This window comes from Ahaetulla prasina, chromosome 4 (genome assembly GCF_028640845.1).
Source record: "Ahaetulla prasina isolate Xishuangbanna chromosome 4, ASM2864084v1, whole genome shotgun sequence".
In the NCBI taxonomy this organism is placed as follows: Eukaryota; Metazoa; Chordata; class Lepidosauria; order Squamata; family Colubridae; genus Ahaetulla; species Ahaetulla prasina.
In genome coordinates this window covers 13648325-13792503 of record NC_080542.1, presented here as the reverse complement: position 1 = coordinate 13792503, position 144179 = coordinate 13648325, and the positions used below count along the sequence as shown (strand labels likewise).

At 38.6% G+C, this 144179-nt stretch overlaps 6 protein-coding genes across 6 annotated transcripts in view; 4 read left to right on the top strand and 2 right to left on the bottom strand.

The window, feature by feature from the left end:
* LOC131196768 (vomeronasal type-2 receptor 26-like) overlaps window positions 1-738 on the top strand; it is a 9038-nt gene extending 8300 nt beyond the window's left edge. Inside the window, exon 4 of the mRNA XM_058180022.1 lies at window positions 1-738. This exon is cut by the window's left edge and continues 158 nt beyond it. Within this exon, the coding sequence (XP_058036005.1) occupies window positions 1-738 (738 nt within the window).
* Window positions 739-17974: 17236 nt separating this feature from the next.
* Window positions 17975-37064, top strand: LOC131198737 (vomeronasal type-2 receptor 26-like). The gene is made up of 4 exons (XM_058183708.1): window positions 17975-18775; window positions 23895-24122; window positions 34934-35060; window positions 36169-37064. Exons 1-4 carry the CDS (start codon window positions 17975-17977, stop codon window positions 37062-37064), a joined length of 2052 nt encoding a protein of 683 aa, XP_058039691.1.
* An 18183-nt stretch (window positions 37065-55247) lies between these two features.
* Window positions 55248-70238, top strand: LOC131198734 (vomeronasal type-2 receptor 26-like). Its single transcript, XM_058183706.1, has 4 exons — window positions 55248-56048; window positions 57116-57343; window positions 58226-58352; window positions 69343-70238. Exons 1-4 carry the CDS (start codon window positions 55248-55250, stop codon window positions 70236-70238), a joined length of 2052 nt encoding a protein of 683 aa, XP_058039689.1.
* An 8535-nt stretch (window positions 70239-78773) lies between these two features.
* On the top strand, window positions 78774-94738 carry LOC131197944 (vomeronasal type-2 receptor 26-like). The gene is made up of 6 exons (XM_058182450.1): window positions 78774-78973; window positions 81498-81675; window positions 88052-88912; window positions 89678-89905; window positions 92981-93107; window positions 93843-94738. Exons 1-6 carry the CDS (start codon window positions 78774-78776, stop codon window positions 94736-94738), a joined length of 2490 nt encoding a protein of 829 aa, XP_058038433.1.
* A 6492-nt stretch (window positions 94739-101230) lies between these two features.
* On the bottom strand, window positions 101231-120155 carry LOC131198733 (vomeronasal type-2 receptor 26-like). Its single transcript, XM_058183705.1, has 4 exons — window positions 119985-120155; window positions 109133-109993; window positions 102817-102943; window positions 101231-102126 (listed from the first exon to the last, which is right to left on the bottom strand). Exons 1-4 carry the CDS (start codon window positions 120153-120155, stop codon window positions 101231-101233), a joined length of 2055 nt encoding a protein of 684 aa, XP_058039688.1.
* An 8157-nt stretch (window positions 120156-128312) lies between these two features.
* Window positions 128313-135332, bottom strand: LOC131198736 (vomeronasal type-2 receptor 26-like). Its single transcript, XM_058183707.1, has 4 exons — window positions 134532-135332; window positions 133758-133985; window positions 131113-131239; window positions 128313-129208 (listed from the first exon to the last, which is right to left on the bottom strand). Exons 1-4 carry the CDS (start codon window positions 135330-135332, stop codon window positions 128313-128315), a joined length of 2052 nt encoding a protein of 683 aa, XP_058039690.1.
* Window positions 135333-144179: the final 8847 nt, after the last annotated feature.

Here is a 144179-nt window from a genome sequence, read left to right as displayed (position 1 = left end):
CTGTGGATCTTCATCAAACATCAGGATACCCCTATCGTTAAAGCCAATAACAGGAACCTCACCTATAGCCTTCTCACTGCTCTCCTCCTCTCTTTCCTTTGCACTTTGCTCTTCATTGGGCAACCTGACCAAGTGAAATGTCTTTTGCGACAAACTGCTTTTGGAGTCATCTTCTCTGTAGCTCTTTCTTGTGTACTGGGAAAAACAATCATAGTGGTCCTTGCTTTCATGGCCACTAAGCCCAGCTCCAAAATGAGGAAATGGGTGGGGAAAAGGCTGGCCACCAATATTGTCCTATCTTGCTTCCTGACTCAATTCATCATTTGTATATTGTGGCTAGCAATTTCTCCCCCCTTCCCAGATTCTGATATGCATTCCATGGCTGAAGAAATTGTTCTGCAATGTAATGAAGGTTCAACAGCAATGTTTTATACAGTCCTTGGCTTTTTGGGGTTCTTGACTGCTGTCAGTTTCACTGTGGCCTTCCTAGCTAGAAATTTACCTGACAGCTTTAACGAAGCCAAATATATCACCTTCAGCATGTTGGTCTTTTGTAGTGTCTGGGTATCATTTGTTCCCACCTATTTGAGTACCAAAGGAAAATACATGGTGGCTGTGGAGATCTTCTCCATTTTGGCTTCAGCAGCTGGATTACTGGGCTGTATCTTTTCTCCCAAATGCTATATCATTATTTTGAGACCTGATCTAAACAAGAAAAAGCAGTTAATGAAGAAATAAAAATAATTTCAGCATCAAACCCTTTGTATAAAGCTGAATTGGTTACTTTTAGCACAGTTTCCTCCCTCCCTGTTTTTGTGATTCTGAGTTCTTCCCTCCATCATCATATCAATATGATATTGCACTAAAACATTCATTTCATAACTTAGACAACATCCCTTCATCTGTCAATGACTATTTCAGTTTCTACCACAACAATACACTAGCACACAATTGATTCAAACTTAAAGTGAACCGCTCCAATCTCGATTGCAGAAAATATGACTTCAGTAACAGAGTTGTTAATGCCTGAAATGCACTACCAGACTCCATGGTCTCATCACCAAATCCCCAAAACTTTAACCTAAGACTTTCTACTGTTGACCCCACCCCATTCCTAAGAGGTCTGTAAGGGGTGTGCATAAGAGCACCAGCATATCTACCATCCCTGTCCTAATGTTCCCTTTAGTTGTATTCATTTTAAGTATTAAATTCATGCTTATACTTATATATATTATTTAATATGTACTTGACAAAATAAATAAATAAATATTTCCTTTGAAATGTTTGATAATTATTCTGATCCCTAATCAGAATAGTAAGGGATAGCTGATTTACTGGTTGGCATTGCAGCTGTACAGATATGGGATAGTGATGCTCTGTGGGGCACCACAAAACCCAGCCAATACCTGCTTACCAGGAGATCCTATGGAGTCAAAGCCACCATGGAGGGGAAGTGAAGAAAGGAGGGATGCTTTGTAGATCATGAGGACACAGTAATTTCCTTGTCTGACCCAAAGAAACCCTCTTGATCAGCAGCAGCAGCAACGGCCATTTTGACAAGACCAAAGCTGTGACAACCAGGACAAGAAGATTATGAGCTGGAGCAGAGTATGGACAGAGGATTGAAACTGGGTGAGATGACTTTTGGAAAATCAATTTTTGCTTATTAAAGAAAAAAAAAATTCTTCAGGAGCTTAATATGTTAAGAAATAAAATGATAGAAGAAGATACAGAGTTAGTAAAAAGAAATTTGAGATTTTTAAATAGGAATTTTTTTGAATTTAGTAATAGAAATTCTAAATTATTGGCAAAGATGGCGAAAGATAAAAGAGAGAAGAGAGAAATTGGAGTTTTGATAGATGATAGAGGTATAAGATGTTATAAAAAATTAGAGAAATGTGAAGTGGTTAGAAATTTTTTTCAGAATCTATATTCAAAGAAATCAATTAATCGGGGAAAATTGCAAAGCTATTTAGAAAAGTATGTAGTGAAAATTGATCAAACATATAAGGAATTGATGGAAGAAGATATAACACAAGATGAGATTAATGGAATAATACAAAAATTAAAATTAGGGAAAGCTCCAGGTGAGGATGGATTACCTGTTGAGTTTTATAAAGAATTTAAAGAATTAATAATACCAAGATTGCAAAAATTATTCAATGGAATATTACATGGTGGGGAAGTACCTTCGTCATGGAATAGAACGGTGATATCCCTAATTCCTAAACCAGATAAAGATTTAGAAAGGATTGAGTCCTATCGGCCCATTTCTTTAATTAATCAGGATGCAAAGATATTTACTGCTATTATAAGTAATAGATTAAATAGATTTATAGATAGATATATAAGTTATAATCAAGTAGGTTTTGTGAAGGGTAGATACATGAGTGATATTGTTAGAAGAGTATTAAATATTATAGATGTAGCTGAATATAATGGTGATAAAATTGGTATAGTATCATTGGATATTTTTAAAGCTTTTGATTCTGTACAATGGGAAACAATTAAAGTAATTGTGGAGGCTTTAGGCTTTGGTAATAAGTTTATACATGTTATTTCAAAATTGTACCAAAAGAGCAGTGCAAGAGTGAAGGTGAATGGAATATTAACTGAAGAGATAAAATTAGAAGCTGGTACGAGACAAGGATGTCCCTGTCCCCAACATTATTTTTATTGGCTATGGAAATATTGACAAAATGATAGAAAAGATGAAGAATTAGAAGGATATAAGGGTATAAGATAAATTTGTATGGATGATACTTTAATTATTTTGAAAATGTAGAAAGATCTGAAAAGATATATAAGCATTTGATAGAATTTGAGGAAATGACAGGATTGAAAGTAAATTGGTCAAAGTCAGAATTATTGATGGATAGTAATGGTAATGAGTCTGAGAATATGCAAGAGCAATTTGGGATAAGGATTAAAACACATTGAAATATTTGGGTATAGTGCTTTCACTTAAGGTTAAAGAATTGAAAAAACTTAATTATGATGTGGTGATTAACGAAATTGAGAAGAAGATAGATAAATATAAAATTTTAAAGTTGTCTTGGTTTGGTAGAATTGCAATGTGTAAGATGATGTTGCTGCCCAAGTTCAACTTTTTATTCGAGATGCTACCACTAAATTTGACAGAGAAAGATATTGAAGGATATCAGAAAAAACTGGATAAATTTTGCAATGGTGGCAAAAGACCTAGATTAGTGAAGAAAATGTGGTATCAAAATCAAAAGGAAGGTGGATTAGGAATCCCCAAATTATTTAATTATTACTGTGCGTATGGTATCCGGATAGTGGTAAAAATACTTAAAGGTGAAGATAACTATTGGAGAGACTTAGAGTTAAGGGATATAGAGAAATTTGGATCAAGGTGGTTTTTAGATAAAGCAAATTTAAAATGTGTAAGTAGAAGTTATTGGTTAAAGGGATTAAGTAAAATGTGGAACAAATTTGTTAAAATTTTAATTCCGGATATAATCTTTTTGGGGGAGACAACTGAAATTGGCGTTTAAAAATAATATAAAACGTAATGAAGTGATTAAAGAGGAAAATATAGAAATTATTAGAGATTGGATAAAAGTTATGGGAAATGAAAGGAGGAATAAAGAAATTATTGAAAAATTAGGGTTAAGTTGGTTTGAAAAAATACAGATAGAAAAATGGACAAAAAAACTAAAGGAAAATTATTCGATAAATAGATGTGAAACTGAATTTGAATATTTAGTATCTCGGATTATGAAAGATGAAATTGGGCTAAAGGGACTCGTTAGTAGGGTTTATAAGATTATAAATTCTGATGAAAAATTACAAAGAGTGATGAGGACAAATTGGGAAAAAGATCTTAATATTGAAATACCAGAGTCAGATTGGAATGTGAATTGGAAGAGTAGAATTATGAGAACTTTATCTATAAGGATTAAAGAGCACAATTATAAAGTTGTTTGGAAATGGTATTTGACTCCAGTAAGATTGTCACAAATGGATAAAAAATTAGTAAAAATGTTGGAGATGTGAGATGGAATTGGGGACTTATGAACATATGTGGTATAATTGTGATAAGGTTAAAAGTTTTGGCAACAATTGAGAAATGATATTTGAAATGATGGGGAAAGTAATAACATTGAGAGTGGAAACTATATTATTGTTGGTAATTAAGGAAATAGAATTAACAAAATATGAAAAAGAATTGATTAGAATTATGATTATAATAGGTAGAATTATAATAGCTAGATATTGGAAACTAGATGTGATTTTTAGAATAGAAGAGTGGAATTCTGAAATGTGGAAATTAGCTTTAAATGATAAAATGACATGTGATATTAAAATTAGAAGTGGTGTGTATAAAGAAGATATTTTCTGGAAGACTTGGAAACCATTTGTGGACTTTGCACTTGGAACATTGGACGCTTCAGTACCTGTACCTCGAGAACGTGGATTTTGGCAATCATGAGGATATATCCGAAGACCCAAATCTTCCTTTTATGTATAGCACAAGGGTGTAATAATGTATTTTTTTTTTGTTTGTTTGTTGTAAAAAAAGTATTAAAAAAAAAAAAAGAGATCTAAACCCAAATAATATATATATTTTTTTTTAAAAAAAGAAGACTATCCAAAATGCTAATTAATCGGTGAATTAACACACAGAGAAAGATTATAGACCCAAAAGTGAAACAAACTTTGAAGACTATGAACTTTTAAAATATAGAAAATGCAGACTGAAACTTGTAGTAGTGTGAAAACTGTCTTTATTTATGGATAACATTGTTTGATTATTGGAAGAAATCATATAAAGAAAAAGGAATCTTGTTTGTTTTATTTTTTCCCTTTATTTTTTTTTTGACAGTCAGCTGTTCTAACTTTGTTTTGTTTAATGCTGGAACTTTGAGCTGGGGTGCCATCTACTGGTAACAGAAGATATTGTACATGGTGGGAAAGACCTTGGCAAATGAGGATTAATGGATTAATTGATAACACAAGAAAAACAAAAATAAAGAGGAGAACAAAGGAAATAATGAAGGTAAAGAACACCTGGAAGGCCTTTCTCTTTTGGTTCCTTATCTACTGATTATTTGGCAGATTGGAAGTATTGAATGAGCCTTTTGACGATTTTTAAGGCAAGGTTGTTTATAATTCAAGGAACATCCTTGAATTTGAACATTTGATTCCGTGGATTAAAGACATTTGGGGAAATTTGGTGGGCCAATCTGGATTATTAAGACTATTTGTTAGAACACTCTATAAGGCAAAAAGGAAAGAAGACAAAAGAAAAATTAAACAAGACTAGTATAAAGTTAGGGAATTTTGAGAAACAGTTCCGTGTAAATTTTATTAATATTGGTGTTTTTGGGCAACAGAGATTCTTGGTGGAATCTTGAGTAACTATTAGTGGATCTTCGTGGAATCTTGAGCAACCTTAAATTATTACAAAATGTTTCAACAGGGGAAAACAAATATGGTTTATAAAGAAATATTATTGATGTCTCAACCTATTCAGGAAGATATAACGAGGAATCATAGAAAAACCCCAGCAAACTATAATAAAAGGTGAACAAAAAAATCAGATAATAGAGGAGAAACCAGAGGAGATAAATCCAAAAATGATACAAATGGATAAAGATATGGAAGAGATAGTAATAATTTTTAAAATGGAACAGACTGATCATCCTCTAAGAGTTCAAAACATAGAAGAGAATAAAGAGAAGGTTCTCTTTAAAATGATGAAAGAACTACAGATGGGTACCTTAGAGATCCAACCACAAGAGATAGGTGTTGTGGTAGATGAAATACTTAGATTAAATAAATGTGATGTAAGGAGTTACAAGATACCAAGAGAGAAGCATGAAAGGTTTACCAAAAAGCCAATAAGACTTAAAATTCTAAAAAGGGCAAGAAATGATGGATAGATATATGTAGAATACTTCTTAATAGGGTGGCTATCTTATTAAGAGCTAGAAAAAAGAGGCAGAAAGTAGAAACTGGGAAAATATTCAGACCTATCTAGTGGTGATAAAAGCGGTGAAACATAGCTATTTCTCCGGTCTTATTACATCGGCAGATAACCGCCCAGCCACCCTGTTTAGGGTGTCCCGCTCCCTGCTTTCACAGGAGGCTCTGGAGGACCCCTTGCAGGGGCGTGCTGAGGATTTTGTATAGTATCTGTCCGATAAAATCGCTCGGATCCGGGCTGGGCTGGACACTGAATGGATAGATCCGGGTGAGGGGACAGGGACGAGTCTTATGGATATTATTTGGGCTGAGTTTGATCCTGTGAGTCCCGATGACATGGACAGGTTGTGGGCTAGGCTGAATCCCATTACATGTTTATTGGACCCATGTCCCTCCTGGTTGGTACTGGCCACATGGGAGGTGACACGAGGCTGGCTCCTGGGAATTACTAATGCTTCCTTGTTGGAGGGCATCTTCCCCACCGCCTTGAAAGAGGCGGTGGTGAGGCCCCTCCTCAAGAAGCCTTCCCTGGACCCAGCTGTATTGGCGAACTATCGTCCAGTCTCCAACCTTCGCTTTTTGGTGAAGGTTGTTGAGAGTGTGGTGGCATATCAGCTTCCCCAATACCTGGAAGAAATTGTCTATCTGGACCCGTTCTAGTCCAGTTTCAGACCTGGTTACAGCACTGAGACGGCTTTGGTCGCGTTGGTGAATGACCTCTGGAGGGCTCGGGACAGGCGATGTTCCTCTGTCCTGGTCCTGTTAGATCTCTCAGTGGCTTTTGATACCATCGACCATGGTATCCTGCTGCGGCGGTTGGAGGGATTGGGAGTGGGAGGCACTGTTTATCAGTGGTTCTTGTCCTATCTCTCTGACCATTCACAGATAGTGTTGGCAGGGGGACAGAGATCGACCTCTAGGTCCCTCACTTGTGGGGTGCCTCAGGGGTCGGTTCTTTTGCCTCTCCTGTTCAACATCTATATGAAGCTGCTGGGTGAGGTTATCCACGGTTTTGGGGTGGATTATCATCTGTACGCTGATGATACTCAGCTGTACATTTCCACCCCGAACCACCCCAACGAAGCTGTCGAGGTGATGGATCAGTGTCTTGAGGCCGTGTGGGTCTGGATGGGGAAGAACAGGCTCCAACTCAACCCCACCAAGACAGAGTGGCGTTGGGTTCCGGCGTCCCAGTACAGTCAGCTTACGCCTTTGCTGACTGTGGGGGGTGAAGTTCTGACCCCAGGGGAAGGGTACGCAATTTGGGCGTTCTCCTGGACGATTGGCTGTCTTTAGAAGAACATTTGACAGCTGTCGCCAGGGGAGCATTTTATCAGGTTCGCCTGATGCGCCAGTTGTGCCCCTTTCTTGACCGGGACTCCTTACGCACGGTCACTCACACCCTCGTTACCTCTCGCCTAGACTATTGCAATGCTCTCTACATGGGGCTCCCCTTGAAGAGCACCGGGAGGCTCCAGCTAGTCCAGAACGTGGCTGCGCAGGTAATCGTGGGAGCATCACGTTGCTCCCATATAACACCTATCCTATGCGGCCTGCACTGGCTGCCGGTAGCCTTCCAGGTGCAATTCAAGGTGCTAGTGCTCACCTTTAAAGTGCTCCATGGCTTAGGACTGGGCTATTTACGAGACTGCCTTCTGCCACCGATAGCCTCCCAATGACCTGTGTGCTCCCACAGAGTGGGCCTGCTCCGGGTGCCATCAGCCAAACAGTGTCGGCTGGTGGCCCCCAGGGGGAGAGCCTTCTCTGTGGCAGCAGCACCGACCCTATGGAATGAGTTACCTCCAGGGCAACTTCCCGACCTCCATACCTTCAAGCGGGAACTGAAGACTCTACTATTCAATCGGGCGGGACTAGCCTAAATATTTATTTTAATTTAATATTTAGTTTAATTGAATTTTAATTGAATTTTAATTTTACTAATCTATTTATAATTTTTATATTCTAAGGGTTTTATATTGGTCTTTGACCGTTTTAGTTTAAATTGGCCTGTTAAATATTTCATTTTAAATGTATCTTAAATTTGTGATTTGTATTGTGTATCTATGTGTTTTAAATAAGGCTGTACACCGCCCTGAGTCCTTTGGGAGAAGGGCGGTCTAGAAATCTAATAAATAAATAAATAAATAAATAAATAAATAAATAAATAAATAAATAAATAAATAAATAAATAAATAAATAAATAAAAATAGTATTACTTATACTGATATATAATAGAACACATAATAATTACCATGTATACATAAATGTTAGAAGTTGAAATATAATGATTATATATATCAAAATAATATTATTATTAGTAGTACTGTGTTTAAAATATATTGACCCAGACAATGCACTGTTCACCAAGCATTTGTGGATGTTAAGGAAAAAAACTATAAACAAAACTATCTTTAAAAAGAATAATAAGTTATAGCTAATCAAGAAGAAGATATTAAAAATATTTAAGTGCAATAATGTAAAAATGAATGGATTTAAATCCTACATCTTATGAGCTTCAAAGCATCCCTGTCAAAAGGAAAGAAATTTTATATCACTAAGAACACTAAAAGCATTCCTGGTACATGTGAACCCAAAAGTTTATCATCTTTGTGGGTGTGTTGAGATGCTGTTAATAATAATAATTAAAAACAACAACAACAACTAAGGGATAACCCTTTTTCGTCAGTTCAAGGTCTCCCAGTATTCTCCCTAATCATACAGGAAAAGCCAAATTAGCATCCCTTTCCACAATTCTGAAAGTTTGAGAGCCACTTTGGTGCAGCAGGTAAGTGTTAGGCCAAAAACAATGGGCCCAACTGTTTTTTTCCCTCTTTTAGTCATGAAAGCCTGAAAGATATGTTGTTTTGGAAACTGGGGAGACATGTTTGAAGTTGATGATGTTGGAGATCTTCTCAGCTTCCCTGAGAATGTAGTCTTATTCACGATGACTACTGTCTCACCATTGGTGGCTTTTTTAGACATCCCATTCATGGTTCCATTCACCTGGATGTAACCATGCATTGTTGTTGTCATAATCAGCCATTCAGTCATGTCTGACCCTCGGCTACTCTATGGATCAGAACTGTTCAATAAATAAATGAACAAGAATAAAGTTTCCGACTCATTTGTTCAACTCGGTTCTCTTTATCTTTAATTAAGATAAATTAGTATAAATAAATTTACACTTTAATCATTGATTTAGGCAGATGAGTGAGAAAAAGCTAGGGAATACACATGGCCTCATCAGTCTACCACTGGAATGGTCATAGCTGGTGTGCCATGTAGGATACCATAAATGATCTGCTGATTGCTGCAGGATCTTGAGATCCAGAGAGAGCAGAAGGAACATTCTGAAAATGTCCACCTGTTAGTTGGGGAAGTATAACTCCACCATAACAGGGTCAACTCATATTCCAAAGCTCCATTTCCAATTGGATCTATCATCTACATTCCAGGATGTCCTTCTATGGATTAAATAAATATTACAGTATTCAAGGGAGATTTTGCATCTGTCTGTCTATCTTCTACATTCTGACATACGACTGAGTGCCCAAAGCGCACATGCAGATGAATGGATACCGCACGCACAAACCTTAAAAAGCAATGCGTGTGAGGGTGTGGCCAGCATCATGGTAGTATGGCATGGATTCTGGGGCTCTGAGAAAATGTGGATATTCCAGCTGAATAGGTGATTCCTAATGGATCATAGCTGTCCCATAGAGACAGTGAAGAAGGGAGGCACAGACTGGTGTGAACGGGGAAGTTGCAAGCATTAGCCTCCAACCCAGCAGCGTGGGAAGACAGCCATTAGGAGATGTCAAAAGCTGGGGCAGCCACACAAAAGTCTTGAGCAGGAGTGGTGATTGAATGAAGTATTGTTACCGGGTGAGTGATTGGCCAACTCACAGGTAAGAAGGAAACATTTTAAAGATTAAAAGAAGTCCCAACTCGAAATTAGTAGCTAATTGGCATGCAGGAATTTAAAGTGAAGGAAAACAAAAAATAAAGAGGAACTTTAAGATCAAAGCCCTAAAAGGAAAACTTTCCATCTGGATTTAAAATTGGACTTGGAAGAAGTTAAAAATAATAAAAAGAAAAGAAAATTGAGGAAAAGCATTTTTACTAACAAAAGGACTTAATTGAGGAAGAGGAAGTAATTATCTTTGTGGATTAACAACTGACATTTTGTTGCTGGGGGATTTGTGAATTGGAGAGAGACATCTGCTGGTGGAAAGAAAGCATCACATTACATAAACTACCATGGGAAACGACTGGCTGGAGCATGATTTCAAAAAGGAATGAAAGAACAAAGATTCAAATTGAAATGGCTTAAATGAACATTTGAACCAGGCATTATTTGGAAAGAAAAAAGAAAAAAAGACATTATATGGACTTGAATTCAAACTATATATAAGCTAAAATAATAAATTTAAAAATCCTTTCTCTTTAAAGTGATAACATGGAGAGTTGGGAGCATGAGTATGAGGAATTTTCATATCAAATGATCTAAGTGCCAAAGTCCACTGCAATTACATAGCAAAAAAGACTCTAAGAGTTGTAAACCTAATTTTGCGTAGCTTCTTTTCCAAAAACTCTACACTACTAACCAGAGCATACAAAAAATTTGCTAGACCTATTCTTGAATACAGCTTGCCTGTCTGGAACCCTCACCACATCTCTGACATTAATACAATTGAACGTGTCCAGAAATATTTTACATGAAGAGTTCTCTGTTCCTCTGAAAACAACAAGATACCTTATACCACCAGACTTGAAATATTGGGATTAGAAAATATAGAACTCCGCCGACACCAACAAGACCTGTGTTTAACACACAGAATCATCTATTGCAATGTCCTTCCTGTCAGCTTCAATCTCAATAATACAAGAGCAAACAGTAGATTCAAACTAAATGTCAACTGCTTCAATCTTGATTGCAGAAAATATGACTTTTGTAACAGAGTTGTTCATGCTTGGAACACACTACCTGACTCTGTGGTCTCTTCTCAAACTCCCAAAAGCTTTAATCAAAAACTGTCTACCATTGACCTCACCCCATTCCTAAAAGGACTATAAGAGGCGTGCATAAGAGCACAAAAGTGCCTACCATTCCTGTCCTATTGTTTCCTTTCTTTATATATACAGGGAGGGGAAACAAGAATAGGAGAGAAAGTTTTAGATAGGGAGGAAGAAAGGAGGAGGGGGAGAAAGGAAGGGGAAGGAGAGAAGGAGTAGGAGAGGAGGGAAGAAAGTAGGAAGGATAAAAGAAGGGAGGGAGAGGAATGAGAAAGAGAAAAAAGATTGCTGTAAAATGAAAAAGATGAAATGGAAGAAAGGCAACCCCAAACATGTTTGAATATATCAGGATAAAAATTAAATTATTTAAAAAATAATAAAAGAGAATATATATTAGTAAAAATGAAGAAAGTAGAACCTGAGGGCGAAAGAAGATGTGGCTCACATAAATAAGCATAGAAATATCAAGATATGATTAAAAATATGGAAAAAGAACATTTTGGCAGAAATTGTAACTAAGTAAAATGTATTTGGCTATATTAAGTTGTATAAGATATGATACGGCCAATACTCTCTTCATAAAATAAGTGTGTGTGTGTGAGGGGGGAAAAAAGCAATAAAAATTGATTAAAAAAAATTCACTGCACGTGTGGCCCGTACATGTGTCCCATCCCTGTGTATATGCAAAGTGCACATGCAGACGATTGCATGCCTGCACGCACAAAACCTAAAATGCAATTCATGTGTGGCCCATACATGTGCCCCACCCCTGCGCATGTGCACACGCCCACCCGCATGCACATGCAGCACCCCCCACATGGCCCCACCCTACATGCATGCACGGCGGAGACCCAAAAATCAGCTTGCCAGCAGGAGGCACACACACATGTATGGCAGAAAGCGAGCACTGTGGCCCACTTTTGGCCCGTGTGCCATAGGTTCACCATCACGGGTCTAGGGTATAAAATGAAGGTAGGTTCCTTCCCTTAGAAAATGCAGATAAGATAAGATAAGATATTTCCAAAAACACCACACTACTAACCAGAGCATATAAAACATTTGCTAGACCAATTCTAGAATACAGCTCGCCAGTTTGGAACCCTCACCACATCTCTGACATCAATACAATTGAACGTGTCCAGAAATATTTTACAAGAAGAGTTCTCCATTCCTCTGAAAACAGTAAAATACCTAATCTCACCAGACTTGAAATCCTAGGCTTAGAAAACTTGGAACTCTGTCGCCTTCGACAAGACCTAAGTTTAACTCACAGAATCATCTATTGTAATGTCCTTCCTGTCAAAGACTACTTCAGCTTTAATTGCAATAATACTAGAGCAACCAATAGATTTAAACTTAAAGTCAACCGCTTTAATCTAGATTGCAGAAAATATGACTTCTGTAACAGAATCATCAGTGCTTGGAATACTTTACCTGACTCTTTGGTCTCTTCCCATAATCCTAAAAGTTTTATCCAAAAACTTTCTACTATTGACCTCACCCCATTCCTAAGGGGACCATAAGGGGTGTGCATAAGCGCACAAACGTGCCTACCGTTCCTGTCCTATTGTTTTTCTTTTCTTCTTTTTTTCTTCTTTTCTTCTTCCTATATATCTTCCTCCTTATATTTACCCATATATGTGTTTATTTACTATATAATCTTTTTGTATGATACCTACATATATTGCTGTGACAAAATAAAATAAATAAAATAAAATAAATAAAATAAATAAAAATAAATAAAATAAGATATAGATAATACTGTATGAATTTCTTTGTCCTCAAGAATCTTCCTTCCTTCAACAAAGTCCTCTTTTGAAGGCACTAAATTTGACTAATCTAAATACTGCAGATATCCCCTGGTTAATCTTGTCTTTCATTTCACCCATATATAAAACAGGAAACCCTCTAGTACATATTTTAGGCTATTATACTTTGAGGGTGCGAAAAGGAAAGGCTTCATTTCTTCAGGAAATACTGAAATCGGATAGAAGCATAGAAAACTGAGGGAAGAATATTTTTGTCTGATGATGGACATGTGTTTTTCACCAGCATGTTTAAATTTAATTAAATTTAGTGGATGATTGATCTTCTACCTGCTCTGAAAGTTGGTTCTAAGGTTCCACTACTCTTTCTGTGAAATTTGAACTTGCCTCCTGTCTATTAGAAATTATATGCCCCGATGTTTCTGAGTTTTATTTAATATAGAAAATACTGCCTTCTAGAACCTTACTTACATTCTTATTATAATTAAAGGTTTCAGTCATAATCCTAATTCTAACCCTCATTTCCTTTGGTCCTTTAGGCTGAAGATATTTTTATTTATTTATTTATTTGTTGAGTATCTGTAAGATAATATATAGATAAGTATAAGCATGAATTGAATACATAAAATTTATTTATTTATTTATTTATTTATTAAATTTGTATACCGCCCTTCTCCCGAAGGACTCAGGGTGGTTCACAGCCAATAAAACCACAATACATGTAATACAAATTAAAAAACAATATAAAAAACTAATTCAATATACGGCCTAAAATTTTAAATACAATTGAAAAACCCATTTAAAAGCCCCAATTTAAAACCCCAATTTAAAACTACATTTAAGCTAGTCCTGCATGTCGAAACAACAATGTCTTCAGCTCTCTGCGGAAGGTCCGGAGGCTGGGGAGTTGATGGAGCCCCGGAGGCAGCTCATTCCAGAGGGCAGGATGAATACAAAATGAATACAATTAAAGGAAACATTAGGACAGGGATAGTAGGCATGTTGGTGCTCTTATGCATGTCCCTTACAGACCTCTTGGGAATGGGGTGAAGTCAACAGTAGGCAGTCTAAGGTTAACATTTTGGGGTTTTGGGGATGAAACCACTTAGTCAGGTAGTGAATTCCAGGCATTGACCACTATGTTGCTGAAGTCATATTTTCTGCAATCGAATTTGGTGCGGTTTATCTTAAGTTTGTATCTATTGTGTGCTCGTGTATTGTTGTGGTTGAAGCTGAAGTAATCACTGAGAGGTAGGACATTGTAGCGGATGATTTTATGAGCTACGCTTAGGTCATACTGAAGGTGGCGTAGTTCTAAATTTTCTAAGCCCAAAAATTTCAAGTCTGGTGGCATAAGGTATTTTGTTGCGATCGGAGGAGTAGAGGACTCTTCTTGTGAAATATTTCTGGACATGTTCAATTGTGTTAATGTCCAAGATCCAGACAGACGAGCTGTATTCAAGAATTGGTCTAGCAAATGTTTTGTATGCTCTGGTTAGTAATGTAATCTTACTGGAGAAGAAGCTACGCAAGTTTAGGTTTACAACCCTTAATGCCTTTTTGGCGATGTTGTTACAGTGGACTTTGGTACTTATATCATTGGATCAGTTCCTCCAACCTTTCCTGATAAGTTTTGTCTCTCAAACCTTGCACCATTTTTGTTGCCCATCTCTGGATCTGCTCAATATCATTAATAACTTTTTATAAAGTGAGATCTTCAGAACTGGACACATTATTCCAAAGGGGGTGTGGCTCTGTGGTGGATTTCAATTTTTTTACTACCAGTTCTGTGGGTGTGGCTTGGTGGGCATGGCAGGGGAAGGATACTGCAAAATCCCCATTTCCTCCCCATCAGCTGGGACTTGGAAGGCAAAGAATAGATGGGGGCGGGGCCAGTCAGAAATTTTACTACCGGTTCTCCAAACTATTCAAAATTTCTGCTACCGGTTCTCCAGAATTGTTCAGAACCTGCTGAAACCCACCTTTGGTGTTGCTAGTGGCCAAATTCCAGATGTCCAGAACAAAATAATGAGCACTAATTAAGATCTTTACACAAAATGCAGAATAACAGAGTTGGGAATCCAACTCCTGCTCAGGCAGGAAATCTTATACCATTTCAGACAAATTGTTGTCCAATCTATTCTTTAAAAGTTCAGTTGTTGGCACATTTACATCTTCTGGAGGCAAGTTGTTCCACTGATTAATTGTTCTAATTGTAAGGAAATTTTTCCTTAGTTCTAGGTAGCTTCTCTGATTGATTAGTTTCCATCCATTATGAATGCATATATTCCAATTAAAACAAATGTCTAATTTAAAATAGAAATATATTGACACAGTTTACAACTCTGTGCACATGAACTCTCAGTCCCCCATTTTTGTTTCACTTCTTCGAAAGTTTCATAGCAGTGCAGCAGTGTCTACTGAGATATGATAAACATGTTTCTTTCTGATATTTCTCAAAGCACCATTGGAAAGAATGGTACTGATTAGTAATTAAGGATAGTTATTGTCCCTTCCTCTCCAAATCTTAAGGGAACTCCAGCAAACACGATAAAAATGATGACCTTGGATTAAGACGTTGCATTCTATTAATATTTGCTTAGAAATCAGACATGCATGTAGGGAGAAAAGAGATTTGTGTTCATCTGTGATATTTCATTAGAAGACCTCCAAAGTTCCTTCCAGGTCTGTTATTCTGTTAACTTAAGATAGAGTTTATTCTCTTAAATTTAGATACAGTTAATGAGTGGTCCTCAGTTGAATGGTAACATAGGAGCTACTGCTTTATATCTACAATGACTACACATTACAATGAATTGGTTATATTCAGTACATTAGTTTTACTTTTTTTCCCAACTATGATGAGCATTTCTCCTCCCTGCACCTGCAAACTCAGTAGTCCTCTTCCAATTGTTCATAAATATTATCAGTCTGGAGATTTAATCGTTGCTGCTATTATTTATCAGGTTATACTTGTTAAAAATGAGATCACTTTTCAAAGCCTTCCTTCTTCTGACAGCCTTGATCAGTACCTGTAAGTATCCTACTACTACTACTACAATTCATAATGCATCTCCTCTTCCCCCATATTGCCATCTATAAGCTGTATTTTCTTTTACTTTTATGCTTAAAGATATTGGTTGTTAGTCAGTTGTTATGAGCAGTTCCAGTGACCATATTTAGTCTTTTTTTATTTTATATTTTTTATTATTATTTACATTTATATCCCGCCCTTCTCCAAAGACTCAGGGCGGCAATAGTCTTCATCCATTTGTATATTATATACAAAGTCAACTTATTGCCCCCAACAATCTGGGTCCTCATTTACCCATCCTTATAAAGGATGGAAGGCTGAGTCAACCTTGGGCCTGGTGGGACTTGAACCTGCAGCTGTGTTAATAACAGACTGTCTTAGCAGTCTGAGCCACCAGAGGTCCAACTTTTAGACCTGTCTTAGTACTGATACTGAAATTGAGATGAATATTATTAGTTTTAACCATTAAATATATGAGTTTCATTCTCCTCAATAAATGTTCTTCTTTTAACAAAGTCCCTTATTGAAAATAAAAACGTTTGCCTAATCTAAGTATTGCAGAAGCTCTCTTGTTAATCTTGAGCTTTTTTGCCTTTCATTTCATTCAGATATAAAATAGAAGTCCTCTAGTTCATATTTTAGACATCTAGGGTATGAAAAGAGAACTGGCTTCCTTCTCTCAGAAAATATGGATAAGATAGAGATAATATTGAAATCAGATAGAGACATAGAAAACTGATGGCAAAAATGATTTGTCTGATGATGGACATGTATTTATTCCCAGCAAGTTTAAACTCAGTTACTGATGACTGATCCACTACCTCCTCTGGAAGTTGGTTATAGTTCCACTACTCTTTCTGTGAAATAATAAAATTAGTTTTGAACTTCCCTGGTGTCACTGTGAGATTATGCCCCCATGTTTTTATGTTTTAATTAATATTGAGAATACTGCCTTCTAGAAACATATTTATACTCTTAAACATATTTAAAGGTTTCAGTCATGTACCCCTTTCCTTCTACCCTCTAGGCTGAATATATTCACTTCCTCTAATATTTCCTGATATATTTTGTCTCTCAGCTCTTGCTTCATTTTTGTTGCCCATCTTTGGACTCTCTCAATCTTATGAATACATTTTTTTAAAGTGAGGTTTCCAGATGTGAACAGAGTATTTCAAATGGAGTCTGACTAAAAGCTACCTTAGCTCAATGTTAAGTAGCCATAATTAGGTCAGAGTTTCCTAGTTGATACAATCTAGGGTTATTTGTTAGCGACAGGTGTCCAGAACAAACAATAAGCCCTAATTTATATCTTTATGCACATATAATTTATATGTATACATTAAAACAGCTATCCAATTCTGAAACAGAAATATATTGACAGTTTCTACCTCTCACTGAAGGTTCCTCACTCATAATTACCAGCACACTTTGGCTCTGGCATTTGCTGTAAAGGAGATCAATGAAGATTCTGGGATTTTACCCAATGTTAGCCTTGGTTTCCATATCGCTACTCACTATCCTGTGGAAAGTACAACTTATCATTTAGCAATGGAATTTCTATCTACAAAGGATAAATTTATACCCAACTACAAATGCAATGACCAGACCAAAACAGTAGCTGTCATTGGAGGACCCCGTATTAACACCTGTCTCAGCATGGCAATCACTCTATACATCTACAAATTTCCCCAGGTGAGACAAAAAATGGATCAATATGAGAGGTTCACCAGCTATTTATTCTATTCAAAAGGAAGGTCACTGAAATGAAAATTTGAGCAAAAGAAGAAGATGAAGAAGAAGATCTTGAAAGGACTGTCCCTTTTTGCTTGATGAGCAACATTGCATATATCATGTATAACTAATTTTTAAGTACCTTATTTTTGCGTCCCAGTCAAACCCAGAGACTAGGAAATAAATGCACATGCATTGGAGGATGATGATGATGAATAATCTGTATTCATTAAACATGAAACTCAGAACTGAACATTGAAAAAGGCATCACAAATACCATAGACTGGTGCTGATGGTTGAAACGTGATGTATCGGTGGATTATGCGAGCAGATCCCATTATTACTAATATTGTTATTGTTATTATTAATTTTGAAAGAGATCCTTCATTCCTATGTTCTTCTGACTTTCTCCTTTTAGCTCTCATATGGAGCCATTCCATTGGTAAATACTGAAACAGCAATGTTTGTCAAATGGATGTTCCCAGAGGAAACCCATCAATTTAAAGCAATACTTCACTTATTGTTGCATTTTGCATGGACCTGGGTTGGGTTAGTTTCTCTGTTTGAGGAAGAAAGAGACAGATTCGTTCAAAAGAGGCTTTCCATGTTTTCAGAGAGAGGAATCTGCTTTGACTTTATAGAATGTTTTCCCCAGATGATGTATGGTAATGCAGCTGCTGAAATGATGGAAAACGCAGAAAAAATATACAAAGTGATTATGGAGAGTACGGTCACTGCAGTCATTTTAAGTGCTGAAATTACAGGCATGGTTGTTTTGAGACTAATAATCAATTTTTTCAATTATGATAATATTCCAAAAGAGAGAACATCCAAAGTTTGGATCATGACAGCCCAGATGGAATTCACATCCATTCCGATGCAAAGACACTTCCACATTGATTTTCTTCATGGTGCTCTTTCCTTTGCAATTCACTCAAAGGAGCTGACCGGATTCCAGGTATATATGAAGAAGAGAAACCCAAACTTAGAAAAAGACAATGGGTTTATAAGGGATTTCTGGAAAGATGCGTTTGAATGCTCATTCTCCAGTGATATTACCGATGAGAATGATGAAAGGATCTGCACTGGAGAAGAGAAGCTGGAGACTCTTCCTAATTCTGTCTTTGACACCACCATGAATGGACATAGTTACAGTGTCTATAATGCAGTCTTTGCTGTGGCACATGCTCTGAAGGCCATACACGCTTCCAAACTCAAAGGAGGTCGAGAAATGGATGAGAGGAGATGGAAGTTTTTCCTACAATCACCCTGGCAAGTAATGTTGGCTAATACAAAATTTGGGGAAATCATCAAGTACTAGAATAGGAGATAGGTTTTACGTTTTGTTTTATTTTGTTGTTTTGTTGTTAGGACACTTTACAGATAGTTTGAAAACTATATAGAAGTATTTGATATTTTCATATGAAAGAAAATATAAATATAATGCTTACATGTAGAGACAGTAAGAAATATGTAATATTTCAACTATGTCTAGACTGGTATGTGCAGGATCTCATTCAATCCATTATATTTGACAATTTTAAATGTTGCTGCTTGAAAATTGCTTTGCTTCTGTGTTACATTATTCTTCATTGGCTTAATTTTGGAGTTACTAAGATTATTTTTTTTGAATCAATTTTTATTGATTTTTTTTTCTTCACACCTACACCCACATATTTTATGAACAGAGTATTGGCCATATCATATCTTATACAACTTAACATATCCAAATACATTTTTACTTAGTTACAATTTCTGCCAGAATGTTCTTTTTCCATATTTTTAATCATATCTTAATATTTCTACGCTTGTTTATATAAACCACATCTTCTTTCGCCCTCAGCTTCTAATTTTTCCATTTTTACTGATATATATTCTCTTTTATTATTTTTTAGATAATTCAGTTTTTATCCTGATATGTTCAAATATGTTCGAGGTTGCTTTTATGTTTCATCTTTTTTGTTTTACAGCAATCTTTCTTCTCTTTCTCTTTCCTCTCCCTCCCTTCTTTTATCCTTCCTACTTTCTTCCCTCCTCTCCTACTCCTTCTCTACTTCCCCTTCCTTTCTCCCCCTCCTCCTTTCTTCCTCCCTATCTAAAACCTTCTCTCCTACTCTTATTTCCCCTCCCTTTCTTCCTCCCCTCTTCCCTTTTTTCTCTTTCTTTCTCTCCTTCTCCCTTTCTTCCATCTCTTTCCTCCTTCTTATCTCTCTCTATTGCTGTATTCATTTTCAATTCAATATTTTTCACTATGGTGTCCAGACAACCCCGGTTTTTCCTCCATTTATTGAGTATATTTCTCAGAATTCCCCTCATATATTTTTTTTAATTTATTAACAATGTATTTCAACTTATTCCATTTTGTCCTTACAACCTTTTAGTTAGTTCAACCTTCCACCTCTTATTTTCTTTAAATTATTATTCCCAGTTCAATAATTATTTTTCTCTTTCATTAACATACATCTTTTGCTAACATTTCAGGTTTGTTCAATTTTATATCTCACTTTCAATTATTTTCATCTATAAACCATTCTATCTTTCACATTTCATCTGCTGGTTTATTTTTCTTAAACAGTATACTTCTTTTTTTTTACCTCTTGCATATATTTCATTTCATCCTTACTTATACCATTTGCTAACTTTTCAGTTTTATATCTTAATTTCAATTAATTTCTTTGTTCTTTTCAATATTTAAAACATATTTCTTTACCATCCACTATTGTTCTCTCCAGCTGTTTAAACAAATACTTCTCCAGTAGTTTCCAATGGTGGTCTGAGTAATGCAATGCTTTTTTCCACCAGCAGATGTCTCTCTTCAATTCACAAATTCCCCCAGCAACAAAATGTCAATTGTTAATCCACAAAGATAATTACTTCCTATTCTTCAGTTAAATCCTTTTGTTGTTAAAGAATGCTTTTCCTCATTTTTCTTTTTCTTTTCTTTTGTTATTTTACTTTCTTCCAAGTCCAATTTTAAATCCAGGTGGAAAGTTTTCCTTTTAGGGCTTTAATCTTAATTTCCTCTTTACTTTCTGTTTTCCTTCCCTTTCTCCTTTTTCTCTCTTTCCTTCTCCCTTTCTTCCGTCTCTCTACTCCTTCTTATCTCGCTCTATTGCTGTGTTCATTTTCAATTCAATATTTTTCACTATGGTGTCCAGAAAACCCCGGTTTTTCCTTCATTTAGTAAGTGTATTTCTCAGAATTCCCCTCATATATTTTTTAAATTATTAACAATGTATTTCAACTTATTCCATTTTTACCTTACAACTTTTTAGTTAGTTCAACCTTCCACCTCTTATTTTCTTTAAATTCTTATTCCCAGTTCAATAATTATTTTTCTCTTTCATTAGCATACATTACTTGCTAACATTTCAATTTTGTTCAATTTTATATCTCACTTTCAATTATGTTCACCTATAAACCATTCTATCTTTCATATTTCATCTGCTGGTCTATTTTTCTTAAACAGTATACTTTTTTTTTACTTCTTGCATATATTTCATTTCATCCTTACTTATATCATTTGCTAACTTTTCAGTTTTATATCTTAATTTCTATTAATTTCTTCGTTCTTTTCAATATTTAAAACATATTTCTTTACCATCCACTATTGTTCTCTCCAGCTGTTTAAACAAATACTTCTCCAGTAGTTTCCAATGGTGGTCTGAGTAATGCAATGCTTTTTTCCACCAGCAGATGTCTCTCTTCAATTCACAAATTCCCCCAGCAACAAAATGTCAATTGTTAATCCACAAAGATAATTACTTCCTATTCTTCAGTTAAATCCTTTTGTTGTTAAAGAATGCTTTTCCTCATTTTTCTTTTTCTTTTTGTTATTTTTACTTTCTTCCAAGTCCAATTTTAAATCCAGGTGGAAAGTTTTCCTTTTAGGGCTTTAATCTTAAATTTCCTCTTTACTTTCTGTTTTCCTTCCCTTTGAATTCCTGCATGCCAATTAGCCACTAATTTAGGGTTGGGACTTCTTTCAAGCTTTAAAAATGTTTCCTTCTTACCTATGAGTTGGCCAATCACTCACCCGGTAACAATACTTCATTCAATCACCGCTCCTGCTCAAATCTTAGCCCAGTTGCCCCAGCTTGTAGCGGCCATTTCAGTGGCCGCTGCCCCCACCACAGAGTCAAAGAGCTGCCTCCAACCTATCGAGGAACTTGCCTGTTCCACTTGGTCTTCTGAGGCACCTCTCTTTCTCCACCCATCCCTTCAAGATGGTTCCAGTCCAAAGACCCCCCAACAGAGGTTTGTCTGGTTGGGTTTTCGCAAAGCTCATCGGAGCGTCATTATTTCCCAACCAGTATCGCTGCAACCGCTTCTGGTTTCTCCTGGAGTTACTAAGATTTGAAAGTCCCAAAGGTACTTTTTTTTTCTTGAAGGCATTTCACTTCAGTTCAGAACTGAATAAGATTCATGGATGAGTAATGAAATGTCTTCAAGGAAAAACAAAGGAAGTCCAGTTGTCTTTTGGAAAAGGATTTTTGGGACAACCATACCATGGATGATGATAACCTCTATAGACAGGAAATATTAAGGAGGAGGAGGAGGAGGAGGAGGAGGAGGAGGAGGAGGAGGAGGAACTTGGTTGATACCTAGGACCCTGGCAGTAACCCGTATCAATGATTATGTGAACCAAAGTACAGAAAAATTGCTACAGGCTGTAAAAACAGAGAACATTATAAAAACAACAGAGACAAAGGCAGAATATAAGGGAAAACAGCTGAATAACAGATTAAACAGATGGAAAACCAAAGCTTTGCATGGACAGCACTTGAAAAACATTGAAGGAAAATGTGATGACAACCTGACATGGGCATTGCTTAAGATGGGAATCATCAAGAAAGAAATGTAAGGTTTAATACTCGCTGCTCAAGAATAAGCACTACAAACTAATGCCATGAAAGCAAAGATACAAAAATCCACCGACAATCCAAACTGCCGACTTTGCAACAACAAAGTCAAAACTGTTTCACATTTAATATGTGAATGCAACAAAATCGCACACACTGATTAACAAAGCTAGACACGACCAAGTTGCTAAATTAATCCACTGATCATTATGTAAAAAATATGACTTGCTTGTCTCCAAAACGTCATGGGAACAAAAAGTGGAAAAAGTTATAGAAAACGAGAAGGTGAAGATCTTGTGGGACTTTTGAATACAGACGGATCGTCACTTGGAACACAACACACCAGATATCACAGTTGTCGAAAACCGAAACGTACAATTTATTGACATCACGGTACCAGGAGATGCCAGAATCAAAGAAAAAGAACTGGAAAAGAACTAGAAAAAAACCATGAAATATTGCGACCTGGCCATCGAAATTACACGGCTATGGATGAAACGTTTAACAGTGATACCCATTGTCATCGGAGCACTTGGTACCATGTACAAGAATTTTATAAAATACATCAACAAATTGCAGCTTCCTGCAATAACACCAGAAGAACTGCAAAAAACTATGCTACTTGGAACATAGTACATCTTAAGAAGGTTCTTGGTTGATACCTAGAATGCTGGCAGCAATCCATATCAACTATTAGTACCAGTCAATGTTATTTGTAATGCCTTTTTGAATGTTCAGTTGACTGAGTTTCATGTTTAATGAATAAAGCTGATAATAGTAATAGTAATAATGATGAAATGTGAAAATATGAACAGTGTTACTTCAAGTGAGTAGCAAATTTGTCAATAAATCGCATGAAGGAAATTTCAAGTTAAATTTGTTTTTGTGTTTTCAAAAAAATAACACGTGGAATTACCCCGGATGGAAAGCCCTCTTGTCGTAAAATTGTCTACCTTAGAGAATTCTGCCATTTTGTGGCAGAAAGCCGAATTCACAGATTCTGAAATGGTTAATCAAAGCAAATTGATCTCTCAGATCTCTCCCTTTCTGGATTTTGTGTTGGAATTCCCATCTGTTTTTCAGCTGAGAGTAGAAAATGCATTTGATAAACATATATTTCTTTTTCAGCTTAAAAGAGTATAGACCAAGGCAAAATTGAACAGCTTATGTTTTATTACGTCTAGCCCAAATATAAAGAAATAAATTGAAATATACCCATTTAAGAGCCTCGGTGGTGCAGTGGTTAGAGTGAAGTACTGCAGGTTACTTCTGCTGACTGCCAGTTTCCTTCAATTTGGCAGTTCAAATCTCACCAGGCTCAAGGTTGACTCAGCCTTCCATCCTTCCGAGATGGGTAAAATAAGAAACTAAATTATTGGGGGCAAGAGGCTGACTCTGTAAACGCTTTGAGAGGGCTGTAAAAGCAATGTGAAGCAGTATATAAGTCTAAGTGCTATTGCTATTCTCTTCAAAGATTCCCATTTCTTCTTCTTCTTCTTCTTCTTCTTCTTTTTGCTTTTTCTTCTTCTTTAGCTTCACTATTTTTTGCAACAAGTCTCCTTTAACAACAGTGCTGGAGAACAGGTTTCTTTTGGCCCCAATGGGGAATTAGAAACTGGATTTGACATTTTCAATTGGGTCACGTTTCCAAACAAGTCCTTTCTGAAAGTCCAAATTGGAAAGATTGACCCCATGGCTCCCTCAGAAAAGCTCCTCACCATTTCTGCCAAGGAAGCCATTTGGCCTCTCATGTTTAACCAGGTATGCCTCATTTTTTCCCTTTTCCTGAAATTATTAACCATGAATTGATGGAATAAATGATTAAACAATCACAATCACAATCACAGCATCCCTTGGACTAAACAAGCATGTAGCAGTCCATATTGTTAAGTTCGGGCAATGAGGAGGCAGGAGACAGTCATTGGTGACAACAGCTCTTAAGTTTATTGTGAGAACCCAACAACGAAATAGTAGAACAGTCCTCTTTATATAGTATTTGGGCTGAGGCACCAGCCAATCAGAAACGTGCTTTTTCCCCGCCCAAAATTTCCTCCGAAATTTCAAATACATAACACTCCTCCTCTCCCATAACACACTTAGTTCAGTATTTATATATTATTTACAAACGTGATCACGCAGGTAGCCGGGGCGTTTCCTGAGCCTGGCTAACCTGCGCAATTCATTCCCTGGTGGGGAGTCGAACTGGTCAGAGGGACTCTCTGTTCCTCCCAGCTCCTCCAATTGGCCCTCCGGGCCTGGATTAGGGGCAGATTCTTCCCTGCTGACTTCTGGTTGGACTGTGGGGAGTCGCTGGACTTCGCAACTCCCAGATAAGTCCTCCAGCCACTTCAGGCTTGAGTCAGCTGTTGGTGTAAACAATGGGCAGTCAGGGCCTGGTTGTTGTGTTTCTATTTTGACTTCTAGCCATTTTCATAGTTGGTCGATGTGCCTTTTTCAGACCCTCCCATCGCCCATATCAACCAAATAGGATTTGGGGCCAGTCACCTCTAAGATTGTTCCTGCCGACCAAAAGGGACCTTCACTGTAATTCCTGGTGAAGACAGGATCCCCTATTGTAAAAACCCTTGTTTTATCTCTTAGTGTCAGATACCCATCAGGGAAATAATTTGGATTTAATCTGTCTAATGGGCATCGAAGTCTCCTTCCCATTAACAACTCAGCTGGGCTGCGGCCGTTGGCCATGCAAGGTGTCCCATGCTGAACGGCCAAGAACGTGTCAATCTTGGCTTGCCAGTCCCCCCGGCTAATCCTGGACAGTGCCTCCTTGGCACTTCTTACAAAACGTTCTGCAAAGCCATTACTAGCTGGATGGAATGTCGCTGAGAGGGCATGTCGGATGCCCATTTCTGCCAAGTACCCTTCAAATTGAGTGGCAGTGAACTGAGGACCATTATCTGAGACTAATGTGTCCGGCAGACCATGTGTTACAAATAGTCACCACAATACCCTTATGACTGCTTTGGCAGTTGTGGTTTTCATCAATATTATTTCCAACCACTTGGAATATGCATCTACTATTATTAACAACGTTTGCCCATGGAAAGGGCCAGTGAAGTCTATGTGAATCCTAGACCATGGTCCCTGGGGTTTCTCCCTGGGGCCATTGGAGGTACTGGTCTAGAATTCTGGCAAGATTGGCATCTGCCTACCCGGTCACTAATGTCTTTGTCCATCTGGAGCCACCACACATAACTCCGTGCTAAACTTTTCATACGCTCAATGCCCGGATGTCCCACATGCAATAAATCCAATACATTTTCCCTCAAATGCAATGGGATAACAACTCTATCCCCCCATAACAAACATCCCCCTTGCACAGACAATTCAGAATGTTTGGTAGCAAACTGTTTAAAATCCTCGCCCGTTGCAATGGACCACCTCCTCTGTACCCAGCTGATTACAGTGCGAATAATAATGTCTTTAGTCAATGCCCTAGCCACTTCGGAGGAAGTGACTGGGCCAGTGTCCAAAGAGTTAATCAGCAGTATTGGGGTTCCCAGAGTCGGGTCTTGAATCGTGTCTGGCAAGGGACACCTGCTTAAAGCATCCGCGTGTCCCAATTCCTTGCACGGTTGGTAGGTCAGACGGTATGAATATGCTGCTAGAAATATGGTCCAGCGAGTCAATCTGGGAGACAGGGCAATCGGTGTAGAGCGGTCTCCCGCCAACAAACCCAACAATGGCCGATGGTCAGTAACAATGTCAAAATGCCTCCCAAACAAATATTCGTGAAATTTTTTAACACCCGAAACTATGGCCAGAGCTTCTCGGTCTAATTGACTATAATTTCTCTCAGCTCCCGATAAAGTGCGGAGAAATAGGCAATGGGGGCTTCTGTCCCATTAGGCAATTTGTGACTGAGAACAGTTCCCACACCATAGGGTGATGCATCACATACCAGAACAAGAGGCAAAGACCCATTATATTGAATTAATAGACTGTCATTAGACAGTAGCCTTTTTATAGATTCAAAAGCTGCGAATTCAGTCTTACCCCAAGTCCATGGGGTATTTTTAGCAGGCAGTCTGTGCAGTGGTTCAGCCACAATTGCCTTGTCTTTTAAAAAGACCACATAAAAGTTCAAAAGCCCTAGAAAGGCTTGTAACTCCACTTTGTTTTTTGGTGGGGGAGCCTTCCAAATTGCCTGTACTTGCTCTCTGTTGGATGGATACCAGCCTTATCTATCCGATATCCCAAAAATTCGACTGAGGGCACTCCAATTTGACATTTGTTGAGCTTGACTTTAAGTCTAGCAGCTCTGAAAATGGTCAGCACCCTTCGCAGTTTTTCTCGTAGTTCTTCCATGTTACTAGCTGACATCAAAACGTCATTAAAATAGGGTACTACACCAGTAGACCCTGCAATAAATGTTCCATGAGGTTATCAAACAGGCCGGGGGCAACGCTGACTCCAAACTGGAGTCTGGTACACTTAAACTATGTGTTACTATTGTCTGGGCCTCAGCTGTTGCATTATCAACAGGCAACCGCTGATATGCCTGAGCCAAATCAAGCTTGGCAAAGATTTGCCCTGGTCCCAGTGAATACAGCAAATGTTGGACTATGGGGACAGGGTGTGCACTTTTCTGCAATGCCTTATTTGGCATTGCCTTGTAATCGGCACAAATACGGACAGATCCGTCTGGTTTAACTGGTGTTACTATCGGTGTCTCCCAGTTGGCGTGGTCGACCAGAATTAAGATGCCCTGTTTCACTAGCTTATCCAGTTCTTTATCAATTTTGGGTTTCAGGGCAAAAGGAACCCCCTCCTGGCCTTGAGCCGAATTGGAGCTACTTTTGGGTCCAAATTAAATGAAATGGGGGTCCCTACATACTTGTCCAGGCTGTCCTGGAATACGTCTTCAAATTCCTGGAGCAGCTCCTCTCTCAGGTCGCCTCCAACACTGTAGACTCCGGTGATGTCCATCCCAAGGGCCCGGAACCAATCGAGATCTAGCAAACTAGGCAAATGTCCATCTATGATGGTGACTGGTAGCGATTTCTTATATTGTCCATATTTTACTCGAGCTGCGGTGATGCCTTGGACAGGGATCTGGTTTCCTTGATAATCCTGGATTCTTAGTCTCTGAGGTTGCAATTGGCGTTTTGCAATGCTTTGAAGGTCTTTGGTGATCGTATCCCAGGACATGATAGTGATCAAAGATCCGGTATCGACTTCCATTTTACACGGCACCCCTTCTATGCAGACTCTTGTAAAAATCTTTTTTGTGGTTTTGTGGCTTGGCCAACTTGTACTGTTGTGTGGTTGGACATCGTGCCCTTTTTGTTTGAGCCAATAGGTGGCTGTTTCGCGGAGCTTGGATTCTGTTGATACGTTGGTTTAAATTCGGCTCTGGACTTTTGGCGGCATGGCTGGAGAGCTCAACACACCCATGCTAGGTGCCCCTTTCTGTCACATCTACGGCAGATGGCTTCTTTAAACCGACAATTTGCCTCTGGTGATGGCCTCCGCAACTCGTGCACTCATCATTGTCACTTCTTTCCGATTTCCCTGTTTGGAGAACCTCTTCCTCACTCTTGCCATCACACTCATACTGGATTTCCTCACTGTGGACTAGTGTCGCTTTAGCGGATGAACTCAACGATGTTGGTTTTTGTAATGTTTCAGCAGCTTTAGTGGAAAGTTCATGTGCTCTAGCTTCATCTAGGGCAATATTGAGTCAGGTTATTTTTGGCGAGGAGTCGCCTCTGCAAACAAATGTCCCGTACTCTAAGTCCCTATATTCACAGTGGGTCACGGCTTTTCTCAATGCAGCCATATAAACACTGATCGATTCGCCCTTGCATTGGACTCTCTGTCGGAGTTCATATCTCTGCACGAACTTCGATGGTACCGGGGCATAGTGCGCTATGAGTTTCATCTGTAACACTGGCCAGGGCACTAACTGGATAGGCGTTGGCTCCGATAACGATTTGACGGTGTCAAATACTTCTGGCCCGCAATGGCTTAAGAAGTATGTGCGCTTCCGATTGTCCGATACCCCTTGCAACTCGTTAGCCTCAAGGAAGCATTCAAAACGAGCCATGTATGATCCCCACTTCTCTTTGGCTGGGTTAAATGGCACTGGCAGAGTGTAGTTAGTCATTTTGATTTGTTCTATGTGACCACCCTATAACTGGCTGGGTTCTAAGCTGATTTCCAAATCAGCTCTTTTTCCTGGTCTCACTGCCAACCTCATCCCACCTTCGTCGCCAATGTTAAGTTTGGGCAATGAGGAGGCAGGAGACAGTCACTGGTGACAACAGCTCTTAAGTTCATTGTGAGAACCCAGCAACGAAATAGCAGAACAGTCCTCCTTATATAGTATTTGGGCTGAGGCAAACCAACAGAAGAATAAGTGCACGCATTGAAGAACACAAGAACTCAGTCAAAAAAGAGGAACCAACTTCTTCCCTGGTCCAACACCTTAAAGCCACTGGACATGATATTGACTTTAAAAAGACCAGAAGTATTGCCAGAACTGAACACTTTAACAACAGAATAATCATAGAAGCCATCGAGATAGAAAAACGCCCACAAGCATAAACAAACGAGATAATACCTCCCGCCTACCAGCCATTTGGAAACCCGCCCTTATTGACAAATGAGTCCCTAACACGAGGAATGACACCAGACCCACACTCACGAGGTCCACAGGATGTCACCACCACATCCACCCAGAAAGCAGACCCAAACCCACACTGATCAGGAAGCATGACCAAGAACCAGAAGCCAGACCGCAGCTGTAACATTAGCCATTTCAAACCCCTCCAATCCATACATGCAGCAGACTGACACCCACTATGAACATGTAACACGACCACAAACACGAAGCCAAACAGCAGCAGTGCAGCTCACCAGCTCAAATCCCCCTGCAACTCAGACTAATTTGAGCACAACCAAGCCCCCACTCAAACAGGACATACCCCCAGCCAATCAGAGCACAGCCAAGCTCCCACCCAATCAGTTCAAACCCCACTAAAACCCAAGACAGAGAACAAGAAAACGGCACAGCCCTCCTCCCATATATAAAAGGCACCACAGACAAAATCAGCAAGATCCTCCACAAAAATAACATCAAGACAGCATTCTGCACAAACCAAAAATATCCACCATCCTAAGAAACCCCACAGACAAAATTGAGTTAGAAAATCAAGGAGTATATGAAATCCCATGCACCGCCTGCCCCACCACATACATCGGACAAACCAACAGAAGAATAAGTGCACGCATTGAAGAACACAAGAACTCAGACAAAAAAGAGGAACCAACTTCTTCCTGGTCCAACACTTTAAAGTCAATATCATGTCCTGTGTTGGTGGGGCAGGCGGTGCATGGGATTTCATATACTCCTTGATTTTCTAACTCAATTTTGTCTTTGGGGTTTCTTAGGATGGTGGATGCTGTTTGTGCTCAGTTTGTCTGTGTTGGTGGGGCAGGCGGTGCATGGGATTTCATATACTCCTTGATTTTCTAACTCAATTTTGTCTTTGGGGTTTCTTAGGATGGTGGATACTTTTCTGTTTGTGCAGAATGCTGTCTTGATGTTGTGTTTGTGGAGGATCTTGCTGATTCTGTCTGTGGTGCCTTTTATATATGGGAGGAGGGCTGTGCCGTTTTCTTGTTCTCTGTCTTGGATTTTAGTGGGGGGTTCTTTTTGGATTAGTTTGGTAATCTTATTTCTCTGGAATCGCACTCTCACACCACCACCCAGCACAGATCAACTCCGTAGCCAAGACACTCATCTCTAGAACAAAACGCTTAGCTGACGAACAACACCTAAAAACCGAACTACACACTCTCACAAACGTACTAACATCCAATGGATTCCAGAGAAATAAGATTACCAAACTAATCCAAAAAGAACCCCCCACTAAAACCCAAGACAGAGAACAAGAAAACGGCACAGCCCTCCTCCCATATATAAAAGGCACCACAGACAAAATCAGCAAGATCCTCCACAAACATAACATCAAGACAGCATTCTGCACAAACCAAAAAATATCCACCATCCTAAGAAACCCCAAAGACAAAATTGAGTTAGAAAATCAAGGAGTATATGAAATCCCATGCACCGCCTGCCCCACCACATACATTGGACAAACCAACAGAAGAATAAGTGCACGCATTGAAGAACACAAGAACTCAGTCAAAAAAGAGGAACCAACTTCTTCCCTGGTCCAACACCTTAAAGCCACAGGACACGATATTGACTTTAAAGTGTTGGACCAGGGAAGTTAGTTCCTCTTTGAATGAGTTCTTGTGTTCTTCAGTGCCTCAGTTTCTCCAATGTGGGGCAGGCGGTGCATGGGATTTCATATACTCCTTGATTTTCTAACTCAATTTTGTCTTTGGGGTTTCTTAGGATGGTGGATACTTTTCTGTTTGTGCAGAATGCTGTCTTGATGTTGTGTTTGTGGAGGATCTTGCTGATTCTGTCTGTGGTGCCTTTTATATATGGGAGGAGGGCTGTGCCGTTTTCTTGTTCTCTGTCTTGGATTTTAGTGGGGGGTTCTTTTTGGATTAGTTTGGTAATCTTATTTCTCTGGAATCGCACTCTCACACCACCACCCAGCACAGATCAACTCCGTAGCCAAGACACTCATCTCTAGAACAAAACGCTTAGCTGACGAACAACACCTAAAAACCGAACTACACACTCTCACAAACGTACTAACATCCAATGGATTCCAGAGAAATAAGATTACCAAACTAATCCAAAAAGAACCCCCCACTAAAACCCAAGACAGAGAACAAGAAAACGGCACAGCCCTCCTCCCATATATAAAAGGCACCACAGACAAAATCAGCAAGATCCTCCACAAAAATAACATCAAGACAGCATTCTGCACAAACCAAAAAATATCCACCATCCTAAGAAACCCCAAAGACAAAATTGAGTTAGAAAATCAAGGAGTATGTGAAATCCATGCACCGCCTTCCCCACCACATACATCGGACAAACCAACAGAAGAATAAGTGCACGCATTGAAGAACACAAGAACTCAGTCAAAAAAGAGGAACCAACTTCTTCCCTGGTCCAACACCTTAAAGCCACAGGACACGATATTGACTTTAAAAAGACCAGAACTATCGCCAAAACCGAACACTTTAACAACAGAATAATCAGAGAAGCCATTGAGATAGAAAAACGCCCACACAGCATGAACAAACGAGATGATACCTCCCGCCTACCAGCCATTTGGAAACCCGCCCTTATTGACAAACGAGTCCCTAACACAAGGAATGACACCAGACCCACACTCACGAGGTCCACACAGGATGTCACCACCACACATCCACCCAGAAAGCAGACCCAAACCCACACTGATCAGGAAGCACGACCAAAGACCAGAAGCCAGACCGCAGCTGCAACATTAGCCATTTCAAACCCCTCCAATCCATACATACAGCAGAAAGACACCCACTATGAAGATGTAGCACGACCACGACCACGAAGCCAAACAACAGCAGTGCAGCTCACCAGCTCAAATCCCCCTGCAAATCAGACTAATCTGAGCACAACCAAGCCCCCACCAACACAGGACACACCCCCAGCCAATCAGAGCACAAAAACCCCATCCAATCAGAGCACAATAGCTCCCACCCAATCAGTTCAAACCCCACTAGCAGTTAAAGGAAGAAACAGCTGCAATCCACATTGCTCCCAGAAGCACGAAGCTGAAGCCTGAAGATGACGAATGAGACTTAAACGCCGCCAAGACACTTCCAATTTACGCGGGAGAAAACCCGAATAACCAAAGACCTACATACAAACACCCGCGAAAACCTCAGAAAACAAATATATATATATATATATATATATATATATATATATATATATATATATATATATATCTTTATATATATAAAGACCTATATATATAGGTCCTTGGTTGTTCGGGTTTTCTCCCGTGTAAAATTGGAAGTGTCTTGGCGACGTTTCGACGAAGTCTCATTCGTCATCTTCAGGCTTCAGCTTCGTGCTTCTGGGAGCAATGTGTGATCGCAGCTGTTTCTTCCTTTTAACTGCTAGTGGGGGTTTGAACTGATTGGGTGGGAGCTTGGCTGTGCTCTGATTGGATGGGGGTCTTAGTCTACAAGAAACCCAATGGCTCCCTAGGACACACCATCTACCAGAAGAAAACACACACAAACCGCTATCTGCATGCACTCTCACACCACCACCCAGCACAGATCAACTCCGTAGCCAAGACACTTATCTCTAGAACAAAATGCTTAGCTGACGAACAACACCTAAAAACCGAACTACACACTCTCACAAACGTACTAACATCCAATGGATTCCAGAGAAATAAGATTACCAAACTAATCCAAAAAGAACCCCCCACTAAAACCCAAGACAGAGAGCAAGAAAATGGCACAGCCCTCCTCCCATATATAAAAGGCACCACAGACAGAATCAGCAAGATCCTCCACAAACATAACATCAAGACAGCATTCTGCACAAACCAAAAATATCCACCATCCTAAGAAACCCCAAAGACAAAATTGAGTTAGAAAATCAAGGAGTATATGAAATCCCATGCACCGCCTGCCCCACCACATACATTGGACAAACCAACAGAAGAATAAGTGCACGATTGAAGAACACAAGAACTCATTCAAAAAGAGGAACCAACTTCTTCCTGGTCCAACACTTTAAAGTCACAGGACACGATATTGACTTTAAAAAGACCAGAACTATCGCCAAAACTGAACACTTTAACAACAGAATAATCAGAGAAGCCATCGAGATAGAAAAACGCCCACACAGCATGAACAAACGAGATGATACCTCCCGCCTACCAGCCATTTGGAAACCTGCCCTTATTGACAAACGTGTCCCTAACACGAGGAATGACACCAGACCCACACTCACGAGGTCCACACAGGATGTCACCACCACACATCCACCCAGAAAGCACACCCAAACCCACACTGATCAGGAAGCACGACCAAGGACCAGAAGCCAGACCGCAGCTGCAACATTAGCCACTTCAAACCCCTCCAATCCATACATGCAGCAGACTGACACCCACTACGAAGATGTATATATATATATATATATATATATTTCTGAGGTTTTCGTGGGTGTTTGACCCATATATATATATACACATATACATACACACACACACACACACACACACACACACACACACACACTCACACACACAAACACAAACACACACACATACATACATACATACATACACACATTCGTAGGTTTTCACGGGTATAAGTATGTAGGTCTTGGCATTTTCGGGTCTTTTCCCATGTAAGGTTGAGAGTATCTTAGCGACGTTTCTACAAAGTCTCACTCATCATCTTCAGGCTGGTGTTTCAGCTCCATGCTTGTGTGAGCACGATGCCGAAAGCACCAGCCTGAAGATGATGATGATGATGGTGATGATGATGATGATGATGATGATGATAATATCAGAGTTGGAAGGGACCTTGGAGGTCTTCTAGTCCAACCCCCTGCCCAGGCAGGAAACCCTAAACCATTTCAGACAAATGGCTATCCAACATTTTCTTAAAAATTTCCAGTGTTGGAGCATTTACAACTTCTGCAGGCAATTTGTTCCACTTATTGATTGTTCTAACTGTCAGGAAATTTCTCCTTAGTTATGATGAGTGAGACCTCATCGAAACGTCGCCAAGATACTCTCAATCTTATATGGGAAAAGACCCCAAAATGCCAAGACCTACACACACACACACACACACACACACACACACACACACACACACACACACACATATATATTCAAAAATATATGATTCAAAAGCAAAGAATTTCTGCTGAGGATTCTGTCTCTATCTCTCAATATCTAATCTAATCTAATCTATCTTTTATTTAATTATGTAATCATAATGCCACAGCATTCTAATAAAATACAAAATTCATTAAAGAAGAGGATGCATATAATTTTTGTTCTAAAAATAAATTAAAAGCTAATCAGTAAGGCAAGGAATATAGATATTTGATTTGATTTGACACGAATCAAAAATGGGGCCTCAAGGAGAGCAAATAATTCCCTCAACATTGTCAAACTATTTACTAAGTCTGCACTACTATTAATCTTCTCATCATTCCCACCACCCATCTCCTTCCACTTATAACTGTACGACTGTAAATTTGTTGCTTACGATTTATACTGATATTGTTTCCTGATTGCTTGAGTATATGGACCAAGACAAATTCCTTGGTCATACTTGGCCAATAAAAAATTCTATTCTATTCTATTCTATTCTATTCTGTTCTGTTCTGTTCTGTTCTGTTCTGTTCTGTTCTGTTCTATGAGGGATCCAGAGTTAAAGATTTTTCCACATTGCTTCCAACTGATCTTTAGAATATAATTATTGGGAATGATCAATCAATTAATGTCATATTCAGTAGTGAATTTAGACCAGGAAGAAAACTGGAAATTACAACACCAATATTTGGATTATATATGAAGAGTTTGCATATCTGTAAGTGATGAAAAGAATAATTCACCAAAAATACATTCTTTCTTTGGAATTCTGATTTTATTTATGAACAGGCATTACCTCTTTCCATCTGTAACAAGGAATGTTCTCTTGGCCATAGCAAGATAAAAGTGGAAGGGAAATTATCTTGCTGCTATGACTGTAAAATATGTCCAGAAGGGAAGATTGCTGATCAATTGGGTAAGCAAAGGATTATATTAAATGTACCAATAATGTAATAAATCTAAAGGGTTTATTTTTAATAAATATTATGGTGATTGAAAATATTAAGTTTTGCAACATATTTAATTTTTTTTTTCATACTTCAGTGAGCTATTTGATGATAAAACCAATTAATGGTAGTTCATTCTAACTTGGAGTAACCGTAGACTTCTCAGATTTGAATTATTACTTCTTATGTTTCCTTGACAAATTATAAACAGTTTTTTCCAGAATGCTTTGAATAGAATAGAATAGAATAGAATAGAATAGAATAGAATAGAATAGAATAGAATAGAATAGAATAGTCATTACTTTCTGGAAGTAAAGGTAATTTTACAGTGGTCATTTTTTCATAGTTTTTACTTTTTTTACTTCCTACTCTACCCAAATGATTGATCGATTGGTTGGTTGGTTGGTTGGTTAATTGATTGATTGATTCAGTCTGGAATGTATATGGGTTGCCAATCTCATATAATAAACCTCAGTGGCTTACCAAAACCTTTAGAAAAACAAACAATAATTTAAAAAATCATCCATGCCACTAGGTACCAGACACATCAGGCTTCTGAACCAATCCCCATTCTAGCCTAACACTTTAGGTGAACAACACGGTCTTCCCAGCCTGCTACAAGGATAAGAGGGCAGGGAAGCTAAATAATTCAAATGGAAAAGTATTGGAAAAGGTTGGACACTATAGACCAGATAAAACTCCCAACTCCCTGGTGACAACATTTAATACAAAAGATCTGGAGCGTGCCTACCTGTCAGACTTATTGAGTAAGACAGGTACCATTGAAGAAAGGGGGTCTCACCTATAATTTGGCCTAATGACATTCAGGGATTTAATGGTGATAACCAGAAAATTGAATTGCATAGAGTAATCAACTTGGAACCATGTCCATTAAGTGCATGTCCACTGCAATGCAAACCAGTTATGCTTTTGAAATGGTCTTCAAGGGCAGCACCATATAAAGGTCATTCCAGTAATGAAACTGGGATCTCATTAAGTCTACAGAATTCGGTAAAATTGGAACATACTGAAAATGAAATGATGAGATAATGTTTCTATGAATGGTTTCTTTTTCAGACTTGGATGACTGTTTCCCTTGTCCACAGGATCAATATCCAAACAAGGATAAGGATAGTTGCCTTCCAAAACGTATAATTTATTTAACTTATCAAGAACCTTTGGGGATGTCTTTGGAAGTGATTGGAGTCTCCTTTTCTGTCATCTCAGCTGTGGTGCTCAGGATATTCATTCAACATCGGGACACACCTATTGTGAAAGCCAATAATAGAAATCTCACTTATAGCCTTCTTGCGGCTCTCCTGCTCTCTTTCCTTTGTACTTTGCTCTTCATTGGGCAACCTGACCAAATGAAATGTCTCTTGCGACAAACTGCTTTTGGAGTCATCTTCTCTGTAGTTCTTTCTTGTATATTGGGGAAAACAATCATAGTGGTCCTTGCTTTCATGGCCACCAAGCCCGGATCCAAAATGCGAAAATGGGTGGGGAATAAGCTGGCTTTTTCTATTGTCCTATCTTGCTCCCTGACACAATTCTGCATTTGTGTGGTGTGGATCACAATTTCTCCTCCCTTCCCAGATTCTGACATGCACTCCATGGCTGAAGAAATTGTTCTGCAATGTAATGAAGGTTCAACCACTATGTTTTATACAGTTCTTGGCTTTCTGGGTTTCTTGACTGCTGTCAGTTTCACTGTGGCCTTCCTAGCTAGGAATTTGCCTGACAGCTTTAATGAAGCCAAATTTATTACCTTCAGCATGTTGGTCTTTTGCAGTGTCTGGGTGTCGTTTGTTCCCACCTATTTGAGTACCAAGGGAAAATATATGGTAGCTGTGGAGATTTTCTCCATTTTGGCTTCAGCAGCTGGATTACTGCTCTGCATATTTTCCCCCAAATGCTATATCATTGTTCTGAGACCTAATCTGAATAAGAAGGAGCAACTAATGAAAAAATGAAACTGATTTTAACACCATATCCCTTGAATGAAACCTAATTGGTTGGTTTTAGCATATAGAGATTTTTTTCTTGCCCAATTTGAAGTTCAGCCTTTTTCTGTCCATCACCACATCAATAGGACATACAAATCAAGTATGGACATTGGACTTAAGTTCACTTCAGAACCTAGAATATTCCCTTAATCTTTTTTGTAATGTTAGATAATGAGTCTGAGCCCTGATCAAAATAGATATAAGAAGATATAATGTGGATGAATGTAAAAAAAAATTGATTTAAATCCTGCAGCCCATGAACTTCACTGTTAAAATAAGATATTCCTCTGTAAAAGAAAGTCAGGGCATAAGAAAGAGATTCAGAATATTTTTTCCTCAATTTTGCTAAGAATAAGCTGATCTTCAGAATACTTTTGAGAGATTTTCAAGGTTTTTTCACATTTACTTCACTAAAAATAAAGGTCATTCCACAAATGCAAGGGATTCCTATTTTTCACCCTCCAACATTTGAAAGCGTGACGGAAAGCAATAATATGACTGTCTATTTCATCATTTTTTCTGCTTCTCTAGAGAAACAGAAGAACTTATGTGAACATAATGTCAGACTCCATCTCTTATCAGCCAGACAAGGTACAAGAGAAGTCAGCCAATCAAGGTCTTGAACATATACAGCCCCCAGCCTCAGGACGTTTTGTGAAATTTGTAGAGCCAAGCTGACACATGATACTCTCTCCTGAAAATGAATGGTTTCAACATTTTAAATGAGCCCCACCCCCTTGATGCCAGTAGCTTCATCTTGTCAGAAAATTTGCACCAACCACAGATTCATTCTCTAGTGTGGGCAATCTATGTGCTTCTGAAACATCAGTTTTTTAAACTCGATCCTTGGCCTATTCTAGTGTGCAGTGAATCAGTTTTTGACTAATCTCTATCCTGGAAGATCTTTCTAACCCATACCTGGTCCATAGTTACCATATTCTGTGCCCTGCTTAGCTTGAAGGGTGACATCCAGCAACTTAAATTGCAACTAGTGGAATTAGACATAATCCATGTAGCTCCTGAAGTAGTTTTATTATATAAATTAAAAACATGAGATTGTTTAGCAATTCTGTATTTGTGTATCCTTATTTCTTCTCTTTCTATCCCTAATCCTATATGGATAATGACATCTTTTTAAAGACATGCAATTTTTCATATAGTTTTTAACTTGAAAGTTGATGTATGAATAGTATGCGTACCTCACATCTTTCACTCTCTGTCTCTCTCCTAGACACACACATTTTATTTTACTTTATTTTATTTATTTATTTATTTATTTATTTATTTGTCAATCACATATAAGACAACAGGTAAAAGTATAAATATAATTTGGATACGTGAAAGAGTAAGTAAAAAAAAAGGAATGTTAGGACAGGGACGGTAGGCATGCGGGTGCACTTGTGCACACCGCTTACAGACCTCTTAGGAATTGGGTGAGGTCAACAATAGACAGTTTAAGCTTAAACTTTTGGGGGTTTGGGGAAGAAACTACGGAGTAAGGTAGTGCATTCCAGGCATTGACCACTCTATGTCTGAAGTCATATTTTCTGCAATCAAGTTTGAAGCAGTTTGCCTTGAGTTTGTATCTATTATTGCTTGTGTATTGTTGTGTTGAAGCTGAAGTTGTAATTCGCAGGTAAGACATTGTGGTAGATAATTTTATGTACTATGCTTAGGTCAGATTGAATTCTGCATAGTTCTAAGTTGTCTAAACCCAGCATTTGGAGTCTGGTGGCATAAGGTATTTTATTGCAAGCAGAGGAGTGGAGGAATCTTCTTGTGAAATATCTCTGGATTCTCTCGATTCCAAAGTCTGGGTCCGATATGCAGTGCGGGTTCCAGACAGATGAGCTGTATTCAAGGATTGGTCTAGCAAATGTTTTGTATGCTCTAGTTAGTAGTACAATATTACCAGAGAAGAAGCTACACAAGATTAGGTTAACAACTCTTAGTGCCTTTTTGGCAATGTTTTTGCAGTGGGCTCTGGCAATTAGAGCTTTAGAAATGAGTACTCCAAGGTCCTTGACAGAATAAGGGTCATCTATAAGGTCATGTCCATCTAATTTTTATTTTATGTTTTGATTTTTTTTTTTGCCAATGTGCAAGACAGAGCATTTGTTTGTTGAGATTTGAAGTTGCCACTTGTTAGACCAATCTGACACATAGTCAAGGTCTTTTTGAAGGATAGTTCAATTGTCTGTGGTGTTGAATAGTTTAACATCATCAGCGAAAAGAACACAGTTGCTTTTAATATGATCGCAAAGGTCATTTATGTAAAGTATGAAGAGCGTTGGACCTAAAACACTGCCTTGGGGAACGCCGTTATTGACAGGAACAGGATTTGATAGAGCGCTTCCTATTTTGACCACTTGTTGCCTGTTTGACAGGAAGGCAGCTATCCATTTATGTAGGAGTCCAGAAATGCCATAGGATTTTAGTTTTAGAAGTAATTTCTCGTGTACCACTGAATCAAAAGCTTTACAGAAATCTATGTAAACTGCGTCTATTGCTTTGCCCTGATCGAGATGTGTAGTCCATATGTTTTTGCAATGTAGTAGTTGTAAATTACAGGATAATTTTTTTCTGAAACCAAATTGTTTTATAGAAAGTAGGTTGTTTGTCTCTAGGTGGAAGGTAATAGATTGGTTAATCATTGATTCCATGCTTTGCAGGTGATGCAACATAAAGAGATTGGTCTGTAATTTTCAACTAGGCTAGGGTCTCCCTTTTTGAAGATAGGTATGACCTTGGCTTTTGACCATTGGTAGGGTAAGGTGCTGGTACTGAAAGATTTTTCAAAAATTATGCTTAGAGGTTCTGCAATTGCAGTGGAAAGCTTTTTTAAGAAGTATGCACATAGTCCATCAGGTCCAATAGATAGAGATGGTTTTAGATTGCGTAGTGCCTTTCCAACATTGTCTTCTATAAAATCAATATGTACAAGATCACCGTAATCATCGTGATTGTTTGTATTGTGGCTGGGAAATATTGAGTGTGTGTTGTTGCTGTTTACAAAGACTGAGCCAAAGAATATGTTTAAAGAGATTGCCTTTAACGGTTTGGTCAATACAGTCTTCATTGTTTGGTTCTTTTAGGGGTGGGATGGATGTCGAGTCTTTAAGTTTGTTGTTTACAAAATTATAAAAGGCACAGGTGGATTCTGTGCGTAGGTTTTCTTTTTGCTTGATATGATAATTGTTACGTTCAGTCTTTATTTGTTGGCATAGGTTTTTGTAGCGGTTTTTGAAGTTAGCTACATAGTTAGTTTTGTTTTTTCGTCAAAGAGATTTTTTTTCTGGATTGTAATTTCCTTACTGATATTGGTAGTTTATTTTTTCTGGTTCTGTGGGATAATACAGGTACATAAAGTTTAATGATTCTTTTGATTTCACAAAAGAAAATGTTGCAATGGTCATCAGCAGTATTACAGTCAGAGAATAGAATTTGCCAATCAAGATATGAGAGTTCATTGTCTATGAGATCATAGTTGGCTTTTTTAAAGTTATAACAGGGAAGCCCATCATTATGATTTTTTTTTGGGGGGGGGGTAAGTTGAGACAAGTCAATCATGCTATGGTTGCTGTTGGATAATGGTTCTTTTATTTGTAGTCCATAAATTAAAGGTAAACTGTTGCAGAAGATGAGATAAAGGCAGTTTTATATACATACACACACACACACACACACACACACACCTTTATTTCAAAGAAGACACAACAATCCTTCAGTCCTATGCAAATAGGTACTTGGAGGGAAGGGACAGTCCCTATGATATCATATTGCCATTGGGTATATCATAACATCATTCTGCAAATACTGCGAACTTTGGTCAGCGATATCACCATTGTCTGGGAGACACTCAGTTGGAGGCTCCTTTAATGTTCTCAGTGGGTTTTTGGGGTTTTTTTGCATTTATATCCCACCCTTCTCCGAAGACTCAGGGCGGCTTACACTATGTTAAGCAGTAGTCTTCATCCATTTGTATATTATATACAAAGTCAACTTATTGCCCCAACAATCTGGGTCCTCATTTTACCTACCTTATAAAGGATGGAAGGCTGAGTCAACCTCAGCCTTCAGTAGGTAAGTTGCCTACTGAAATGATACTCATCTATCTATTCACGGTCACCTGCTTTCAAACTATTGTGTCAGCAAGGAGCTAGAGTGAGTGATGAGAGCTCCTGTGAACAAATGGTAGCAACCTGATCTTGAATGTGATCCAGCTGATAATCAAATTAGTACCTTAACAATGTGAGCCACCATGTTCCATGTAGCTACTTGAAACATAGAGAGTTAGCTAAATGGTGAGAGAAGATTTAGATTAGATTAGATTAGATTAGATTCTTGCTCTTTTTGGAAAACCTAAATGTATCTTAACTCATTGACTAATACCATCACTTCAGCTTTTCTTCCCTCTTTTAAATGAGTACTCAGCAAACATACTTTAATTTCTTTATGACAAATGTAAGAGCTTCAAGTACTTGGGAAGTATTATCTTGAGCTATGAATTTTGGATAAAAAAATTGACTCCAGGATCAGGAAGACAAACTAAGCTCTGGGGCAACTGTGTGCTATAGTGATACAATGTCATATTTTACAAAATTTAAAAAGACTTGTGGTTATCCCTTCGCTCTTGTAATGATGTGAGTCCCAGGCTCTATACTGTAAACCAACCAAACAATTAGAAAGAAAAATGAAGAGAAAAGAGAAGAGAAGAGAAAAGAAAAAGAAAACTCCCAAAATTTATTTTGATATTTGGATGTTTCCCAAAATGGTCCTGATTCCTGCAGGATCTTGAGAAAAAGAGATAGCAGAAGGACCACACAGAAAATGCTCATCTGCTCTTTGAGGAATTGTAAGTCCACCATAAGAAGCTCAACTCACATCCCAGAGCCTCATTTCTGATGGACTACATCTTCTACATTCCAAGATAATGTCTTTCTAATCTAGAGCTTGAATAATTGTTATAGTACTCCTTTTCAAGGTGGATCCTTTCTTTCTTTCTTTCTTTCTTTCTTTCTTTCTTTCTTTCTTTCTTTCTTTCTTTAATACTTCTGTACTTTCCATTTCCTTCAAAGGGCACTGCTCAGTGGTGTACAATATTATCAGTAAAATTAAGCTTTAAAGCCAGAACAATTTAAGATTGTCTTTTAACAACCAAAGTACTGCATTTAGGAAAGGGTTAAGTATTAAATAAAATTATTGAGAAAAATGACCCCAACAGAACTATTTCTTTTCTTTTCTTTTCTATAGTTGTGTGTTGTTTTCTTCTGTGCACATGAATTCTCATTCCCCCATTTTTATTTCATGTCTTCAAAGGTTCATAGCAGTGCAGCAGGTTCTATTGAGATACGATACGTATTTTTCTTTCTGATAAATCTCAAAGCACCATTGCAAAGAATGATACTGATTAGTAATTGAGGATAGTTATTGACGCTTCTTCCCCAAATCTTAAGGGAATTCCAGCAAACACTGTAAAAATGATGATCTTGGATTAAGACATTGAATCCTATTAATATCTGCTTAGAAATATAGACAAGTATGTAGGGAGAAAAAGGATTTGTGTTTCATCTGTGATATTTCATGAGAAGATCTGCAAAGTCCCTTCCAACTCTGTTATTCTGTTCACTTTAGATAAAGTTCATTATCTTAACTTTAGATACAGTTAATGAGTTAGTTGAATGGTAACATAGGAGTTACTCTTTCATGTCTACAATGACTACATATTACAATGAATTGGTTATATTCAGAACATTAGTTTTATTTTTTTCCCCAACTATGATGAGCATTTCTCCTCCCTATACCTGCAAACTTAGTAGTCCTCTTCCAATTGTTCATAAATATTATCAGTCTGGAGATTTAATCATTGCTGCAACTATTTTTCAGATTTTCTTTCTTTCAAATGAGATCACTTTTGAAAGCCTTCCTTCTTCTGAAGTCCTTGATCAGTACCTGTAAGTATCCGACTACTTCTCCTTCTCCTCATACCACAACCTCCTCTTCCCCCACATTGCCACCTAAAAGCTGTATTTTCTTTTACTTTTATGCTTAAAAGTATTGGTTGCTAGTCAGTTGTTATGACTTGTTTCAGTGTTTCTATTTAGTCCTTTTTTTATTCTAGACCTATCCTAATACTGATGTTGAAATTGAGATGAATAGTATTAGGTTTAATCATAAAGTATATGAATTTCATTCCCTTCAGGAAACTTCCTTCATTCAACAAAGTCCCTTGTTGAAAGTAAAAAGTTTGACTAATCTAAATATGCAGTGCAAAGAAATAGAAGAAAACAATAGAATAGGGACAGAGATCTCTTCAAGAAAATTGGAGATATGAAGGGAACGTTTGATGCAAAGATGGGAATGATAAAGGACCAAAATGGCAGGTACCTAACAGAGGCAGAAGAGATTAAGAGGTGGCAAAATAACATAGAAGAACTATACAAGAATGATCTTAACATCCCTGAAAACCACCATGGGGTGGTCACTAACCTTGAGCCAGACATCCTAGAATGTGAAATCAAATGGGCCTTAGGAAATCTGAGCAACAGAAAGATTGTGGAGGAGACAGTACTCCAGCTGAGCTATTCAAAATCTTAAAAGACGATGCAGGAAAAGTGCTATACTCAGTTTGTCAGCAAATTTGGAAAACTCAACTGTGGCCACAGGACTGGAAAAGGTCAATTTACATTTCCATTCCAAAGAAAAGCAATAACAAAGAATGTTCAAACTATCATACCATTGCGCTCATTTCACATGTTAGTAAAGTTGTGCTCAAAATCCTACAAGCTAGGCTCCAGCAGTATGTGGATCGAGAACTACTAGAAGTAAAGGCAGGGTTTCGAAGAGGCAGAGGAACTAGAGATCAAATTGCCAACATACGCTGGATCATAGAGAAAGCTAGGGAGTTCCAGAAAAATATCTACTTCTGCTTCATTGACTATGCTAAAGCCTTTGATTGTGTGGATCACAACAAATTGTGGCAAGTTCTTAAAAGATGGGAGTACCAGACCATCTTATCTGTCTCTTGAGAAACCTGTATGCAGGTCAAGAAGCAACACTGAGAACTGAACACAAAACCACTAATTGGTTCAAAATTGGGAAAGGGGTCTGGCAAGGCTGTATACTATTGCCCTGCCTATTTAACTTATATGCAGAGCATATCGTGAGAAAGGCAGGGCTAGATGAATCAAAAATTGGAATTAAGATTGCCGGGAGAAATATCAACAACCTCAGATATGCAGATGATACCACTCTAATGGCAGAAGTTGAAGAGGAACTAAAGAGCCTTTTGATGGGGGTGAAGGAGGAGAGTGCAAAAGTTGGCTTGAAATGCAACATTAAGAAAACTAAGATCATGGCATCTGGCCCTCTCAATTCCTGGCAAATAGATAGGGATGAAATGGAGGTAGTGACAGATTTTATTTTCTTGGGCTCCAAGATCACAGCAGATGGGGACTGCAGCCAAGAAATTAAAAGACACTTGGTCCTGGGGAGGAAAGCTATGGCAAATCTAGACAGCGTACTAAAAAGCAAACAATACCCTAAAAAAGTGTGTATAGTCAAGGCCATGGTTTTCCCAGTTGCAATGTATGGCAGTGAAAGTTAGACCATAAGAAAGTCTGAGCACCAAAGAGTTGAGACCTTTGAACTATGTTGCAGGAGAATACTCCAGCAAGTCACTTGCACTGCAAGCCAATCAAACTGGTTAGTCATTTACACTGCTCTTTAGAAGGCCACATCCTGATGAAACTCAAATACTTTGGCCACCTAAGGAGAAGGAAGGACTCACTGGACAATAGACTAATGCTGGGAAAGATTGAGGACAAAAGAAGAATGGGATAACAGAGAATGAGGTGGCTAGCTGGAGTCACCAAAGCAGTAGATGTGAGCTTAAATGGACTCCGGAAGATGGTAGAAGACAGGAAGGCCTGGAGGAACGTTGCCCATGGGTTTGCGATGGGTCAGACATGACTTTGCAATTAACAACAACAACAAATCTAAATATTACAGAAGCTCTCTGGTTAATCTTCAGCTTTTTTGCCTTTCATTTTATCCAGATATAAAATAGAAACCGTCTAGGGCATATTTTATTTATTTATTTTTTATTTATTTATTTGTCAAACACAACAATATATATAAGTATAAGCATGAGAAATAACCATATGAATTGGATACAACCAAAGGGAACATTAGGACAGGAATGGTAGACACACTGGTGCTCTTATGCACGCCCCTTACAGACCTCTTAGGAATGGGGTAAGGTCAATAGTAGACAGTTTTTGGTTGAAGCTTTGGGGATTTTGGAAAAGACCACAGAGTCAGGTAGTTTATTCCAAGCATTAACAACTCTGTTACTGAAGTCATATTTTCTGCAATCAAGATTGGAGAGGTTAACATTAAGCTTAAATCTATTGTGCGCTCGTGTATTGTTGCAATTAAAGCTGAAGTAGTCTCCGACAGGAAGGACATTGTTCGACAGGAAGGACATTTTAGTTTTAGAAGAAGTTTGTCATGTACCACTGAGGCAAAAGCTTTACAGAAGTCTATGTAAATTGCATCTATTGCTTTGCCCTGATCAAGATTTGTAGTCCATATGTTTTTGCAGTGTAGAAGTTGTAGATTACAAGATAATTTTTTCTGAAACCAAATTGTTTATTAGAGAGTAGGTTGTTTGTTTCTAGGTGGAGGGTGATGGATTGGTTGATGATTGATTCCATTACTTTGCAGGTGATGCAGCGTAAAGAAATTGGTCTGTAATTTTCAATTAGGCTGGGGTCTCCTTTTTTGAAGACAGGGATGACTGTGGCTAGTGACCATAGTTTGGGAAGGGAGCTGATCCTGAAAGATTTTTTAAAGATTATGCTTAGGGGTTTTGCTATAACAGTGGAAAGCTTTTTTAAGAAGTATGCACATAGACCATCAGGTCCAATAGATAGAGATGGTTTCAGTCTGCGAAGGGCCTTTTCAACATTATCTTCTGTGAAATCTATTTGTGTTAGATCGTTGTAATCATTGTTGGTACAAACTGGGGAATGTTGGGTATGAGCCATTACTGTTAATATTTTAGGCTATTATAAATCTAGGGTGTGAAAAGCAATCTGGTTTAATTCTCTCAGAAAATATGGATAAGATATAGATAATATTGAAATCAGATAGAGCCGATGTCAGAAATCTGTTGCCTGATGTCATGTTTATTTTATTTATTTATTTATTTATTATTTAAATTTGTATACCGCCCTTCTCCCGAAGGACTCAGGGCGGTTCACAGCCAAGTAAAAAATACACAATACATTATAAATACAATTAAAATACTAGTAAAAAACTTATTTAAATTGGCCACACTTAAAATTTGGAGATAAAACCCATTAAAAACCCCTAACTTAAAAAAAAAACTAACCCAGTCCAGCGCAGATAAATAAGTAAGTTTTGAGCTCGCGGCGAAAGGTTCGGAGGTCCGGAAGTTGACGAAGTCCTGGGGGGAGTTCGTTCCAGAGGGCGGGAGCCCCCACAGAGAAGGCCCTTCCCCTGGGTGTCGCCAGACGACACTGTCGCGCCGACGGCACCCTGAGGAGTCCCTCTCTGTGAGAGCGCACGGGTCGGTGAGAGGTATTCGGTAGCAGCAGGCGGTCCCGTAAGTAACCCGGCCCTATGCCATGGAGCGCTTTAAAGACGTTCACCAACACCTTGAAGCGCACCCGGAAGGCCACAGGTAGCCAGTGCAGCCTGCGCAGGATAGGTGTCACTCGGGAGCCACGAGGGGCTCCCTCTATCACCCGCGCAGCTGCATTCTGGACCAACTGCAGCCTCCGGATGCCCTTCAAGGGGAGCCCCATGTAGAGAGCATTGCAGTAGTCCAGACGAGACATCACAAGGGTGTGAGTGACTGTGCACAAGGCATCCCGGTCTAGAAAGGGGCGCAACTGGTGCACCAGGCGAACCTGGTGGAAAGCTCTCCTGGAGACGGCCGTCAAATGATCTTCAAAAGACAGCCGTGCATCCAGGAGAACGCCCAAATTGCGCACCCTCTCCATCAGGGCCAATGACTCGCTCCCGACAGTCACCGCGGACTCAGCTGACTGTACCGGGATGCCGGCATCCACAGCCACTCCGTCTTGGAGGGATTGAGCTTGAGCCTGTTTCTCCCCATCCAGACCCATACGGCTTCCAAACACCGGGACAGCACTTCGATAGCTTCATTGGGGTGGCCCGGTGTGGAAAAGTACAGCTGGGTGTCATCAGCGTACAGCTGGTACCTCACACCGAAGCCACTGATGATCTCACTCAGCGGCTTCATATAGATGTTGAACAGAAGATTTATCCCCAATGAATTTGATGAATTTATCCCCAATGAGTTTAAATTCAGTTACTTATGACTGATTTACTTACCTCCTCTGGAAGTTAGTTATGGTTCTACTACCCTTTCTGTGAAATAATAATATTAGTCTTGGACTTCCCTCCTGTCATGGTGAGATTATGTCCCCATGTTCTTATGTTTTAATTAATATTGATGATACTGCCTTCTAGAACCTTATTCACACTCTTTAATATATTTAAGTCATCCTTTCCTTCTGCCTTCTCAGCTGAATATGTTCACTTCCTCTAATATTTCCTGATACATTTTGTCTCTTAGCTCTTGCCCCATTTTTATTGCCCATCTCTGGACTTTCTCAATCTTATCAATCCATTTTCATAAGTGAGGTCTCCAGAAGTGAACAAAGTATTTCAAATAGGGTCTGACTAAATGCTACCTTAGCTCAATGTTAATTAGCAATAGAAATAACACTTAGACTTATTCACTGCTTTACAGTGCTTTACAGCCCACTCTGAATGGTTTACAGAGTGAGCAGATTGCCCCCAAATATCTAGGTCCTCATTTTACCCACCTCGGAAGGACGGAAGGCTGAGTCAACCTTGAGCCTGGTGAGATTTGAACTGCCAAATTTCAGGGAGCCGGCAGTCAGCAGAAGTAGCCTGCAGTACTACACTCTAACCACTACACCACCATGTAGCCACAATTAGGTCAGTGTTTCCTAGTTGATACAATCTAGGGCTATTTGTTAGAGACCAAATTGCAGGTATCCAGAACAAATAATAAGCACTAATTTGTATCTTTATGTACGTATAGTTTATAAGTATAAATTAAACATATGTATAAATTAACACACCTGTCCAATTCTGAAACAGAAGTATATTGTCAGTATCTAACTCTCACTGAAGGTTCGTCACTCATAATTACCAGCACACTTTGGCTCTGGCATTTGCTGTAAAGGAGATCAATGAACATTCTGGGATTTTACCCTACGTTACCCTTGGTTTCCATATTGCTACTGACTATACTCTGGAAAGTACAACTTATCAGTTAGCAATGGAATTTCTATCTACAAAGGATAAATTTATACCCAACTACAATAGAATAGAATAGAATAGAATTTTTTATTGGCCAAGTGTGATTGGACACACAAGGAATTTGTCTTGGTGCATATGCTCTCAGTGTACATAAAAGAAAAGATACGTTCAAGGTACAACATTTACAACACAAATGATGGTCAATATATCAATATAAATCATAAGGATTGCCAGCAACAAAGTTACAGTCATACAGTCAAAAGTGGAAAGAGATTGGTGATGGGAACGATGAGAAGATTAATAGTAGTGCAGATTCAATAAATAGTTTGACAGTGTTGAGGGAATTATTTGTTTAGCAGAGTGATGGCCTTCGGGAAAAAACTGTTCTTGTGTCTAGTTGTTCTGGTGTGCAGTGTTCTATAGCGTCGTTTTGAGGGTAGGAGTTGAAACAGTTTATGTCCAGGATGCGAGGGGTCTGTAAATATTTTCACGGCCCTCTTCTTGATTCGTGCAGTATACAGGTCCTCAATGGAAGGCAGGTTGGTAGCAATTATTTTTTTCTGCAGTTCTAATTATCCTCTGAAGTCTGTGTTTTTCTTGTTGGATTGCAGAACTGAACCAGACAGTTATAGAGGTACAAATGACAGACTCAAAAATTCCTCTGTAGAACTGAATCAGAGCTCCTTGGGCAGTTTGAGCTTACCGAGTTGGCGCAGAAAGAACATTCTCTCACAATACTAGACAACACAGTATCAACAGTAGAAAGCTTTAAATTTCTAGGTTCTATCATATCGCAAGATCTAAAATGGACAGCCAACATCAAAAACATCATTAAAAAAGGACAACAAAGAATGTTCTGGAATCTGCTTTGACTTTATAGAATGTCTTCCCCAGATTACTCAAAAATTAAAAACAGTTTTTTCCGGAAACCTTTGTTCCTTATTTTTGGAAGTAGGTGTAATTTTGCATTGGTAGTTTTTCCCCCCAATGTTTTCTATTTGTTTTTACCTCCAGTTCTACCCAGATTAGTTTTCACATTTTCTGCTCTAAACAGATTATTCATTAATTGATTTATTGACTTCTGGAATATATATACTTACCTATCTCGTATAATAAACTATGTGGTTCACCACAATATTTAGAAACACAATAATTTAAAAAAATACTCTTGCCATCAAGTACCAGACAAATGAGACTCCTGAGTCAACCCCCATTCTAGTTTAACATTTTAGGGGGTACAATAAGGATTTCTAAACCTGCTATGATGATAAAAGAGTAGAGATAATTCTGATGGAATAGCATTGGAAAAGTCTGGATACTACAGACCAGATATAACTCTGAACTTTCAGATGATAACATTTAACACAAAAGATCTAGTGTATGCCCAACTATCAGACTTTTTGAGAAAGGCAGATACCATTGAAAAAAGATGATTTGGTCCAGTGACATCCAGGGATTTAATGCTGATAATCAGAAAATTGAATTGAATAGAATAAGCAACTAGGAGCAAATATAGCTCATGCAGAATAATAGAACTAGGTGTGTAAACTGCATGTCCACTGCATTGGACTGCACTGCAAACCACTTACACTTTTGAAATGGTCTTCAAGGGCAGCACCATATAAAGGTCATTCCAGTAATCAATTGGGATCTCTACAGAATTCTGTAAAACTGGAGCATATTGAAAATGGAATGATGACATAATGTTTCTATGAATGGTTTCTTTTTCAGACTTGGATGATTGTTTCCCTTGTCCAGAGGATCAATATTCAAATAAGGATAAGGATAGTTGCTTTCCAAAAAGTATAATTTATTTAACTTATCAAGAATCTTTGGGGATTTCTTTGGTAGTGATTGCAGTCTCCTTTTCTGTCATCTCAATTGTGGTTCTCGGGATATTCATTCAACATCAGGACACACCTATTCATTCAACATCAGGACACACCTATGTGTCCTTTCACACCTTAGTGAAAGCCAGTAATAGGAACCTCACTTACAGCCTCCTTCTTGCTCTCCTGCTCTCTTTCCTTTGCACTTTGCTCTTCATTGGGCAACCTGACCAAGTGAAATGTATCTTGAGACAAACTACTTTTGGAGTCATCTTCTCTGTAGCTCTTTCTTGTATATTGGGGAAAACAATCATAGTGGTCCTCGCTTTCATGGCCACCAAGCCCGGATCCAAAATGAGGAAATGGGTGGGGATAAGGCTGGCTCTCTCTATTGTCCTATCTTGCTCCCTGATACAATTCTGCATTTGTGTGGTGTGGATCACAATTTCTCCTCCCTTCCCAGATTCTGACATGCACTCCATGACTGAAGAAATTGTACTGCAATGTAACGAAGGTTCATCCACTATACAGTGCTTGGTTTTCTGGAGTTCTTGACTGCTGTCAGTTTCACTGTGGCCTTCCTAGCAAGGAATTTGCCTGACACCTTTAATGAAGCTAAATTTATCACCTTTAGCATGTTGGTCTTTTGCAGTGTCTGGGTGTCGTTTGTTCCCACCTATTTGAGTACCAAGGGAAAATACATGGTGGCTGTGGAGATCTTCTCCATTTTGGCATCTGCAGCTGGATTACTGGTCTGCATATTTTCCCCCAAATGCTATATCATTGTTCTGAGACCAAATCTGAATAAGAAGGAGCAACTAATAAAAAAATGAAACTAATTTTAACATCATATCTTTTGAATGAATCCTAATTGGTTGTTTTTAGTGTATAAGGATATTTTTTTTTGCCCAATTTGAGGTTTAGCCTTTTTCTGTCCATCACCACATCAATTGAACATACAAAGCAATAATTCTGAGAAGTTCACTTCAGAACCTAGAATGTTCCCTTAATCTTTTTTAATTTTAGATAATGAGTCTGAGCCCTAATCAAAATAGTAGGCAATAGCTAATCAAGAACAAGATAAAATAAAATATGCATGAATACAAAATGAATTGATTTAAATCATGCATCCTATGAGCTTCACTGTCAAAACAAAATATTTCTCAGTAAAAGAAAGGCAGGGGGTAAGAAAGATTCAGAATATCTTTTCCTCAATTTTGCTACGAATAAGTTGATCTTTAGAATAGTTTTGAGAGATTTTTCAAGGTTTTTTCACAGGAGTTGGATGATGAGAGCCCATGTGAACTAGCAGCATCTTGAATGCTGATCATCAAATTAGTACCTTAACCATATGAGCCACCATGCTCCATGTAATTAGTTGAGGCATAGAAAGTTAGCTAAATGGTGATAGAAGATTTAGATTAGATTAGATTGGATTGGATTGGATTGGATTGGATTGGATTGGATTGGATTGGATTGGATTGGATTAGATTAGATTAGATTCTTTTTGGAAAGCCTAAATACATCTTAACTCATTGAATAATACCATTGCTTCAGCTTTACTTCCCTCTTTCAAATGAGTACTCAGCAAACATACTTTAGTTTCTTTATAATGTAAAATGTAAAAGCATCAACTATTTGGGAAGTATTATCTTGAATGATGAATTTTGGGATAAAGAAATTGAGACCAGGATTAGCAAGACTAGCTAAACTCCGGGGCGGCTGTGTACCAAAGTGATACAATATCCATATTTTCACAAAACTGAAAAAGACTTGTGTTTATCCCTTCTTTTTTGTACTGATGTGAGTCCCAGGCTCTATACTGAAAATCAATCAAACAATTAGAAAGAAAAGAAGAAAAAAGAGGAGAGGAGAGGAGAGGAGAGGAGAGAAGAGAAAAGAGGAGAAGAAAAAAGAAAAGAAAACTTCCAAAAGTTATGTTGGTATTTGGATGTTCTCAAAAATGCTCCTGATTGCTACAGGATCTTGAGAAAAAGAGATAGCAGAAGGAGCACACAGAAAATGCTCATCTGCTCTTTGAGGAATTGTAAGCCCACCAAAAGAGGCTCAACTCCCATCCCAGAGCCTCATTTCTGATGGACTAAATCTTTCACATTCCAAGATGATGCCTTTCTAGACCCTGAATAATTGTTATAGTACTCCTTTTCAAGGTAGATCTATATTTATTTATTTATTTATTGTTTATTCATTCATTCATTTGTTCATTCATTCATTCATTCATTTATTCATTTATTTATTTCACAGTTCTTTACTTCCCATCTCCTTCAGAGTGTCCCTTCATCAATAAAACGAAGCTTTAAAACCAGAACAATTTAAGTCTGATTTTTAAAAACCAAAGTGTTACATTCAGCAAAGTACTAATAACAAAATTATTGGGAGAAATGACCCCAACAGAACTATTTCCATTCTTTTCTTTTCTATAGTTCTATTTTGTTTTCTTCTGTGCACGTGAACTCTCATTCCCCCATTTTTACTTCACATCTTCAAAGGTTCAAGGCAGTGCAGCAATGTCTATTGAGATATGATGAGTTAGTTGAATGGTAACATAGGAGTTACTGTTTGATGTCTACAATGACTACATATTACAATGAACTGGTTATATATTTAGAACATTAATTTTACTTTTCCCCCCAACTATGATGAGCATTTCTCCTCCCTACACCTGCAAACTTAGTAGTCCTCTTCCAATTGTTCATAAATATTACCAGTCTGGAGATTTAATCATTGCTGCTATTATTTATCAGGTTTTCTTTTTCGCAAATGAGATCACTTTTCAAAGCCTTCCTTCTTCCAAAGTTCTTGATCAGTACCTGTAAGTATCCAACTACTTCTCTTCCTCCTCATACAACAATACTTCTTCCCACACATTGCCACCTAAAAGCTGTATTTTCTTTCACTTTTATACTTAAAGTTATTAATTGCTAGTCAGTTGTTATTACTTCTTCCAGTGACCATATTTAGTCTTTTTATTCTAGACCTATCCTAATACTGATGTTGAAATTGAGATGAATATTATTAGTTTTAATCATAAAGTATATGCATTTCATTCTCTTCAAGTCCCTTGTTGAAAGTAAAAAGTTTGACTAATCTATATATTGCAGAAGTTCTCTGGTTAATCGTGAGCTTTTTTGCCTTTCATTTCATCCAGATATAAGTTAGAAACCCTCTAGGGCATATTTTAGGCTATTATGCATATAGGGTATGAAAAACAAACTGGCTTAATTCTCTCAGAAAATACGACTAAGATATAGATAATATTGAAATCAGATAGAGACATAAGAAAATGATGGCATAATTTTTTTGTCTGGTGTCATACGTTTATCCCCAGCGAGTTTTAATTCAGTTACTGATGACTGATCCACTAGTTCCTCTGGAAGTTGATTTCATTACTGTTTCTGTGAAATAATAAAATTAGTTTTGAACTTCCCTCTTGTCACTGTGAGATTTTACTGCCATGTTCTTATATTGTCATTAATATTGAGAATACTGCCTTCTAGAACCTTATTCAAATTCTTAATTCATTTTAAGGTTTCAGTCATATATCCCCGTTCCTTCTACCCTCTAGGCTGAATATATTCATTTCCTCTAGTATCTCCTGATATGTTGTCTCTCTTCTCTTGTATCATTTTTACTGCCCATCTCTGGATTCGCTAAATCTTATCGATAAATTTTTTAAAAAACTGAGGTCTCCAGAACTGAACAGAGTATTTCAAATGTGGTCTGACTAAATGCTATCTTAGTTCAACGTTAAGTAGCCACAACTAGGTCAGTGTTTCCTATCTGATACAAACTAGGTCTATTTGTTATTGACCAAATTGCAGGTGTCCAGAAGAAAAAAATAAGCACTAATTTATATTATATACCGTATATACTCGAATATAAGCCGATCCGAGTATAAGCCGAGGTCCCCAATTTTACCCCAAAAAACTGGGGTAAACTGGGGACTCGAGTATAAGCCGAGGGAGGGAAATGAGGCAGCTACCGGTCAGGGAAACCCTCCCTCCCTCAGCCGAGAAGGCTGGCGGCTCCCCCGCCCCGCCCTCTCACTGCACCGGCAGGGCTTCCCCGCGCTAATGCAAAAGCCCGCCAAGTTTGCACCATCCGGTATAATGTGAAAAAAAGAAGAAAAAAAAAAAACTCGAGTATAAGCCGTATATACTCGAGTATAAGCCGAGGGGATGTTTTTCAGCACAAAAAACGTGCTGAAAAACTCGGCTTATACTCGAGTATATACGGTACATTAAAACAGCTATCCAATTCTGAAACAGAAATATATTGACAGTTTCTATCTCTCGCTGAAGGTTCGTCACTCATAATTACCAGCACACTTTGGCTCTGGCATTTGCTGTAAAGGAGATCAATGAACATTCCGGAATTTTACCCAATGTTAGCCTTGGATTCCATATCGCTACTCACTATTCTGTGGGAATTACAATTTATCAGTTAGCAATGGAATTTCTATCTACAAAGGATAAATTTATACCCAACTACAAATGCAATGACCAGACCAACACAGTAGCTGTCATTGGAGGACCCCAGATTAACACCTGTCTCCACATGGCAATCACTCTATGCACCTACAAATTTCCCCAGGTGAGACAAAAAATTGATCAATATGAGAGGTTCACCAGCTATTTATTCTATTCAAAAGGTGGGTCAATGAAAGGAAAATTTTAGCAAAACCATGAATAAGAATATCTTGAAAAGACCGTCCCTTTTTGCTTGATGAGCAATGTTGCAGATGTCATGTGAAACTAATTTTTAAGCTCCCTATTTTTGTATTCCACTTAAACCCAGAGATTGGATTAAATAAACACACATGCATTGGTTTTTATTATTATTTTTTATTTCGGAAGAAATCCTTCATTTCTATGTTCTTCTGACTTTCTCCCTTTAGATCTCATATGGATCAGTTCCATTGGTAAATATTGAAACAGCAACGTTTGTCAAATGGATGTTCCCAGAGGAAACCCATCAATTTAAAGGAATACTTCACTTACTGTTACATTTTGGATGGACCTGGGTTGGGTTAGTTTCTCTGTTTGAGGAAGAAAGAGACAGGTTCATTAAAAAGAGGCTTTCCATGTTTTCAGAGAGAGGAATCTGCTTTGATTTTATAGAATGTCTTCCCCCGATGACATATGGTAATGCAGCTGCTGAGTGGATAGAAAATGCAGGTAAAATATTCAAAGTAATCATGGAAAGTACAGTCATTGCAGTTATCTTAAGTGCTGAAATTGCAGGCTTGGTACCTTTGAGACTAATGATCTATTTTTTCAATTATGATAATATTCCAAAGGAGAGAAGGTCCAAAATTTGGATCATGACAGCCCAAATGGAATTCTCATCCATTCTAATGCAGAGACCATTGCCCATTGATTTTCTCCATGGTGCACTTTCTTTTGCAATTCACTCAAAGCAACTGACCGGATTCCAACAATTTATGCAGAAGAGAAACCCAAATTTAGAAAAAGACGATGGGTTTATAAGGGATTTCTGGAAAGATGTATTTGAATGCTCATTCTCCAGTGATATTACGGATGAGAATGCTGAAATGATCTGCACTGGAGAAGAGAAGCTGGAGACTCTTCCTAATTCTGTCTTTGAGACCACCATGAATGCACATAGCTACAGTGTCTCCAATGCAGTCTATGCTGTGGCACATGCTCTGAAGGCCATGCGCTCTTCCAAACTCAAAGGGGGTCGGAAAATGGACGAGAGGAGATGGAAGCTCTTCCTCCGATCACCTTGGCAAGTAATGTTGTGTAATGAAAATTTTCGGGAAAATTAAGAATAAGAATGTTTTGGTTTTTTTGTTTTGCTTTGTTTTAACTATTATAATGCTTTACAGATAGTTTTGAAAGCTATATGGAAGTACTTGGTACTTTCATATGAAAGAAGATAAAAAATAAATATTAATCTAATGCTTAAATGTAGAGAAAGTTAGAAATATGTAACATACCAACTTTATTTCATATCTAAAATAATATGTGCAGGATCTTATTCAATCCATTATTTTGACAATTTTTAATGTAGGAACCTGAAAACTACTTTGCTACTGAATAGCATTCCTCACCAGCTGAATTTTGAGTTACTATGATTCGAAGGTCCCAAAGGTGCTTTTCCAAAAGGCAACTTTTGGAACTTTCTTTGTTTTCCGTGAAAGTGTTTTGCTTCAATTCAGAACTGAAGAAGCTTCCAGGATGAGAAGCAAAACATCTTCAAGGTAAAAAAAAAGAAAGTCCTGTTGCCTTTTGAAAAAAATATCTTAGGGACAACCAATGTTTGGATGACCAAGAATCTCCTTAGACACTAAGATTTGAAGTGGGCCGGATAGCTCACACTGGTAAAAGCCTGTTATTAAGAACACAAAGCCTGCAATTACTGCAGGTTCAAGCCCGGCCCAAGGTTGACTCAGCCTTCCATCCTTTATAAGGTAGGTAAAATGAGTACCCAGATTGTTGGGGGGGCAATAAGTTGACTTTGTAAAAATATACAAATAGAATGAGACTATTGCCTTATACACTGTAAGCCGCCCTGAGTCTTCGGAGAAGGGCGGGGTATAAATGTAAACAAAAACAAAAAAAGGGAATTATAATAATAAAATAATAATAAGAAATCTCATCTGACAATTTTTCATCTGAAAATAGAAACTGCATTTGATAAAAATTATATTTTTCTCCCCAGGGTGAAATTGTGTGGAGTGATGCAAAATCCAACAGCTTACTTTTCATTAAGCCTAGGCCAAATTGAAAGAAACAAATTGAAATTTTATTGTGATAACTTTCCTGTTTCTTTCCTGTTTTTTTCTCCTTCTGTTAGCTCCACCGTTTTTTGCAACAAGTCTCCTTTAACAACAGCGCTGGAGAACAGGTTTCATTTGGCCCCAATGGGGAATTAGAAACTGGATTTGATATTTTCAATTGGGCCACATTTCCAAACAAGTCCTTTCTGAAAGTTCAAATTGGAAAGATTGACCCCATGGCTCCCCCAGACAAGCTACTCACCATTTCTGCCAAGGAAGCTTTTTGGCCTCTCTTGTTTAACCAGGTAGGCCTTATTTTTCCCTTTTCATGGCCTAATAATTTTCCTACGTTAAACTATCCATTTTACAGCACTCCCCTTTCTTAATCAAGCCTGTTTAAGGACCATAATATAGATATTTGATTTGATTTGACATCACAACAAAGAAGGACCTCAAGGAGGGCATACTGACTTTAAGCCAGAAAACTTTCTGTTGGTAATTATACCGGAGATATATACTAGAGATATAAAATATTTGATTGTGAATATTATTACAGCAGCTAGGATTGTATTTGCAAAAAATTGGAAAAATGAAAAGTTACCTTTGCGAGATGAAATAATTAGAAAAATGTTGGAATGTGCAGAGATGAGTAAATTAACATTTGAAATTATAATAATATTATAAAATATGGGATTTATTCTATAATTGGTTAAATGGAAAGATATGTTAGGAAAAATGAGTATAAGATATACGTATGGAAGAGATGATTATTTTGTGAATGCACAGGAAGATATGCTAACACTCTTACAGCACATTGTAATGGAATTGATTTGATGAGGTTTTTTTATTTTATGTTTAAAAATAAATAAAGTTTTTTTTATTAAAAAAAACTCCTCCCGCCACCCCCCAAAAAAGGTGGGCATACTCAGAGGGATCCAGATTTTTCCATATCAGCTTCTGGTACATTGCCCCAAACTGATCTTTAGAATACAATTATTGGGAATGATTCATGTAATAGGTATGAAATAAGCAGTTAAAGATACAGTAGGGAGTTTAAATCAGGGAGAAAACTGCTAATTGCAACATGGATGTTTGGATTAAATAGGAAGAGTGTGTGTGTACAGTTGGTGAAAAGAACAATCACAAAAAATAAATTCTGTGTAAATTCTGGTTTTATTTATGAGCAGGCATTACCTCTTTCCATCTGTAACAAGGAATGTCCTCTTGGCCATAGCAAGATAAAAGTGGAAGGAAAATTATCTTGCTGCTATGACTGTAAAGTATGTCCAGAAGGGAAGATAGCTGACCAATTGGGTAAGCAAAGAAGTCCTAGAGTTATAACTAGAATTGATCTCAAAACATCTGTTCCTAAATGAAATGTTTGTTAAGTGAGTTTTGCCCTATTTTAAAACACTTCTTCCTATAGCTGTTAAGTAAATCACTGACTATAGTTGTTAAGGTAGTAACCACTTTTTAAGTGAATCTAGATTGATTTGTTTGTCAGGAGGCCTCACAAGGTGATCACCTGACCCCAGGACTCTGCAAATATAAAAAACAAGTTAGTTCCCACGTTTCTGATTTTTTACACGTGACTAAGGGGATGTTGCAATGGTCATAAGTGTGAAAAACAGTCATAAGTCACTTTTTTCAGAGCCATTGTAATGTCCAGCACTTACTAAATAAACTGCTGTAAGTCATATATTAAATGTATCAATGATACAATAAATATTAATGGGGTCTAAGCTTTACAACATATTTTTTTTTTATTGAAAGAGTTTTAAAAAACAAAAACATTTTTCCCCCTTTTTCCCCCCTCCCACACAAAAAACCCCCTCCCCTCCCCTCCCGGCTTCCCGGGTCAATCACAAGGTATTGTTATACATAAACCAAACATAGAATAAAATTTTCCCTTCCAATCCAAATAACCACATCCAAAGCTTTTCATCTCCCAACCCCCTCCCCATTACATAAAATAACTTTCTAATTATTCATCATTTCAAAAAAGGATTTTGGTAGTTTTGCATGTATAGGTATCTTCTTGGAGGAGGTTCTCTTATCCCTTCTTGTATCAACTACTCCATTCCAGTCTCCTAATAAAATAAACGAACTATAATCCCAGAGGGTCAACCTCTCGTGTAACATTTTGTAAAACTTTTCTTGTTGCTGATTAGGTGCATAAATACCTATCAGCAAAGTCTTTTTTGCATCTATCACCAGTTCAATAGCAATAAATCTTCCTTGAATATCTGCCTCAATTAACTTAACTGGTATATCCTTCCTGATATATACAACAATTCCATGCTTCTTTTCCAAAGCTGATGCAACAAAATGTTTACCCAATTTTGAGTTAATTAAATATTTTTGGTCTGATAATTTTATATGTGTCTCTTGCAAACAAATCACATCATTTTTAAATTGTTCCAAGTAGTGAAATATTTTCCTTCTTTTCTGAGCTGAATTCAAGCCATTGACATTCCATGACAAAATTCTATTTGCCATTACTGGCCTCCTGAAGCTTTGAAGCAGACAACGGAAGCTCCTCCTCCGGTATCTTCCGTCTAGCTCCTCCCACAGCTTCCATAATGGGATCCTGACTTTTACTTTGAGACTGTTGCTCTTCTTTACGCTTAAGAGCTCCTCTTGTCACCCTTTGCTCTTGTGGTTCCTCTGATACTGGCAGCAATAAAGGCTCTTGGATCACCACGCCTTCTTGAATCTCTTGAAGTTTTTCTATCACTTCTATTTCGACTTTCAAAACTGTAGAAAGAAAATCCTTTGCCTTTAAAACAGTGTCAATTCTATATCTCCTTCCTTGATAGAATACTGTCAGTCCAACTGGCACCTCCCATCTGAATTGAATCTGATGTTTTTTAAGTTCTTGTGTAAAAAAAACAAATTCCTTCCTATCTCTTAACATCTTTGAAGGAATCTCTTTCAGCACCTTCAGCTCCTGTTCTCCAATTTTTAAAGTTGTCTGATATGAAACTTGCAGAATCTGATTTCTCATAGTCCTTTTCACAAAATAAACCACAATGTCCCGAGGAAGCTTTCTCTGTCTTGCAATCCAGAAGTTAACTCTATATATTTTATCAATTTGGTAAGCTACCTCTTGGGGTTCCACTTCAATAAATTCAGCCAATGCTTCTGATATAATTTTTCTTAAGTCTTCTCCTCGCTCTTCTTGAATACCACGGATTCTAAGAGCTCCTTCCATAAGTTTATACTGTAATATCACAACCTGATCTTCATTTTGATCCACTTTTTTCTGAACACCTTTCATTTTGTCTTCTAAATGCTTATTTGACTGAGAGATCTGTTGCATTTCCACTTCCAATCCCTCAATTTTTTTACTCAGTCCTTGAACTGCCATGAGAATATCTTCTCTTATTTTTGCATTAAAATTCTCCATCATCTCTTTTTGCCTATCTTCAGAAAGTTTTAATTGTACTTTCAATATATCCTCAAGACTTGCTTCAGATCCCCTTCTTCCAGAAGGCTTTAAAGGTTTAGCTGCCATTCTGTCTTCAAAAGAATCAGGAATTTAAACTTAACAACTTTCCTTCCCTCCTTTCAGTATAAAAAAAACTCCGTTTGTAACAATCCACAAATAACGCTACTTTATCGTACTAAAAAATTTTACTTTCACTTTCAGACGCCATTTTAAAAGTCAATTAATCAAAGACAAAGAAAGGTTTCAGGTTTCAAAAAGGGAGTCGGTACTTGCCGTGCTGATTCTACATCAAAGATTGAACGCTTGTGAAATTCCCGTCTGCTTAGAAAATCAATCAATTTAATAAGTCCTTTTGAGCAGAAATGACCCCCCTACTCCTTTTTCCTGAAAAAAACCACAGGAGCGTGTTTTTTTGTTTTTTTTTTATAAAAAAGTTTTATTTTTACAATCTTATCAAATAATTCATCCAATGTACAGTTATATACAATTAGTCGGGCCTGCCCAGTCACCACCCCCCTTTTTAACCTTCTTCCCTCTTCTACCTTCTTTTACTTTCCAAACCTTCCTCTCCTTCTCTTATCTACCTCCTCTCCTCCCTCCACCCTACACTCTTCTCCCTCTTCTACCCCTCTTCCTTCCTCTTCTCCTCTTTCCTACCTCCTACTCTCTCTTTTTTCCCTCCCCACCGTTCTAAAATGGCAACTGGTCAGACCCGACCCTACATTAATTATATTTATACATCTTCAATAATCCCTGTACATTAACCATCACTCCATCACTAACCTCAACCCCCAATTCCTTCCCTTTACCCCCACCCCCACCCCGACTTCCCAGAACAAAATGCAGGGTATCAAAACTAACAATCATAATCTAAAATAATTCCTAAATTATAATCTCTAGTCTCTCCACGCTTATTCACACTCTCAATTCCCCTCTCCTTCAAAAATATATCTAATACAAATTATTTCCTAAATTTACTCATATGCTATTTGATATTTTTTTATCTGATACTTATTTTGAATATAATCAATCCACATTTTCCATTCTAAAATATATTTTTCTTGTGTATAGTCTTTCAAGTAAGCAGAAATTTTTGCCATTTCTGCCAGATTTGATACTTTAAGAGTTCATTCTTCAATTGTAGGTAATTCTTCTTTCTTCCAATATTGAGCAATCAAAAGTCTTGCGGCTGTTATTAAGTTCAGAATCAATTTAGTCTCTATAGCTGTACAATCCATAATTATTCCTAGTAAAAAGAACTGCGGGGTAAACTTAATCTTCTTTTTCAAAATATTCTGCATGATCCACCATACTTTAATCCAAAATGCTTTAACTTTTTTGCAAGTCCACCATATATGATAATAAGTAGCATCTTCACAATCACATCTCCAGCATTTAGCCTGTACATTAGGATACATACATGACAATTTTTGGGGGTCTAAATGCCATCTATAAAACATCTTATAAAAATTTTCACTCATATTTTGCGCTTGTGTAAATTTAACATTCCTCACCCAAATTCTTTCCCAAGTTTCCAACATTATTGGTTGCTGAAAATTTTGTGCCCACTTAATCATACAATCCTTAACCAAATCAGTCTCTGAATCTATTTCTACTAATACATTATACAACCTCTTAATATGCTGTTGACCTTGATCTCTCATTTGTTTTAACAAATTATCCTCAATTTGCTTAACACCTATTTTTTGATCTAATTTCCATCTAGCTTGTAATTGTCCATATTGGAACCATGTATAATTTTTCCTTCTTCCCCATCTTTTCTCTAGATTTTAATTGTAACTCCCCTTTTCCATACAAAGAAGTTCTTTATAAGTAACTACCTCCATCTTTTGATATATATTTATATTTTCTATCATGTGTCTCGGTTTGCCCATATTGGAATCTTTCCATCTTATTTGTATTGATATTTCCTCCAAACCCTCAATAATGCATTTCTAATTATATTATTTTTAAATATTTTATCAACTTTCTTATCATATAATAAATAGGCATGCCACCCATATAACAAACCATAACCTTCTATATTCAGAACTCTTTCCTCAGTTAAATTAATCCAATCAGTAATTAATGATAAAACAACTGCTTCATAATACAATTTTAAATTAGGCATTTTAAGACCCCCTTTCCCTTATATCCTGCATTACTTTTAATTTTATTCTTGGTTTTTGCCCATCCATACAAATTTACTAATCCTTTTGCCATTCCTGTAATTTAATATCATTCTTAAACACCGTATCATTTGAAACAAAACAAAACCTGGGCAAAACATTCATTTTATAGCCGCTATTCTTCCCAGCAAAGATAGTTGTAACTTCTTCCAACTCTCCATTTCTTTCCATACCTTCTGCCACAATATCTCATAATTATTTTTGTATAATTTAACATTTGAAGCTGTAATATATATTCCTAACTATTTAACCTTTTAACGATTTCAAAACCTGAAGTTCTTTCTAACTCTTCTTTTGTTGTATATTCATATTTTTAGTTATCATCTTTGTCTTTTGCTGATTCACCTTAAATCCAGATACTTTACCATACTGACCAATTATATCTTTTAAACCAGTTACTGAGTATATTGGTTGAGATACAGTAACAACCAGGTCATCTGCAAAAGCTCTTAATCTATAATCTTGATGTTTAACTCTAATTCCCTTTATTCGATCGGAACCACGTATGTTATTCAGGAGAATTTCTAAAGTTAAAATAAAAGTAATGGGGACAAGGGACATCCCTGTCTCGTCCTTTCTCAATTTTAAAAGTTTCTGTTAACCCACCATTTACTATTATTTGTGCTGTTTGCTTCTGATATATTGCTTTAATTGCACGAATAAAATAATCCCCAAATTGCATTTTTCTATTACTTTAAACAAAACTGCCAATCCAATCTATCAAAAGCTTTTCAGCATCTAAAAAGGAATGCCGCTGATACTTGGTTGTTTCGTTCCAAATATTCAAGTAAATTTACGATTTGCCTCATTATATCTCATCTGCCTACCCTTAATAAATCCTGACTGATCATTATGAATTATTTGATTCATCACTGGCATTAATCTATTAGCCAATATCTTGGTAAATATCTTGTAATCAGTATTTAAAAGTGATATAGGCCTATAATTCTCTGCTTTAATACCATCTCGATCTTCCTTCGGTATTAACGAAATAAAGGCTGTCCTCCATGAAGGGGGAACATCTCCTCCCATTTGAATTTTATTAAATAACTCTTTAAGTGGTTCAACCATCTCATTTTGTAAATTTTTATAATAAACAGCTGTTAAACCATCTGTTCCTGGTGCTTTACCGATTTTAAGTTGTTTGATTGCTAAGAAAATTTCCTCTGAAGTAATTAATTGATTCAATTCTTCTCTTTGATTTTCTGTAAGCTCACAAATATTTTGTTGTTGTAAATATCTTTCTATCTCTGTATCATCAACCATATCCCTAGAATATAACTTACTATAATACTCTAAAAATGCTTTTTTAATCAAGTTCTTTTGATAAACTTCCTTACCCCTATATTCTATTTTATCAATCGTTCGTGATTTCTGTTTTTTCCTTATTAAATAGGCAAGCCATCTTCCTGGCTTATTGGCATTATTAAACGTATTATGTTTTACATATTGTAAATTAATTGCTACTTGATCTGCCATCAACATATTAAACTGACCTCTCAATATATTTATTGATTCTTTTATTTTACTATTTCCTGGGCTATTTTATCAATAATTGTTCTTTCTTTTAATTTCCTCTTCCAGTTCCTTTTCTTTTCTGCAATTTATTTTTGTATTTAATATTCATTTGTATAAGATTTCCTCTCATATAAGCCTTACTGGAGTCCCAAATCATCTCTATAGATGTCTCTTTTTTCATATTCATAATAAAAAATTCTTTCATTTGTTTTTTACATTCATTTACATTTTGTTCATATTTAAACAAATTCTCATTCAACCTCCATGATCTCCTAGCCTCCTTTTCCCGATCAAATTCAATCCAAACTGGACTATGATCAGATAAAGTTCTTGAACAAATCTTCGTCTTCTTCACTCTAGAATACAAGTCATTAGTAATCAAAATAAAATCAATCCTCGAAAATGATTGGTGCCTATCAGAAAAGAAGGTAAAATCCCTCTCTTCTGTATTATGTTCTCTCCAAATATCAAAACAGGAGCGTGTTTGAAGTTGGAGGCAGTGGAATTCGGTGGGACCATAAATCCAGGAAAATTCGCTCTTAAGAGCAAACCCCCTGTCAGGTCTGCCACTTTTCCACAACTCTGCATAACCCCCTTTTTCCCAGAGGGTCTGCTAAGCTCAGTGAACAGTGATTTTTTCTGTTTCACTGACTTTTACAATCTTCTAACACGGAGTGCTCTGTTAGAGCACCCAGCAGGAGCGGTGATGTCACTGGAGCCTCTAAGCTTTGCAACATATTGTTATTGAGACCAAAGAAACATTTGAAATTCTTTTCATACTTCAGTGAGCTCGTTAATGATAAAACCAATCACTTCCTTCTAACTTGGAATATTAGTAGATATCTCAGATTTGAATTATCCCTTGTGTCAAGTTTAATTTTAACACAAGTTAAAATAGGGAAGAAAATGGTAAGTGAACACCTGTCTACCCTAGACGAGTTCAAATCACCAGGACCAGATGGATTACACCCCAAGGTTCTGAAGGAACTGGCAGACGTGATCTCAGAACCACTGAACTATATCTTTCAAAGATCCTGGAGCACAGGGGAGCTGCCAGAGGACTGGAAAAGAGCTGATGTAGTTCCCATCTTCAAAAAAGGAAAAAAAACAGATCCAGGAAACTACAGACCTATCAGTCTGACCTCAATACCGGGGAAGATTCTGGAAAAGATAATCAAGCAACGAATCACCGAACACCTAGAAGCAAACAAAGTAATAACCAAAAGCCAACATGGGTTTGTCAAAAACAGATCATGCCAGACTAATCTTATCGCATTCTTTGACAAAATGACAAAATTAGTAGACCAGAGGAATGCTGTTGATATAATTTACTTGGACTTCAGTAAAGCATTTGATAAAGTAGACCATAACCTACTACTAGATAAAGTAGAAAAATGTGGGTTAGACAGCACCACCACCAGATGGATTCGTAACTGGCTGAACAATCGCGCACTCAACATGTAGTCCCCCAATGGAACTACATCCACATGGAAGGAAGTATGCAGTGGAGTACCCCAAGGCTCTGTTTTAGGCCCAGTACTCTTCAACATCTTCATCAATGACTTGGACGAGGGGATAGATGGGGAACTCATCAAATTTGCAGATGACACCAAGCTGGCAGGAATAGCCAACACTCCAGAAGATAGGCTCAAGTTACAGAAAGATCTTGACAGACTTGAACATTGGGCGCTATCTAACAAAATGAAATTCAACAGTGAATAAAGTAAGGTTCTACATTTAGGCCAAAAAACAAAATGCACCAGTACCGTATATGTGGTACCTTGCTCAATAGTAGTACCTGTGAGAGGGATCTTGGAGTCCTAGTGGATAACCATCTAGATATGAGCCAGCAGTGTGCAGCAGCTGTTAAAAAAGCCAACACAGTTCTGGGCTGCATAAACAGAGGGATAGAATCAAGATCACGTGAAGTGCTAATACCACTTTATAATGCCTTGGTAAGGCCACACTTGGAATATTGCATCCAGTTTTGGTCGCCACGATGTAAAAAAGATGTTGAGACTCTAGAAAGAGTGCAGAGAAGAGCAACAAAGATGATTAGGGGACTGGAGGATAAAACATATGAAGAACGGTTGCAGGAACTGGGTATGTCTAGTTTAACAAAAAGAAGGACCAGGGGAGACATGATAGCAGTGTTCCAATATCTCAGGGGCTGCCACAGAGAAGTGGGAGTTGGGCTGTTCTCCAGAGCACCTGAGGGTAGAACAAGAAGCAATGGGTGGAAACTGATCAAGGAAAGAAGCAACTTAGAACTAACCTACTACTAGAACTAAGGAGAAATTTCCTGACAGTTAGAACAATTAATAAGTGGAACGACTTGCCTTCAGAAGTTGTGAATGCTCCAACACTGGAAATTTTTAAGAAAATGTTGGATAACCATCTGACTGAGATGGTGTAGGGTTTCCTGCCTGGGCAGGGGGTTGGACTAGAAGGCCTCCAAGGTCCCTTCCAACTCTGATGTTATGTTATGTTATGTTAAGGTTCCAGAAATACCTCTTCTGCGTAAAAGAAACTCGGAGGCATTTCTTTTCCAGAGTTCTTTATTAGCATGAGGAGACTGGCACATGATGAGTGCAATTCCAAAACTGAAGTTCCGGATTCTTTTCCCAGTTATACAAACCCCAAGAGTCCCACCCCCCTGACCCCTTTGATGGTCACATGGTCCCACGTTCTTCCAGTTCATTCGAATATCTTCTTGCCACTCTTCCTGCAGATGTGAACATCATCCGACCTTGACCCTTTGAAGAATGTTACCATACCCGTCAGCCCCCCTTCTTCCCCTCAGGGGAAAAATGTGGCAGCGTCTGGAAACCTAAAGTCTAATATGGTTCCCAGGCCTGACAGGCGTCCCCCCTTGGAAAAGAAGCTACATCCTAGGAAAGAAAACAAAGAGTCGATAAAGAAGAGTGTCAGTGGTCCACAATTCCCTTCTACCCCCCCTCCCCTCTCCAAGAGGTTTCTTAGGTTTGTCAGGGAAAGTGTCGTGAAATTGTTTAATTAAATTGTCCGCATTTACTTTCCAACTTTTGACTCAAGTAGATTCCGATAATGGGTATCCCTTCCAGTGGACTAAGTATTGTAATTGACCTCTGTAGAGTCTAGAGTCAAGAATCTTCTTGATTTCATAGTGGGTTTCCCCTTGGATTATCAAGGGGGGTGGGGGAGCGGTAGGGTGAGGTCTCAGATCAGAATGTTTAGCAGGTTTTAATAAGCTGGTATGGAATACCGGGTGTATTTTCCCCAACATGCGAGGGAGTTTGAGTTGGACGGTAACGGGATTAATAATTTTTACAATGGGGAAAGGACCCAAAAATTTTGGACCGAATTTTCTGCTGGGTATTCTTAATCTTAGATACTTAGTAGACAAAAAGACGTTATCTCCAATGCGGAAGGGGGTTGAAGGGAACGGTGTTTCTGCGTCCATCGAAATGGCTTCGAGCTTCAGTAATTTCTCTCTCTCTGGTGGGAGGGCAGGTGAATTTAGGCTGAGCTAAAGGCTCTCGAGGTGGGTGGGCTGAGCTTATGCAGGGCCTCACTTCCAGACGCTCAAAAGTTTCAGGGAGGTCTAATAGAGACTGGGATTTCAGGGGATTTCTCAGGTCCCAATCCAGTGACTCTCCCGATTCTCCAGGTTTTACTGTCCTCCAGTGAGGTTGAGAAGAGGGAGGGGGCTCTCCATTCCGCCCCGGGGAAATGTTTTCTCCCGACTGGCAGCTTACCCATGAATCAGAGTCCTTGGGCCGTGCTCCAAGCTGACAAGCAGGCTCTACCACTTCGGGGCTTCGAGTCCTCTCTTCCGATGGGAAATAGGTGACTTCAACTAAATCATCAGATTTATGTTCCGGTGCTCCTTCTACGCTTTCAACTTGCTGCTCTTCCATCTTCACTGGGTCTTTGCACCGCTGTGGAGGTTGCGGAGACTGGGGCCCAGCACCCCTCTAACGGGCCCCCTCTGAGAGGAGGAGAGGGTACCGTTAGCAAAAAAAAGTTATGAGTTTTGGAATAATGTCAAGGTTCCAGAAATACCTCTTCTGCGTAAAAGAAACTCGGAGGCATTTCTTTTCCAGAGTTCTTTATTAGCATGAGGAGACTGGCACATGATGAGTGCAATTCCAAAACTGAAGTTCCGGATTCTTTTCCCAGTTATACAAACCCCAAGAGTCCCACCCCCCTGACCCCTTTGATGGTCACATGGTCCCACATTCTTCCAGTTCATTCGAATATCTTCTTGCCACTCTTCCTGCAGATGTGAACACCATCTGACCTTGACCCTTTGAAGAATGTTACCATACCCGTCAGCCCCCCTTCTTCCCCTCAGGGGAAAAATGTGGCAGCGTCTGGAAACCTAAAGTCTAATATGGTTCCCAGGCCTGACACCTTGTTATGTTTTACTCAAAAATTAAAAACAGTATTTTCCAGAAACCTTTGCCCCTTATTTTTGGAAGTAGAGGTAATTTTGATTGATTGAATTCTGGAATGTATATGGACTATCTCATATAATCAACCTATGTGGCTTACCACAATATTTAGAAACATAATAATTTAAAAAACTACTCTTGCCAGCAAGTACCAGATAAATCAGACACCTGAGTCAACCCCCATTCTAGCCTAATACTTTAGGGGTACAATAAGGTTTTCCAAACCTGCTATGAAGTTAAAAGGGTAGGGATAATTCCGATGGAAAAATATTGGAAAAGGCTGGATACTACAGACCAGATACAACTCTGAACTCTCAGATGACCACATTTAACACAAAAGATCTGGTGTATGCAACCTATCAGACTTTTTGAGAAAGACAGATACCATTGAAGAAAGTTGATCTCACCTATAATTTGGCCCAGTGACATCCAGGGATTTAATGCTGATAATCAGAAAATTGAATTGCATAGAGTAAGCAATTAGGACCCAGTATAGCTCATGCAGAGTAATAGAACTAGGTGAGTAAAGTGCATGTCCACTACAATGCAAACCACTTATGCTTTTGAAATGGTCTTCAAGGGCAGCACCATATAAAGGACATTCTAGTAATCAAATTGGAATCCCGTTAAGTCTACAGAATTATTGAAAATTGGAGCATATTGAAAATGGAATGATGAGATAATGTTTCTATGAATGGTTTCTTTTTCAGACTTGGATGACTGTTTCCCTTGTCCAGAGGATCAATATCCAAACAGGGATAAGGATAGTTGCCTTCCAAAAAGTATAATTTATTTAACTTATCAAGAACCTTTGGGGATTTCTTTGGCGGTGATTGCAGTCTCCTTTTCTGTCATCTCAGCTGTGGTGCTCAGGATATTCATGAAATATCAGGACACACCTATTGTGAAAGCCAATAATAGAAATCTCACTTATAGCCTTCTTGCTGCTCTCCTGCTCTCTTTCCTTTGTACTTTGCTCTTCATTGGGCAACCTGACCAAGTGAAATGTATCTTGAGACAAACTGCTTTTGGAGTCATTTTCTCTGTAGCTCTTTCTTGTATATTGGGGAAAACAATCATAGTAGTCCTTGCTTTCATGGCCACCAAGCCCGGATCCAAAATGCGAAAATGGGTGGGGAATAAGCTGGCTTTTTCTATTGTCCTATCTTGCTCCCTGATACAATTCTGCATTTGTGTGGTGTGGATCACAATTTCTCCTCCCTTCCCAGATTCTGACATGCACTCCATGGCTGAAGAAATTGTTCTGCAATGTAATGAAGGTTCAACCACTATGTTTTATACAGTGCTTGGTTTTCTGGGGTTCTTGACTGCTTTCAGTTTCACTGTGGCCTTCCTAGCTAGGAATTTGCCTGACACCTTTAATGAAGCCAAATTTATCACCTTCAGCATGTTGGTCTTTTGCAGTGTCTGGGTGTCGTTTGTTCCCACCTATTTGAGTACCAAGGGTAAATACATGGTGGCTGTGGAGATCTTCTCCATTTTGGCATCTGCAGTTGGATTACTGGTCTGCATATTTTCCCCCAAATGCTATATCATTGTTCTGAGACCTAATCTGAATAAGAAGGAGCAACTAATGAAAAAATGAAACTGATTTTAACACCATATCCCTTGAATGAATCCTAATTGGTTGCTTTTAGCGTATAAGGATATTTTTTTTGCCGAAATTGAGTTTTTGCCTTTTTCTGTCCATCATCACATCAATAGGACATACAAAGCAATAATTCTGAGAAGTTCACTTCAGAACCTAGAATGTTCCCTTAATCTTTTTTTAATGTTATATAATGATTCTGAGCCCTAATTAGAATAGTAGGCAATAGCTAATCAAGAACAAGATAAAATATGCATGAATACAAAAATGAATTGATTTAAATCCTGCAGCCCATGGGCTTCAAAACATCCCTTTCAAAATAAGATATTCCTAAGTAAAAGAAAGGCAGGACATAAGAAAGAGATTCAGGATATCTTTTCCTCAATTTTGCTAGGAATAAGTTTATCTTTAGAATAGTTTTATGAGATTTTCAAGGTTTTTTCACATTTACTTCACTAAAACTAAAAGTCATTCCAAAAATGTGAGGGATTTCTATTTTTCACCCTGCCAACTTTGAAAGCGTGACAGAAAGCAATAATATGGCTGCCTATTGATGCCAGTAGCTGCACCTTGTCAGAAAATTTGCACCAACTTCAGATTCATTCTTTAGTGTGGGTGATCTATGTGCTTCTGGAACTTCAGTTTTTTAAACTCAGTCCTTGGCCTATTCCAGTGTGCACTGAGTCAGATTTTGACTAATGTCTCTCCTGGAAGACCTTTCTAAACTACACTGATGTATTGTTACCATATTTTGTGTCCTGCTTAGCTTGAATGGTGACATCCAGCAACTTGAATTGCTACTAATGTAATTAGACATAATCAGGGGTGAAATTCAGCAGGTTCTGACAGGTTCTGGAGTACCGGTAGTGGAAATATTGAGCAGTTTGGACAACCAGTAGCAGAAATTTTGAATAGTTTGGAGAACCAGCAAATACCACCTCTGGCTGGTCCCAGAGTGGGATGGGAATGGGGATTTTGCAATATCCTTCCCCCTGGAGTGGGGAGAGAATGAAGATTTTGAAAATATCCTTCCCTTGCCATGTCCACCAAGCCATGCTCACCAAGTGACACCACGCCCACCAAGCCACGCACACATAACCGGTAGTAAAAAAAATTCTGATTTCACCACTGGACATAATGCATGTAGCTCCTGAAGTAGTTTTATTATGTAAATTAAAAACATGAGATTGTTTAGCAATTCTGTATTTTTGTATCCTTATTTCTTCTCATCTTTCTATCCCTAATCTTATATGGATAATGACATCTTTTTAAGGACATGCAATTATTGATAAAGGTTTTAACTCAATAGATGTATGACTAGTATGTCTACCCCACATCGTTCTCTCTCTGTCTCTCTCCTAGACACACACACACACACACACACACACACACACACACACACACACATCTTTATTACAAAGAAGACACAACAATCCTTTACTCCTGTGCAAATAGGTACTTGGAGGGAAGGGACAGTCCCTATGATATCACATTGCCATTGGGTATATGATGACATCATTCTGCAAATACTGCAAACTTTGGTCAGTGATATCACCATTGTCTGGGAGACACTCAGTTAGAGGCTCCTTTAATGTCCTCAATAAGTTGCTCAATGAAATGGTACTCATCTATCTATTCACGGTCACTTGCTTTCAAACTGTTGTGTCAGGAGGAGTTGGAGCGAATGATGAAAGCCTATGTGAACCAACAGCAGCAACCTGATCTTGAATGCTGATCGTCAAACTAGTACCTTAACCATATGTGCCACCATGCTCCATGTAGCTAGTTGAGGCATAGTTAGCTAAATGTTGATAGAAGATTTAGATTGGATTGGATTGGATTGGATTGGATTGGATTGGATTGGATTGGATTAGATTAGATTAGATTAGATTAGATTAGATTAGATTAGATTAGATTAGATTAGATTAGATTAGATTAAATTAGATTCTTGCTCTTTTTGGAAAGCCTGAATACATCTTAACTCATTGACTAATACAATCACTGCAGCTTTACTTCCCTCTTTCAAATGAGTACTCAGCAAACATACTTTAGCTTTTTTATGACAAATGTAAGAGCTTCAAGTACTTGGGAAGTATTATCTTATTTATTTATTTTATTTGTCAATAAATACAAGAAAACAAGTAACAGAGTAGACACAGACATGGACACATGAAAATTTTTTGGTACAAAAATAAAGGACGTAAATAGGCAAAACATAGCCATAAACACATAGAATTTATTTATTTATTTATTTATTCATATTTTTATACCGCCCTATCTCCCTAGGGACTCAGGGCAGTTCACAACCAAATAAAAACATACATATAAATACAATTAAAACATCCATTAAAAAACTTATTATAACTGGCCGAATAATTAAAATAGTAATAAAAAGAATAAAATCCCCATTAAAACCAATTTGAATTTAAAATCTAGTCCAGTCCTGCGCAAATAAATAGATGTGTCTTAAGCTCGCGGCGAAAGGTTCGGAGGTCGGGAAGTTGATGAAGTCCTGGGGGAAGTTCGTTCCAAAGGGTGGGGGCCCCCACAGAGAAGGCCCTTCCCCTGGGTGTCGCCAGCCGGCACTGTCTGGCCGACGGCACCCTGAGGAGTCCCTCTCTGTGAGAGCGCACGGGTCGGTGGGAGGTATTCGGTAGCAGCAGACAGTCCCGTAAGTATGAGTAAGTAAGTAAGAATGATTACATATAACTGGGAACGCTAGGACAGGGACTGTAGGCACGCTGGTGCGTTTATGCATGACATCTTAGGGACCTCTTAAGTAACATGAAAGGTCCACGGTAGACGGTAAAAGATATGGGGATTAGAGAGACTAACAACAGGATCAGGTAGATTGTTCCAGACATTTAGTACTTTATTGCAAAAGTGATATTTCCTACAATTAAGATTACAGCAAATTACATTGAGTTTAAATCTATTAATGGCCCTTGAAATTAAAGTATTCATTTACAGGTAGAACATTTTGGTAAATAATCTTATGAACTAAGCATAGGTTGAAATGTAAATGACATAGTTCAAGGCTTTCTAGACCTAAGATTTCAAGCCTGGTGGTTTAGGGAATTTTATTTTGAGCAGAAGATTGGAGAACTCTTCTAGTAAAATATCTCTGGACCCTCTCTAATGTAATGATATTCGAAATACAGTGAGAGTTCCAGGCAGGTGAACAGTAATCAAATATAGGTCTGGCAAAGGTTTTATATGCCCTAGTTTGGAGTATAGTGTTACCAGAGAGAAAAATTCGTAAAATAAGATTTACAAAACTTAAAGCCTTTTTGCAATGATGTTACAGTGAGATCTGAGACTTAGATCTTTAGAAATGAGTACTCCTAAGTCCTTGACAGAGTGTGGGTCAACTTTTAGATCATTAACAGCCAGCAAATATTTGAAGTTTTTATTTCTACTGCCAATGTGCAGGACTGAACATCTGTTAGCAGAGATTTGGAGTTGCCAATTGTTAGACCATTGAGATACATAGTCAAGGTCATTTTGAAGGGTAGCAAAGTTGTCTGTGGTATTGAATAGTTTAACATCATCTTGAGCTATGTATTTTTGGATAAAGAAATTGAGTCCAGGATTAGCAAAAATAGCTAAGCTCTGGGACAGCTGTGAACCATAGTGATACTTTTTATTATTATTTTGTCACAACATTATATACAAGCACATACAATGAAAGGAAACAATAGGACAGGAACAGTAGGCACTTTTGTGTACTTACACACACCCCTTATAGTCCTCTTAGGAATGGGGTGAGGTCAATGGTAGACAGTTTTTGGTTAAAGCTTTTGGGAGCTTGAGAAGAGACCACAGAGTCAGGTAGTGTGTTCCAAGCATTAACAACTCTGTTACAAAAGTCATATTTTCTGCAATCAAGATTGAAGTGGTTAACATTAAATTTGAATCTATTGTTTGCTCTTGTATTATTGCGATTGAAGCTGAAGTAGTCTTTAACAGGAAGGATATTGCAATAGATGATTCTGTGTGTTAAACACAGATCTTGTTGGAGTTGGCAGAGTTCTAAGTTTTCTAATCCCAGGATTTCAAGTCTGGTGGTATAAGATATTTTGTTGTTTACAGAGGAGCGGAGAACTCTTCTTGTAAAATATTTTTGGACTCATTCAATTTTTATTAATGTCAGAGATGTGGTATGGGTTCCAGACAGGTGAGCTGTATTCAAGAATAGGTCTAGCAAATGTTTTGTATGCTCTGGTTAGTAGTGTAGAGTTTTTGAAAAAGAAGCTACGCAAAATTAGGTTTACAACTCTTAGAGCCTTTTTTGCTATGTAGTTGCAGTGGGTTTGGCACTTAGATCATTTGATATGAAAACTCTAAGGTCTTTTATAAGGTGGGCATCATCTGTAAGGTAATGTACATCAAGCTTGTACTTATTGTTAGGGTTCTTTTTTCCAATATGTAAGACTGAGCATTTGTTGGTTGAGAGACCAATCGGATACAAAGTCAAGGTCTTTTTAGCAGTATTGTTAGTGGTGGGTAGTAGTATTGTTGTGGGTAGTAGTATTGTTGGTGGTGTTAAATAGTTTGACATCATCAGCAAAGAGAACACAATAACTTGAGATATGGTCACAGAGATCATTTATGTATAGTATGAAGAGCGTTGGTCCAAGAACGCTGCCTTGAGGAATGCCACTTTTGACAGGAACAGAATTTGATAGAGCATTGCCAATTTTGACCACTTGTTGTCTGTTTGATAGGAAAGCAGTTATCCAATTGTGAAGAGATCCTGAAATGCCGTAGGATTTTAGTTTTAGGAGAAGTTTATCGTGCACTACTGAGTCAAAAGCTTGCAGAAGTCTATGTAGATTGCATCTATTGCTTTGCCTTGATCAAGATTAGTAGTCCATATGTTTTTGCAGTGGAAAAGTTGTAAGTTACATGATAATTTTTTTCTGAAACCAAATTGTTTATTAGAGAGTAGGTTGTTTGTTTCTAGGTGGAGGGTAATGGATTGGTTGATGATAGATTCCATTACTTTGTCCATATTACTTTGTCCATATTTTCACAAAACTGAAAAAGACTTGTCCTTATCCCTTCTTTCTTGTAATGATATAATACTGAAAACCAATCAAACAATTAGAATGAATAATGAAGAAGAGAAAAGAGGAGAGGAGAGGAGAGGAGAGGAGAGGAGAGGAGAGGAGAGGAGAGAAGAGAAGAGAAGAGAAGAGAAGAGAAGAGAAGAGAAGAGAAGAGAAGAGAAGAGTACTCCCAAAAGAGAAGAGAAAAGAGGAGAAGAAAAAAGAAAAGAAAACTTCCAAAAGTTATTTTGGTATTTGGATGTTCTCAAAAATGCTCCTGATTGCTACAGGATCTTGAGAAAAAGAGATAGCAGAAGAAGCACTCAGAAAATGCTCATCTGTTCTTTCAGGAATTGTAAACCCACCATAACAGGCTCAACTCTCATCCCAGAGCCTCATTTCTGATGGACTAAATCTTTCACATTTCAAGAAAATTTCTTTCTAGAGCCTGAAGAATTGTTAGAATACTCCTTTTCAAGGTACATCCTTTGTTGGTTTGTTTGTTTGTTGTTTGCTTTTTTGTTTGTTTGTTTATTTATTTATTGCTTCTTTACTTCCCATCTCCTCCAGAGAGGCACTTCTGGGTAGTAGTAGTAGTAGTAGTAGTAGTAGTAGTAGTAGTAGTAGTAGTAATAACAACAACAACAACAACAACAACAGAGTTGGAAGGGACTTTGGAGGTCACCTAGTCCAACCCCCTGTCCAGACAGGAAACCCTACACCATTTCAGACAAATGGCTATCCAACATTTTCTTAAAAATTTCCAGTGTTGGAGCATTTACAACATCTGCAAGCAAGTTGTTCCACTGAATAATTGTTCTAACTGTCAGGAAATTTCTCCTTAGTTCTAAGTTGCTTCTCTCCTTGATTAGTTTCCACCCATTGCTTCTTGTTCTACCCTCAGGTGCTTTGGAGAATAGTTTGACTCCCTTTTCTTTGGGGCAACCCCTGAGATATTGGAACACTGCTATCATGTCTCTCCTAGTTCTTCTTTTCATTAAACTAGGCATACCGAGTTCCTGCAACCATTCTTCATATGTTTTAGCCTCCAGTCCCCTAATCATCTCTGTTGCTCATCTCTGCACTCTTTCTAGAGTCTCAGCATCTTTTTTACATCGTGGGGACCAAAACTGAATGCAGTATTCCATGTGTGGCCTTACCAAGGCATTATAAAGTGGCACTAACACTTCACGTGATCTTGTTTCTATCCCTCTGTTTATGCAGCCCAGAACTGTGTTGGCTTTTTTTGGCAGCTGCTGCACACTGCTGGCTCATATCTAAATGGTTGTCCACTAGGACTCCAAGATCCTTCTCACAGGTACTACTATTGAGCAAGACACCACATATCCGGTACCTGTGCATTTTGTTTTTTTGGCCTAAATGTAGAACCTTACTTTTTTCACTGTTGAATTTCATTTTGTTAGATAGCGCCCAATGTTCTAGTCTGTCAAGATCTTTCTGTATCTTGAGCCTATCTTCTGGAGTGTTGGCTATTCCTGCCAGCTTGGTGTTGTCTGCAAATTTGATTAGTTCCCCATCTATCCCCTCGTCCAAGTCATTGATGAAGATGTTGAAGGGTACTGGGCCTAAAACAGATCCTTGGGGTACGCCACTGAATACTTCCCTCCATGTGGATGTAGTTCCGTTGAGGACTACACGTTGAGTGCAGTTGGTCAGCCAGTTACAAATCCATCTGGTGATGGTGCTGTCTAACCCACATTTTTCTACTTTATCTAGTAGTAGGTTATGGTCTACTTTATCAAATGCTTTACTGAAGTCCAAATAAATTATATCGACAGCATTCCTCTGGTCCACTAATTTTGTCACTTTGTCAAAGAATGCAAATAGATTAGTCTGGCATAATCTGTTTTTGACAAACCCATGTTGGCTTTTGGTTATTACTTTGTTTGTTTCTAGGTGTTCGGTGAATCTTCCCTGGTATTGAGGTTAGGCTGATAGGTCTATAGTTTCCTGGATCTGTTTTTTTTTTCCCCTTTTTTGAAGATGGGAACTACATCAGCTCTTTTCCAGTCCTCTGGCAGTTCCCCTGTGCTCCAGGATCTTTGAAAGGTATAGTTCAGTGGTTCTGAGATTTCATCTGCCAGTTCCTTCAGATCCTTGTGGTGTAATCCATCCAGTCCTGGTGATTTAATCTCGTCTAGTACAGTAGTACTAGTACTCGTAGACAGATGTTCACTTACCATTTTCTTCCCTATTTTAACTTGTGTTCCTAATCTGTTTTTTGTGGTGCTGTTTTTGATAGGTTGGATTGTTTTTTCCATTTGTGTAAAGACAGATGCAAAAAATGAGTTAAGTAGATCTGTTTTCTCCCTGTCGCTTGTCACCTTCTTGCCACTTTCTCCCAGCAATGGGCCAATTGTTTCCTTGACTTTTTTCTTGTTTTTAACATGTTGGAACTTTTTTTGTTATTTTTTACTTTTGTCGCTAGCCTTTGTTCATTGTGAGCCTTAGCTTTCCTCACTTCATCTTTACAGACTCGGGCTATTTGCTGATATTCTGCCTTAGTTATTTGCCCCTCTTTCCATTTTTTATACTTGTCCTTTTTGTCTTTCAATTAATTGTCATTCTATTCTATTCTATTCTATTCTATTCTATTCTATTCTATTCTATTCTATTCTATTCTATTCTATTCTATTCTATAAATGTAGCCCAATTAAAACTTGTTTCCACTGGTCTTCCTTCCTTCCTTCCTTCCTTCCTTCCTTCCTTCCTTCCTTCCTTCCTTCCTTCCTTCCTTCCTTCCTTCCTTCCTTCCTTCCTTTCAAAACACACAATGTTTCCATCCCAAATGACTCTGAGCTGCTTAAAGATCTTTTCCGATTAAGAAAGTTAAAAAAAATGTCAACGTCATTACATTACATAATTAGATTACAAATACAATAACCAAAGTGTTGAAAGACCTCTCAAAAGAAGAAATATAGGAGGTAGGGAACATATAACTTGGTAGGTCAAGTTCTCTTTGGAAAAAGTTTGAATGGGGTAGTTCTAGAAAAATGTTTCATGTTTGACATTTGTTGCCTGGAATTGCCTTCTCTCTCTCTCTCTCTCTCTCTCTCTCTCTCTTTCCAATTCTGTTTTCAATTATGACCTTTGTGTTCAAGTCCATGAATGTCATCATTCTATTTTCCTACTCAAAGTCTCTGGGGAGCTTCTCTGAACATCTATTGATTTCCCCTATCATTACCTAGGGAGTCTTAGTTATGTAGCTTCTTCTCAAATCCTTAGGGATGTCCAAGGGACAATCCAAAAAAATAGGTCAAGATTGAAAAGTGTTATTATTGTGGGACCAGACAGCTAGAAATGTGACAATTTGTTTTTTTGAGAAAGGATATATATGGAAGCTATTCTAATTAGTGAGAGAGATTATTATTTTTTGTCATGTTTCATTGCTGTAGACAGAACTGGTTCATATATGGTGACAGAGGTATTCTCAAAGAAGATGGTATTTTTTATTGCAGTCATGGCAGTGTTACTGCCAGGGCTTACATGCCTTACTCCTCAGATTAATGCATGTGCTGTGGGGAAACCTCCCCTTATGAAACACAAGTATTTTTTGTCAGGCGATTTCATCATAGCTGGGATACTATCGCAGTTCTACATGATATCTGATCCAGTGCGTTTCAGAAAGCATCCCTCTGAAGAACTGGTTGATGAGCTCATGTAAAGACTTTCTCTTCTTAACTGTAGCATATCTCAAATCAGATATTCTTCTATAATAGGATGCTTGGACTGAGTTAATTAGTATTATTACTTGCAACATAAATTATTTCTTCTGTTTCTTGCCAGTTAATTCCTTCATTCTAAATATAGAATGCTACCCATTTGATATTTCTTACCCACCAAATAAATAATAAACACACAGTGGTTTTTTTTAATTCAAAATCCATGTTAAGCTTTTCTCATTTACTTACTGTTGTAAAAATCTTCAATGCTTTAGTATCCAATCACTCTTCGTTGCCAATTTCATGATTTAATGGTTTATTTATTTTTATTTTATTTATTTATTTTGTCACAACATCATATAAAAAGATTATATAGTATATAAACATATATATGAGTAAATATTAGGAGGTATAAGCATATATATATGTATATAGGAAGAAGAAAAGGAAAACAATAGGACAGGAATGGTAGGCACGTTTGTGCGCTTATGCACGCCCCTTATGGTCCTCTTAGGAATGGGGTGAGGTCAATAGTAGAAAGTTTTTGGTTAAAGCTTTTAGGATTATGGGAAGAGACCACAGAGTCAGGTAAAGTGTTCCAAGCACTGATGATTCTGTTACAGAAGTCATATTTTCTGCAATCTAGATTAAAGCGGTTAACATTAAGTTTAAATCTGTTGGTTGCTCTTGTATTATTGCAATTAAAGCTGAAGTAGTCTTTAACAGGAAGGACATTACAATAGATGATTCTATGAGTTAAACTTAGGTCTTGTCAAAGGCGACGGAGTTTCAAGTTTTCTAAGCCTAGGATTTCAAGTCTGGTGGGATAAGGTATTTTGTTGTTTTCAGAGGAATGAAGAACTCTTCTTGTAAAATATTTCTGGACTCATTCAATTGTATTGATGTCAGAGATGTGGTGAGGGTTCCAAACAGGCGAGAATGATGGTACTATATAGCACTTTGAACTTGATTTCTAAACAGGTAGTTCAGCAAGCACGGAGCAAAAATGTAGGGTCTGTCTGCCCTAATGTAAGAGCTACCTCTATACTTAGGATAAGGAAGCTGTGTGAAGGTCAAAGAAAAAGACTTATATACAACATGCTTCAAGCATGCTTTAAAAGAGATTTTTCACTTAGTTACAATATCTGATCTTTATGGAGAGGTTCATCAGCATAGCCTTATATCAATTTGAGAATATAAAATTTCTCTACTCTCTCTCTCTCTCTCTCTCTCTCTCTCTCTCTCACACACACACACACACACACACACACACACACAAACACAAATACACCTCCCCCGAAAAAAAATACAACAACAACCAGTGGGAAAATAGAATAGTTAAAGATAGAAAACTAGAAGTGTCCAACAATTACAGCTAGATGAGATTAATAAGATTATTAATGTAAAGCAATTCAACTGTTTCCTCGAGAAAGTTCTATATAATGAATGAAACATGACAGGCAGCCTTCATCTAGTGAAAAATTGTACTTTTATGTTTTTCCTAATAGCATTTTCCTCTAAAATAATGTGTTGGACACTCTGAAATATTTCTGCAGTCCATTTCCATTATTATGCAAGTGTTTTATTAGATTCCATAGTCTTATATTACCTCTCATGTAATTTACACATGGTTCATACAATTGAGTACATCTGTAGAATTCTTGCTCCCAGAAGCACGAAGCTGAAGCCTGAAGATGACGAATGAGACTTCGTCGAAATGTCGCCAAGACACTTCCAATTTTACACAGGAGAAAACCCAAACAACCAAAGACCTACATACATACATACATACATACATACATACATACATACATACATACATATATATATAATATATTAATATATTAATATATAATTAATATATATTACTTAGTAATATATATAATAATATATATTACTAAGAGGACCATAAGGGGCGTGCATAAGCGCACAAACATGCCTACCATTCCTGTCCTATTGTTTTTCTTTTCTTCTTCCTATATATATATATATATATATATATATATATATATATATATATATATATATATATATGCCATATCACATTCTGTGAAAAATGAAATATATTTATAATGAATGAAAGAGCCATAACAATCAGCCTTCATCCACTACAAAAATGTACTTTTATGTTTTTCCAAAGGGAATTTTCCCCTTCATCAAAAGTCATGTTTTTAACATTCTGAAATATTTTTGCAGACGATTTGCATTACTATTCAAGTATTTCATTAGATTTCATACCGTTATATTAGAACAATGTACAGTTTCCGAGTGCATTTACACGATTAATTTATGCATTTACATGGTTAATTTCACTTTGTTTAGTGTTTAGTTGAAATATTTAAAATGTACGCGGAATGTCACATTCTGTGAGAAATGAAATACGTTTTGGAATATATCTCTTATTGCAGATTTTTCCTACAGAACTATCAACATATTCTGGCATTGGCTTTTGCTGTAAAAGAGGTAAATGAAGACAACCACATTTTACCCAATGTGACTCTGGGTATGCACCTCTCTAATAGTTATTTCATGGCAAGATGGACCTACTTGGCTTCAATGCAGCTTCTCTCAACAAGGGGCAGATTCATCCCCAATTATAAGTGTGATGCCAAGGATAGGGCAATATCTGTTATTGCAGGACCTAACTCTCATATCTATCCCTACATGGCAAATGCCTTGAATGTCTACAAGATGCCCCAGGTAAGATTTAATCTTAAACAAAGTGTAATAGGCTGTGAGAAAAGCCTTGAGAGCCAGGAGGAAGAGCCACGGTCTAGACAACAATCTAATCAAAAGGATCTGAGCCCAAACCAGAAAAGAAATTTGGGAAAGCAACTCAGAATGGACTCTTCCTTGTTCTTTTGAATGTATAGGGAGAAGAAGGAGTGATTCATTTAGACTTGCAAGATCAGAAAACCAAGAACATGAATATTAAACGTTCTTTTATCGTAAGTTTCAGTAACAGAAGCCCACAAATTTGAAATCAATTCTCCCCTCCTTTTACATTTTGAAAGTTATGTTTGCAAGTACAAGAAAACAATTACACTAATGGCCAAAATTGTGGAAACCTTTTAGGAAAAGTGTATTTTCACTTTTATCAATGGAAATTTATTTTTACATTAAATGTATTTATTATATATCAATGGAAAGATAATTTAATCAAGAATGTAATGCAATAACTGTTTTGAATGATTTGCTATTAGAATAGAAGTTACAGTATAGAGAAGAAAAGTGAAACACAGAAAAAATGAGATATACAAAAATTATCACCATAGAAAAAACGAGATATACAAAAATTATCATGCCAGTTAATACTTTGTTGGATAAACTTTAGTATGAATTATGGCCTTACAACATCTTCCCAGTGAGTGAATCAAGTCTTTTAGTTCTGCAGCTGTTATAATGTGAAACCAAGATGGAATGATTGCTTCTATTAACTGGGTTTTATTGCTTGGTCGCTTCTGACTAACACGTTTTTTTAGTTGGCTCCATAGATTTGCAACTGGGTTAAGGTCTGGGCTATTCTCAGGCAATTCTAGCAGTGGAATATGATTATCTTGAAACTCCAAAAAAGTGGTGTTATTAGCCATCAAGCCTCAAAAATACACTATTCCCAAAACATTTCCACAATTTTGGCCACTACTGTACATAATTATTTTATATTAAATTTTGTTATTTGGAAATAAAGTGGCAATTCAAACAGAAATGGAAAAAAATGTGGTGGCTAGATGAGATACTTTAGATACTGTACTTGATGCAGTCTGAATCCAAACCATTTAATAGACTGATTCTTTGACTGACTTATAAATACACTTTATAGAAGTGTCGATACATTTTTGTGAATACATTTTCTTACCATGTTTTAATAACCACATTCATTCATGATTAAGAAATTCAAGGTGTTATTATTTGGGAATTGTTATTTTGTTCTTTAAATTGCAGAATGGGTTTTCTTCCTCCTTCCTGAAATCAGCCTAGTTAATGGTTTATTTAGAGATGAGCAATTCCATCTTTCAGAATGTGATATCAGTAATTATTACTATAATTTTATCAGATATCAAATTTATTTATTTATTTATTTATTTTTCATAACAGCATACATAAGCATAAGCATGAAGCAACTATATGACATATAAACATATATATGAGTATAAGCATGTAATAACTATATAAATTGGATATAATGAAAGGAAACAGTAGGACAGGAACAGTAGGAACAGTTGTGTGTCTACGGTTGTATGTGGTATACAACATAATATACAACATGGTATACAACAATGCGGTAGGATTGTGGGACCTTAGATATCTGGAAAAAATGGTTTGAGTCTCTTTAAAGCAGACACAATTTTTGTCTCTCCAATTTTGAATTGGAGTTTTTGACAATGGGAAAAGTGATCCAAAGATATAGCACCAGTTGCCATTTCAGGTCACAACAAGTTTGCTGCTTTACATTTTCAAAACTGTTTGAAAGAGAGAAGGGGAAGTCTTTGATTTGTAGTATACTTTCTCTCGAGATCGATATAAAATAAAATGGAAAGTCAGAGGCAGATACATGACCCAAATGTGAAATAATTGAAATGAAAAGAGGAAATTAATTCTCTGTGCTTCAGAGATGCTTTAAAAGGCAACTGAACTTTTTTTTACCTTTCGCTTCTCATTCAAGAAGCTTCCTCACTTGGTCAGAACCAAAGCTGGTTTTGCTACAACTGCCAAAAAAGCCAACACGGTCCTAGGCTGCATCAACAAAGGCATAGAATCAAGTTCACATGAAGTCTTACTATCAGTTTATAAGGCCTTGGTTAGATGACACTTGGAATATTGCATCCAGTTTTGGTCACCATGATATATAGAAGGGAAGGGAAGGGAAGGGAAGGGAAGAGAAGAGAAGAGAAGAGAAGAGAAGAGAAGAGAAGAGAAGAGAAGAGAAGAGAAGAGAAGAGAAGAGAATTCTTTATTGGCCAAATATGATTGGACAAACAAGGAATTTGTCTTTGGTGTATATGGTCTCAGTGTTCATAATGAGAATAAAATACATTCATCAAGAATAAAAAGATTCAACACTTTGTGATAGTTAAGGTTACTAATAAGTTATCAAATCATACTATGAAACAAATAAAAACAATATAAATTGAAAGATACAAGCAACATGGCTATAGTCATAAGTGAGAAGAGATAGATGCTAGTAAGGAAGAGAAGAATAATAGTAATACAATCTTAGTAAATTATTTGACAGTGTTGTGGGAATTAGTTGTTAAGCAGAGTGATGGCATTCGGGGGAAAACTGTCCTTGTGTCTATTTGCTTGGGGTGCAGTAGTATTGTTTTGAGGGTAGAAGTTGAAACAGTTTATGTCCAGGATGTGAGTGGTCTTTATACAGCCCCCTTCCTCAATGGAAGGTGGGTTGGTAGCAATTGTTTGTCTGCAATTCTAATTATCTGTTGCAGTCTGTGTTTGTCTTGTTTTGTTGCAGAACCAAACCAGATAGTTTTGGAGGTGCAGATGACAGACTCAATAATTCCTCTGTAGAACTGGATCAGCAACTCTTTGGGCAGTTTGAGCATCCTGAGTTGGCACAGAAAGAACATTCTTTGTTGAGCTTTTTTGATGACATTTTTGATGTTAGGTGTCCATTTTAAGTCTTGAGATATGATAGAACCTAGAAACTTGAAAGACTCTACTGTTGATACTGTGTTGTCTAGTATTGTAAGAGGTGGTAGTAGAGGAGGTTTTCTCCTAAAATACACCACCATTTCTACGGTTTTGAGTGTATTTAGTTCACGATGGTTCTGATTGCACCACAAGGCTGGTTGTTCAACATCCTTTCTGTATGGAGATTTATTGTTGTCTTGAATGAGACCAATCACTGTTGTATTATCTGCAAATTTCAGTATTTTAACAGAGGGATCTTTTGAGATGCAGTTATTGGTGTATAGAGAGAAGATTAGTGGAGAGAGCACACAGCCCTGGTATAAAAAAGATTTTGAGACTCTGGAAAGAGTGCAAAGAAGAGCAACAAAGATGATTATGGGACTGGAGACTAAAACATATGAAGAACAGCTGCAGGAATTGGATATGTCTAGTCTAGTGAAAAGAAGGACTAGGGGTGACATGGTAGCAGTGTTCCAATATTGGAGGGTTGCCACCCTCAATGATTTAGGGTCTCATGTTTGAGCAGGGGATTGGACTAGAAGACCTTCAAGGTCCCTTCTAACTCTGAGGATGATGATGATGTTAATGATGATCAGAACTGAAGAAGCTTATTTGATGAGAAGCAAAATATCTTCCTCAAAGAAAATCAAAATCCACAGGATCCAATCTGGGTCAATCACTGAGACCAGAGGTTTTGTCTTCCAAGCTTTTGAACTCATGCTAGACACCATCTTCGGGGAACTTCTTTCTAGCAGATTGTGTGCTGTTCTATGTGTGGTATTTATAGTGCTTGTTGTAAGTTGGTTTTTTTAGATGTTGATTGGGGTGTATTGATGTCTCGCTTTTAAGCCATTCACTGTCATTTGTTCGTGCTGCCCAGCCCTAAGCTGATGGTAAATAAGCACTCCTGTTGAAGTCCAGTTGCCTTTTGAAAAAACACATTTGAGACAACCATGACCTGAATGATTGAGAATCTCCATAGACATTCACTCTGCCCTTCTAGTACTTGGTGTATAGCAATATATATCCATATTTGAATGTATACTCATATGCATCTACATTAGGATTAAGGAAGTATAAGATAGGAACTAAGCAAAGCTGGAGGATGAGTAGGGTGCACATAGGACATCAAACAATCTTCTTATGTTGTTCATTTGACATCTGCATCTCAGCATGACTACATTGCTTAATTTTTAATTTATTTATTTACTGTTTCCTATGAAAAGAAAGTATAATGACATTTTAGGATGGGTTTCCTTCCTTAATCCGAATCAAACCATTTTAGCCCTTAATGTTTCTGGTCCATTTTCAGTATAACATTGCCTGAATTAATGCATTTCTGAGGTCTCTGGCTTTGTACTTATGCTACAATAATGAAAATTCTGCAGATCAGTTCTTTCTAAACATGGTTACTGTATTTTTCACTCCATAAGATGCACCTAGGTTTCGAGGAGGAAAAGATTTTAAAAAAAAATATGAATATGGAGAGCCATCTCAGTGAATATGGAATGCCGAATATGGAGCAGAAGTGCAGTGAGGGCAGGAGGCGGAGGCTGAGAGGGGCACAGATAGATGTCCTCTTATGTGCCAGCTCTGCCTATTGACTCCTGCACTGTGGAAAAGAGACAGAAGAGGCGAGGTTCAGCACTGTAAAATATCCCGCCACTGCAGCCCGGCTGCTATTCACCATATTCACTTCAACACATAAGACAAACTGTCAGCCTCCATGTGCTACTTTATTTGTTTAATTGTTTTATTGCTACTTTAATTATTTTATTGCTTAATTAATTGTTTTATTTATTTATTTATTTATTTATTTATTTATTTATTTATTTATTTATTTATTTATTTATTTATTTATTTATTTATTTATTTATTTATTTATTTGATTTATATACCGCCCTTCTCCCAAAGAACTCAGGGCAGTTTACAGCCAAATAAAAACAAGTTACAAAAAATTAAAAAACATTTTAAAGATCTAATTCCAAATTAGGCCAAAATGAATAAAAAAAAATGATAAAGCCATAATAAAACCCACATTTAAAATACGTTAGGCCAACCCTGCGCGATAAAACAAGAAGGTCTTTAGCTTGCGTCGAAAGGTCCAGAGGTTGGGGAGTTGTCGTATCCCCGGAGGCAGCTCATTCCAGAGGGCAGGAGCCCCCACGGAGAAGGCCCTCCCCCTGGGCGTCACCAGTCGACATTGTTTGACTGACGGTACCTTGAGGAGGCCCTCCCTATGGGAGCGCACAGGTCGCTGGGAGGCTATTGGTGGCAGCAGGCGATCCCGTAAATAACCCAGTCCTATGCCATGGAGCTCTTTAAAGTTTGACTGCTTAGTTAATTGTTATATTGTTATCTTTAGTGTGAAGTATTGGAAATGGGGTAATGTTCCTTTAAGGCTGCTCCGGCTGCCATAAGAGGAAGGAAGGAGACTTGGATTCAAAATCCAAGAAGCGGGATGATACCAACGGATTCTGCATGCCAGATAAGTGAAAACCATCGGAAGAAGAACACCACATGATATCAGAGGAGAAATGGATTGGACCCAGCTGTTTGACCTTTGGAGGGAGGAGGGATGTGTGAGGGATATGTATGTGTAAGACACTCCTACTATTCAGAACTTGCTTTATTTTCATTGAAATCAGTTCATTCTCAGTAAAAGATACCTTTCTCTACAAATAATGCAGTTGGGATTTTTCTTTCTTGAGTTTTGAAAGGAGGCACGCTTGACACACACTGACATTTCCACCCATTTTTTTGGGGGGGGGAGTGTGTATTATGGCACAAAAAATAAAATAGATCTTGGTTATTATGGAAGATCATAAATGTTGTGTCCCACTCCTCCGCTGACGGCTGGGTCAGGGAAATCTGAATCAGGCGTGCCTCTGCAGCTCTGCCAAAGTCCTAGCAAAGTTCTCAAGGCAGGCAGGAGACCAGAAAGTGACTTCAGCAATATAAGGTAGACTTTGCCTGACTCAGAGAATGCCAGAAAGCAAATCCTTTATATAGGCCATGGGGTGTGGCTCCAGCACTTATCCAGGCCTGCCCCTCCCTTCCTTCTGTTGACGCCGCCTATCAATTCTCCTGAAGCAAGGGTTACTCCAGTCTCCAGCTGTTGGTAATTGACCTTCCTCAGGCTCACATGCTGTGGGGGAGGGGGAGGGGTTTAGTTGTTCCGTTTGCCTGGGCATGGAGCCAGGGCTGGGGGCTGGAGGCACTTCTTCTTCCTCGGCCTGTCTGGGCATGGAGCCAGGGCTGGGGCCGGGAGGCATGCTAGGACATTCCTCAGCGTTCGGAATCAGATAAGACGGGCCCGGCTGTGGGGGAAGCGAACGAGACACAACAATAAACTAAGAGCAGATATTTTTCGAAAACAATGACTATTTCAATTTGGAAAATCATGTTCCCTTTTTTCTATATTCAGCTGATATATGGGTCTTCTCCAACGATAGATGACAAGATACAAACTGTTTTCTTTCATCGTTTTTTCCCAAATGGGGACCAACAGATTGTGGGTATTCTCCACTTGTTGTTGCATTTAAAGTGGACATGGATTGGGCTGATTTCCCAACCTGATGAGAGTGAAAAGAGATTCATTCAAGATGCTATAACTTTGTATTCTCAGGAAGGTATCTGCTTTGCCTTCGTAGAAGAGTTGGCCAAGGAAACATTCTCTAATAATGTTTTAAGTGTCCTTACAGATTTTCATAAAACATACATGATTATCATGAAGAGCATTGCCAATGTCATTATCCTATATTGTGAAAATCAGAGTACTATCTTTTTTAGAATGTTGCCCTATATTGAACAATTTGTAGGGACATCCATCGAGAGAACAGATAAAGTTTGGATAATGCCAGCCCAGATGGAATTTACCTCACTTGGACTTCAAAGAACTATGGATATGCATGCCTTCAATGGTGTTATATCTTTCATAGTTTCTTCCAAGGAAATCTCTGGATTCAATAAATTCCTTCAGATGAGAAACCCAACTTCAGAAACAGAGGACCATTTAATGAGTGTGTTCTGGGAACAGGCTTTTGAATGCTCTTTTCCTAAAGATAAGTTAGGTGAAGATGCTGGAATGCTATGCACTGGAGAAGAGAAGTTGGAGAAACTACCTAAGTCTGTGTATGACACCAGCATGAGTGGGCAGAGTTACTGCATCTATAATGCAGTCTATGGTGTGGCACATGCTTTACAAGCCATGCTTTCCCTCAAGTCCAAACACAGAGCAAGGCCAGAAGTTGGGAAAGAAACATTGCTGACTCAAAAAGCATGGCAGGTAACAAAAGAATAAATGAACATTTCCTGTTGCTCTTCTTTCTAATGCAATGAGCTCTACCACTGTGGGTATGGCTAATCAAAACATCAGATTGATGATTTTAAGTCTTGCATGACTCAATTTTCCTCATCCTTCCAAGATTTAAAAAGTTTTGCAATTGGGAATAGATAACAATTTATAATAATATGGAGGAAAAGGTTTAGATGCTGCAGTATCTGTGTGGTTGACAGAGGTGCAAAGAATGAAGGTTAGAGGAACATTAATTCTATGATAGTGCCCAATCATGTTAAAGGGATGACACATAAATTAATGCCAATGATTCATTCTTTCTTTCTTTCTTTCTTTCTTTCTTTCTTTCTTTCTTTCTTTCTTTCTTTCTTTCTTTCTTTCTTTCTGTCTGTCTTTCTTTCTTTCTCTCTCTCTCTCTCTCTTTCTCTTTCTTCCTTCCTTCCTTCCTTCCTTCCTTCCTTCTTTTTTTCTATCTGTCTGTCTGTCTGTCTGCCTTTCTGTCTGTCTATCATCTATCTATCTCTATCTATCTATCTATCTATCTATCTATCTATCTATCTATCTATCATTTTCCTTTCCTTTCCTTTCCTTTCCTTTCCTTTCCTTTCCTTTCCTTTCCTTTCCTTTCCTTTCCTTTCCTTTCCTTTCCTTCCTTTCCCTCCCCTCCCCTCCCCTCTCCTTTCCTCTCCTCTCCTCTCCCTCATTTTCTTTTCTTTTCACTTCACTTATTAATTGTCTACCTCTGCTTTTGTTTAGCTCCATCACTATTTGAGAACCATCTCATTTAATAACACTGCAGGACAGAAAATTTCCTTTAATGAAAATGGAGATCTAGAGACTGGATTTGACGTTATCAACTGGGTCATTTTCCCAAACGAGACCTTTGTTAAAGTCAAAGTTGGAAAGTTCGACCCAACAGCTTCCCCAGATAAGCTGTTCACTATTTCTGCGCAAGACATCACCTGGCCTGCCATGTTTAACCAGGTATTTCCTGCTCAGATTTCAAACTGTGTGTTCTTTCCCTTCCCTTCTTGTTTACAGAATTATTGATTTGAATGGATCTTACCTTTAAAGTCGTCCAGCCAGAGAGAATGGGGAGCTTGAAATACAAAGACTGAAATCTTTGTACAGCCAGACTTAAAATAATTTCCTAGTATCTACTTGTCACATTTTTATGGTTTTAGCAGAACCTAATTCAATACCTAGAGTCTCTTTTTGTATTTCAAAATTGCCTAGTTAAGATACATGCACACACACACAAGACACACAGAAGTTAAAGTCATTAAAGCTACAAATGATATAATTCACAACAATTCCACACTGGCAGTGCGAAAAGTTTAATGCCTGCTGTGCATGCTGGAAGATTTGCATTACCAGAGAATATGTTTGGAAAATGCATGGTTTAGTTCGCCAACAATGTTTCTGATTATTACTCAAGATGGCTTTCCAGAATTTATGCAATTTGAAGTTACATTTAATTTTAAAGGGGGAATAACTTTTAAAGTATGTTACTGTTATTGGAAAAAGTTGTGAAAAAAGAAGTAGAAAAAAAATCCCTTTTCTTGAGGACATATTCTAGTTAATAGTTATTACATGCTGTGCTTGGCTGAAGCTGATCTGCCTCTCAGGAAGGCTTGGAAACTTCTGCTTCTCCCTTCTCAGTTATGGCTGTAGTAGTTTCTGAGTGTTTTTGCTCAATCCATCAACAGTTTTTGTCTCAGCTCCTTCACGTATAACTGGCTGCTGTAGCTCTTCAACACACTTTCTTCTATCTCTTCTACTGCCACCCACTAATCTTGTTTTTAAAGTTATATTTCATTTCTCTCCTAGGGTTAATTTCTTCTATATGTATTCTGCATTTCTACCTGTTTTTTTTAAATACCTTTCCTTTCCTTTCTTATTGTCTATTGTGTATTCAAGGAAGCATGGAGGTAGATTTACTCTTTTATCTCTTAATTTTTAATCCAGATTTTTCGTTTTGCTTTCTGTACCAAATCTTCCTCCTAGGACCAGCAAAAGAACAAGTCATCTACCATGTTGAATTCCAACAGTACACAGAAAGTAATAAGTTTATCCTCACCCTGTAGCTAAGGAACTGGGAATGCTATTTCTAGTCACATTTGCTTTCCCTCTTTCAAAAGCATTTTTTCCCCCACATTTGCTGGTTAACTCTGCCAAGTATCCTCATATGCCATCCTCAAACTCTGCTTTCCTCAGTATCTTATATACTAGGATTCTGATCTGTCAAATTTGCTCTTTTTTTATGGTGTGGGGGGGGTGTTCTCTATTGTTTAAATACAAATAAAATAAAGTATACATATAAAATGATTTAGAATAAAATAAACATCCTAAATCAACAACAGCCACCAAGATTAAGATTACCTACCATAAATAAAATGCTTATCTTACATAAATACTGCAATACAGCATACTTAAAAAAAATTATTCCCCTCTTATAATTGTAATTGTCTTTTGCTAAATTCAGCTCATTCTGCAGGGTTTTTTTATCTGCAGTTCTTTGAAATTTGAAAATAGGAAACTGGGCAATGTCATGTTTGCAAAAAATGTAGTATTTCTATAAACTATCCACAATAATATACACTAATCTCCAAAATAAAAGAAAGGAAACACAAGACTGTAAAATGCTTTGTGTAGATGCTGGCTACAATTCTACAAGCAGTTTCAAGGCAAATGCAAACAAACTTTTTTTTTTGCAAAGTACCTTACTTACAAGCACAATGGTTTGCAAAGTGAAGTACTTAAAAAGAAGAAGAGCAGTTTGCAAAGGGCTTACAAACAGTAAAGTAATATGGAGTAGGGGTGTCAAACTTGAATCATCACAGCATTGTCACATGACATATTGGGAATTCCCCCCGTTCGCTAAACCAGGTGGGGATGGGGCCAGCATATGACGCATCTGGCCAGCGGATTGGGAGTTTGACAGCCCTGCTATAATATATGATTAAAGGTAAAGGTAAAGGTTCCCCTCGCACATACGTGCTAGTCCTTGCCAACTCTAGGGGGCGGTGCTCATCTCCGTTTCAAAGCCGAAGAGCCAGCACTGTCTGAAGACGTCTCCGTGATCATGTGGCCGGTATGACTCAATGCCAAAGGCGCACGGAACGCTGTTACCATCCCACCAAAGGTGGTCCCTATTTTTTCTACCTGCATTTTTACATGCTTTTGAAACTGCTAGGTTGGCAGAAGCTGGGACAAGTAACGGGAGCTCACCCCGTTACACGGCAGCAATAGGGCCGGTGGATAGCGCAGGCTGGTAAAGCCTGTTATTAAGAACACAAAGCCTGCAATTACTGCAGGTTCGAGCCCGGCCCAAGGTTGACTCAGCCTTCCATCCTTTATAAGGTAGATAAAATGAGGACCCAGATTGTTGGGGGGGGCAATAAGTTGACTTTGTAAAAATATACAAATAGAATGAGACTATTGCCTTATACATTGTAAGCCGCCCTGAGTCTTTGGAGAAGGGCGGGGTATAAATGTAAACAAAAAAAACACAAAAAAAAAATAGGGTTTTGAACCGCTGAGCTGCCGACCTTTTGATCGACAAGCTCAGCATCTTAGCCACTGAGCCACCGTTAAAACATTGAAAAATACTTACAGAAGCAATTCTCCAATCCTCAAGCCAGCAAAAAAACGATCCTCCACACAGCACCAAAAAAACAAAAGCAAACTTAACACCGGCTGCAAAATCACCAAATCTTGTTTGGCTATGAGACTAGAGGGAAAAAAAACTCTGCCACCTTTAGTAAATTGCATGTTATAACCCCGAATGGCAAAGGGAAGTCACAGAGTAAAAAATGGCTGTCAATGCAGCAGTGACTGAATCAAAGTCGCATGGCTACAGAGCCCTCTTTTTGGTTGCAGTTTTGAATTTCTAACATAAGTGCCCTTTCTGGATAAATTCTTTCTTGTGTAAATCTGCTAAATTGAATGGTCGTACCTGGAGGAATAACTGTATTTAGATGTAAAATTCACCCTGAAATAGAATTTTCTGATAGAAACTTGTGACTTTTAATAAATCCTGCTTTCACTTCTTGATAGGTTCAGCCTCTTTCTGTATGCAATGATAATTGCTATTCGGGGACCAGGAAGAGGAAAATAGAAGGGAAACCATTTTGCTGTTATGACTGCATTCCATGTGCAAAAGGGAAAATTTCAAACCAGATGGGTAAGAGATGCTTTGCAAAAAAATATTCAGACTCCTTAACTGTGATTCAAAATGCTAATGTTTAAAACTCTTAAGGCAGGGGTGTCAACCTCATGGTCCATGGGCTGGATGCGTCACTCACTGGTTATGCCCACGTCCGGTTTAGCAAAGAGGAAAAAATGGCTCCATGAGGACACGGGTTTGACACGCCTGTCCTAAGGGGACTTTTAATGTCATGACTGAATGAATGATGTTGTCTCAAGAATGAAAGGATATTTAGAGAATCCAAAAATAAATGTTCGGTTTGAGTTGTTTTAGTTTGTTACAGATAATGGCTCCTGATTAATGCAGAACTAAGTAATTAAAAGATAAGCCCAGTGAAAATCTGTTTCTTTTGTAGGATGAGGGTTTTTCCCAAGAAAGATAGAAGAGAGAGAGAAGGAAGGAAGAAAGGTGGAGAGGGAGAGGGAGAGGGGGGCATTATATATTTTATTTATTTATTTATTAAATTTATATTGCCACCTATTCGCCCATGGCGACTCAAGGCAGCTTACATAATATATAAAAGGAGAACAAGTTAGAATTGTAAACATAAACAACTGTGTAAGTAAGTATTCGACATTCTGGCATACTTAAAGCATGGCACTAAATAGGAGAGCATCATTTAATTAATGCCATTAATTAGCTCCTATATTAACTCTCAACCCCACTACATTGGTATTCCTAGAAATTGATGATGAGATTTTCTTGTTCCAGATGCAGTTGATTGCTTCCAATGTTCAGAAGAACACTATCCAAACAAGGCTCAAAATCTCTGTATTCTAAAAACTACAACCTTCCTGTCTTACAGTGAGCCACTGGGAATCACCTTGGCCACTGCTAGTCTCTTCTTTTCCTTCATCACAACTTTGGTGCTGGGTATCTTCATTAAAGAGCAGGACACACCCATAGTCAAAGCCAACAACAGGAACCTCACTTACATTCTTCTCATTGCCCTCCTCCTTTCCTTTCTTTGCAGCTTACTCTTCATTGGGAGACCTGACCAAATGAAATGTCTCTTACAACAAAGTGCTTTTGGCATCATTTTCTCCATAGCCCTTTCTTGCATTTTGGGGAAAACAACCATTGTTGTTATTGCTTTCATGGCCACTAAGCCAGGCTCCAAAATGAGGAAATGGGTGGGGAACAGGTTGGCCAAAAGTATTATCGTATCTTGCTCCATAGCGCAATTCACCATTTGTATAGTATGGTTGGCAATTTCTCCCCCATTCCCAGATTTAGACACGCACTCCATGGCAGAAGAAATTGTGCTGGAATGTAATGAAGGTTCAGCCATCATGTTTTACCTTGTCCTTGGCTTTATGGGGTTCTTGGCTTCTATCAGCTTCACAGTGGCCTTTCTAGCCAGGAGGTTGCCTGACAGCTTTAATGAAGCCAAATTTATCACCTTCAGCATGTTGGTCTTTTGTAGTGTCTGGATATCATTTGTCCCAACCTATCTGAGTACAAAGGGAAAATATATGGTGGCTGTGGAGATCTTCTCCATTTTGGCTTCGGCAGCTGGATTACTGGGCTGCATCTTTTTCCCCAAATGCTATATTATTATTTTTAGACCTGATTTGAATACGAAGGGACAGTTAATAAAGAAATGATTCAGAGTCTGCTTATTGGTGTGATGGATTAATTGTTCCCATAATTCCAACAGTAATTGTGAGACTCATTTCATGCCAGAATTGTTGACTCAGTGCCACAAGTGTAAGAATATAATCTCAACACAAATTTCTATTAAAAATCTCTTAAACATAGTGAAGAGGATGTCAGGGTACCAAGTAACAGCCCAGATGAAATCAAAACTCCAGGATCAGAAGGTTCCTCATAGTGTAGATTTATTAGGTATGTCATATTGGCACAGCTGATGAAAACCCAACTCTAAAGCTCCCTGGTTTTCCCTATCTAGTTCAAAATCCAAATCTCACTATCCCTCTACACACAACCATCACATGCCCCAGTTAGGTCACAATCCCAGACCTGAATGACTCCCATTCACACCCTGCCAGGTGCTGGTAAGAATGTCCTTGGTTCCCAGGAGAAAATACGTTAATTTAGTTACATGTTTCACCAGCTAGGTCTACTTCCCCCTCCCTTTCCCACAGCTTAATCCAGCCTTATTGTAGCAACCCTGAAGATGTTTCAAGATGGGTCCAGGGTTGGCAGAGGAACATTTATATGCAGATGACTATAATCAGAAAAGGGATTTCAAAATTCTATCAAATAACAGTAATTCTCATTTCCTTAAGAACAATATTAGAGTTTGCAGCAATCCAACCAGCACACAAATAAATAATTCAGCAGGATTCATGTAGAAAAGAAACTTCTTTATATACAGTAATATAAAACATGATGCATGTATACAATATCCATGCAGCAGAAACTAGAATCAGAACTCAGAATCCAGAAGTACAGAATCTATATAAACACAGAAGAAATAGGAAGCAAGGATAAACCAATTCTTTTATACCTAATAGTCAGGCTTACCCTCATACCCAGGCTCCAAACTGTCTGAGTCACCAAACAGTCCCCATTGGCTGACCTGTTGCCATGTTTATTCCAATTCATGACCTCTTATACACTGACACTCCTCCCTTCATGACTGGAATAGACTTAAAACCAAATAATATTCTTCAGACCTGTATTTGAGGACCCAAATTCACAGTTTCCTTCAAATACCCGAGAATCCCTTTTACACCCATCCAATGCAATAGCATTGCTGCAGCAGTAAAAGCAACTCAAGATGTTTATTGCAGATTTTATTTCTGGTCTGGACCACTGCAACAGATATAACAAGCTCCCTATTGCCGACTGATATTATCTCTTGATTACAGGCTTCACTTTTGTCCTCACCCAAATTTCATTAGCAGAATACCTGTCAGGTGAAATCCCCGTGTTCCATCGCTCTGACCTGTGTGGCATTGACTCCTTTTGTGTTTCAACCCTCTCCTGTTTCATATCTGAGTCATCATCTTCTCCTGACTCTTTTTCTTCCTCTTTTTCAGTTTCTCCTCCATAAATGCTGACACCATCACTAAGTGGATCACTCAAAAAATTTGCATCAATTCTATTCCAATTTTGCTCTGTTAAGCTAGCAGACCTGGAAATCACTATTCTTTTGCTCCCATTGCTAATGCAAAAGCTCTTTGAGTCAGGCTCAAAGCCTGTAAACTTGAGCTTTCTAGCCTTTGGTTGATCTTTTCTCCTGATTGCTTTAGGTATATGCACCCCATGCATTGCTTCCAAACACCCTTAAATGTGCCAGAGATGGCTTTCTCCCATATAGCACAGCATATGTAGTATCATTAATTGAGGAACTCCACAGCCTATTGATTAAATAATTAACAGTCAACATGGCTTCACCCCAATATAGGGCTGCGGTGTGGCTCAGGCTGTAAGAAGCCTGTTATTAAACACAGCTGCCTGCAATTACTGCAGGCTCGAGTCCCACCAAGGCCCAAGGTTGACTCAGCCTTCCATCCTTTATAAGGTAGGTAAAATGAGGATCCAGATTGTTGGGGGGGCAATAAGTTGACTTTGTATATAAAAAATATACAAATAGGATGAGACTATTGCCTTATACAATGTAAGCCGCCCTGAGTCTTCGGAGAAGGGCAGGGTATAAATGTAAATAAAAATAAAAAAAATAAAAATAAAATATGACCTGCTCAGACCAGAATCCTCCAGCAGTGAGTTTTTTATTGTTTGTAAGATATCATTCTGTCTCTCAACAACGTCATTCTCAGCAGCTGTGTACAGATTTGTGCCTCTGTATTTTATTCCTAATTGTCCCACCCATTGTTGAAAACTTGCTGACATGAATTATTCCCCCCCCCAAGTTTTTTGGTTTTTTAAGTTTTTTTACAAACATATCAATGCATGAACAGTGTGGCACCCGAGTGTCTTACATTTTAGTCCAAATAAAATAATATTAATCATATTTAGAACTGCAGAAAAAATAATTGCTACCAACCTGCCTTCCATTGAGGACCTGTATACTGCACGAATCAAGAAGAGGGCCGTGAAAATATTTACAGATCCCTCACATCCAGGACATAAACTGTTTCAACTCCTACCCTCAAAACGATGCTATAGAGCACTGCACAACAAAACACAAGAACAGTTTTTTCCCGAAGGCCATCACTCTGCTAAACAAATAATTCCCTCAACACTGTCAAACTATTTACTAAATCTGCACTATTAATCTTCTCATCATTCCCATCACCAATCTCTTTCCACTTATGACTGTATGACTGCAACTTTGTTGCTGTCAATCCTTATGATTTATATTGATATATTGACCATCATTTGTGTTATAAATGTTGTACCTTGATGAACGTATTTTTTCTTTTATGTACACTGAGAGCATATGCACCAAGACAAATTCCTTGTGTGTCCAATCACACTTGGCCAATAAAACAGTCTATTCTATTCTATTCTATTTACAATGTTTGACAAGCTTATATAATTCTGGTAATAGTACACATATTTATTTTAAGTTATAATATTTCATTATTTCATTATTCAATATTTCAATATGTTATTTTTATGCCAATCACCATATTCTGAGTGTCATTCCTTTTACTACAAATAAAATATTAATCATATGTATTACATTTAGCAAGCTTATATGGTTCTAATAATAATACATATATTTATGTTAAGTTATAATCTTCCATTTTTTAATTATTTATTTATTCAATATTCCTCCCATATTCTTAACTTGGATCTTTGTCTCTATCTTGACCAATCATTTTAAACATTTCTCCCTTCTCTGTCCTATTCCATTGTTTAATTTTCAAAATATCTACTCTTTCCCCTATTTCTCTTCCCAAAAAAATCTTCTTGCAACTCCAGTTCTTTTTTAATTCCCTTAAAATATTCTCCCCTTAGCTTATTTCAACAGTCATTGTTGTTTCTGTAGTTATCTCCTTCTTGTCATCTCATTTTATTTGTTGGTTTTTCTGTTCTCTTTTTTCATCTACACTTTCAATTGGCTCCTCCTCTTCCTGGGAGTCTTGGACACTCCTTGTCCTTTGTATCATGTTTTATAGTTCTCCATCTATGCTCTGCATTTTATTCATAATCTCCTTGTAGCTTCTTGTCAAAGTATCCTTAATACTTTGAATTAACGATGCCGTCTCTCCCCAAATTCCACTCTTTTCTTGCTGGTGGAGCATCTCATTTAGTTTTATTTTCTCCCTCTTTTGTCCAATGATCTAAAAATATTCAGTAATAATATTCAAACCTAAAGTCACTTCTCAGAATGTTCAATATTCATGAATCTTTATATCCCAAAGCTAATTGACCTGTTCCTCTGGATAGTCCCAAGAATTTTTCCACAACCTTCATAAGTCCCTCTATAAATTCAGTCTTGTGTTGTAGCCTTTGGGGTCACTTTAATAATAGTGTCTTTGTCAGGGTTCCAAGTAACACCCCCAATGAAAGAAGACTCTGAGGCCTGAAGTTCCTCAAAGTTCCATCTTATTAGAGATGTCATATTGGCACATCTGGGAAAGCCCAAATCTGAAGGCTTCCAGGTTTTCCCCACCTCAAAAAAAGTCCAAGTCCCTACCCAGAATCCACATTTCCATCACATGGCCCAATCAAGCACCGTCCCAACTGGAGATGCAAGATGTCCTTGACTCTCTGAGAAAGGAATGTTATTATGACTATATAATACCCTTGCTCCATACAATCCTTCCTCCCAGTTTCCCATGATAATAAATGTGGCAGGCCTGAAGAGCCAATACAAAAGATGGCTTCCAGGTCTGACAGGATACATTCCCCATCAGAAGACCATGTCCTGCAATGGAATTATTAATGGAATTATTAATGGAATTAACACAGGGGGTTAATTCAATAGACTAACCACCTCTTCTCCCCCTCTCCAGGAGGACCCTTTGGCTTATCAGGGTAGTTATCATGGAATTGTTTTACTAGCCTGTCTGCTTTCACATCCCAGCTTTTAACCCAAGTAGCCTCAGACAAAAGGTACCCTTTCCAATGCACTAAATATTGCAATCTACCTCTATATATCCTAGAGTCTAAGATCTTTTTAACTTCGTAATGGGTTTCCCCTTGCACCACCTTTGGGAGGTGGTTGAGCCTGTGGTCTTTGCAGATCCCTCGCATCCTGGACATAAACTGTTTCAACTCCTACCCTCAAAACGACGCTATAGAGCACTGCACACCAGAACAACTAGACACAAGAACAGTTTTTTCCCGAAGGCCATCACTCTGCTAAACAAATAATTCCCTCAACACTGTCAGACTATTTACTGAATCTGCACTACTATTAATCGTTTCATAGTTCCCATCACCAATCTCTTTCCACTTATGACTGTATGACTATAACTTGTTGCTGGCAATCCTTATGATTTATATTGATATATTGATCATCAATTGTGTTGTAAATGTTGTACCTTGATGAACGTATCTTTTCTTTTATGTACACTGAGAGCATATGCACCAAGACAAATTCCTTGTGTGTCCAATCACACTTGGCCAATAAAATTCTATTCTATTCTATTCTATTCTATTCTATTCTATTCTATTCTATTCTATTCTATTCTATTCTATTCTATTCTATTCTATTCTATTCTATTCTATTCTATTCCAATCTGTTCCCTATGGCTGCCTTCAGCAAGCTATAGTGGAAAACAGGATGCACCTTCCCGAGAATGTGAGGGAGATTAAGCGGAACTGTCACTGGGTTAATTATTTTTACTATTGGGAATGGACCAAAAAACATAGGTCCAAACTTCTTACTAGGCAGCTTCAGTCTTATGTATTTAGTAGATAGATAAACCCGATCCCCCACACCGATTCTACCTGACAGGTATTCTGCTAATGAAATTTGGGGGAGGACAAAAGTGAAGCCTGTGATCAAGAGATAATATCAGTCGGCAATAGGGAGGTTCTCACATCTGATCCAGACCAGACATAGCTTGTGCAGTAAGCATTTTGAGTCACTTTACTGCTGCACCAACACAATTGCATTGGATGGATGTAAAAGAGGTTTTCAGGTATTTGAAAGGAACTGTGAACTTGGGTCTTCAAATACAGGTTTCTGAAGAATATTAAGTTATTTGGTTTTATGTCTATTCCAGTCACAAAGGGAGGAGTGTCAGTATATAAGAGGTCATGAATTGGAATAGACATGGCAACAGGTCAGCCAATGGGGACTGTTTGGTGATTCAGACAGTTTGGAGCCTGGGAATGGCTTAGCCTGACTGTTATGTATAAAAGAGTTGGTTTGTCCTTGCATTATTGCTTCTGTGTTTATATAGATTTTGTACTTCTGAATTCTGAGTTTTGGTTCTTGCTTCTGCTGCATGGATATTGTATACATGCATCATGTATACAATTTTATATTACTGTATATAAAGAAGTTTCTTTTCTACATGAATCCTGCTGAATTATTGGATTGCTGCAAACTATAATATTGTTCTCAAGGAAACGAGAATTACTGTTTTTTGATAGAATTTTGTAATCCCTTTTCGGATTATAGGCATCTGCATATAAATGTTCCTCTGCCAACCCTGGAGCCATCTTGAAACATCTTCAGGGTTGCTACAATGAGGCTGGATTAAGCTGTGGGAAAGGGAGGGGGAAGTAGAGCTAGCTAGGGAAACACGTAACCAAATTAACATTCATTCTCTTGGGAACCAAGAACAGTCTTATCAGCACCTGGGAGGGCATGGTTGGGAGTCATTCGGGACTGGGATTGTGAGCTAATTGGGGCATGTGATGGTTGTCCATAGATGGGGGATGAGCTTTGGATTTTGAACTAGATAGGGAAAACCAGGGAGCTTTAGAGTTGGGTTTTCATCAGCTGTGCCAATATGACATGCATAATAAATCTATACTTTGAGGAACCTTCTGACCTTGGAGTTTTATTTCACTGGGACTGTTACTTGGTACCCTGACATCCTCTTCACTATGTGTAAGAGATCTTTAATAGAAATTTGTGTTGAGATTATATGCTTACATTTGTGGCACTGAGTCAACAATTCTGGCATGAAATGAGTCTCACATTTACTGTTGGAATTAGGGGAACAATTAATCCATCACACCAATAAGCAGACTCTGAATCATTTCTTTATTAACTGTCCCTTCGTATTCAAATCAGGTCTAAAAATAATAATATAGCATTTGGGGAAAAAGATGCAGCCCAGTAATCCAGCTGCCGAAGCCAAAACGGAGAAGATCTCCACAGCCACCATATATTTTCCCTTTGTACTCAGATAGGTTGGGACAAATGATATCCAGACACTACAAAAGACCAACATGCTGAAGGTGATAAATTTGGCTTCATTAAAGCTGTCAGGCAACCTCCTGGCTAGAAAGGCCACTGTGAAGCTGATAGAAGCCAAGAACCCCATAAAGCCAAGGACAAGGTAAAACATGATGGCTGAACCTTCATTACATTCCAGCACAATTTCTTCTGCCATGGAGTGCGTGTCTAAATCTGGGAATGGGGGAGAAATTGCCAACCATACTATACAAATGGTGAATTGCGCTATGGAGCAAGATAGGATAATACTTTTGGCCAACCTGTTCCCCACCCATTTCCTCATTTTGGAGCCTGGCTTAGTGGCCATGAAAGCAATAACAACAATGGTTGTTTTCCCCAAAATGCAAGAAAGGGCTATGGAGAAGATGATGCCAAAAGCAGTTTGTTGCAAGAGACATTTCATTTGGTCAGGTCTCCCAATGAAGAGTAAGCTGCAAAGAAAGGAAAGGAGGAGGGCAATGAGAAGAATGTAAGTGAGGTTCCTGTTGTTGGCTTTGACTATGGGTGTGTCCTGCTCTTTAATGAAGACACCTAGCACCAAAGTTGTAATGAAGGAAAAGAAGAGACTAGCAGTGGCCAAGATGATTCCCAGTGGCTCACTGTAAGACAGGAAGGTTGTAGTTTTTAGAATACAGAGATTTTGAGCCTTGTTTGGATAGTGTTCTTCTGAACATTGGAAGCAATCAACTGCATCTGGAACAAGAAAACCTCATTATCAATTTCTAGAAATAGCAATATAGTGGAATTGAGAGTTAATATAGGAGCTAATTAATGGCATTAGTTAAATGATGCTCTCCTGCTGTATATTTAGTGCCATGCTTTAAGTATGCCAAAATGTCTAATACTTACTTACGCAGCGGTTTATGTTTACAATTCTAACTTGTTCTTCTTGTATATATAATGTCCCCCCTCTCCCTCTGCACCTCCCTTCATTCATTCCCTCTCTCTCTTCTATCTTTCTTGGGAAAATCCTTCATGCTTCAAAAGAAATAGAATTTCATTGGGCATTTTTTTTAATTATTTAGTTCTTTTATTAATCAGAAGCCATTATCTGTAACAATCTAGAACAACTCAAGCCAAACATTTATTTTTGGATTCTCTAAATATCCTTTCATTCTTAAATTTATGACACAATATCATTCATTCAGTCATGACATTAAAAGTCCCCTTAGGAAAGCCGTTTCAAACTCGTGTCCTCATGGAGTTATTACATGACGTATCATGACTTTTTTGCTCTTCGCTAAACCGGACGGGTATGACCAGTGAGTGATACATCCAGCCCGTGGGCCTCGAGTCTGACACCCCTGCCTTAAGAGTTTTAAACATTAGCATTTTGAATCATAGTTAAGGAGTCTGAATAGTTTTTTGCAAAGCAGCTCTTACCCATCTGGTTTGAAATTTTCCCTTTTGCACATGGAATGCAGTCATAACAGCAAAACGGCTTCCCTTCTATTTTCCTCTTCCTGGTCCCTGAATAGCAATTGTCATTGCATACAGAAAGAGGCTGAACCTATCAAGAAGTGAAAGTCACAAGGTTTCTATCAGAAAATTCTATTTCAGGGTGAATTTTACATCTAAAGACAGTTATTCCTCCAGGTACGACCATTAAATTTAGCAGATTTACACAAGAAATAATTTATCCAGAAAGGGTACTTATGTTAGAAATTCAAAACTGTGACCAGAAAGAGGGCTCTGTAGCCATACGACTTTGATTCAGTCACTGCTGCATTGATAGCCATTTTTTACTCTGTGACTTTCCTTTGCCATTTGGGGTTATGACATGCGATTTTCTGAATCCGGCAGGGTTGTTTTTTTTCCTGGTCCCTTGGCCAAACAAGATTTGGTGATTTTGCAGCCAGTGCTAAGTTTGTTTTTTGTTTTTTTGGTGCTGTGTGGATGATCTGCGGTTGCCTGGAGGATTGTTTTGCTGGCTTGAGGACTGGAGAATTGCTTCTATATTTTTCAATGTTCTTTTTTGTTACTCTATAGCAGGGCTATCAAACTCCCAACCCGCTGGCCAGATGTGTCACATGCTGGCCCCACCCCTGCCTGGTTTAACAAAGGGGGGGGAGTCCCAATATGTCATGTGACAACGCCGTGATCATTAAGTTTGACATACCTGCTCCATAGTACTGTACTGTACGGTTTGTTTGTAAGCCCTTTGCAAACTGCTCTGCTTCTTTTTAAGTACTGTGTATTTATTTATTTATTTATTAGATTTCTAGACCACCCTTCTCCCGAAGGACTCAGGGCGGTGTACTGTACTGTACTGTACTTTGCAAACCATTGTGCTTGTAAGTACAGTACTTTGCAAAAATAAAGTTTCTTTGCATTTGCCTTGAAACTGCTTGTAGAATTATAGCCAGCATCTACCCAAAGCATTTTACAGTGTTGTGTTTCCTTTCTTTTATTTTGGAGATTAGTGTATATTACTATAGATAGTTTATAGAAATACTACATTTTTTGCAAACATGACATTGCCCAGTTTCTTATTTTCAAATTGCAAAGAACTGCAGATAAAAAAACTTGCAGAATGAGCTGAATTTAGCAAAAGACAATTACAATGAATAAGAGGGGAATATTTTTTTCAAGTATGCTGTATTGCAGTACTTACGTAAGATAAACATTTTATTTGTGGTAGGTAATCTTAATCTTGGTGGCTGTTGTTGATTTAGGATGTTTATTTTATTCTAAATCATTTTATATGTATACTTTATTTTATTTGTATTTAAACAATATAGAACACCCCACACACTATAAAAAAGAGCAAATCTGACAGATCAGAATCCCAGTATATAAGATACTGAGGAAAGCAGAGTTTGAGGATAGCATATGAGGATACTTGGCAGAGTTAACCAGCAAATGTGGGGGGAAAAGTGCTTCTGAAAGAGGGAAAGCAAATGTGACTAGAAATAGCATTCCCAGTTCCTTAGCTACAGGGTGAGAATAAACTTATTACTTTCTGTGTACTCAACATGGTAGATGACTCGTTCTTTTGCTGGTCCTAGGAGGAAGATTTGGTTCAGAAAGCAAAAAGCAAAACGAAAAATCTGGATTGAAATGAAGAGATAAAATAGTAGATCTACCTCCATGCTTGCTTGAATATACAATAGACAATAAGAAAGGAAAGGTATTTTTTTTAAAAAAACAGGTAGAAATGCAGAATATATATAGAAGAAATTAATCCTAGGGAAGAAATGAAATGTAACTTTAAAAAGAAGATTAGTGGGTGACAGTAGAAGAGATAAAAGAAAGTATGTTGAAGAGCTACAGCAGCCAGTTATATGTGAAGGAGCTGAGACCAAAATTGTTGATGGATTGAGCAAAAACACTCAGAAACTAGTACAGCCATAACTGAGGAGGGAGAAGCAGTTTACAAGCCTTCCAAAGAGGCAGACCAGCTTTAGCCAACCACAGCATGTAATAACCATTAACTAGAATATGTCCTCAAGAAAAGGGCTTTTTTTTCTACTTCTTTTTTCACAACTTTTTCCAATAACATTAACATACTTTAAAAGTTATTCCCCCTTTAAAATTAAATGTAACTTCAAATTGCATAGATTCTGGAAAGCCAGATTGAATAATATTCAGAAACACTGTTGGCAAAGTGAACCATGGATTTTCCAAATATATCCTCTTGTGATACAAATCTTCCAGCATGCACAGCAGGCATTAAACTTTTCACACTGTCAGTGTGGAATTGTTGTGAATTATATCATTTGTAGCTTTAATGACTTTAACTTCTGTGTGTCTTTTGTGTGTGTGCATGTATCTTAACCAGGCAATTTTGAAATACAAAAAGAGACTCTAGGTATTGAATTATGTTCTGCTAAAACCATAAAAATGTGACAAGTAGATACTAGGAAATTATTTTAAGTCTGGCTGTACAAAGATTTCAGTCTTTGTATTTCAAGCTCCCCGTTCTCTCTGGCTGGATGATTTTAAAGGTAAGAGCCATTCAAATCAATAATTCTGTAAACAAGAAGGGAAGGGAAAGAACACACAGTTTGAAATCTGAGCAGGAAATACCTGGTTAAACATTGTAGGCCAGGTGATGTCTTGCGCAGAAATAGTGAATAACTTATCAGGAGAAACCGCTGGGTCGATCTTTCCAACTTTTACTTTAACAAAGGTCTCGTTTGGGAACGTGACCCAGTTGATAATGTCAAATCCAGTCTCTACATCCCCATTTTCATTAAAGGAAATTTTCTGTCCTGCAGTGTTATTAAATGAGATGGTTCTCAAATAGTGATGGAGCTAAACAGAAGCAGAGGTAGACAATTAATAAGTGAAGCAAAAAGAAAAAAAAAGAAAAGTAAAGTAAAGTAAAGTAAATAAGAGAGAGGAGACGAAAGGAGAGGAGAGGAGAGGAGAGGAGAGGGGAGGGGAGGGGAAGGGAAGGAAAAGGAAAGGAAAGGAAAGGAAAGGAAAGGAAAGGAAAGGAAGATCATAGATAGATAGATAGATAGATAGATAGATAGATAGATAGATAGATAGATAGATAGATAGATAGATAGATAGATAGATAGATGAAAAAAGAAGGAAGGAAAAAGAAAAGTAAAGTAAAGTAAAGTAAATAAGAGAGGAGACGAAAGGAGAGGAGAGGGAGGGAGGGAAGGAAGGAAAAAAAGAAAGAAATTAAGAAATTAAATAAAGAAGAAAGGAAGGAAGGAAGGAAGGAAAGAAAGAAAGAAAGAAAGAAAGAAAGAAAGAAAGAAAGAAAGAAAGAAAGAAAGAAAGAAAGAATGAATTATGGGTGTTAACTTATGTATCATCCCTTTAACATGATTGGGCACTTTCACAGAATTAATGTTCCTCTAACCTTCATTCACAGATACTTCAGCATCTAAACCTTTTCCTCCATATTATTATAAGTTGTTAACTATTCACAATTGCAAAACTTTTTAAATCTTGGAAGATGAGGAAAATTGAGTCATACAAGACTTCAAATCATCAATTTGATGTTTTGATTGGCCATGCCCACAATGGTAGAGCTCATTGCATTAGAAAGACTCTGTGGTCTCTTCCCATAATCCCAAAAGCTTTAACCAAAAACTTTCTACTATTGACCTCACCCCATTCCTAAGAGGACCATAAGGGGCGTGCATAAGAGCACAAACGTGCCTACCATTCCTGTCCTATTGTTTCTCTTTTTTCTCTACATACATACATACATACATACATACATACATACATACATACATACATACATATATATATATTTGTTTTCTGAGGTTTTCGCGGATGTTTGTATGTAGGTCTTTGGTTATTCGGGTTTTCTCCCACGTAAAATTGGAAGTGTCTTGGCGACGTTTCAACGAAGTCTCATTCGTCATCTTCAGGCTTCAGCTTCGTGCTTCTGGCAGCTTCGTGCTTCTGGGAGCAGCTGTTTCTTCCTTTTTAACAGCTAGTGGGGGTTTGAACTGATTGGGTGGGAGCTTGGCTGTGCTCTGATTAGATGGGTTGTTTTTTTATATATATTTATATTTATATATATGTTTTCTGAGGTTTTCACGGGTGTTTGTATGTAGGTTTTTGGTTGTTCGGGTTTTCTCCCGTGTAAAAAAAGAGTTTTCTCCAGTCAAAAAAGGGGAACCAACTTCTTCTCTGGTCCAACACCTTTTTTTTTTTTTTTGTTTACATTTATACCCCGCCCTTCTCCGAAGACTCAGGGCGGCTTACAATGTATAGGGCAATAGTCTCATTCTATTTGTATATATTTACAAAGTCAACTTTAAAGCCACAGGACACGATATTGACTTTAAAAAGACCAGAACTATCGCCAAAACTGAACACTTTAACAACAGAATAATCAGAGAAGCCATTGAAATAGAAAAACGCCCATACAGCATGAACAAATGAGATGATACCTCCTGCCTACCAGCCATTTGGAAACCCGCCCTTATTGACAAATGAGTCCCTAACACGAGGAATGACACCAGACCCACACTCACGAGGTCCACACAGGATGTCACCACTGCACATCCACCCAGAAAGCAGATCCAAACCCACACTGATCATGAAGCACGACCAAGGACCAGAAGCCAGACCGCAGCTGCAATATTAGCCACTTCAAACCCCTCCAATCCATACATGCAGCAGACTGACACCCACTATGAAGATGTAGCACGACCACAAACACGAAGCCAAACAACAGCAATGCAGCTCACCAGCCCAAATCCCCCTGCAATTCAGACTAATCTGAGCACAACCAAGCCCCCACCCAAACGGGACACACCTCCAGCCAATCAGAGCATAAAAAAACCTCCATCCAATCAGAGCACAGCCAAGCTCCCATCCAATCAGCTCAAACCCCCACTAGCAGTTAAAAAGGAAGAAACAACTGCAATCACACATTACTCCCAGAAGCACGAAGCTGAAGCCTGAAGATGACGAATGAGACTTCGTCGAAACGTCATCAAGACACTTCCAATTTTACGTGGGAGAGAACCCGAATAGCCAAGGAGATATATATATATATAGGAGATATATATATATATAGGTTTTTGGTTGTTCGGGTTTTCTCCCGTGTAAAAAAAGAGTTTTCTCCAGTCAAAAAAGGGGAACCAACTTCTTCTCTGGTCCAACACCTTTTTTTTTTTTTTTGTTTACATTTATACCCCGCCCTTCTCCGAAGACTCAGGGCGGCTTACAATGTATAGGGCAATAGTCTCATTCTATTTGTATATATTTACAAAGTCAACTTTAAAGCCACAGGACACGATATTGACTTTAAAAAGACCAGAACTATCGCCAAAACTGAACACTTTAACAACAGAATAATCAGAGAAGCCATTGAAATAGAAAAACGCCCATACAGCATGAACAAATGAGATGATACCTCCTGCCTACCAGCCATTTGGAAACCCGCCCTTATTGACAAATGAGTCCCTAACACGAGGAATGACACCAGACCCACACTTACAAGGTCCACATAGGATGTCACCACCGCACATCCACCCAGAAAGCAGACCCAAACCCACACTGATCATGAAGCACGACTAAGGACCAGAAGCCAGACCGCAGCTGCAATATTAGCCATTTCAAACCCCTCCAATCCATACATGCAGCAGACTGACACCCACTATGAAGATGTAGCACGACCACAAACACGAAGCCAAACAACAGCAATGCAGCTCACCAGCTCAAATCCCCCTGCAACTCAGACTAATCTGAGCACAACCAAGCCCCCACCCAAACAGGACACACCCCCAGCCAATCAGAGCATAAAAAAACCCCATCCAATCAGAGCACAGCCAAGCTCCCATCCAATCAGTTCAAAACCCCACTAGCAGTTAAAAGGAAGAAACAGCTGCGATCAGACATTGCTCCCAGAAGCACAAAGCTGAAGCCTCAAGATGACGAATGAGACTTCGTCGAAACGTCATCAAGACACTTCCAATTTTACGTGGGAGAGAACCCGAATAGCCAAGGAGATATATATATATATAGGAGATATATATATATATAGGTCTTTGGTTGTTCGGGTTTTCTCCCGTGTAAAATTTCTCCCGTGTAAAATAAGCATATATATATGCTTATACCTCCTTATATTTCCTCATATGTATGTTTATATACTATATAATCTTTTGTGTGATGCTTATGTATATTGTTGTGACAAAATAAATAAATAAAATAAATAAATAAATAAATAAATAAAAGAAGAGCAACAGGAAATGTTCATTTATTCTTTTGTTACCTGCCATTCTTTTTGAGTCAGCAATGTTTCTCTCCCAACTTCTGGCCTTGCTCTGTGTTTGGACATGAGAGAAAGCATGGCTTGTAAAGCATGTGCCACACCATAGGCTGCATTGTAGATGCTGTAACTCTGCCCACTCATGTTAGTGTCATACACAGACTTAGGTAGTTTCTCCAACTTCTCTTCTCCAGTGCACAGCATTCCAGCATCTTCACCTAACTTATCTTTAGGAAAAGAGCATTCAAAAGCCTGTTCCCAGAACACACTCATTAAATGGTCCTCTGTTTCTGAAGTTGGGTTTCTCATCTGAAGGAATTTATTAAATCCAGAAATCTCCTTGGAAGAAACTTCAAAAGTTATAACACCATGGAAAAAGTCCATACCCCTATTTTTTTGAAAGGGAAGGGATGTAAACTCCATCTGGGCTGGCATTATCCAAACTTTATCTTTTCTCTCGACGGGCATCTCTTCATATTCGGTAAAGTAGGGCAACATTCTAAAAATGGCACTGACTTGGTTTTCACAATAGAGGATAATGACATTGGCAGTGCTCTTCATGATAATCATGTACATTTTACCAAAGTCTTGAAATGCTCCTCCAATATCATTAGAAAATGTTTCCTTGCCCATCTCTTCAATGAAGTCAAAGCAGATACCTTTCTGAGAATACAAAATAATAGCATCTTGAATGAATCTCTTTTCACTTTCCTCAGGTTGGGAAATCAGCCCAATCCATGTCCACCTTAAATGCAACAAGAAGTGGAGAATACCCATAATCTGTTGGTCACCACTTGGGAAAAAACGATGAAAGAAAACTGTTTGTATCTTGTCATCTATTGTTGGAGAAGACCCATATATCAGCTGAACATAGAAAAAAGGGAACATAATTTTCCAAAATGAAATATTCATCATTTTTGAAAAAATATCTCGTCTTAATTTATGATCTTCCATAATAACTGAGATCTACTCTATTTTTTGCGCCATAAGATGCAGTTCCCCCCAAAAAAGTGGGTGGAAAGGTCTGTGCATCTTATTTATTTATTTATTTATTTATTTATTTATTTATTTATTTATTTATTTATTATTTAGATTTTGTATACCGCCCTTCTCCCGAAGGACTCAGGGCGGTATACAGCCAGATTAAAACAATAATATACAAAATTAAAATAACAATTAAAATACATATTCAAAAGATGGCCGAAAATTAAAACCGTTGAATTGACCTATAATAAAATACAATTTAAAATTATTAAAAATTCAGAAATTTGAAAATTTAAAAATCAAGCCAGTCCCGCTTGGATAAACAGATATGTTTTCAATTCACGGCGAAAGGTCCGAAGGTCAGGTAATTGGCGTAAACCGGGGGGGAAGTTCGTTCCAGAGGGTAGGTGCTCCAACAGAGAAGGCCCTTCCCCTGGGGGCCGCCAGCCGCCAGGAGACCTGGTTGGGCACCGAAGGGGGGGTTCCCGTAGTGGAGATGTGCCTGCCAGGTTTCCGAGCATTCCATCAGCCGAGGGCCCAGGATAGGGGTGGCAGGGTGGCAGTTATTATTAAGGAGAGTCTTGAACCGAGGGAAACCACTGTGCCTCAGATAGCTGGGTGTGAATCCCTCTACGTGAAGTGGGGTCGTAGGACTCAGGTGGGCTTGCTGATCATGTACCTGGCTCCTTGCTGCGTGACAACAGCCCTGCCCGAGCTGTTGGAGTTGCTGGCCGGGTTGGCAATTGAAACCCCTAGACTGTTGGTCATGGGGGATTTCAATTTGCCATCAACCGGCGTGGCATCCTCGGCGGCTCAGGAGTTCATGGCTTCCATGATGGCCATGGACCTGATTCAATTAATTGACGGCCCTACCCACGTCGGGGGAGGCACCCTAGACTTGATTTTTATCTCTGGCCAGTGGTTGAATGATCTGGTTTTAAATGATTTAGTTGTCGAACCTTTGTCATGGTCAGATCATTTTCTCCTTTGTCTAGACTTTCTGACCGCTACCCACCACCGCAGGGAGACGGAACCAATGCGTTGGTTCCGTCCCAGGTGCCTGATGGACCCGGAGAGGTTCCTGACGGAGCTTGGGCCGTTTCCCGAGCACCTGGCCCACGACACGACTGAAGAACTAGTTGCAGCCTGGGAATAGGCCGCGGCTGGAGCTTTGGACCGTGTCGTGCCTTTGCGGCCTCTGAACCATGTCCTTGGTTCTCCGAGGAGCTGAGGGAGATGAAACGTCGGAGAAGACGCCTAGAGAGTGTCTGGAGATCCAGCCGTTCTGAGGCTGACCGGACACTAGTTAGGTCCTACAGCAGGACCTACCTAGTGGCACTGAGGGATGCGAAACGTTCTTACGTTTCCTCCCTCATTGCATCGGCAGATAACCGCCCGGCCACCCTGTTTTGGGTGACCCGCTCTCTTCTTCAACAGGAGGGGCGGGAGGACCCCCTACAAGGGCGTGCCAAGGAGTTTAACGGTTATCTATACGATAAAATCGTTCCGCTTCGGGACGGATTGGATCAAAATTGGGTAGATCCAGGCGAGGGTTCTGAGACCCGTCTTGTTGAGGTGATTTGGGATGATTTTGATCCTGTGACTCCCAAGGACATGGACAGGTTGCTGGGTAGCCTGAATGCCACCACATGTTTACTGGATCCGTGCCCCTCCTGGTTAGTACTGGCTACTCAGGAGATGACACGAGGCTGGCTCCAGGGGATTACAAATGCTTCTTTGCGGGAGGGGGTCTTTCCCGCTGCCTTGAAAGAGGCGGTGGTGAGACCCCTCCTCAAGAAGCCTTCCCTGGACCCAGCTGTTTTAGGGAATTACCGGCCAGTCTCCAATCTTCGCTTCACGGCGAAGGTTGTAGAGAGTGCGGTGGCATGTCAACTACCCCAGTACCTGGATGAAGCTGTCTATCTAGACCCGTTCCAGTCCGGCTTCCGGCCCGGATACAGTACGGAGACAGCTTTGGTCGCACTGGTGGATGATCTCTGGAGGGCCAGGGATAAGGATTACTCCTCTGCCCTGGTTCTATTAGACCTCTCAGCGGCTTTCGATACCATCGACCATGGTATCCTGCTGCACTGGTTGGAGGGGTTGGGAGTGGGAGGCACCGTTTATCGGTGGTTCTTCTCCTACCTCTCTGACCGGTCACAGATGGTGTTGACAGGGGGGCAGAGATCGACTCCAAGGTGCCTCAAGTGTGGGGTGCCGCAGGGGTCGATTCTCTCACCCCTCCTGTTCAACATCTATATGAAGCCGCTGGGTGAGATCATCAGTGGCTTCGGGGTGAGATACCAACTGTACGCTGATGACACTCAGCTGTACTTTTCCACCCCGGGCCACCCCAGTGAAGCTGTCGAAGTGCTGTCCCGGTGTGTGGAAGCCGTACGGGTCTGGATGGGGAGGAACAGGCTCAAACTTAATCCCTCCAAGACGGAGTGGCTGTGGATGCCGGCACCTCGGTACAGTCAGCTGCAGATGCGGCTGTCTATCGGGGGTGAGTCATTGGCCCCGATGGAGAAGGTACGCAACTTGGGCGTGCTCCTGGATGATCGATTGTCCTTTGAAGATCATTTGGCGACCGTCTCCAGGAGAACTTTCTATCAGGTTCGCCTGATCCGCCAGTTGCGTCCCTTCCTGGACCGGGATGCCTTATGCACGGTCACTCATGCTCTCGTTACCTCTCGCCTGGACTATTGCAATGCTCTCTACATGGGGCTCCCCTTGAAGAGCACCCGGAGACTTCAGCTAGTCCAGAATGCGGCTGCGCGGGTTATTGAGGGAGCGGTTCGGAGCTCCCACGTAACACCTATCCTGCGCAGACTGCACTGGCTACCTGTTGTTTTCCGGGTGCGCTTCAAGGTATTGGTTACCACCTTAAAACGCTCCATGGCTTAGGACCGGGCTATCTACGGGACTGTCTACTGCCGGCCTCTATCTCCCATCGTCCAGTGCGTTCCCACAGAGAGGGACTCCTCAGGGTGCCGTCAGCCAATCAGTGTCGACTGGCGGCCCCCAGGGGGAGGGCCTTCTCTGTGGGGGCTCAGACCCTGTGGAACGAACTTCCCCTCGGGCTTCGACAACTACCTGACTTTAGGACCTTTCGCTGCGAACTTAAAACCTATTTATTTTGGATGGCTGGACTAGCTTGATTTTTACCTTTAATTTTAATTGAATTTGATGGGTTCTTAAATTTTTGTAATTTTATGGGGGTGTATATTATTTTAATTTTTGGGCAAATTTAAATCAGTTTTTTAAGGGTTGTGTATGTCTGTATTTTATCTGCCTGTTCACCGCCCTGAGTCCTTCGGGAGAAGGGCGGTATACAAATTAAAATATTATTATTATTATTATTATTATTATTATTATTATTATTATTATTATTATTATTATTATTATTATTATTATTATTATTATTATTATTATTATTATTATTATTATTATTATTATTTGGCGGACGGCACCCTGAGAAGACCCTCTCTGTGTGAGCATATGGGTCGGTGAGAGGCATAAGGTAACAGCAGGCGGTTCCGTAAGTACCCGGGCCCTAAGCCATGGAGTGCTTTAAAGGTGGTAACCAACACCTTGAAGCGCACCCAAAAGACCACAGGTAGCCAGTGCAGACTGCGCAGGAGCGGTGTTACCCGGGAGCAACGTGTGGCTCCCTCAATCACCCACGCAGCTGCATTCTGAACTAACTGGAGCTCCGAGTGCACTTCAGGGGTAGCCCCATGTAGAGAGCATTGCAATAATCCAGACGAGAAGTGACGAGAGCATGAGTGACTGTGCATGAGTGACTGTGAGCATGAGTGACTGTGCATAAGGCATCCCGGTCAAGAAAGGGGCGCATTAGGGAGTGAATATGGTGAATAGCATCCAGACCGCAGCAGTGGGGTCCTTTTACCCTGATGAACCCTGCCTCTTCTTTCTCTTTTCCACAGTGCAGGAGTCATGGTGCCCATGACCATGACCGCAGCAGTGGGGTCCTTTGACCCTGATGAACCCTGCCTCTTCTTTCTCTTTTCCACAGTGCAGGAGTCATGGTGCCAAAGATGGTGTCTAGCATGAGTCCAAAAGCTTGGAAGACAAAAAAAGGTTGACTCAGCCTTCCATCCTTTATAAGGTAGGTAAAATGAGGACCCAGATTGTTGGGGGGGGGGCAATACAAGTTGACTTTGTATATAATATACAAATGGATGAGACTATTGCCTTACACAATGTAAGCCGCTCTGAGTCTTCGGAGAAGGGCGGGATATAAATTCAAATAAAAAAACAACAACCTCTGGTCACGGTGATTGACCCAGGTTGGATCCTGTGGACTTCTCTTTTCTTTGAGGAATATGTTTTGCTTCTCATCAAAGAAGCTTCTTCAGTTCTGATCATCATCATCATTACCATTACCATAGGGGTGGGTTCCATATTTTTTTATTACCAGCTCTATGGGCGTGGCTTATCTGGTGGGTGTGGCTTGGTGGTCATGTGACTGAGTGGGCATGGCCAACTTGAAGTCACTCAGGGCAAGGTTGGCCAGCCCCTTGCTGTGAATGACATCAAATTGGCCATGCACACTCAGTCACATGACCGGTGCTGCAGAGACAGGTTGATTTCTCCTGGAAGACAACTAGGGCTTTGCCGCCTCCTTTTTTCCTCACAGGAGCTGCCTCCAAGTCCTTGCAAAGGGACACACATACACATACACACACACATATGCCCTGCCCTGTCACCTCCACTGCCGCTTCTTTTGCTGCCGGCTTCTTGCCATTCTTAAAGTCTATCATGAAGAGCTGGAAGACGTTTCCTTAGATCTCTGATGCTCCAACAATAACTTGGGGGAGATCTAAGGAAATGTCTTCCAGCTCTTCATGATAGACTTTAAGAATGGCAAGAAGCTTTGCAAGGACTTTAAGGCAGCTCCTCTGAGAAAAAGAGGAGGCAGCGAAGCCCTGGCTGTCCCCTGGGAGAGGACCGTGGAGACACACACACGCGCGCACACACACACACACACACACACACACACAAGCCTCTGTCACCTCCGCTGCCACTTCTCACCACTCTTAAAGTCTATCATGAAGAGCTGGAAGACGTTTCCTTAGATCTCTGATGCTCCAACAATAACTTGGGGGAGATCTAAGGAAATGTCTTCCAATTCTTCATGATAGACTTTAAGAGTGGTGAGAAGTGGCAGCGGAGGTGACAGAGGCTTGTGTGTGTGTGTGTGTGTGTGTGCGTGCACGTGTGTGTGTCTCCACGTTCCTCTCCCAGGGGACAGCCAGGGCTTCGCTGCCTCCTCTTTTTCTCAGAGGAGCTGCCTTAAAGTCCTTGCAAAGGGACACACACACACACACACACACACACACACACACACCCTGACCTGCCCTGTCGCCTCCACTGCCGCTTCTTCTGCTGCTGGCTTCTTGCCATTCTTAAAGTTGATTGTGAAGAGCTGGAAGACGTTTTCTAAGATCTCAGACACTCCGACAATGACTTGGGGGAGAGCTAAGGAAACGTCTTCCAGCTCTTCATGATAGACTTTAAGAATGGCAAGATCCCGACAGCAAAAGAAGCAGCAGTGAGGGTGACAGGGCTGGTGTGTGTGTGTGTGTGTGTGTGTGTGTGTGTGTGTGTGTGTGTGACATCTGACCGCCCTCCCCCAGCACTGCCGCTGCCTCTGCCCCTCTCACCTCCAGCACAGCAGTTGTCGTGTCCCACTCCTCCGCTGACGGCCGGGTCAGGGAAATCCGAATCAGGCTTGCCTCTGCAGCTCTGCCCAAAGTCCTAGCAAAGTCCTCAGAGCAGGCAGGAGACCAGTAAGTGACTTCAGCAAGATAAGTTCGACTTTTGCCTGACTCAGAGACTGCCAGAAAGCAGATCCTTTATATAGGCCATGGGGTGTGGCTCCATGACTCAGCACTCATTAAGGCCTGCCCCTCCCTTCCTTCTGTTGCCTCCGCCTATCCAGCCTTCTGATGCGAGGGTCACACCAATCAGCAGCTGTTGGGAATAAACCCTCCTCAGGCTCACATGCTGTGGAGGAGGGGGAGGGGTCTAGCTGCTCCGTTTGCCTGGGCATGGAGTCAGGGCTGGGGCCGGGAGATGCTCCTTCTTCTGCAGTTTGTGTGGGCATGGAGCCAGGACTTGGGCCGGGAGGCATACATTCCTCAGTGTTCGGGAGCAGGTAAGAAGGCCCCGGCTGCTCTGAGGGCGGGCAAGACACAACAGCAGTTCTGTCTCCCAGAAGGGCTGCCCAACCACCTACTGGCTGGGCCGGAAGGCAGGCAAGCATGGCAGGGCCACGGGAAAGGGAGTTAGCTAGCCGGGAAGCCCGCTTGCCTGCCTTCCTCCTCCACTACCGCCTCTTTTTTTGGCTGCTTACCTTCCACGGCGGCTAGTCCAGAGTCAGGAAGGCAAGCCGACCTGAGTTTTTGCAAGCCCCCAGCCAGCCACTGCTGCTGGAAAGTGGCTGGCCAGGAAGCCTCTGAAAAGGCTTTTTTGCCAGCTGCTTTCTCCGCAGGCTGCCAAAAAGTACCGGCGGTGTCCCCATGTTCTTTGCACATGTGTATCCCATTGGACTTGCAAGGCAATGGGATGTGCATGCACAAAGAACGTGGTGGTGATGAACATGGCAGCTGGGGGACCAGTTTAAGGGCATGGCCAGCTAGTCATTACTACTGGTTCTCCGAACGACAACAGATTTTTATTACCGGTTCTTCCGAACCGGTGTGAACCGGAAGCAACCCACCACTGCTTTACCATTATCAAAATTGGAAGGGAACTTGGATGTCTTCCAGTCCAACCCCCTGCTCAAACAGGACACCTTAAACCATTTAAGAAAAATGGATGTCCAATTTCTTCTTAAAAGCTTCCAGTGATGGAACACTCACAATGCCTGAAGACAAACTTTTCGACTGGTCAATTGTTCTTATTCAGGAAATTTCTCCTTGAGAAGTTCTAGGTTGCTTCTCTCCATGATTAGTTTCTATCCATTGTTTCTGTTTTGCCTTCTGGTGCTTTGGAACATAAGTTGACTTCCTCTTCTTTGTGGCAACCCCTCAAATATTGGAACACTGCTACCATGTCACCCCTAGTCCTTCTTTTTACTAGACTAGACATATCCAATTCCTGCAGCTGTTCTTCATATGTTTTAGCCTCCAGTCCCATAATCATCTTTGTTGCTCTTCTTTGCACTCTTTCCAGAGTCTCAACATCTTTTTTATACCAGGGCTGTGTGCTCTCTCCACTAATCTTCCCTCTATACACCAATAACTGCATCTCAAAAGATCCCTCTGTTAAAATACTGAAATTTGCAGATAATACAACAGTGATTGGTCTCATTCAAGACAACGATGAATCTCCATACAGACGGGAGGTTGAACAACCAGCCTTGTGGTGCAATCAGAACCATTGTGAACTAAATACACTCAAAACCGTAGAAATGGGGGTGTATTTTAGAAGAAAACCTCCTATACTACCACCTCTTACAATACTAGACAACACAGTATCAACAGTAGAGTCTTTCAAGTTTCTAGGTTCTATCATATCTCAAGACTTAAAATGGACACCTAACTTCAAAAATGTCATCAAAAAAGCTCAACAAAGAATGTTCTTTCTGTGCCAACTCAGGATGCTCAAACTGCCCAAAGAGTTGCTGATCCAGTTCTATAGAGGAATTATTGACTCTGTCATCTGCACCTCCATAATTGTCTGATTTGGCTCTGCAACCAGACAAAACAAACACAGACTTCAATGGATAAGTAGAACTGCAGAAAAAATGATTGCTATCAACCTCCGTTCCATTGAGGACCTGTATACTGCACGAATCAAAAAGAGGGCTGTGAAAATATTTACAGACCCCTCACATCCTGGACATAAATTGTTTCAACTTCTACCCTCAAAAAGACACTATAGGGCACTGCACACCAGAACAACTAGACACAAAGACAGTTCTTTCCTGAATGCCATCACTCTGCTTAACAACTAATTCCCACAACACTGTCAGATAATTTACTAAGACAGTATTATTCTTCTCTTCCTTACTAGTACCTATCTCTTTCCACTTATTACTATAACCGTGTTGCTTGTATCTTTCAATTTATATTTTTATTTGTTTCCTATTATGATTTGATACCTTATTAGTAACCTTAACTATCACCAAGTTTTAAATCTTTTTATTCTTGATGAATGTATTTTATTCTCCTTATGTACACTGAGAGCATATACACCAAAGACAAATTCCTTGTGTGACCAATCACATTTGGCCAATAAAGAATTCTCTTCTCTTCTCTTCTCTTCTCTTCTCTTCTCTTCTCTTCTATTCTATTCTATTCTATTCTATTCTATTCTATTCTACATCGTGGTGACCAAAACTGGATGCAATATTCCAAGTGTGGTCTAACTAAGGCCTTATAAACTGATAGTAAAACTTCATGTGAACTTGATTCTATGCCTTTGTTGATGCAGCCTAGGACTGTGTTGGCTTTTTGGCAGTTGCTAGCAAACCAACTTTGGTTCTGACCAAGTGAGGAAGCTTCTTGAATGAGAAGCAAAAGGTAAAACAAAGTCCAGTTGCCTTTTGAAAAAGCATTTCTGAAGCACAAAGAACGAATATCCTCTTTTCATTTCAATTATTTCACATTTGGGTCATGTATTTGCCTCTAACTTTCCATTTTATTTTATATCAATATCAAGAGAAAGTATACTACAAATCAAAGTCTTTCTCTCCCCTCATTCAAACAGGGGAAGAAAATGTAGAGCAGCAAACTTGTTGTGACCTGAAATGGCAACTGCTGGTATATCTTTGGATCACTTTTCCCATTTTCAAAAACTCCTATTCAAAATTGGAGAGAGAAAAATTGTGTCTGCTTTAAAGAGACTCAAACCATTTTTTTCCAGATATCAAATGTCCCACAATCCTACCGCATTTGATATCTGATTAAGTTATAGTTACTGCTATCACATTCTAGCTGTTGGAATTGCTCATCTCTAATTAAGCCATTAACTATTTTATTTTATTTTTATTTTATTTTTATTTATATTTATTTTATTTGTCAAACACAACAATATATATAAGTATAAGCATGAAATAACCATACGAATTGGATACAACCAAAGGGAACATTAGGACAGGAATGGTAGGCACGTTGGTGTTCTTATGCACGCCCCTTACAGACCTCTTAGGAATGGGGTGAGGTCAGGCTGATTTCAGGAGAGAGGAAGGAAAACCATACCACAATTTAAAGAACAAATTTAAAAAATTTCCAAATAATAACACCTTGAATTTTTTAATCATGAATGAATGTGGTTATTAAAACATGGTAATAAAATATATTCACAGAAATGTATTGACACTTCTATAAAGTGTATTTTTAAGTCAGTCAAGCAATCATAGTCTATTAATTGGTTTGGATTCAGACTGTATCAAGTAGAGTATCTAAAATATCTCATCTAGCCACCACATTTTTTATCTATTTCTGTTTGAATGGCGCTTTATTTCCAAATTTAAAAAAATTAACATAAAATAATAGCATAATTGTTTTCTTGCACTAGTAAACATAACTTTCAAAATGTAAATAGATGGGGAGAATTGATTTCAAACTTGTGGGCTTCTGTTACTGAAACTTACAATAAATGAATCTTTAGTATTCATGATTTGGGTTTTCTGATCTTGCAAGACTAAAAGAATTCTCCTCTACCTTTACATTCAAAAGAACAAGGAAGAGTCCATTCTGAGTTGCTTTCCCAAATTTCTTTTCTGGTTTGGGCTCAGATACTTTTGATCAGATCATTGTCTAGACTGTGGCTCTTCCTCCTGACTATCAAGGCTTTTCTCACAGCCTATTACATTTTGTTCAAGGGCAAATCTTACCTGAGGCATCTTGTAGACATTCAAGGCGTTTGCCACGTAGGGATAGATGTGAGAGTTAGGTCCTGCAATAACAGATATTGCCCTATCCTTGGCATCACACTTATAATTGGGGATGAATCTTCCCCGTGTTGAGAGAAGCTGCATTGAAGCCAAGTAGGTCCATCTCGCCATGAAATAACTATTAGAGAGGTGCATACCCAGAGTCACATTGGGTAAAATTTGGTTGTTTTCATTTAACTCTTTTACAGCAAAAGCCAATGCCAGAATATGTTGATAGTTCTGTAGGAAAAATCTGCAATAAGAGATATATTCCAAAACGTATTTCATTTCTCACAGAATGTGACATGACATATACTTTATTTTCAACTAAACACTACACACAAAACTTGATTGTACACACTACAATTCAGGGAATTATGTAAATGCCTCAAAAATGATTTCCATTGCTAGAGATGTACTCAATCGTAGGAAAAATGTTTAAATTACATGAGATGTAATCAGCGGTGGGATTCAAGTAATTTAACAACCGGTTCTCTGCCCTAATGATTTCTTCCAACAACCAGTTTGCCAAACTGCTCAGAAAGTTAACAACCGGTTCTCCCGAAGTGGTGCGAACTGGCTGAATCCCACCACTGGATGTAATGTAAGAGTATGGAATCTAATAAAATACTTGCATAATAATGGAAATAGTCTGCAGAAATATTTCAGTCTACAACATGTTATTTTAGAGGAAAGAGAAAAGCTCTTAAAAAAAAGAAAAGTACCATTTTTCACTAGATAAAGGCTGGCTGTCATGATTCATTCATTATATAGAATTTTCACGATGAAACACATGAATTACTTTACATTAATAATCTTGTTATCATCTAGCTATAATTGTTAGACACACTTCTAGTTTTCTATCTTTAACTGTTCTATTTTCCCACCGTTTGTTCTTTTTTGGGAGTTGTATGTGTGTGTGTGTGTGAGAGAGAGAGAGAAAGAGAGAGAGAGAGAGAGAAATTTTATATTCTCAAGTTGATATAAGGCTATGCTGATGAACCTGCTCCAGATAGAGCAACTAAGTGAAAAATCTGTTCTGAAGCATGCTTGAAGGTAAATGTTGTATATAAATCTTTTTCTTTGGCCTTCACACAGCTTCCTTATCGTAAGTATAGAGGTAGCTCTTACATTAGCACAAACAGCCCTACATTTGTGCTCCATGCTTGCTGAACCACCTGTTTAGAAATCAAGTTCAAAATGCTATATAGCACCATCGTTCCCTAATATTCACAGCAACCATTAAATCATGAAATGTTGACATTTAATTGGCAGAAAAAAGTGATTCAATACTAAAGCATTGATGATTTGTACAACAGTAAGTAAATGAGAAAAGCTTAATATTGATTTTTAACATAACATAACATAAAAACAGAGTTGGAAGGGACCTTGGAGGCCTTCTAGTCCAACCCCCTGCCCAGGCAGGAAACCCTACACCATCTCAGTCAGATGGTTATCCAACATTTTCTTAAAAATGTTTAATCAAAAAAACCTCCAAGTGTATTTATTATTTATTTGGCAAGTAAGAAATATCAGTGGGTAGCAATCTATATTTAGAATGAAGGAACTAACCGGCAAGAAGCGGAAGAAATAATTTATGTTGCAAGTAATAACTCTAATTAACTCAGTCTGAGCATCCTATTATAGAAGAATATCTGATTTGAGATATGCTACAGTTAAGAAGAGAAAGTCTTTACATGGGCTCATCAACCAGTTCTTCAGAGGGATGTCTTCCAAAATGCACTGGATCAGATACGATGTAGAACTGAGATAGTATCCCAGCCATTATGAAATCGCCTGACAAAAAATACTTGTGCTTCATAAGGGGAGGTTTCCCCACAGCACATGCATTAAACTGAGGGGTAAGGCATGTAAGCCCTGGCAGTAACACTGCCATGACTGCAATGAAAAATACCATTTTCTTTGAGAATACCTGTGTCACCACATATGAACTAGTTCTGTCTGCAACAATGAAACATGACCAAAAAAATTAAATAAATAACCATCTCACTAGTTAGAATAGCTTCCATATATATCCTTTCTCAAAAAACAGATTGTCACATTTCTAGCTGTCTGGTCCCACAATTAATAACACTTTTCAATCTTGACCTGTTCTTTTGGATTGTCCCTTAGATATCCCCAAGGATTTGAGAAGAAGCTACATAACTAAGATTCCCTAGGTAATTATAGTGGAAATCAATAGATGTTCAGTGAAGCTCCCCATAGACTTTGAGTAGGAAAATAGAATGATGACTGTTATGAACTTGAACAAAAGGGTAGTAACCAGGGGTGAAATGCTCCCAGTTTGGACCGGCTCGCGCGATCTGGTAGCGATGGCGGCTGCTGGTTCGGAGGACCGGTAGCAAAAATCCCTGGCCCCGCCCACTGCCTCTGCTGAGCCACACTATTTTTTACTTTTAAAAGCCGGTTTTGCTTCAGCCGAAACATGCCTTTAAAAGTACAAAAACAGCCTTTGAGGATCCCGCCCCTCAGCTGAGATCGGCAGAGACTTTAAACTTAAAAAAAATAATTAAAGTCTCCTCTGGCAATCTCACCTGAGTTCCTCATCAGCAGAATCTTACTTGTACTCTTACATGTAGAAAACATGTTTTCTACAAGTAAGAGTAGAGATTCTAAGGCACTTACCTGATTACTGATGAACGCATGGCTTTTTTCGCAGCCCGGAAGCAGTTTCACTTTCAGCCCAGACAGAATCAATTGCTTAGCTAATCTATTTCCTCAGTGATCAACTAATGCTGACTGGCTTTGCTGGCTGAGGAACTCTGGGAATTGAAGTCCACAATAAAATAAAATAAATAAAATAAAATAAAATAAAATAAAATAAAATAGATAAAATAAAATAAAATAAAATAAAATAAAATAAAATATTTGTGCAGCTTTCTGAGATTTGGTGTGTTTCTGTAAGTGTCTCACTCTAACTACACAAACACCAAAATCTCACAAAGCTGTATGTGGCATTTTGTGTGTGTGTGTGTATGTGTCAGTTGTGTTATGTGTGTGTAAAGTGTGAAAGTTGGTTTTTGAGCTTTTTGTGGCTGTGTGAAGTGTGAAGTGCAGCTGCTTTTACATTGTGTGTGAGTCAGTTGTGTTGTGTTGTGTGTGTGTAAAGTGTGAAAGTTGATTTTTGGTACCTCTTATTGTTTTTTATACTTTGTTTATTATTTTATTATTTATGGTTATTGGCCACGCCCACCCAGTCATCTGACCACCAAGCCATGCTCACCAATTAAGCCACACCCACAGAACTGGTAGGGAAAATTTTAGATTTCACCCCTCGTCGTAACTGAAAACAGAATTGGAAGTGGAGAGAGAGGGGGGGGGAAAGGCAATTCCAGTCAACAAATGCCAAACAAAACATTTTTCTAGAACTACCCGACTTAAACTTTTTCCGAAGAGCCAAAGAGAATTTGACCCATCATGTTACATTTTCCCCTCCTCCTCTGTTTCTTCTTTTGAGAGGCCTTTCAGCACTTTGGTTATTGTATTTGTAATCTAATTATATAATGACATTGACCTTTCTTTTTAACTTTCTTAATGGGAAAAGGTCTTTAAGCAGCTCAGAGTCATTTGGGATGGAAACAATGTGTGGAAAGAAAGAAAGAAAGGAAGGAAGGAAGGAAGGAAGGAAGGAAGGAAGGAAGGAAGGAAGAAAGAAAGAAAGAAAGAAAGAAAGAAAGAAAGAAAGAAAGAAAGAAAGAAAGAAAGAAAGACAGACCAGTGGAGACAAGTTTTTAATTGGGCTACATTTATAAAGTGAATAAATAAATTTCAGAACAGAAAATTTTATAAAATTGTTTTTCTACACTGTATTTGCTGCAAAGAAAAAATATCACTTGGTTCTTCTTCTCATTTCAAGTGATTCCTTGTAGACACATAATCAGTAGTGGGTTTCAATTTCGGTCGCTACTGATTCGCTCGTGGGTGCGCGCATGTTAAAACGTGCACAACACTTCAGTGCATGTGCAGAGATATCCGAGTGGATGGCCAGAGCCTCCTGCAGCCACAACTACCAGTTCGACCAAACCGGGCGAACCGATAGAAACCCACCAGTGCAAATTATGCTTTTTTTTTCCTGGCTTGTTGAGTGACATAAGCCTACACTTGATCCAATCAACGTATGCACAATTGATATTTTGTAGTCTGCAAAAAGGTTTCTTGACAAAGGATGTCAGAAAGGAAGTTCAGCTATCATACCATTCATAACCCAATTACGGTGATGTGACCCAGGTTCCTGGACCCAGACTCTTGGACTCGGATGATTCAGAAAGTGAGGGAGAAGACCTGGCAAGGCCTGCTTCTCTTGGGCCCTCTCCCTCCCTGGCACCCACCCAAAGGGAGGAGGAGGGGCCGGCAAGGCCTAATTCTCCCGAGCCTTCTTCTGATTTGGCAACGCCCCAAGAACAGTTTTGGAGTGATGCAAGACTGCGCAGACGTGACCAGCGCGTGCAGCAGAGGAAGCGTTGGGACAAAGCCAAAGAATGATGGTCATGCAGTGACATCTGCAGAGACTATAAAAAGGAGGCGGAACTTCCTAGTTTTTTGTCTTGGACAAAGCAATGAATTTGTGTGGGCAAACTGTATCAATGGAGGGAAGAATATATTCGTGAATAATTCTGGCCTTATCTATAATTTCCACGTTAACTCCAGAGACTTGGCAGGCCCGTGGGTAGACGTGGCCAGGACATTTATCTATGTAAATAAATTAGAAGAGAAGGCCTTTGACTGACTCTTTGTTGGGAGTATTGGGGGAGGGAAACAGAACATACGGCTTAGTACTGGGCCACAGCTATGTTTGTGAAAATGGCGTGCATTTGTGTGCAAAATCATCCCTCTTCCCCCCATCCCACTGCTCCCACCAGTCCACTAAGCCAGAAAGGTTGGAGACCTCTGATTTAGAGCACTCCTTCCTATTTAATTGTGGAATTCAATTTGTGCTACAAGTCTTTGCTATTTTACCATATGCAGAAAGAAATATGCGATCAAGATCTGTTTAATAAAGCTAGGAAGGCCAACAATGCTCTTCTGAAATCCTTTAATTCTTTTTTTGTTCCATTCTAGTATTCCTATTACTTCATGGGCAAATAAACTGGAGCACATGAGAACGCCCAAATAACAAAATAATTCTTGTGTTTCTTCTCTTCTCTTCTCTTCTCTTCTCTTCTCTTCTCTCTTCTCTTCTCTTCTCTTCTCTTCTCTTCTCTTCTCTTCTCTTCTCTTCTCTTCTCTCCTCTCCTCTCCTCTCCTCTCCCCTCCCTTCCCCTCCCCTCCCCTCCTCTCCTCTTTTTTCTCTCCTGTTGTTTGATGTCTTTTCAGCTTCTCTATTCAGGCTCTATATAGAGCCTTTCACACCATTAAATGAGGGAAGGAATAACCACTACCTTGTAAATTTTCAGTTTTGTGGAGATAAGGACATTGTATCACTCTAGTACATAGCGGTCCCAGAGCTAGGCTAAGCTTGCTGATTCTGGAATCAATTTCTTTATCCCAAAACTCATAGCTCAAGATAATGCTCCCCAAGTATTTGAAGCTCTTACATTTGTCATAAAATAAACTAAAGTATATTAGGGTGAACCGGTAGCAACCCACCACTGGCATGGCTCCCATCACTTGCTCCAGCTCCTGCTGACTCAGCAATTTGGAAGCAGGTGACAACAAATAAATAAATGGTGGACAACTTAATGACTATATGAAAAGAACCCCTAACTGGTATCCCTTGGGCAATGGTGATATCACCAGTTGATATTTTCACCAAGGAAGCACTTAGATGCTTCTGACATGGAATAAAAACTTATCTACATGTCCTGATAGTGAAGAAAGGAAAATTGATAGAGAAGAAAATTTCCTGGACTTGGAAAGAACTCTTCCTCAATACTTTCTAGCTTCCTGACTTGTCTGCCTTTCCTGGAAGTCTTAATGCAGAGCAAAAGAGACATATCATATTGTCTGCCATGGTGTCATAAAGCAAAAGTAAATTATGCACTAGTATCCTTTTCCATCATGTCATAAATCAAGCTGACCAAAGTTTGCAGTATTTGCAGAATGATGTCATGACTTATCCAATGGCCATATGATATTTTATTTTTATTTATTTATTTATTTTGTCAAATACATATTAAATAATATATATAAGTATAACCATGAATTGAATATATAAAATGAATACAATTAAAGGGAACATTAGGACAGGGACGGTAGGCATGCTGGTGCTCTTATGCACGCATATCATAGGGATTGTCCCTTACCTCCAAGTGTCTATTTCAACAGGACTGAAGGATTGTTGTGTCTTCCTCCAAATAAAGATGTGTGTGTGTGTGTGTGTGTGTGTGTGTGTGTGTGTGTGAGAGAGAGAGAGAGAGAAACAGACAGACAGACAGACAGACAGACAGACAGACAGACAGAGAGACTCAAACTCAAACTGAGACTGAGAGAGATGTGGAGTAGGCATATAACGGTTCCCTCAATAACTGCATGTTAATAAGCTGTTGTTGTACATGTAAAATTAGGAGTAGAAAGAAGAATAGAAATAGGGATACAGAAATACAGAATTAGGTCTATTTCTCCTGCATGAGCTACACTGGCTCCAAATTGCTTACCATGTGCAATTCAAATTAGTGGCTAGAACCATTAAATCCTTGAATGTCACTGGGCCAAGTTATAGATGAGACTAGCATTCTTCAATATTTCTTTTCTCAATAAATCAGATTGGTGGATATGGTCCAGATTTAATCAGAGTAGAGCAGAATTAGATGCCATCCAGGGCTCAGGAATAATAGTGACAACATAATTAAACAAGCCACCAATGTTGAGACAGTAGTCGTCATGATGAATAAGACTACTTTCTCAGGGATGCTGAGAAGCAGTTTTTCAACACCATAATCTTCAAACACCTCTCCACAGTTCCCAAAACAATATACATCCTACAGGGTTGGTATTCACTTACTTTCCCTACCAGTTTGCAAATGTGAACATGCCCGACCTCGAAAACATGTCTAATTAGGATGGTATAGAGCAGGGGCAGATGGGCAGGTGGGTGGGCAGCCACCTATGATTTCTGCTACTGGTTCAGGCGAACCGGTCTGAACCAGCTGAATACCACCTCCTAGGCTTTCATTGCTGAAGGAGAGCAAGAGCACATAGTCCCTTTGTTTCTGGCCTAGCACCATACCTGATAAACCAAAGTGGCTCTCAAACTTTCAGAATTGTGGAAAGGGATGTTAATTTAGATTCTCCTGTATCTCAGAAATGATTAGAGGGAATATTGGAATATCTTTAAGGGGAAAATAAATCCCTCATAATATCCCTTGGGTTTTTTGTTTTATTATTATTATTATTATTATCAGAATCTCAAAACACACAAAAGGATGATAAACTTTTGGCTTCACATGTACCAGAGATGCTTCAATTTCGTAAGTTCAGTAAAATAAACATTTTCTTTCTTTCTTTTTGGCAGGGAGGGGAGCTTTTTGTGAAGCTCATGGGCTGCAGGGTTTATACCCATACATGCTTACCATAATGCACATTGTATCACTAAAATGTTTTTAATATAACAGAATAAAAGAATAAGAAAGTTGGAAGGGACTTTGAGATCTTCTAGTTCAATCCCCATACCATTTAAGATGAATGGTTGTCCAATCCGTCCTTAAAACCCTTCAGTACTGGAATACCCACAACTTAAGAAGGCAAGTCATTCCACTGATTAATTGTTCTAACTGGTAGGAAATTTCTTCTTAGCTCTAGGTTGCTTCTCTCATTTGATTAGTTTGCATCCATTATTACTCATCCTGCCTTCAGGTGCTTTGGGAAATAGGTTGATCTCCTCTTCTTTGTGGCAGCACTGTAGATATTGGAAGATTGCTACTATGTCACTCCTGGGTTTGTTTGTTTTTTTCCATTAAACTAGACATACCCTATTCCAGCAATCATTCTTGCTTTGGCCTTCAGTCCCCTAATCATCTTTGTGGCTTTTCTCTGTATTTCTTTCTGGAATCTGGACATTTTTTTATATCATGTCGATCAACACCATATCTTCTTCTTTATTAGCTATTGCCTACTATACTGATTAGGACTCAAAATCATTATCTAATATTTCAAAGAAAAGATTAAGGAAAGTTTTCTAGGTTCTGAAGTGAACTTTGGAGAACTATTGCTTTACATGTCCTACTGATGGCGATGGAAGGAAGAAGGCAGAACCTCATAGTAGTGGTGGGGGGAGTATGCCAAAAGCAACCAATTAGATTTCCTTCAAAGGGTATGGTGCTAAAATCAGTTTCATTTTTTCATTAGTTGCTCCTTCTTATTCAGATTAGGCCTCAGAACAATGATGTAGCATTTGGGGAAAAATATGCACCCCAGTAATCCAGCTGCTGAAGCCAAAATGGAAAAGATCTCCACAGCCACCATGTATTTTCCTTTGGTACTCAAATAGGTGGGAACAAATGACACCCAGACACTACAAAAGACCAACATGCTGAAGGTGATAAATTTGGCTTCATTGAAAGTGTCAGGCAAATTCCTAGCTAGGAAGGCCACAGTGAAACTGACAGCAGTCAAGAACCCCAGAAAGCCAAGCACTGTATAAAACATTGTGGTGGAACCTTCATTACATTCTAGGACAATTTCTTCAGCCATGGAGTGCATGTCAGAATCTGGGAAGGGAGGAGAAATTGTGAGCCATGCTACACAAATGCAGAATTGTGTTAAGGAGCAAGATAAGACAATAGAGATAGCCAGTCTTTTCCCCACCCATTTTCTCATTTTGGATCCGGGCTTGGTGGCCATGAAAGCAAGGACCACTATGATTGTTTTCCCCAATATACAAGAAAGAGCTACAGAGAAGATGATACCAAAAGCAGTTTGTCGCAAGAGACATTTCACTTGGTCAGGTTGCCCAATGAAGAGCAAACTGCACAGGAAAGAGAGCAGGAGAGCAGCAAGAAGGCTATAAGTGAGGTTCCTATTATTGGCTTTAACAATAGGTGTGTCCTGATATTTCATGAATATCCTGAGCACCACAGCTGAGATGACAGAAAAGGAGACTGCAATCACTTCCAAAGAAATCCCCAAAGGTTCTTGATAAGTTAAATAAATTATACTTTTTGGAAGGCAACTATCCATATCCTTGTTTGAATATTGATCCTCTGGACAGGGGAAACAGTCATCTAAGTCTGAAAAAGAAACCATTCATAAAAGCATTATTGTTTCAAAGCATCTTCATTTCATTTTCAATATGCTCCAGTTTTACAATATTCTATAGACATAATGAGATCCCAGTTTGATAACTGGAATGCCTTTTATATGATGCTGCCCTCGAAGACTGTTTCAAAAACCGTAACTGATCTGCAGTGCGATGGACCTGCAATTATCTCACTTAGTTTTATTATTTCTGCATGAGCTATACTGGCTCCAAGTTCATTAGTCTATGCAATTCAAATTTCTGGTTATCACCATTAAATCCCTGGGTATCATTGGCCAAATGATAGGTGAGATCACCTTTCTTCAATGGTATCTGCCTTTCTCAATAAGCCCGGAAAGTGGGTATGCTATAGAGTTTTGTGCTAAATATTGTCATCTGGGAGTTTAGAGTTCTATCTGGTCTGTAGTGCCCAATCTTTTCCAATACTTTTCTATTTGAATTACATGAGTTCCCTACCCTTTTATCTTTGTACAATGCTGGGAAGACTTTGTTCACTTAAAATCAATGACATCAATACAATTGAACGTGTCCAGAAATATTTTACAAGAAGAGTTCTCCATTCCCCTGAAAACAATAAAATACCCTATCCCACCAGACTTGAAATCCTAGGTTTAGAAAACTTGGAACTCCGTTGCCTTCGACAAGACCTAAGCTTAACTCACAGAATCATCTATTGTAATGTCCTTCCTGTTAAAGACTACTTCAGCTTTAATTGCAATAATACAAGAGCAACCAATAGATTTAAACTTAATGTTAACTGCTTTAATCTAGATTGCAGAAAATATGACTTCTGTAACAGAATCATTAGTGCTTGGAATACTTTACCTGACTGTGGTCTCTTCCCATAATCCTAAAAGTTTTATCCAAAAACTTTCTACTATTGACCTCACCCCATTCCTAAGAGGACCATAAGGGGCGTGCATAAGCGCACAAACGTGCCTACCGTTCCTGTCCTATTGTTTTTCTTTTCTTCTTCCTATATATATGCTATACCTCCTTATAGAATAGAATAGAATTTTATTGGCCAAGTGTGATTGGACACACAAGGAATTTGTCTTGGTGCATATGCTCTCAGTGTACATAAAAGAAAAGATACGTTCATCAAGGTACAACATTTACAACACAATTGATGGTCAATATATCAATATAAATCATAAGGATTGCCAGCAACAAGTTATAGTCATACAGTCATAAGTGGAAAGAGATTGGTGATGGGAACTATGAAACGATTAATAGTATTGCAGATTCAGTAAATAGACTGACAGTGTTGAGGGAATTATTTGTTTAGCAGAGTGATGGCCTTCGGGAAAAAACTGTTCTTGTGTCTAGTTGTTCTGGTGTGCAGTGCTCTATAGCGTCGTTTTGAGGGTAGGAGTTGAAACAGTTTATGTCCAGGATATATTTATCCATATATGTGTTTATTTACTATATAATCTTTTTGTATGATACCTACATATATTGTTGTGACAAAATAAAATAAATAAATAAAATAAATAAAATAAAATGTTAGGCTAAAATAGGGGTTGACCAGGAGCCTGATTTCTCTAGTACCTAATGGCAAGGTTTTTTTGTTTAAATTATTATTTGTGTTTTTAAGTATTGTGGTAAGCCACTTGATAGGCAAAAGAATCAATCAATCAATCAATCATCTGGATAGAATAGGAAGTAAAAACAAGTAAAAACTGGAAAAAATAACCAATCCAAAATTATGAAGTATGAAAATAATTCAAATGTGTCATTGTTTCACATTAATACGATATAAAGCTCAAGATTTTCAATCACCATAATATTTATTAAAAATATTCATTTATTAAAAATAAACCCCCATTTATATTTATTATATCATTGATAGATTTAATATAATCCTTTGCTTACCTAATTGGTCAGCTATCTTCCCTTGTGGACATATTTTGCAGTCATAGCAGCAGGATAATTTTCCTTCCACTTTCATCTTGCTATGGCCAAGAGGACACTCTTTGTTACAGAGGGAAAGAGGTAATGCCTGCTCGTTAATAAAATTAGAATTCCACAGAAAGAATTTATTTATTTATTTATTTATTGAAAAAGTTTTACAGAATTTTTCCCCCATACATCCCCCCCTCCCCCCAACCCTAACCCTTCCCCTCCCTCCTCCCTCTTTCCCCCATCCCCTCCCCCCCCGACTTCCCAGAGCAAATACAGGGTATCATATCAAACAATCATAAACTAAAATATGCTAATTAACATAAACTCCCATCCTTCTTCTTGAACCTCAACTCCCCTTTTCCATAAAAAAGAAGAAAAAGGAAAATATTAATACTAATACAATTACATACTATTCATTTAAAAGCTATTTAGTATTTTGTTATTTCAATCCAATTTTTTTTATAAAAAAAACAAACCGTCTCCATTATATATATCTTTCAAAAATAATCTTTCAAATATGCTGATAATTCTACCTTCTCATCTAAGTCCATTAAGTTTAAAGTCCAATCTTCTATAATAAACAATATCCCATCTTCCCATGTTGTAATATCAAAAATTATTCCTCAGTATACCTTATAATCCATCATATTTGTATATCCATCATACATCATAATAAACATCATCTTTTCTTATATAATTTTAACATTTACCTCATATTCTTCCCCATATTCCCCATACTATAAATTTCTAAACATTTTGTACTCCATTTATCATACAATCCATAACTAATTATATTTCTTATCTCTACACAATATTACACTATCAAAGGGTTTCCATATATCTTATATTCTCTCAAATTTATATATCCATCATACCCTAAAAACTTTTGTACTATCTAGTTTAGCTATCCTTTTTTTATATTCGGAAATATCCCTTATAATTTACCCTATCCCATGAAAGGAAAGTCTTTTCATTTGAAGGTATTACTTCTTTACTCCTTGCTCTTTACATTTTTTAAAAAAATTGAATTTATATCCCGCCCTTCTCCGAAGACTCAGGGCGGCTTACAATGTTAAGCAATAGTCTTCATCCCTTGTATATTATATACAAAGTCAACTTTTTATTGCCCCCAACAATCTGGGTCCTCATTTTACCTACTTTATAAAGGATGGAAGGCTGAGTCAACCTTGGGCCTGGTGGGACTTGAACTTGCAGTAATTGCAAGCAGCTGTGTTAATAACAGACTTACTTAGTCTGTTGAGCCACCAGAGGCTCTTTAATAGTTACAATCATACTTTGATCCCCCCTGCAACTTTCTGTGTTTCTTCTCCCAAATTTACAGCCCCAATTTTAGGTTGTATTTGCTTTGCTTCCTTTTCCCCTTTTTTAACCATTCCCACCTCTTCTTCCATCTTAACTTCGAACAATGGCAGGGAAAAAAAAAGAATTTATTTTTGGTGGATTGTTCTTTTCATCAATTATACATATGCAAACTCTTCATGCATAATCCAATCCTTGGTGTTGCATTTTCCAGGTATAAATTCATGATTGAATCTTCAACTGCTCCCCATTTCATACCTATTACATTGATCGATTGATCATTCCTAATAATTAATATAATATAACAACAGAGTTGGAAGGGACCTTGGAGGCCTTCTAGTCCAACCCCCTGCCCAGGCAGGAAACCCTACACCATCTCAGTCAGATGGTTATCCAACATTTTCTTAAAAATTTCCAGTGTTGGAGCATTCACAACTTCTGCAGGCAAGTCGCTCCACTTATTAATTGTTCTAACTGTCAGGAAATTTCTCCTTAGTTCTAAGTTGCTTCTTTCCTTGATCAGTTTACACCCATTGCTTCTTGTTCTACCCTCAGGTGTTTTGGAGAACAGCCCGACTCCCTCTTCTTTGTGGCAACCCCTGAGATATTGGAACACAGCTATCATGTCTCCCTAGTCCTTCTTTTTATTAAACTAGACATACCCAGTTCCTGCAACCGTTCTTCATATGCTTTAGCCTCCAGTCCCCTAATCATCTTTTTTGCTCTTCTCTGCACTCTTTCTAGAGTCTCAACATCTTTCTTACATCATGGTGACCAAAACTGAATGCAGTATTCCAAGTGTGGCCTTACCAAGGCATTATAAAGTGGCACTAACACTTCACGTGATCTTGATTCTATCCCTCTGTTTATGCAGCCCAGAACTGTGTTGGCTTTTTTAGCAGCTGCTGCACACTGCTGCCTCATATCTAAATGGGTTATCCACTAGGACTCCAAGATCCCTCTCACAGGTACTACTATTGAGCAAGGTACCACATATACGGTACCGGTGCGTTTTGGTTTTTTAGCCTAAATGTAGAACCTTACTTTTTTTACTGTTGAATTTCATTTTGTTAAAAGCGCCCAATGTTCAAGTCTGTCAAGATCTTTCTGTAACTTGAGCCTATCTTCTGGAGTGTTGGCTAATTGTATTCTAAAGATCAAATTGGGACAATGCCGGAAAAACTCTGAGTATGCCCGTCTTGAGCACCCTGTGTGTGTGTGTGTGTGTGTGTGTGTGTGTGTGTGTGTATCAAATCAAATCAAATATCAATATTATGGTCTTTGAACAAGCATACCTGGTTAAATATGACAGGCCAAACAGCTTCCTTGGCAGAAATGGTGAGTAGCTTGTCTGAGGGAGCCATGGGGTCAATCTTTCCAATTTGGGCTTTCAGAAAGGACTTGTTTGGAAAGGTGACCCAATTGAAAATATCAAATCCAGTTTCTAATTCCCCATTGGGGCCAAACAAAACCTGTTCCCCAGCACTGTTATTAAAGGAGACTTGTTGCAAAAAATGGTTGAGCTAAAGGAAGAAGAAAAAAAGAGGGGGGAAAAAAAACCCCAGGAAATTTATCAGGACTCTTTGAAGGAGATGTGAAAATTTCAATTTGATTCTTTCAATCTGGCCTAAATAAACTTGAGATTTTCTTCACTGACAAATTTGCTATTCACTTGGAGTAATACTATTTCTATTTTCACAAGATTTCTTCTTCTTATTTTTTTATTATAATTTCCTTTGAATCTTAATGTCTAAGGAGATTCTCAGTCATCCAAGTATTGGCTGTCCCAAAGGTGGGTTTTTTTTCTCTAAAAGGCAACTGGACTTTTTTTGTTTTTTCTTGAAGATGTTTTGCTTCTCATCGAAGATGCCTCCTCAGTTCTGAATTGAAGCAAAACACTTTGAAGAAAAACAAAGCGAGTTCAATTGCCTTTTGAAAAATCACCTTTGGGACCTTCCTAGGTTTCAAAACTATCTGTAAAGCATTATAATAGTTAAAACAAAACAAAACAAAAAACCAAAACGTTCTTATTCTTAATTTTCCCCAAAGTTTTCATTATACAACATTACTTGCCAAGTTGATCGGAGGAAGATCTTCCATCTCCTCTTGTCCATTTTTCGACCCCCTTTGAGCTTGGAAGAGCGCATGGCCTTCAGAGCATGTGCCACAGCATAGACTGCATTGTAGACGCTGTAACTATGTGCATTCATGGTGAACTCAAAGACCGAATTAGGAAGAGTCTCCAGCTTCTCTTCTCCGGTGCAGATCCTTTCAGCATTCTCATCTGTAATATCACTGGAGAATGAGCATTCAAATGCATCTTTCCAGAAATCCCTAATAAACCCATCGTCTTTTTCTAAGTTTGGGTTTCTTTTCTGTATAAATTGTTGGAATCTGGTCAACTCCTTTGAATGAATTGCAAAGGAAAGAGCACCATGAAGAAAATCAATGCGGAACTGTCTTTGCATCAGAATGGATGTGAATTCCATCTGGGCTGTCATGATCCAAATTTTGGCCGCTCTCTCCTTTGGAATAGTATCATTATTGAAAACATTGATCATTACTCTCAAAAACAACATGCCTGTAATTTCAATACTCAAGATGACTGCAGTGACCGTACTCTCCATAATCACTTTGTATATTTTTTCTCCATTTTCCATCATTTCAGCAGCTGCATTACCATACATCATCTGGGGAAGACATTCTATAAAGTCAAAGCAGATTCCTTTCTCTGAAAACATGGAAAGTCTTTTTTTAATGAACCTGTCTCTATCTTCCTCATACATAGAAACTAATCCAACCCAGGTCCACCCAAAATGCAACAATAAGTGAAGTATTGCTTTAAATTGATGAGTTTCCTCTGGGAACATCCATTTGACAAACATTGCTGTTTCAGCATTTATCAAAGGTGCTGATCCATATGAGATCTAAAAGGAGAAAGCCAGAAGAACATAGGAATAAAGAGACTCTTCCAAAATAAATAATAATCATAAAAAGCAAAGCATGTGGGTTTATTTAACTATAGAGTTTATTTAACTCTATGGTTTTGAGTCGGATACCAGAATAGGATGCCTAAAAAAATCTGCAATTTTGCTCAAGGAGGAAAATGGGACAGTCCTTCCAAGATATTTTTCATATCTTATAACTTAATCACGGTCTTGCCTCAAATATTTCATTTCAATTACCCAACTTTTCAATATAATATAATAGCTGGTGAACTTCTCAAACTGATACATTTTTGTTTCTCACCTGGGAAAATTTGTAGTTGTATAGAGTGATTGCCACGTTGTGACAGATGTTACTACGAGCTCCTCCAATAACAATTACTGTGTTGGTCTGGTCATTGCATTTGTAGTTGGGTATAAATTTATTCTTTGTAGATAGAAATTCCATTGCTAAATGATAAGTTGTACTTTCCAGTGAATAGTCAGTAGCGATATGGAAACCAAGGGTAACGTTGGGTAAAATCCCAGAATGTTCATTGATCTCCTTTACAGCAAATGCCAGAGCCAAAGTGTGCTGGTAATTATGAGTGATGAACCTTCAGTGAGAGTTAGATACTGTCAATATATTTCTGTTTCAGGATTGGACAGCTGTGTTAATTTATACATATAAATTATACACACAGAAAGATATAAAATAGTGCTTATTGTTTATAATAATAATAACAGAATTGGAAGGGACCTTGGAGGTCTTCTAGTCCAACCCCCTGCCCAGGCGGGAAACCCTACACCATTTTAGACAAATGGTTATCCAACATTTTCTTAAAAAGTTAATTTTCTTCTGGACATCTGCAACTTGGTCACTAACAAATAGCCCTAGATTGTATCAACTAGGAAACACTGACCTAGTTGTGGCTATTTAACGTTGAGCTTAGGTAGCATTTAGTTATACCATATTTGAAATACTGTGTTCAGTTCTGGAGACCTCACTTAAAAAAATGTATTGATAAGATTGAGCGAGGCCAGAGATGTGCAACAGAAACGGTGCAAGAGCTGAGATAAAACATATCAGGAAATATTAGAGGAAGTGAATATATTCAGCCTGGAGGGCAGAAGGAAAGGGGGTAAATGACTCAAACATTTAAATATATTAAAGAGTGTGAATAAGGTTCTAGAAGGCAGTATTCTCAATATTAATCACAACATAAGAACATGGGGGCATAATCTCACAGTGACAGGAGGGAAGTTCAAAACTAATTTTATTATTTCACAGAAACAGTAGTGGAACCATAACCAACTTCCACAGGAGGTAGTGGATTAGTCATCAGTAACTGAGTTAAAACTTGCTGGGGATAAACATATAGAATAGAATTTTTTATTGGCCAAGTGTGATTGGACACACAAGGAATTTGTCTTGGTTCATATGCTCTCAGTGTACATAAAAGAAAAGATACGTTCATCAAGGTACAACATTTACAACACAATTGATGGTCAATATATACATCAGAAAAAACATTTCTGCCATCTGTTTCCTGTGATCAGTTTCCTATCTGATTTCAGCATTATTTCTATCTTATCATTATTTACTGAAATAATTAAACTAGTTCACTTTTCACACCCTCGATGTATAACAGCCTAAAATATGCCCTAGAGGGTTTCTATCTTATATCTGGGTGAAATGAAAGACAAAAAAGCTCAAGATTAACCAGAGAGCTTCTGCAATATTTAGATTAGTCAAACTTTTTTACTTTCAACAAGGGACTTTGTTGAATGAAGGAAGTTTCCTGAAGAGAATGAAATTCATATACTTTATGATTAAAAATAAGAATATTCATCTCAATTTCAACATTAGTATTAGGATAGGTCTAGAATTTAAAAAAAGGACTAAATACGGTCACTGGAACAAGTCAAAACAACTGACTGGCAACCAATACCTTTAAGCATAAAAGTAAAAGAAAATACAGCTTTTAGGTGGCAATGTGGGGGAAGAGAAGGTTGTGGTATGAGGAAAAGGAAAAGTAGTCGGTACTTACAGGTACTGATCAAGGACTTCAGAAGAAGGAAGGCTTTGAAAAGTGATCTCATTTGTAAGAAAGAAAACCTGATAAATAATAGCAGCAATGATTAAATCTCCAGACTGGTAATATTTATGAGCAATTGGAAGAGGACTACTAAGTTTGCAAGTGTAGGGAGAAGAAATGCTCATCATAGTTGGGAAAAAAAGTAAAACTAATGTTCTGAATATAACAAATTCATTGTAATAGATAATCATTGTCGATATCAAACAGTAGCTTCTTTGTTACCATTCAACTGAGGACCACTTATTAACGATATCTAAAGTTAAGATAATGAACTTTATCTAAAATTAAGAGAATAACAGAGCTGGAAGGGGCTTTGGAGGTCTTCTAATGAAATATCACAGATGAAACACAAATCCTTTTTCTCCCTACATGCATGCCTGTATTTCTAAACAGATATTAATATAATGCTATTTCTTAATCCAAGCTCATCATTTTTACAGTGTTCGCTGGAATTCCCTTAAGATTTGGAGAAAAAGGGACAATAACTATCCATAATCACTAATCAGTACCATTATTTGCAATGGTGCTTTGAGAAATATCAGAAAGAAACATGTTTATCATATCTCACTGCTATGAACCTTTGAAAGACGTAAAAAACAAATGGGGGAATGAGAGTTCATGTGCACAGAAGAAAACAAAATAGAACTACAGAAAAGAAAAGAATGGAAATAGTTCTATTGGGGTCATTTTTCTCAATAATTTTGTTTAATACTTAATATTTTGCTGAATACAACACTTTGGTTTTTAAAAAACCATCTTAAATTGTTCTGGCTTTAAAGCTTCATTTTATTGGTGAAATTGTACAGCACCCGGAAGTGGCTCTCTGAAGGAGATGTGAGGTAAAGAAGTTTATATATATATATATATATATATATATATATATATATATATATATATATATATATATATATATATATATATATATATATATATATATAAATAAATGTAGGATTTACCTTGAAAAGGAGTAGTATAACAATTAGGCTCTAGAAAGACATCATCTTGGAATGTGAAAGAAGTAGCCCATCAGAAATGAGGTTCTGGGATGGGAGTTGAGCCTTTTAAATCACCCCTGATTTACGCAGCGGTGAAATCCAACAAGTTCTGACAGGTTCTTGAGAACCAGTAGCGGAAATTTTGAGTAGTTTGGAGAACCAGCAAATACCACCTCTGGCTTGCCCCAGAGTGGGGTGGGAATGGAGATTTTGCAATATCCTTCCCCCAGGAGTGGGGAGGGAATGGGGATTTTGCAGTATCTTCCCCTTGGACTGGGGTGGGAATGGACATTTTGCAGTATCCTTCCCCTGCCATGCCCACCAAGTCACACCCACCAAGCCTCACCATGCCCACCAAGCCATGGAATAAAAAGCTATCTACATGTCCTGATAATGAAGAAAGGAAAGTTTACGGAGGAGAACATTTTCTGGACTTGGAAAGAACTCTTTCATCATAAGGGTTGACTATATTTTTCTAGCTTCCTGACTTGTCTGCCTTTCCTGGAAATCTTAATGCAGAGCAAAAGAGATATACCATATTGTCTGCCATGGTATCATAAAGCAAGAGTAAATTATGTCCTTTTCCATCGTTATAAATCAAACTGACCAAAGTTTGCAGTATTTGCAGATTGATGTTATGACATACTCAATGGCCATATGATATCATAGAGATTGTCCCTTCCCTCCAAGTGTCTATTTGTATAGGACTGAAGGATTGTTGCGTCTTGCTCCAAATAAAGATGTGTGTATGTCAGGGTTCCAAGTAACACCCCCAACAAAAGGAGACTCCGAGGCCTGAAGTTCCTCAACGTTCCATTTTATTAGAGATGTCATATTGGCACATCTGGGAAAACCCGAATCTGAAAGCTTCCAGGTTTTCCCCACCCAAAGTAAGTCCAAGTCCCTACCCAGCACCCACATGTCCATCACATGGTCCAATCAAGCACCATCCCAACTGGAGATGCCTCCCAGTTCCAGCCCTCCAGGTGCAAGACAAGATGTCCTTGAGCTCTGTCAATGTGGCATATGGGGGTGTAGGCTTCTGTCCTATAACACAGGTCTCCTGCATGAGTAGGAGCTTGGACTAGATGACCTCCAAGGTTCCTTCCAACTCTGTTACTGTTAAATATTAAATGACTATATGAGAAAGGAATTGTTCTTTCCCCCCTCACCTCCGTCCAAGCGATGGCTTTATTAGCCGGCACTATCAGCTCTAGCAGCAAACTAGCGAGCATCTGCCAAGTGTCTGTTATCTCCCTCGACGTCGATGAGTCAACAAACAGTACTTCAGCTCTAGTCAAGCAGTTGATTTGCCTGCTACGAAGAGGCACAGCAGCTCTTGCTGCTTTTATATCCTGTGGGGTGTGGCTCCATGTCTCAGCACTTCCTAGGCCTGCCCCACCCCTGCTTCAGTTGTTCCCGCCTCTCCTGCCTACAAAACGTAGGGTCCAGCCAGGCCTGGTTGCCATCAGCTGGATCTGGAGGCGTAGCTTGGGGGGAGGGAAAGAGTCAGGGGATGGAGGCCTCGTTATCTCTTCCACCTGACCTGCCTCTGGCTCCTGGAGCTGAGCCAGGAAAGCTGGTGCTCCCGAGGTAAGTCCTGACGGCCCTTCCCCCTCACTTTCCAAGTCACCCTCTGGCAGGGGGCCCAGCTCGGGGGGTGCAGACACAACAGGAATGTTATTCTGACTATATATCACCCTTGCTCCATACAATCCCACCTCCAAGTTCCCCACAGTAGTAATTGTGGCAGGCCTGAAGATCCAATACAAAAGATGGCTTCCAGGTCTGACAGGCCACACCCCCCCCCCATCAGAAGACTGTGTCCTGCAATGAAAGTAACCCAGGGGGTTAATTCAACAGACTAACCACCTCTTCCCCCCTCTCCAGAAGGACCCTTTGGCTTATCAGGGTATTTATCATGGAATTGTTTTACTAGTCTGTCTGTTTTCACATCGCAGCTTTTAACCCATGTAGCCTCAGACAAAAGGTACCCTTTCCAATGCAGTGAATATTGTAATCTACCTCTATATAACCTAGAGTCTAAGATCCTTTTAACTTCGTAATGGGTTTCCCCTTGTACCACGCTAGATTTGGGAGGTGATTGAGCCTGGGGTCTTAATCTGTTCCCTATGGCTGTTGTGATCCGCCAGCAGCCTGCAGAGCTGGCAATGGAGTTGGACAGCAATGAGGCCGAGAAAAAACATCGGCCAGTCCTGGAGGCTGGGGAAGGCTCAGATGAGGGCTCTGTGTTGGAGGCAGAGGTGGGGCTAGGGCCATCAGGGAGTGAGGTGTGGATTCCATAGCCTCCAGAGGCTGACAGTAGTGAGGCAGAGGAACAGGAGGAGCCTGTTCCTAATGCACGCATGAGAAGAGCTGCCAGAAGGCAAGAACAGCTGAAGCAAAGAGGATGATTCGGGAGTAGGGCCAAGTGATGATTGGCCCTTCCCATAAATCTTAAAAGACCAGCAATGGTCTTTTGAGCTCTTTGCTGGAAAACAGTGTTGATAGCTTTGTCTTGTTGCATTTGTTTTGTATCATTGTCTTCTGAACTTTTGCCAAGAAAGACCTTTGGCAGTTTGCCTAATTGGACCAAGGGTTTTGTTTTTTTTTTTGTTTACATTTATACCCCGCCCTTCTCCGAAGACTCAGGGTGGCTTACAATGTATAAGGCAATAGTCTCATTCTATTTGTATATTTTTTACAAAGTCAACTTATTGCCCCCCCAACAATCTGGATCCTCATTTTACCTACCTTATAAAGGGTGGAAGGCTGAGTCAACCTTGGGCCGGGCTCGAACCTGCAGTAATTGCAGGCTTTGTGTTCTAATAACAGGCTTCTCTATTGCCTGAGCTATCCCAGCCCCTAGGTTGGGGATAGGACTGAGGAATTGTATTGGGATGAATTTCCTTTAATTTAGTTGGACTGCACTGAGAATGAATTAATTCTCAGCTGCTCTAATAAAGTTTGTTTTTACACTTACTGAGTTTTCTACTACCTACTTGGGCCTGGGTCACAGCAATGGCTGGCTTCAGCAAGCTGCAGTGGAAAACAGGATGCACCATACAAGAATGTGAGGGAGGTTAAGCTAAACTGTCACTGGGTTAATTACTTTCACTACTGGGAATGGACCTAAAAGCTTTGGTCCCAGCTTTTTACTAAGCAGCTTTAGTCTTATGTATTGAGTTGATAGATAAACCCGATCTCCCACACAGAAAGGAAATTGAAGAGATCAGTGTTTGTCTGCTTGCTTTTTATATGCCTCAGTGGCTTCCACTAGCACTTTTTTAATATTCTCCTAGCTCTTCCTCAGCGACTCTATTTACTCGGTCAAGGTCATGGAGGCGGGAGGGTTCTCTGGGAAGTTCGGGCATAGGTACAAAGTCCATGCTGCTGGTGACCTCAGAGGGGGTTAATCCAGTGCTACTGTGCATGGCGTTGTTGTAAGCCTCTTCTGCAAATGGCAGCAGGTTCCCCCAGTTCTCTTGTTGGTAATCCACATATCATCTTATATATCGTTCCACCATTGTGTTTGTTTGTTCTATAGCTCCGTTCATACTCAGATGTGTGGATATGACCGATCTCAGGAACTCTTTATTTATTTATTTTATTTGTCAAACACGTATAAGATAATAGATATACGTATAAAGATGATTATGAACACAAGATAAGGATACAAATAAATGGGGACAGTAGAACAGGGATGGTAGGCATGTTGGTGCGCTTATGCACGTCCCTTACAGACCTCTTAGGAATGGGGTGAGGTCAACAGTAGACAGTCTAAGTTTAAACTTATGGGAGTTTGGGGAAGTAACCAGAGAGTCAGGTAGTACATTCCAGGCATTGATCACTCTGTTGCTGAAGTTGGATTTTCTGCAATCGAGTTTGGAGCGGTTTACCTTAAGTTTGTATCTATTGTGTGCTCATGTATTATTGCAGTTGAAGCTGAATTAGTCATTGACAGGTAGGATGTTGTAGCAGATAATTTTGTAAACTACACCTAGGTCAGACCAAAGGCAGCATAGTTCTAAGCCCAAAATTTCAAGCCAGGTGGCATAAGATATTCTGTTGTGAGCAGAGGAGTGGAGTAGTCTTTTCATGAAATACCTCTGGACTTGCTCAATTGTATTAATGCCCGATATACAGAGCGGGTTCCCGGCAGATGAGTTGTATTTGAGAATTGGTCTGGCAAAGGTTTTGTATGCCCTAGTTTGCAGTACAATATTTCTGGAGAAGAAGCTTCACAAGATTAGGTTAAGAACTCTAAATGCCTTTTTGGCAATGTTGTTGCAGTGAGCTCTGGCACTTAAATCATTTGAGAAGAGTACTCCAAGGTCCTGACAGAATGAGGGTCGTCTACAAGGTCATATCCGCCCAGCTTGTATTTGATGCTCTGATTCTATTTGCCAATGTGTAAGACAGAGCATTTGTTGGTTGATATTTGGAGTTGCCAATTGTTTGACCATTCTGACACATATTCAAGGTCTCTTTGTAGGGTAGCAGCATTGTCGGTGGTGTTGAATAGTTTGACATCATCAGCGAAGAGAATGCAGTTGCTTATAATATGATCGCAAAGGTCATTTATGTAAAGTACAAAGTGTGTGGGTCCTAAAACGATGTTTTGGGGGAACATCGCTGTTAACAGGTGCAGGGTTTGATAGGGCGCTCCCTATTTTGACTACTTGTTGCCTGTTTGAAAGGAATGCAGCTATCCACTTATGCAGGGATCCGGAAATGTGATCACATGATTTCAGGGTGCCTCAACCCATACAGCGTTTGAGTTTCTAAACACCCAAATTTTGATCATGTGACCATGTTGATGCTGAGCCAGTCATAAGTGTGAACTTATTGGAATGACATTGGAATGTCAATGGTTTGAATTCAGCTCAGAAGAGAAGAAAAATATTTCATTATTTGAAACAATTTAGAAATGATGTGATTTGCTTACAAGAAACACATATTAAATTATCAGATCAAAAGTACTTAATAAATTCAAAGTTAGGTAAACATTTTGTTGCCTCAGCTTTGGACAAAAAACATGGCATAGTGGTTTATTTGAGAACAGATATGCCAGCCAAGTTAATAGAGGCAGATATTCACGGAAAATATATTGCCATTGAACTTACAATAGAAACAAAAATGACTCTTTTGTTTGGTATATATGCACCCAATCAGCAACAAGAAATTTTTTATAGAATGTTGTATGATAAATTGATTCTATGCGATTATAAATCGTGTATTATATTGGGAGATTGGAATGGAGTAATAGATACACGAAAGGACAAGAGAATTTTTTCTAAGAAGATACCTGCACATGCAAAACTGCCTAAATCCTTTTTTGAGAGGATTTTGAGTTGAGAGATGTATGGAGACTGCGGAATTTGGAGGAAAGAGACTATACTTTTTTCTCTGATAGGCATCAATCCTTCTCACGTATTGATTTTATTTTAACTTCTAACAATAGAAGAATGGATATTGAAAGTTGCTAATTTGGCTGAGATGGCGAAAATATCAGCCTTTTTGAAAGACAATATGCAAGAAAGATACTTAAAGGAATGGAAAAAATGGATTGACTATATTCAAAGTAGATGTCAGACTAAGAGTTATCAGACTGCTTTTGAATGATTATGATGTATTATTCTTGATTGTTTTCGGGGGAAGTTAGGAACTGATGAGAATTGTAGGAGTATAATTAAGTT

Excerpts from the sequence above, each read along its gene's own strand:
- LOC131198737 (XM_058183708.1), top strand. The coding sequence starts at position 17,975 with ATGTTCCCAGAGGAAACCCATCAATTTAAAGCAATACTTCACTTATTG. Across the intron at positions 24,123-34,933 it reads GGCCTCTCATGTTTAACCAG|GCATTACCTCTTTCCATCTG; the intron begins GTATGCCTCATT and ends ATTTATGAACAG. Across the intron at positions 35,061-36,168 it reads GAAGATTGCTGATCAATTGG|ACTTGGATGACTGTTTCCCT; the intron begins GTAAGCAAAGGA and ends TTTCTTTTTCAG.
- LOC131198734 (XM_058183706.1), top strand. The coding sequence starts at position 55,248 with ATGTTCCCAGAGGAAACCCATCAATTTAAAGGAATACTTCACTTACTG. Across the intron at positions 57,344-58,225 it reads GGCCTCTCTTGTTTAACCAG|GCATTACCTCTTTCCATCTG; the intron begins GTAGGCCTTATT and ends ATTTATGAGCAG. Across the intron at positions 58,353-69,342 it reads GAAGATAGCTGACCAATTGG|ACTTGGATGACTGTTTCCCT; the intron begins GTAAGCAAAGAA and ends TTTCTTTTTCAG.
- LOC131197944 (XM_058182450.1), top strand. The coding sequence starts at position 78,774 with ATGGCAGTGTTACTGCCAGGGCTTACATGCCTTACTCCTCAGATTAAT. Across the intron at positions 89,906-92,980 it reads GGCCTGCCATGTTTAACCAG|GTTCAGCCTCTTTCTGTATG; the intron begins GTATTTCCTGCT and ends ACTTCTTGATAG. Across the intron at positions 93,108-93,842 it reads GAAAATTTCAAACCAGATGG|ATGCAGTTGATTGCTTCCAA; the intron begins GTAAGAGATGCT and ends TTCTTGTTCCAG.
- LOC131198733 (XM_058183705.1), bottom strand. The coding sequence starts at position 120,155 with ATGGCGAGATGGACCTACTTGGCTTCAATGCAGCTTCTCTCAACACGG. Across the intron at positions 109,994-119,984 it reads ATGTCTACAAGATGCCTCAG|CTGATATATGGGTCTTCTCC; the intron begins GTAAGATTTGCC and ends TTCTATGTTCAG. Across the intron at positions 102,127-102,816 it reads GAAAATTTCAAACCAGATGG|ATGCAGTTGATTGCTTCCAA; the intron begins GTAAGAGCTGCT and ends TTCTTGTTCCAG.
- LOC131198736 (XM_058183707.1), bottom strand. The coding sequence starts at position 135,332 with ATGTTCCCAGAGGAAACTCATCAATTTAAAGCAATACTTCACTTATTG. Across the intron at positions 131,240-133,757 it reads GGCCTGTCATATTTAACCAG|GCATTACCTCTTTCCCTCTG; the intron begins GTATGCTTGTTC and ends ATTAACGAGCAG. Across the intron at positions 129,209-131,112 it reads GAAGATAGCTGACCAATTAG|ACTTAGATGACTGTTTCCCC; the intron begins GTAAGCAAAGGA and ends TTTCTTTTTCAG.